This window comes from Sander lucioperca, chromosome 21, assembly GCF_008315115.2.
Source record: "Sander lucioperca isolate FBNREF2018 chromosome 21, SLUC_FBN_1.2, whole genome shotgun sequence".
In the NCBI taxonomy this organism is placed as follows: Eukaryota; Metazoa; Chordata; class Actinopteri; order Perciformes; family Percidae; genus Sander; species Sander lucioperca.
The window spans coordinates 8,392,734-8,514,629 of NC_050193.1; the positions used below are offsets into that span (position 1 = coordinate 8,392,734).

Consider the following 121,896-nt stretch of genomic DNA (forward strand, 5'->3'; position numbering starts at 1 on the left):
ACACACACACACACACACACACACACACACACACACACACACACACACACACACACACACCGGATGAAGAAGTAGCATATTGACTAAAACTATGCCAGACGTGGTGAAGTGAGTCCATCTGCTGTCTCTCTTTACAGCTTTAGTGCGTAACTTTTTGATATTAATTGATACAAAGCTAAATAAGACTATGAGCTCCACAATACTCTCTCCGTATTTCTCAGTATGGCTATGTTGAGAAACTGATGTCATCTGGTGACTTTTGCACGCAGAAACTCGAGTGAAGATAATTACCTCTTGCCAAGTGTCCATCATGTTTTTTTTTTTAATCATCCGTGTCCTCCTTGGTTACAAGTAATTGCGTGGGGGAGGGGTGGGGGTGGTGCACGATCACTCTTGCGCCTTGTGGATGCGCTGTGTTGTTGTCATTAGTTACAATTCCTCATGGGGGAGACAGAAACTATGCACTATAGCTTTAAATAAAATATATAAAACACCCATGCTAGCCTGGGATTACATGTTCTTACCAACCTACAAAAAAATTATGGAAATGTGATGATACTGTAAGCATAGAGCAAATTAAAGATGTTTCCATGAGGGTGATGGGTGGATCATGGAAAGATCCGGAGAGAATCTGGGTTTAGTAAAAAACTGCTCAAACTCTCTTTGATAGGCTTTAGTTACTACCTCACGGTGAGTTCCGTCAGCCTTCTAAACTTTAACTGAACTAAAAATCTTACAGAAACTGTGAGGACTCATATCCACTTTGCCCACCCAACAACAAAGACATGGAATAATTTGATCTGACTGGATGCTGTTTTCTATCTTTACCCAACTAAAAACGACACTCATACACTTGTGGTAAAAACATAGAGTTTAGAGGAAACTAATCATATGGCAGGAGTGGGCCACCGGGTGTTATCATCACCACAGTTGAAACACAGGGGTCCCAGCAGTGTCACTTCCTATCACTGCTGTGGGTAAGAGGAGGCGGCGGAGGGTTTTCTGCTCCCTTGCACATACCATGAAAGAGAGAGAAACCCGAGGGAGGTTTCTCTGTCTGTCAACACCAATGTTTTATTAGAAAAAGCCACGTTTCAAGTTGCTTCATTTTCAATAAAGGACATGAAAATTCAGTGAAACTTAGTAAAAGCTTCTGATTACACTGGCCGCACACACACATAAATTCCAGATGGGTGATTCAGATGTTGGCTGAAGTTACATGTTCTTATTGCTGATTAATTTGTTCTTTCCAAACATTTTTCAGTTGAGCATTTATCATTTTAATTGCTTTTATGAGTCTAACCGTTTTCTTATTGGTTGTAAATAACGCACAACCAGAAACTTAGGCTGAGTTTGGGATGTGAAGATTGTGTGGAGGCCGTAAGTGGAGCCTGCTGTTCCCACACATGGATGGTGTAAGTTTGAGAATGAATTTAAAAAAAGGGAACCAGAGAGAGAGAGAGAGAGAGAGAGAGAGATGTTAGGAGGATCGATTTGCATAAAATGTGGTCACATTTGCTCAAGGCACACAGGTTGTGACCAACATCTGAAGGGTTTCCTGACACGCCACAGGATGAGTCACACTTCTCAGAGGCCGCAATCAATTCCGTGAACTGTTACTAAGCAACTCCCCTCCCTTTTCTCCTCCCATTCTTCTATCTATAGTAGTCATTTTCTTATTCATACGAAGTGTGTCAGACCAGCTGTACTGATAGTGGCCTACCCTTCATATTGCCAAGAAAAGTTTCACTACTTTATCTCTAACTAGTGTACTTTTTTGTGACTTGTATCATGTTCTTTTTCAATTGATGTACAGCAGGTTCATTATAACTTGCTTTAATTGTAAATGTCAAATACAGTCCCACAAACACTGAGTGACCATTACAGATTATTTTAACTGTTTTTAATCACATTTACTGTAAAAAAATATTCACTTCCCCTCTCTGTGTATGGTGTCAAAAAGTTCCAAAAATGCACAGTAAACCTCACAACCACACACATTATGCAACATTGAATGTGTGTGCATCACATATAAGGAACTTCCTAATAAGCTAAGAGCTCACCACTACAGCTGTGCATTTCTCAGAGATCAGTTCACTGCTGGTCGGCAAGATACGGCATCAACGTCTTGCACCTGTGCAATCGGTCACACTCACTATTTCATACTTACTGTAATACACAGAGCTATTTCAGCACTTCCTCTGCTATGTAAATTGAGCAAGTGTATTTCTAGTTAGAGGCATTTTGCAAGAGTGTACTGTACATTTTAGCATATTTGTGCCGAGATAAACTGCAAATGATGTATGTAGCAGTATTTTTTCCTGTTTTGAGCAATTCTTTGCATTTATTACAACAGTTCCAGTTTTTCTGTAGTTGCACTTCTCACATGGATATTCATGATGACTAAGGATGGAGAACTCATTTGGGTATAAAGACAAACTAACATGATAGCATGATTTTAGATAAAATAGATATTCAGGCAAGATGTGTGTGTGTGTGTGTGTGTGTGTGTGTGTGTGTGTGTGTGTGTGTGTGTGTGTGTGTGTGTGTGTGTGTGTGCGTGCGTGCGCGTGCATGTGTGTGTGTGTGTGTGTGTGCAGATGATGGGAATAGTGATCCATTCCTTACAGTCACTGTGTGTACTTTGTGACTCAACCTGCAGGATACTGATAATCAACTTTATTCATTCTATGGTTTTATGAGATATCTTGCCGCGTTAAGACGTTTCCTCAGTCTGCGATAAATAATTACCAATTATAGTCACAGACCCATTAGAAGCCTTGATAATAGTGTCCTCAGGGAGCTATTTATTAAGTACGCCTCACACTCAATCCACGCTGGTGTTTTGTGTAAGCTGTTCCCCAAGCTGATGGATGTTATTGTGGTAAATACACAGTGAAATGTGGTTTTCTTTGTCTAAGAAACAGGAAAACTGTGCACTTTATTCTTGTGACATACTGGTAAACCAGCTGGAACAACCACCAACACCACAACACAAACCAGCGGCAAGACGAGAAACAGTATTATGCCATAATGATAATTGCAGAAAGATATCATTACACTGAGAAAGATTGTTTTAAAAAGAGAGATACAAAGAGGGAGAGACGGTGTGTTAAATCCAAGTTTCCACATCTTCTAAATCTCCATATATTAAACATATGAGTCAGCCTAGTGAAAATGAGTCTGCCTGCATTCATCCTGTCCTCTTCTGACCTGTGAGCTCATTTTTCTAAACTGTGTGTTTACTTACCATCACCGCTGTGGTAATGGCATTCAGCAAAGTTTAACTATTCAACACGTATCGCTTGCTAAATTCCATCCATGCTTTTATTTTCTCGAAGTATGTTACTAAACATTTCCTCCTGTAGGACCTCACTGTTTCGAAGAGAAGTGACTATGAGTGTTCACATCTGAACCTTTCCTTTCCTTCATTAATGCACATAGCACCACTTTAAATGTATTTCCATATTTTCAGCCCTGCACTCAGCTATTCATAATGACAAGTAATATACCTCACTGCTATATTTTTACTTTATTATGAGGCTCACTTTCCTCTCCAGAAAAGACCAAAGTCCTAGAAGCTTACACTCAACAAAGCCCTAAAAGCATTTCACAGAAATCTCAGCCCAGTTCATGCAAACCTATCAGCAGCACAGTCATGCTGCAAATATTCCACCTCGGCCTAGGAGAAAAACAAAGCCAGTGATCATTTGAAAAAGAAAGTCTCTGCCAGAGTCTTTTGAGTTGATCACATGATGAGACCTGCACCTGGCCAGCTGTAGTGTTTAAATAAGCTATCATATTCAAATGAGGTTCAGTTGTTCTGAAATGGCCTCATATAGCCAATGGCATAAACACACTCCCTGCATCATTACACCTGCACTGACATCTGGCAAGACCCGCAGTCTGTGTTATGTTGACTGACTTAGATAACTGGCCCTTTAGCATATCGTGACAAAACTGAATTTAGTTTGAAGGGTGTATTTGTTACACCCCTGAAAAAGGGGAGAAATAATCCAGAGAGTGATACGGTTATGTTTCCTAACTGAGAACTTTAGTGTAAACGTCGATACACGATCTGTGCTGCCTGCACGATCCGTCATGCACACTTGCAAGATGTTCGCACATGCGCAGATGATAATCCTGTTTTACGAGGATTTACGACACTGCACGATCTGTTTCATGCCGGGAAGCTAACGTTAGTTTAGCTAACAGCTAATTTGACTAACCGCTAGCTGACAGCTTGATTCAGTCTAAAATAACGTTAACTCAAACTAAACACTGAGAAAAGCAGGCTACAGCTAAATTAAGACTTTACAGTAATAACAATAAAGACAAGTATTGATTGATTGTATTTTAAATGAACACAAGTAGAACTGATGTAACAGCTGTTATATATTTTAACGGTTATTTTCAGGTTTGATTTTTAGTTATTTAGAATTTTACCCTTAAAGGCACCACAAAATAAAGTAATCAATATAACGTTTACACATTCCTCTTACAATTTTTACCCTTTGTACGTGTGACGGATTTGACCTTTTTAACAGAATTATATGAATTTTATCAATCCCTATGAACTAGTACTGAATGCATGATCTTTTTAACCTTAGATATTTTAAGATCCTCACATACTATGAACTTACTAATACCTTTTAGTGTATAACAGGCTATGAGTATTTCCTTTAACCTATCACACATTCATTCACCTTTCAATCATTCAGTTTTGGTAATCCTGTTTTCTTGTGTTTAGATGAACAAATTAACAAGTAAAAGCTGCCATTTTGCTTCCACATTGCTTGCTCTAGTTTTCCTTGAACCAGCCCCAAGTTATACTGCTATAGGTCTAATCTGCTGGAGAACTTCCCATGATACACTGCTTCTCTCTACTCCTCTCTCTCCTGATCTGTATGCATTCCCATCAGTCCCATTAATGCATGTTAGTCATTGTGCTTTCTCGACTTGCAGCTTTCCTTGGATCGTGGTAGCACCTGGATCGTGGTTGCCCCTGCTGCTGCGGTCCCTCTTATCACCCACTGCTACTATTATTATAATTAGTCTAAATTCTATTATTATTGCTGCTATCATTGCTACGTTATAATAGCTACTTTTATAATAGTCTTCTATTTCAACTGCTATAATTATTTTTAGTCATATCCCTATTATTATAGTTGTTAATGTAATACTGTGGTTGCTTTGCATCTCTCTCTCTCTCTCTCTCTCTCTCTCTCTCTCTCTCTCTCTCTCTCTCTCTCTCTCTCTCTCTCTCTCTCTCTCTCTCACACACTCCAACAAGTAAAGGCAGGCTGCCCACCTAGAGCCAAGTGAGGTTTTTGCCTGTTAAAAGGAAGATTTTCCTCACCATCATCGCACCAAGTGTTTGCTCATGGGAGAATGTTGGGTCTCTCTAATTATAGAGTGTGGTCCAGACTTTCTCTATATGAAAAGTGTCCTGAGATAACTTGATGATTGACACTATAAATAAAAATGAATTAAAATGAATTGCTGTATTTCCCGAGCTGCTATTACCATGCTCACAAACCTTCCTTTTCTCTCATCAAATTTTACTAAAGTGCCACAAAAAGTACCACAGATCGGTTTTTTTTTTGTTTTTGTATGGATAGCACCATTGTTGTTAAACCTTTGCTACAGTAGTGTACATGAATACAACTTTACTTAACCCAACACATCAAGCACCAATGTTCAGCGTACCTTGAATCAAGCATTCCCTAGTAAAGCTTAATTGGAAACTGAACCTCTTCACCTTGTCCGCATGCTTAACACTAAATTAAAGCCACAAACATGCAGTATGTGCACTGTACACTGTACTGCTATTTAAATGCATATAAGCATAAAATAAACCCTTTAGTGCTACTAAATCATTATGCTATAGCTCTCTACTCCAGCTGCACTTTTAATAAAGAATAAAGCCATTTGTTTGAGATTCACAAATGCAGATAAAACTTCCCTTGTCACAGCAAGTGTTTAAAGAGTAAATAATAATAATAATAATAATAATTTGTGAATTTATTGCCTTATTGGCACAATTATTTTTTTAACATTTATATATTACTGGACACACTTTTTATAGCAATGGAAAGCATCAGGATTGAAGCCCATTTACAGTAGGGTTTTTTGATCAAGAAAAGAGCAGGGCAGCGGACCCATAATGGTGGCTTTTACTGTCATGGCAGTGGCATTTGAGGTTAAGGTTTGTTGTGTTGAGAGAGTCAGCATGCGGCGAGACGTGCTTTGGAGTTTGTGTGCGGGCTGTGTGAGGCCTGCTGGGACACAGCGAACAGTGTACAGTATCAGATTGTTCCCTGCTCGCTCTGCTGCATTTCCATGGAAGTGGTTTTCCTGTGACATGAGAGATCTGAGTGTCTTTAGCCGACATCTCAATGGCAGCTGGTTATTGTTCCTGGGACATCTTTCATGTCCTGAAATAAAACGAGATCACAGGGGTCTGCCTACATTTTTTTCTTAGTCTTGTGTTGGATTTTTCAAAAAGGATTAGTAATACAACACCAGTACATTTCGTCTTGTCTCTTTGGATAGGAAGCCAGGGGGATTTCTCTGCAGATGCCTCAGTTGTGACTTATTGTGTGGATTACTTGTAATTGGGTTAAAAAGCTTGACAAATGACTAATTTTTATAATGATTCCCAGATATTCTCAGCTGAAAGCCCCACAAATCTAAGTTTGTGTATTCCCAATGCTCATTGGGTAAAACTCCTGAGTTGCATAGAATTGTCAAAAAGTACCAGTGTGGTGGCTGGTCATGTGATCCCGCCTGATCACATGACCAGCCACCGCTATGGTTGCAAGAGACTGAGGCTTCCAGACTCACCTCCATATTTCATTAAATACGGGGGGGATTGCACGTTTACTTCCCCCGAAAGGAACCAAAACACCACTTGATTACATTAGACTCGAGCAGTTGCATTTGCATTCGGTCTCAACATACTATTTACACACTCATACTGACCGACACTAGACTAATGCGCCTGGTGTGCGGTCTCCTCGTGACAGTCTAACTACATTGTAGCAACATTCACTTCTAACATTTAACTTAACATAACTACCAAGATAACATTACGTGTATTTGTATGTGATATAATACTTTCCCCTTGGTAATGTAGCCTATGAATTTCCATGAACACAATTCTAAAATGCACGAGACATAAAGGCTTCTGGGATCGGTTGATAACTCAAACTTGCCGAGAACCTAGACACCCGTTTGATTGCGTAGACTCATGCACTAGGCACGGTTACAGTCTCGTTCAGTAGCCTGGTGCGCGGTCTCCTCGTGACAACCTACCTACCATGTAGCAACATTCACTTCTCTAACATTTAACTTAACATAACTTCCAAGATAACAAGATGTGTATTTGTATGTGATGTACTTCCCCATTGATAATGTGTGAATTGCCATGAATACAATCAACTAAGATGCACCAGAAACAAGGCTTGGTTAATAACTCAAATTTGCCGAGAACCAAGACACCGCTTGATTACATTAGCTAAACTCGAGCGGCCGGTTGCACAGTTACATTCGGTCTCGTTCAGTAGCCTGGTACGTGGTCTAGGTAGCTCATTTCCTGATTGATTCTACCACCACCACTCCAGTGGAGGCACTAATGAGCTAGATTACTACACATACAGTAGTACATACAGTACGAATGAGGTAAAAGAAAAAAAACAGGAGTGAGTCAGGAGTCGGGTTAATTAACCGGCTCTTCAGTCAGTTCGTCAACACTATCTGACTGCGTCACATTCACGATCCAGCGGCTTCGGGTGCCTGAAGGGACTCAACACGAACTACACGCTGAACGCAACTCGGACTCGTTTAGCCGCCTGCCCGCCCTGGGAGCGATCCACGGAGGGAGAGAGTTTGCCTTCGCTGCAGCCGCGGAGCCGGGTGTTTTCTGGCTGGAATTAGAAGTGGAGGAAGACGTGCCACATGCACAGGTTGCCCCGCACCGCGGACCGTTACCGACAGAGGAACCGAGGGGGCGGCGGTGGGACTTTGCGTTCCATTGGAGGACTCAGCACCGGTGGACTAACGGTATTTAGCCTACTGTACCGAGTTTGAGTGGAGGACCCTGTGTGTAGGTTTTGGAACCAACCTTTGAAGGGACATCTAACCAGACTGTAAGAAGTGATGAATGCTGGCTACCCAGTCTACAGTCTATGCTTTTGTGGACATTTAATCGGGCTGAAAAAAACATGATAAATCCTGAGGACATGGTATGTACATTTCGGAGCCAGGCTTTAAGGGGACACTTAACCAGACTGAAAATACATGATAAGTACTGGCTGGTCACTTTACAGTCTATGTTTGTTAACATTTAGCTGGACTGAAACATCATGCGGGATGCTGTCTGTTCAGCTCATAGTCTGCTTATTGCTCCAACTAGATTGGTGTGTTTTACACACAGCTTATTCCAGAAATTGTTTCTCACATAGCCTACTTCAGAACTTAACAGCTGGTTGAGACCTAGTTCTAAGGTGTTTATAATATTGTTCATGTTTAACATAAGAATTCACTAGACCTGTTTCAATTAACCTGTGACTTAAGACAGGAGGTGTAGTTTTGAGCTGGAGTTTTGCGCAAACAGCATTTGATGTGGTCACGCATCTTACAGATAGGGGAGGGGGTCTGGTCTCAGAGGGTTAAGGGATTTATTTTACTTTTTATGTTTTTGTCACATCTTGCTCAGAGCTAACAGTTCACCCTTTGCTACAGATTTGTTGGCAAAATCCGGTAGGGTACTCGAGACACGTATGCGTGTACATTTTGAAGATGGCTGAGCTCTCAATCCTTTCAGTCAACATCAGGGGGCTAAACGGGCCGGCCAAAAGAGCTAAATTCCTGGACTATTTAAGAAGAAAAAACATAGACGTGGCTCTTATACAGGAGTCACATTTACGTAAAAGAGATGTAAATCGTCTACAAAATAAATACTTTAAGGTTGCTGCCTCATCTAGTGATGACACCAAAACCAAGGGCTCCATCGTGTTGCTGTCACGGAAATGCGCACTCACCGTAGACAAAAGCAGTGAAGACTTATCAGGCAGGATATCTTATATATATACCACGATAAGGAGTAGGAAAATAGCCTTTGAACGTTTTTTCCCACGCCTAACCAACAAATTACTCTCTCTCAATGAATATTCACTAATCATAGGGGGAGACATGAATGCAGTACTTCATTTAAATCAGGATAGATCAGGGGTCAATCACACGAAAGCCCAAAAACGCATATCGGACATGTTTAAAGCAGTAGTGGAATCCCACCATCTTACAGATATATGGAGGATGCACAATCCTACTAGCAAGGATTACACCTTCTTTTCCGCACGCCACCTCACCCACTCCCGCATTGATTATATGTTGTGTAGTGAGCTTAAGACAATGTTCCACACAATAGCAATAGAACTAGCAATTCTGTCTGATCACAATGCGCTGATAACCACATTCCGTTGTGATATGTTAGGAGAAAGATCTAGGAGATGGCAATTTAATAATTCCCTTCTCCAGAACACAGCTTTTGATACAGAATTTAGAACCAAACTGGCTGAATTTATATCAATTAATACCGACTCAGTTTCTGACCCTGCATATTCATGGCAAGCAACTAAAGGATTTATTAGAGATTTTACATCCTCCTTTGCGGTCACTTTGAAGAGGAAAAGAGAGGCAAGTATAGCGGAGTTGGAAGAACGCTGTAAATCGTAAGAGCAATCTCTTAAGACTTGTTTTTCTAAATCTACACATACTCTTCTAGTCACAAGTCGAACAGAGCTGAATGATCTGCTAAGAAGGAGAGTTGAGTTCATAATGCACAGAGTGAGACAAAATTACTATTTTAACGGCTGTAAACCAAGCAAATTGCTTGCTCTGAAATTAAAATAAAGCAAATCCGAAGCTACTATCAACAGCATCTGCACAGACCGAGGTATCTCAACAAATCCTAAGGATATCAGCGCCATCCTTTTACTCAAAGTTGTATGAGTCCTCCTGCAACCCAGATCCGACACAGTGCCAGAAGTTCCTAAAAGAACTAAACCTGAAGAGGCAGAAGAACTGGGTCAACCGATAACCTTAGAGGAACTTAAATCAGCATTAAAAACAGTTAAAAAAGGGAAAACACCAGGGTTGGATGGAATTCCATCAGAACTTCTTCTACAGTATTTTGACATATTAGGACCTACCATTTTACAAGCTTTAACTTCAGCCATAGAGAAGGGTACTTTCCACCAACAAACCAACACCGCGCTGATTTCCATTATGCCAAAGAAGGGTAAAGATCCTACAGATTGCTCAAATCGGGACCGATATTAAGCTTTATTCTAAAGTCCTGGCTCTCCGCTTAGAGCGCTTTATCGAGAAGCTAGTCCACCCCGACCAATCAGGTTTTTTACCCAAGCGTCATGCTGCAGACAATGTACGCAGACTATTTCATCTAATAGAAGAAGCCAAAAACCTTCCAACAACGGCAGCAGTTTTATCAGTGGATGCAGAAAAGGCTTTTGAGTGGAACTACTTGTGGCAAGTAATGGAGAGGCTTGGTTTGGGGGCCAAATTCATTGACATGGTGCGTACTTTATATGTAAATCCCACAGCCATAGTCTCAACCAATGGATTGCACTCTCAGCCGTTTCCCATTAACAGGGATGTCCACTCTCCCCCATGCTATTTGCAATCTCTCTTGAACCGTTAGCCCAAGCCATAAGGCAAAATAAAATCTGTACTATCCAGATTAAATCAAGTAGCAGCTCAAATCATTATTTGCAGACAATATTTTGTTATACATTGCTGATCTTGAGGACTCTATTCCAAAAATTCTTATGATTTTCAATGAATTTGGCTCAATCTCCAGCTATAAAATTAACTGGAATAATTCTAACCTTCTTTTATTGAACAACAGGCATGTGGCATCAACCATTAGTGTTACAATACCAATCCAAAGCAAAATTACATATTTGGGCATCACCATACATGCATCCCTACAGCGAGTTGTCCAGGACAACTATGAAAACTATATTAAGTAGTGTTCAAAGAGATCTAGCCAATTGGTCTGCGTTGCCAGCATCACTACGCTCCAGGATTGCTGTTGATAAAATGAACATAGTTCCTCATGTGAATTTCTTAAGTACAATGATCCCCTTACCCCCACCGATAAATTTCGGGAAGAAACTTGATACCTTAAGTTCGGCAAGTAAATTCGGCAATATATTTGGAATAATAAACAACCTAGGCTAAAATACTCTACCCTGCAACGTACCTCAAACACGGGAGGCTTGGCCCTCCCCAACCTTAAAGTGTATCACAAAGCCTTTAAGCTACGGGCCCTCAGAGTGTGGATGGACCCCTCATCTACAGTCCCATGGAGAGAAATAGAGCAAAACCTCACTGGAAGTTTAAGACTGCAAGACCTTGCCTTTGCAGGTGTGTGTCCAAAAACGTGTATGCTAGCCTATGGCCTTATTATCACCAACACATTGACTAACTTTAAACAGGTGGAGGAGCAACTATGCTACACCAACAAGTGGCATCTGGACACCCCAATTTGGCACAATACACACTTAATGTCTGGTAACAAACCCTTTGCTTGTAAGCAGTGGAGTGACAGAGGCATTTATACTGTAAACCAGTTTTTCAATGAGAAAGGTATGTTGAGTTTTGAAGACCTAAGAGCTAGTTTTGAGGTCCCCAGGATATCCTTCTTCTTGTATCTATGCTTAAGAGCAGCCCTAAAATGTTATGGAGTGCCATGGGGAAACAGTCTTGAGCCGCACCCGGTTATTAAATGGTTTGTTGATTTTCCTGTGAGAGGATTAGCATCCAAGATCTATGCTAAACTGATGCAAGTATCCGTAGGAGAACTCCCAATAGCAAGGAAATGGGAGCGACAGCTGAGCCCTGAGGGGAACGCAATTAATTGGGAGACAGTTTGGGACATTTTCCATTGTTCCAAGAACCTAAATCACCAGCAGATCCACTTCAACATATGTCATAGGACATACTGGACTCCTCCGAAGAGATACGTCTCTAAAGTCATTCCCACTCCCTATTGCACGTTCTGTCAACCTGAACAAACTGGAACTTTCCTGCACATGGTCTGGGAGTGTGAACAGGTGCATGAGTTCTGGAATAAAACAACATCAATAATATCTGATGTGATAGGATGTGGAATTCCTACTGACCCGATTGTTTTGTTACTTAATGACGACTCTAAATTAACCTGTTTGGGAGACAGAAGAAAGTTTGGCTAGCCGACTCAACTGCAACCAAGAAAATGATAGCTCAATGCTGATGCGCGCCCCCCCCCCAACACACACACACACACACACACACTTGCTTTGTATAAAACAGTGGTTGGCGTATTTTCCAGACATAGTTATGCTTGAGCTCTCTACAGCAAGCCAAATCATTGACTAATAGATCTATGGAAAAATGCAGCAGCACAAGTATCAATCCTAATGACCTCAGCATCACAAGAATTAGAGGAGAGTGACTAGGAAAGTTGTGATTTCTGTTTTTGTTTTTGCTTATCTGTTTGTTTTTGTTTTCCTCAAGACCACAGAGGTTGGGGGTGGGAGAGGGTTTTTGTTCTTGTTCAATTGTGTTATCTGTTCTGTATGTTCAAAAATATAAACATAATAAAAAATTGATCTAAAAAAAGTACCAGTGAGGACCTGCCTTAACAAAGATATGTCAAGGGAAGTGATAAAACCTAAAATTTAAAAAAAACTAGATAGAGAGCACATCAAATCCCGAATTCCAGTTACAGAGCACTTCTCACACTCAAACTAAAATCAGGGTACACTAATGTTAAGCCATATGTTTATTAGAGTTGAGCCGGATACTCGGCTGAAACGAGTATCCGGTACGGATAAAGCACTTTTGCAGAGTACGAGTATTATACGAGTAATACGAGTCAATATCTGTGCTCGGATTGAATAAAAATCCTCATTGGATAGTTGACTGTGTCTGCGTTCTGTGATAGGCTAGTCGTCACAGCGCCCCTCCCCTACACACACATACAGATGTATTGCGTTGTTGTGTCCCGCTCTGTTCACTCACACACACACAGAACATCTCTCTCTCTGAGGTTCGCCAGTCTTTTCCGTTAACGTTTAGGGGTTTTTCAGCTTCAGGTTTGTTTTTTACTTCGGTTTGTAGTACTTACTTATTAACCAGAATAGTTCTGGTAAACGTGGGGTTTGTTCAGACGTGGTGCTTGGTAGAATGCGACTCGCGTTGCGTCTCTGCCTGTCGGAGATTTTTTTTCTTTTTTAAACCGTCAGCTGGCTCTAAACAGATCTGAAAAACAGCGTCGGCCTCATAGACTGTATAGTCTATGGTCGGACTATTTGATCCGTAGAACACAGTCCCCCCCGCCCCCCTCTCTCTCTTTCTCTCTCTCTCTGTCTCTCTCTTACTCTCTCTCTCACACACACACACACACACACACACACACACACACACACATACCTGGTGTGGAAATAAAAAAAAAAAAAAATCACACTGATCATAAAAAAATTAAAAGTTAAAAAAAGAAAGTTATGTTGAGTATGAAAACTCTTGTTCATTACATTGTACTTCATAATTGCAACCGCATGTGTTGTATTCATTGTTCTTGTTCTGTATATAGTTTGTTTGTTATCGTGATCAAAACCATTGATCTGAAGCTCAATGCTGATGCTGTCATGTAAATAGTTTTCTAATCAGCAATAAATATAACAATTTCTGATCAACCCATATCAATTGCATGCTTAAAATAACATACCGGTTAAAGCCCCGCCCATTTCAAGACAAACCGACCCACTTCCGGGTTAAATCCCGCCCACTTCCGGGTTAGGCCCCGCCCAGTCCGAGTACAGATACAGATACAGATAATTCATATGGTTAACAGATACAGATACAGATACAGATAATGCTGTACTCGCTCATCCCTAATGTTTATGTTTTTTAACAATGTCATTTTATTGTTTTGAATGGTATACAGCACAACACTGCACAACACTGCTCAATAACTAAATACAGGCAAGAGCTGGGAATGATTTATAACAATGTTATACCACTGAAAATTCTTAACAGCTATGGGTGTTTCTTTGCAGCAAATTTATGTGAAGGTAAAACTGTACTGTTTTATTTACTGTAAATGCAGATATGACTTTCATGTGCTGCACATCACTGGTGGAAAGTAACAAAGAACATTTACTCAAGTACTGTACTAATGTAATAATGTACTTGTCTGTAATAAATTAATATGATTTCTCTGTATAGTGAGTGCTTTTACTTGGTACTTTAAGTATGTTGATGCCCATACTTCTTCCAGTAAGTAAATGGCATTTGAATGCTGGACTTTTCCTTGTAACAGAGTATTTCTACACAGTGACATTACTATTTTACTAGTAAAAGATCTGAGTTCTTCATCCACCACTGCGGTCTGTCATATTAAAATCATGTAGTATAAATATGTTATGAACTCATATGTTGCTGTATATAATGTATAAGAAAGTATAAAATTCATTGAATTTGTATGTTCATACACAAAATGGATCATCTGTAAACTTTTACAACAGTGATGGTGCTAGACTGCTCTGACTCTTATCTTATGTGTTTTGTTTTTTGCTGGAGATCCATTTATTGGCTGCATTCTTTGCTGACGCACCATACCGGCACTCCTCAAGGGCATTCAGGATCATTTCTGGACACTGGATGACCTCTATTACAGGAAAGACCTGTTCACTCTACCTGACTGAGCTCTGGTTTCAGGTTTTGTTTTCTTATCGGAAAGTTCTTGCCTAATGTCAAGACGTGCGTAGAAGTCAGACATACACACACACTGACAAGTCCTTTCTTTATCTCTCTCTCTCTATCACACGTGCACACACACACACACACACACACACACACACACACAGGTTTGTGGCACTATTTTTGTGGGGACCCGTCATTGACATAATGCATTCCCTGGCCCCTTACCCTAACCTTAACCATCACAACTAAATGCTTAACCTTAACCCTTACCCTCACCCTAACCATAACCTAATTATATCCCTAATCCTACAAACAGCCCTTTAAACTTGTGGGGTCCAGCATTTTGGCCCCATAAAGCTGTCGGGACCCCACAAGTATTTTGGACCCCACGAATATAGTTAAACAAGCCCACACACACACACACACACACACACACACACACACATACACACACACACTGTGACTTCATGTATTGAATGGCTCAACTGTGTGTCAAATGATTAGACATTTCCAGTAAAGCTGATTCCTGCTTCTGGCTTATGATCCACACATGATCCAAGAATGTTGCTTTGGATAATTTTTTATTTATTTTTCATTTCAATTGGCCAAGTGTGTTTAGTCACATCATGCATCCTCACATCAATTTCCGCACTGGAGAATCAAAAACATTGTCTGCTGAGAGTCAAGCTGATTCATGGAACAGAAGGAAAACACACAAACAAGAAGCAGAACTCTGTGAGAAAAGACATTAAGAGAAAAACAAATTGATAACACTTTTACAAGTGCTGCTATAATTTGGGAACATAAATCCTGAGCTTACATAGACTGGGTAAACCCAGCCCGATCTGCCGGCGATTTGATTTCGCCCTGCAGCTCAGGCTGGAAACCTGTTTTTTTTTTTTTTTTTCAGGCTGGAAACCTGTATGTTTATCTATCCTGCTTCCGTTACAATTTTGCGGGGACCAATCACAAACTGGCTTATCCACCTGGCGCACTATTGATCGTTGGTCTGATTGGTTGAATGACTATCCAATTGCGTACAGTCATATGAACTATGCCCGTTGATCATGACTCTTGTGCAGTAGAAAATACAGAGCAGACTCCCCAGACTAATGTTCAATTAAGATTGATCTTGGTCTGGTGATAGCCAAACCTACAAACTCAATTTAAATCTGGTATTTTTGTAAGTGTTTACAAAATCAGGTTTCTCTCAATCCCTCAATCTGGGGCAGAAGGTTTACTTTTTGCACAACATTGAAACATCACCAGTGGGATAATCAGGTTTCTCACATGCATAAAAACACAGTGAATGAGCCCGACACTGTGTTCATATTACTAGGGTGCGATTTGTGAAGAAAGCAGAGGGGGGATGTTTTTGATCACGCACAACCAAAAAAAACATGCAATAATTAAATCCTCCTTCCAATACATGGATATAGTGTCATGTACTATGCCAAAACACGTATTGATGAATTTAAATATCCAATGGAAAATAATCTCAAAATGAAATAGCACAACGTGGTGTCAACATAAAACACAGTGTGTTCAAGCCAGGGAGCAGAGTTCACTATACGCGGCAAAAACAAAATAATCAGTGCGTTTACATGCAGTTTAAAAAAACAAATATATATTCAGGTTAAGGCAATTATCAAACACCATGTAAACACCTTACCCCAATTAAAATTGGAGTTCTCATAACCCGGTTAACAGAGGTAGAGAACTCCTTTAGTAATCATTCCTTCATGTGTAGCTACACCTTAACCGGGCTACGATCGGTTTAAGCGTCTGCTCATGCTTCAACTGCCCCTCCCCACTCCGCTTGAGTGGTTTTTGAACCGAAAATAATCCGTCAGTGCACTGTGACTATGCTATGACACCATACAACAAAACAGCATTGGCAGAAAAGAGCCTGGCCTGGGGTCTATCTGTTTTACTCAACGCTAGGGCAGCAGCGAACTCCGGTAGACTGATTGTCCATCTCCAGTGCTGTCAATGCTGTGTCTTGGCAAGAAAGTGGTGGGACCGAGCAGCCCCCACTGCGGCCGTTGGCTAACGTAATGTTAATTAGCTAGCTAACGAAGTTCTTGCTAATTCCACCCGACACTGGTTACATATAACGTTATAATGAGCCGAACAAGTTGTCAGTCATCTGGCGGGAACACTGTGCTGTCCTACGCTGTGATAAGAGTGTGTAAATGAAATATTAAGTTGTTAAATTGTACTAATTTAATGATCGGTTTGTGTAATTTTGACAGGTTAACCGGAAGAAATAGTCAGTTGTGGGTTGGAGGTAGAGTTACTCCTGTCATTCTTCCTATTCTTCCCAGCTCATGTATACGGGAAGAACTGGCATAACCCGGTTATTCATCTAACAGGGGTAAGACCATACCCCGGTTACTGCTGTGCATGTAAACGCACTGACTTTTACCCAGGAAACGCTTGTTAGTTCCTTGGGAGTGTTTTAATCCAAATCCAATCTTTTTCATAAACTTAACGAGTCGTTCGGGTGCCTAAACTTAACTGTTAGTGCCGCATGACGCTCACTTTTTCTGGCATAACTCAACTACCATGGCCCCTGAAAGGACCGTACCCGGCTCACAGTCACCTATTGGAGGCTAAACAACTGCTGCCGGTAGCCGGCGTCCTGGAGCTCTGTAGTGGCTAATACAACCAGCAAATGACAATCGGATTTTATTGTTCTATGGCACTATAGACTGTTCATGTTACAGCGCTTTACTAAGTTTAAAATACTTATATTTTAGGTATATTATAAAAAATGGTCTAGGCTTTTGGTGAAGTAGGATCACTTTGAGGGGAGGACACATTTTGTCCCCACCAGGGATACAAATAATTCAGCAGAGGCAGGGAGACCAGAAAGAGGGAAATCCCACGCATCCCCCTCAGCAAATCGCACCCTGCATATTACTGTATTTAACTTTACTTGCTATAGCTTTTCATCCGATCTGATTTACAGTTGAGGCCATTGTTCTAATGATTACTCACTTGTATCATGAAGTATGAGATAAAGATGGGACACCCCACTGATATGGGACAATAATTCACATATTTACATACATTAATTTTTGTCTCTCACAGAATAGAAAAATAGACTATATAATTCTGTGAGAGACAAAAATGAATATGTGAATGATTGTCCCATATCAGTGGAGTGCATAGGAGCCGATTTATGTTTTCCTCCGTGGGTGCTCACGGGCGCACGCCCTTTAAAAAAAAAGCAGTCAAAAAATGTTTGCATTTCAGAACCTTAGGAAATGGACAGCGGCCGACACGAACACACACACACCTATTGACTCGATAATAAAGCCGTAAAGTAGACTATCTTTCACCTCAGGACAACGCCACTTCTCACAAATACAGATAGGATTGGAGATGAACACGTAACCGCGATCAGCTTCGTGGGGAATTAAGAATCAATTCCACCTAGTAATTCTAGTAGCCTCTAGGCACACTATGACAGACACTCCAATTAGCACCAACTGCAATGTTTAATTTTAAATGAATGTAGCCTACTGGCAGTCTGGCACTGGGTGCTCAGTATTTTCCGTGGGTGGGTTTGTGACCTGTCATATACAGAGATAGTGCCATGGAGTGTCAGGAGTGTGCAGATCCCCAGATATAGTGTTAGGTCAGCATGAAAGCCTGCAGGCATATGCACATGTTTTTAAAGCCTTGACTTACAAGGATTTGCTGCTCACCCCTTGTTCTTTGGGAAATGTTTGTTTCTATTTGCTTATAAGGCCAGGGCAGCTACAGCTTGCAAATAAAAATCAGAAAGGTAGAGGAAAAAAAAAAAGACAAGAGTCTTTGAAAAGCACTGTTGTAGTGTACTGTGATTTTGGCAATGTCTTTGAATGACTGTTTCGTGGAAGCAACGCGTGTCTACATGTCACGGTAACTTTAATGGCTTTACAAATGTAGCATGTCTCAACACACAGATCAGCACATCACATCTGTACGCACTCAGTGAGAACACTGTAGATACACTTATCTGCTTATATATTACATGCCATATTGCATCTATAAAGTCAAACTTGAAGAAAATGTCTGAGAAACTACTAGTCAGCCAGTTTTACTTTCTGTTTAATATGGTACGCAACACAGCAGGACCGACAGCTGAAGGAGTGTTAGATTTTCCGTTAGGGTGGTGTGGGTGGTGCTGTAGAGGCAGTCTTTTTCTTTCTAACCTTACTGATACCCAAGAAAGGTCAGAGGAAATCCCTGGAATATTGATGCAAGTACTAGAATACTTCTGAGAAGAAATGCTTCTTGCAAAACTATGTTTCACAAAAAGAAGTTCCAATAATTTTTTTTTTATTAAAGTCAAATTCCAGTTGTTGTCAATGTGGGCAGCATGTACCCTTGAACTTTTACTGCATAGATGAATACATCTTTACACATAGAGCATAGTATATACCACAATGTTTGGTTCCCATGGTAATGACAACCTGTGCTGCACAATGAATGGGGACACTATTAGCGTCATTTACGTCACACTACAACCAGGATCAAGCGTCATGACAGAGACACACCCTGTTCTAATACAACACACACACACACACACACACACACACACACACACACACACAGTGATGTCATATTATAGTCCAACACAAGACAAAAACGTCATAACATTGCGCAACAACTTCTTTTGTCAACAAACACTGTTGTCAGGTTTATTAAAATAAATATGCTCATGACTCAGAAGAAAGTTATGGTTGTATAACCCCACAGCTTTCCCAACATTTGGTACAACAGAGAAAAAAAGTCTCAAAGATAACCAGAAACCAAAGATAGTCAACATATGTTGATTGTTTGAAGTGTTTTCCATTCAGATAAGATGAGCAGGAAGTAAGTCAGGGTATCACCACAGCGCTGCACAGCAACAAGCCTAAAGACCTCAAAAAAAAAAATTATCCATCTTACACTATCTGTTTAGTGTTGTTTGATATCTGATTGTATTTTTTGTGAAATTTTGTTGCCATGTATGTAAGGGTTCCCTGAGTTTTCCCATGTTGTAACTTGGTAACTAGGTTGTGTTTGCAGAGTGTATCAGTGCAGTAACCATCTACCAGAAAGACGTCATTTCGCTCTGTTTCAGATTACTGCTATTGTACTGTACCAGGCTGCTTTTTACAGCAGTGACTCAGAAGGTGTTTCCCGGCAGCTAGGGATTTCTCTTCAGCTGATATTGTTTACATTTAGCGCCTGCTTGACAATTACAAGCACTCCAACTGTAATTTTAGTTTCAGGAAATGCAGAAAAGAAAGGAAAACTATCAGCGTTTTACCTGAACTTGCTGTACTTCAATAACTTCATGGCTTTTATTAAATGAAAGCAAAACAAACAGCCTTATCTGGTCACACACCACCCTTTTTCCAGTTTATTTTTGCCCTTTGCACTAGCTTAATGAATGGTTTGTACGCAGAGTAAATCTATAATGTGCTGAATGTGCCAACTATTGTTAGCTCATTGTGTAGGTGTGTGGAACCAAGCTGTGATGCAGCCTAATTGTGGCTCTTGTGTGACTCAAAGTGGGATTTTTACATCAAGCCCATCCTCAAAAAGGACAACTTGTGTAACATGGATTGAATTACCAAGGAAATCTAAATATTTCCAAGTGGCCTGTTGGTACTCGTGTGGCTTGTTTCCAGTAAAACTGTGGACAGGTTTTCATACTATTACACTGTGATTACTCAAAGCATTTCTACATGATTACATCCTCAACTGAGCACTAAATTACTACTTTTGGATAAGTAAAATATACAGTACTGTATACACTTTATCAGGTACACCTGTATTGCAATCCAAATTGGGGTGGCAGTAGCTCAGTCCATAGGGACTTGGATTGGGAAAGGAGGGTTGCCAGTTCTAATCCTTGTGCGGACCAAGTATGGAGTGTGTATATACTATACGCTTTTTAAAGGTGGGGGTGTACCTAATCATGTAACCAGGGAGTGTATATTACACTCATTGACATATTGTAGTGACTACCAGTTGCCAGTGTGGTGTAACTAAAATCATATTTACTAAAATAAGTTCCGAAGAACATTAAATTAACACATGGAAAAGTGAATCTAGTGCACAATCCTAATAGTGTTGTGTTCTTTGTGTATTGCTTTCTGGGATCTGTGAAAGACTGAAATAGCCATGGTCATTTTGAGAACTGCCAGAAGAGCTCATGCACAATACCGTCAGTGGTTTCTAATTTTAAAGCATTGCCTCATATTTATTCCTGCTTCATCTGTTTTTCCTCTCCTAGGCTTGAAGGACCCCCCCACCTCTTTCTGAAGCAAAGCAGATCTAATGATATAACAGTCCACACAAAGCTGCTGAAGTGGCTTCAGGCTCAGAGGATTCAGGCTCAAAGAAAACCTATGCAGATTTATAGTATAACAGCCAGGCAGTAGATTGGAGCACAGGGAAGTGGAGAGCTAACAGTAAATCTGGAGGCCTGGAGGAGGAACAGGAGGAGCATGCCCGGAGAAGAGCCTCAGAGGGCGGGACTTGCGGGCCATGGTGACTCACTGCTACTCCCTGGTTGGCTCTCATATCTGGCATCTGGAGCTCATTGACAAATGACTCCATGGCAACCAGCAGTTGTGGAATTGTAAACAGACTGAGACTGGAAAGCGGGAAGCAGGCTTTCGCTGTTTCTCCACCACATGCTCAAGAGCTCCTGTCAGCTTACTGTATACTGTCTGCTGAGGTCAAAGGGAGCAAATGCAGTGAAATGACCAGATGCTCATACAGATAAAGGCCTTCCCCCTTGCATAGTGTAATATGCAACTTTCTGCAGCATTCAGGATTCAGATAAGAACGATTAAGATTATTTTTGCCACTGTAAAAAGTGAATACAGCCCAATAATAAATGCTGACAGTATTTTAATGTATTGCACACTTGGTCAAATTCCAATAATGTTTTAGAATATTTGAGACGTGAAAAATAATAAAAAATAATATATCCTACTTCCCCTACATTGCAGAAAACTGTGCATTTTTATTTATTTAACTGGATGTCACTGTGTGACCTGTTGTAAGTAGTTTAGCTTCTGTAACATTCCTCATTTCAGTAGCTAGAAAAAGTTGCAAAAATTACTAGACACCCTAGCAGTTCCCTGGGGAACTACAATTAAAATTGTTCTCAGTAGTTCACATCCTCCCAGAACTACCAGTAACTGCATATGAAACTGCATCAGTTGACATCACCTGTGTGTGCAGGCCTTTTAAAAACTGACAAGACTATCAGGAGGAGAAGCTTCCCCTGCTTTATGAGCTTCTATGACTTTTTGAAAATTATTATTTCTTTAGGACTCAATTTTAGCTCCCATGTGTCTTTGACAAATAGGCATCCTGTCAAAACCTCATGGGAGCAGATGATGCAGCAAAAGATGCTCACTCAGCCCTGCAGAAAAAACGTCTATGTAAATTCCCCCATGCTGAATCAAAATTTAGCTGGAATTGTTTTGAATATAAACGATTTATTGGACATGCAAAATTATCTGACCATTTACTGTCCCTTCTGGGTTTGTGTGGATAATTTTTAACTGTATGCTTTCTGATAAATACATGGACAAAGTTCAGTCCAACAGACCGACCTATGAGCTCTACTTTATTGATCAATTGCGCTGAGGGAAACAGTACATAAATAGGATTACAAATATATCTAGTAAGTGGGACATTAGACATTTGTACTAGTTTTAACTATTTTTTTTTTTCTTTTTTTTTTTCATAAATGAATAACAGCAGACGTGACACTACTCAGTTTTAACAAGTAGAGTTGATTACATTTGTGTGAGTATAACTGTTGAAAATGTGTATATTCTTGTGTGTCTCATTAAACCTTTAGAAGTGAACCCTGCTTCTGTTCTGTGAGTGCTTGTCATTGCTTTCAGAGCCATTTACAGAGGTCAAGCCAGTAGATGATAGGAACCACAAAACAATCGTGATCGGATTGTTTCATAACACTATTGTTCGTCTATTACTGTCGTGTTTGCCATCTGTGGAGGTCTACACTTCAATATATGAGGTCAACCTCGAGATATGAAGTCCATGAAATCCCACATAATGCTTGTAAGGGAGTGTTCGTTATTTAATTAAGGGGCCACCGGAGGAGTTCTGTGGACCCTCCCCTCATCAGTAATAATTTTCCTATGACCCTCCAAAACGATTTGAAAAAAAGAAACAACCCTCCCCTCACGTGCAAGTTTGCACTTAGCAAAGAAGTACAGATACCATTTGATTTTTACAGCCATGATGTACATGAGTTAACCTCTGCATTCTCATCTTACACATCACACTCCTCTGTTATGGTGTGGTGGCCATTTCAGTAGATTTACTTACTAACATTGTTGTGGAAACACAATAAGCATGGAAACTAAATGCACACTTCATGCATTACTGCATTACTTCAAATACTAAGTTACTCCTCTAGTAAACTAGTATTCATATGAAATAAAACAATAAAACATTGAGACCATTCAGCAAAGGACGCTGGGATATAACCAATTCAACACTGGTTGCTATGGACTTGTCACTATCGTCATTGTATATTTTAGCACATAGGTAAAGCTGCCGAAGCTGAACATTATATTCCAAAACACATATGTTTATTTTTAAAGTTTTTAAGTTACATTGTAACAATTTAACAATTCGCCCTTATGAAATCCAATCGCGGCACGGCTGTTTTGGAACGCAATAGACAGACGCTTAAATTCAACTAAAATGTAACAGTGAACAATCAGTGTTGGACCTACAGTCTGTTGAGATGCCTCTCCAAACGCAGAAACCAAGCGCAGTCACACCATAAAACGTTAAGACACGTTGAGAAAAAAGATCCGCATTTTGCCGTAATCCAGTGACACAAAAAAAAGTAATCCACAGCGATCAGTAGATCCACAAAAAGGTAAATGATACGGTGTATCCAGCAAGGCCGATATGAGCGTCACATACGAGGCCTCTCCACTTCGCCGTTTAAACAAAGTGGAATAAACGTATAAAAGTCCAAATCTACACAAAACCCGCAATCAATTAGTAAGCTGACATCACATTTATATACATGGCATTTAGGAAACCTTTATTGCAAGGTTGGCACGGCAAGATGTCCAGACTAGTGCAACAGTAATTTTCGTTTTTTTGCGTCCTGCTGCTCCCATCGTCAGCCAGGTAATAATTTTTTTTACCAAAGCAGTATATGAAATCTAATGTATTACCTATCACCATTTAGTTGTTTGTGTTATTGAAGATATTTATTTAATATCTGGTCATGCCAGATGTAATTATTCCACTAATTTTATAAACAATGCAATTACCCGTTTGAGCCACCAGGGGAGCAGTGCTCATCCTGCCCCCCCCCCCAGCAAACTCCGTGTATGGGGTCAGACCATCTGCTAGAGGGCCGAGACTGAGAGTTACATGGATAAATATGCACCAAACAAGCCACTTTGAAATTTTGCTCTTATCATGAATAAAAAAGTTGGGTGACCCCCCCACCCAGACTAAAAAATGTTGGATGACCCTCCCCTCAGCAAAATATAAAAAGACATGACCCTCCCCTATTTTCCTCCGGTGGTCCATTCCATAAATACCGAAAGGTCCCTAATGGATTTTTATCCAAAGTTCAGAGACATGTGTTCAAGGACCTATTTTCTTGGAAAACTGTCTAATTTTTATAGAGCCCCAAGTCTCATTTTGTGCAATCAATAACATCTAAAATACAAAGGTTATTCTTAGGACTTCCTAGGAAAAACCTGATGTGGGAGCTGTAATGGTTTCACATGCAGCAACTGGCTGTTGCCACAATGACAAATGGCTTGTGTGAGCACTGCTCTGACTCTGCAGCGCTTTTTCTCTAGAATCACATGACCCAGGGACTACCAGAGAATTTCTCCTGAGCGACGCAGATAGCCTGCATGCTTTTAATAGTCCTAGACTGGTTTCATCTGTCTTTAAATGTGTTTCATGTCTTTCATGCATAAATGCCTTTAAAAGGTTATTGATACTTATCTATCTGATAACAACAATGACAGATGCTCCAAACCACTCAACACATACATTGTACAGAATCCTGCATGTGTTTTCTTGTGCTTCTCCATCTCTTGAGTGTTGTGTATACATGGAGCTCAGGGCTTACTGGGAATCAAGAGTAATGGGATTTTTTTATGCTCAGCAGTTTTGCAGCAGCCTGCACTTATTTGGTATTGTTACACACAAAGTGATGTATTCAGTCCAGCACTTATCTATTTAAAATAAATTTGACGGGAAAAGTGATTCATGATGTTTCCCAAAATCCTCACATTGTTTAGTTCTGAAGGGGGGGGGGGATTTTAATGTTTTACAATTAAAGAAATAATTTGCAGTTATCTCTGAGATAATAACTACATATTAAAAAGGGGCCACTAACTCTGTATTTCAGCAGAACCATGGTGGTTTGATATCAAGGCATTATTGAGAAAAATAAAAAAAAATTCTGGACCACTCACAGAGCACAAATCACCTCAGAGGCCCCTTATCTCTCTGAAAGCTCTTCACTGAGCTCCGTTGGCTGAGAGGAAACAATAAAGTGCTGTGGAAGCAGGTAGAGCACAAGCTGATTCCTGTAATTATGTTGGATATGGAGGTTATTGCAGATTCCCGTTCATCCATGGTTTTAGCGGTTTTCCGTAAATGTACATGTGTTCCTGGCTGTAGTCGGTGAGGGATCTGTGCTTTCAGGGGAGTTGCCATAAAGAAGCCACAAACAGACCCCAAACAGAAGTAATTCATAATTTTCTGTTGCATATTTCTAAAACATGCCATCAGTGCAAAGTTATGTTCATAAGCAATAAGTCATAGAATTAGTTAAAGTCATGAAGTACAGTATCAAGGGACCAAACACAACATTAGGGTTAGAGAAACTGCCAAATTAAATCATTTCTTGATCCAAAAATTTGACAAAGAAAGGTTTTTGGATGTGTTTTTTTGGATGACTATAAAATGAAAGCACTCATACACATACAGATAAAAACCAGACGCACAAAGGAAGAGGGCCATGGAGCACAGGATGTGTTGTTCTAAAAATAATACTAACAATAATTCTAACTGGTTGGAGGGGACTTGACATATTTCCTGATTAGCACACTGTTGTATAGCTGGTTTAAGTCAAACTGTGTGCAGGTGAACAGACAGTATGGCAGACACGTTGTTCTTTAGGAACATGTTGTTCCAGTGAGCTGGCAGCACTCAGCTTGATTACTGGAAAAGGTGCAACACGTGCAAGATTAACTTGTCTTCTAATGTGTCAACTTCTTGTTGACATATTTCTACCTGAGTGTGTATTTTTACACACAGGGCGGGGGCCATTTCTGAGTAGTATACCTGTAACAGGCATTTGTGTGGCATCATTATGCATGTGCATGTGAGAGCGTGTTATGTCACGCTAACACCTACAGGGAATCGAATGAGTCACAGCAGAATAAAGTAGTCACTTCTCTAGAAGACTGCTCGAGGCTTCTGGTGTATTTTGTCTGAAGCAGCTGCTCAATTTCTTTGTTAGAGGAAAAAGTTATAAGCTCAGAAAACAAGATAATATGTTTGCTCTGTTTGAAGCTGAAAATACTGTAATAAGTGTGTAGTGTCTTCTAGGGAACTTATCTTTAAAAGAGAAACTTTAAAGCTCTTGATATATGATGAACTGATATCATATTGAGATATGTTTGTTTAGTGTGTCTCTAAAAATGCAGCGTCACACAGAGTGGTGGTTTCCCATCAGGGGTTGAGGTCAGGTAGGTGAGAAGGTGACACTTAAAAATCCATAAGAAAATCATGAAAAACAGTGAACTTGTGACCTGACCACTTTAGCAAGTTAACAAAACCAAATCTCGTGTTACCCAAACTTAACATCAAGACCCATGTACTGTATGTAATGTGTAGTGTATTTCACTATTAATCATTCCCTGTGGAAATAATGCTGTAGTCATAAAACAAATCAAACAGTGAGATCTCATTTCATAGAAAAATAGTGCTCTTTTATTATAAATTAATGAAATGTAATCATACAAATATAAATAAGTGAGAAGTTGTATCAGTCTGCTTGCTTCGTTAAAAAACAAATGTCTTCAAGCATTCACAGCCAGTGGTTTGGCTGGCAAAAGTACATCTTTATAAAAGACATCATAAAAACATCTTCACTCATGTAAACTCATGAAAATAAGATACATGTTGACTCTTCTCCTTATTGGGAAAAGACAGATACCGTGTTTAATACATTCATTTGCAAGCAATGGCAATCCTGTCTGTGCCACAAGTACTACCACATCTTTTCCTCACCCCTGAAGCCATATTAAGCAGTGGTACTGTTCTCTCAAGTAAGATCCTCTAGGATTCAGTCATGTTCAGGCAAGTTTGGCGAAAACCCTTCCTCTAAATAAAATATGAGGACTACATCTTCTTTCTACATTTAACTGTCTTAAAAAATCTTATAAGATTCAGATTTGTTTTCCCATCGTGGCTGGTGCTTATATACACCCAGAAGGCCATCAGTGTCCACTCATTTTTACTCTAAGTTTCCATTGTCTGTGAATTTCCAGCGTGGTCAGAGATCCCAGGATGCTGGGCGGACGTCTCTAATATGTCCATGATTATCACCCGAGGTTGACAAAAAAAAGCCAGCCTGACCGTAAAAGCCGATCCAGCTTTAAAGGATGGATGATTTTCTGAGGCTGATGTGTGCGAGCTCGACAGCCTCACAGCACATTTGGTTGGCAGCAGCAGCAGCAGCAGCAGAGGGAACCTGTGTGTCATCAGACTGTAGACATCTTCAGTTTTCAGTAAGTTGTATGTCATCAGTGAGGCAGAGGAGGTTCTGTCTCTTTCATACCACCAGATAACAGCAGTGTTCGCTTTCTCTTGGCCCTGTTAGTGGATTAGTCCATGTAGGGCTTAAGAGACTGATGCCCACTTTTCTGTGAGACCTTCACACATCTTGTCAGTACGATAAACTTCTCCTTTACACAAGCACGATCTCGGGCTTGACTCTTTTGACTCTGCTTCATCGTTACTCCTTAGATACAGCAAGTTCCTTCGCACATAGCCGAGCTGAAACCATCCCGTTTCTTTCATGTCTTTGCCCCTTCAAGAGCATCAGTCCAACACCTTTAGATAGGAGCGTCATACTCCTGGAGAAACTCCTTCAGAGGATGAGGAAGTTGGTCTCTTTGAGAAGAAATGTCCAAATGTCCATTGACTGTTTTTCTGCACAAGTGCTGCAAGGTGGATAAGATACAGGGGAGAGGTTTGATGAGCTCCAGAGGGATCTTCTCCCCTCCAGAGTAAATGTAGTAGGTATTCCCACTGCGAGTGTTCCCTTTGCTCTGAGGCATGTAGAAATGGACCAGCTTGAGGATGCAGTCAAAATGGGGAACAGATTGAATATTCTTAGGGTCTGTTTGCAAGTAAAAAGAGGAAGTGTCACATTGGATACGCAGGTTCTTGGTGCCTGACGCCGTCTTCACGCTGAGGGCGAACAAGTGTCGGTTGTCGGAGCTGTCCCTGATGAGAAACGTGCCGGTGGTCTCGTTTGCCAGCATGGCGTTGGCCTCCTTCCCAGTGATGGCGCCCCAGTAGAAGCCACTCTCCTGGAGCTTGTGTAGCGTGGCAAGGACCATCTGGTACTGCGTTTTGGAGGTGAAAGTCTTGTAACGCTGAGGCAGCAGCATACTGGAGTCCAAGACGCTGCTGCTCATTGCGGAGTCAAACTTGCTGTAAGTTACCATGGCGCTGTGCCCGCTCTCTAGATAGCCTGGGGAGCACTGGGCGCCACACAGACAAGAGAAGAGGTGGGGTCAAAGAGAGGTTCAAAGGGTTGTCTTCGAGGGCATGAAGAGGTCAGTCTGTCTGAAATACCTGAGGAGAAAAGAGAAGGGGATGTGAGTTTGAGTTTGGTGTGGAAAAGATGACACTAAACATAAAATGCAGTTTAAAAGTTTAACACTGCCATTAATAAAGTAGTAGATCTGTTTTATTCATGTTTAGATTTAAAGCAACAGCTGTAGCAGCTCTACAGGAAACTCTTTTTCCAGATGTGGAAGCTTTGCATATCATGCGTTTAACATCCCTAGTGATGATGGGGAAATTGTCCCAGAACGCCATTGCTTTTTTGTCATCATAAAACAAAAAAATAGACACAAACTGCATTAGCCTACTCCGGTCTTCTGTTTGAGAAGAGTTGTGGCTTTAACATTGTGTTCAGATCAAACGCTCCCATGTAAATTCTAGCCATTTCGGGGAAACTTTGTGCAATCTGCCCTCGGGACTCGGCCAATTCCAGTAAAGGCTCATCTAGATTGCGCAATTTACACGCCATAACCCGGCTTCAGTAAAAAAAAAAAACTAGCATACCTCACTCAGACAAACACGCAACATTATATAGCCTATATGAAATACATAGATGAGAAGTAGTATGCGAAAAAAAACAGATCCTCACCTTGAATGGTTTTTCCAAACTCGCTCGTTTAAAATAAATCCAAGTGTGAGTCGCTGAATAAATGTCTGTTCACAGTCCAGCGTCTGTCAGGATGACACAAATGTTTCGAAGTTCTTTGGCAACAAACTTCAGACTTATAAAGTAGTTTTCTCGGTGTGTATCCCTGCGGAGCTGAGAGTTACTAGCGAAGCAGGAGGAGGAGAGTAGACATTATAACTTTGAGGAGACTCCGCCTCCGCCTTCCAGTAAGCCTCTTTCTCTCTTAGCAAATTGACAGGAAGCATTTTTTTTTTTTTTTTTTTTTTAAGGATTCCTGCTATGAGCAGCGGCAGCGCCCGCCCCCCACTGTTGATGAAGGAGTTCCAAGCAATACTTATTTACCTTTGGTAACCTAGTAGCCTACCGGTCTCTTTAGGGTCTTATAAACACTTTAAATAATGTAATCTTTTGTGTATTTATTTTGTTGTTGTTGAGAATTTATGAACCGGCTATAGAATAAGATATTTGATTATGCTATATGAATGAATTAATGCATTTTTTGTTAGAACTTCCTCTTTAGCGTCAAGTATGAGGGGATGATTCAGTCTGTAGTCGGTTTCTGAGAAATTCACAGTAGCCTAAGCCTAATAGTAGCTCGTATGCTGAGCACCAGTTATCCATAGAGGGCGCCAAATTTTGGGCAACTTCATACAGCACAATATGATTTTATTTCCCTATAACAGCTGGTATCCAGGGGAAGCAGGTTATTATTTACTCATTGTTGCGAAATTGTGTGCCTGTTTTTCCCTGCAGTCATTATGAGCATATTTTTGCTGTACTGACAATCCTTTGTTAACGTGTCATTCGATATCAAAATATGTACTTTAATATAGTACGTAATTAACTATGTTATTTATTGTGGTTTGCACACACAACTGCCCAATCCACATGGACCCATAATACATAACATATTGTTTCTGCACTGAAACAATTCTCAGACAAGAACATTACTTTTTACATACAGGCTACATTACAGTGCACACAAAAATCTTTATTTCCTGCCCCGAGCTCTATAAATAAAACCTGCCACAAAAAATACCTTCCTAAGACCTTTTAATAAAAACTAACCATAATGTAGTCTAGTTGAAGGCAAATGTAAGTGTATTTGACAACTATAACTCCTCACATACAGGGCACACATACAGTAAGTGGAGGCTGGTGTGTACACAGATAGTGAATGAAAAATACAGTTGTAATGATGTAAAGTATGTCTTTATAGGAGAAATTACAATTGTTGACAAATACTTTACATTTAATAAACACAACACAAAATGTCCTCATAGGTGCTGACAATTACATTATAGTGTGTTATAAACCATTTATTAAATATGGATATAGTGATAATGAATGCCAAATTATTGTTTCTTATAATAATCCAATCAGAATTCATTAGAAAATAAGGACATTTTACTAGAAGTAAAAATGGGTTTTTAAAAAGTAGTAGGGAAAATCCTATTTTGTCTAAGATCTGTTAACACTAATTTAGGGATAGTCCATTGCTGCTCTACTCTTACCATCAGACTTTTTTATCATCACTTTATGTATATCAGCATTAGGCTGTCTAAAGAAAGCTGACTTCAGATGATCATGTAAAGACAGTCTAATCTTTGGCAACATGTGTGTGACTGATAGAGTGCTCATACTATTCACATCAGCTCTCCCCCTGACTCAGCAATGACCACCACTAGCCTCAGGTGGTCATTGTACTGCAGATTAACCCCAGGCTATGGTGTCATGTCAGGCTTTGCCTTCCTTTAAACAACTCACTCGTACTTATCATGTAGAAGATAAGTGAAAATCAGACAGAAAACAGCTCTAAAACTTCTCAGCATAGAGCATCTGTTTTGGCGTAAGTTTTACCAATCCTCGGCTGGGAGTTGGTCAGAGGGAGGGGGTTGTGGGCAACGGACTGACGCCACAGAGCTTGATGGGTTGTTGGTAAAGCCAGCTGTGTCCACAGAGGTGAGTCAGGTGTTGATTCAGACCACCAGCAGGATGGGGGGGGGAGGTCACTAGGATAGCCTCGTAACAGTTCACTCGTTTCCAGAAAGTCTATTGTGTCATCATTGTGAGGCATGTATTTAGCATCCATCCATTTCTGGGACCATAATACGAGTCAATGAAAACGACTATGCGCATTATAACAGCATGCTGACTTGGCTTTTTAGCATGTATACTGTAATTTCCCCAAGTCAGTTACACTTTTGATAGAGTGGAAAAGAAGGACCTTTAAACGTGGTGAGGAGGAAGACGTTAAAAAAAAATAAAAAGACCTGTAAGTGCCCACAGACGTCAAGACTTGTAAAAGAAATACAAATAAACTGAAGACAGTTTGTACTTAACCAGAGGTCAACCATCAAATGGTTGGTCAGTTGAGGCGGCTGACGAACTAAGTGCCCTGGAGCTGCAACTGGGAGCTGAGAAAGCTCTGTTGCTCCAGCCAAACATCTGAGGCTCAGGGTGTAAGGCTTGGCAATGACAGATTTGGCCCTGTAGGCGATGCGTGTGTGTGCTTTTCTGTGTCTTTTATTTCTGGAAGGTTTACACAATCTAAATAGAAAACCAATACTACCCTTTTGTCCATATTTTCCAAGCTTTCTAATTGTGTATCCTCTTAATACTCAAGACATGACACATAAAGCAAGAGTTTCAATTCACACGTAAAGTCAATGATTTTGAACATAGTTTAGTGCATTTGACAAGACCTTGCATGATAGCGTGTTGGTCTAAACCACTGTTTAGTGAAAAAGGCAGCTGTTTAGGTTTTCCCACACTGACTCAGAAATTTACTCTAGCTCATGGTTCCCGTAAACCCGCTGTGTACGAGGGGGGAAAAGTGGAGTTCTCGACTGGAAAGAGGAGTGAAAAACAGAAAAATGTTATTCAACAAAATATTTTGGAGCTGCTCGGTCAAGCAGATTTTCACTGAACAGGGAGATTTTTTAAAAGCTCTTCTATGAAATTGTTTGTGGTGTTTGCAATAACAAAGGCACAGGCTTATTGTTTGCACAGCTGAATATAGTGAGCCCTTAATTCAGGTTGAGTCTAAAACATCAGCACGCTATTTGTTGAATATCATCTGACATTTTGGAGGGTTAAAAAAATAATAATAAAAATCTGTGTTTTATAGAAACCTTTAAACGATACCGAATGAATGAAAGAGTTGTAAGAGGAAACACTGTTGTAAGATTCAAATTAGATACTGTGGAACTGTCAATGATGATCTGAGATATGCCAGGAAGGTTCCTGGCATATCTAATTCCTGTTAGCCCTGTAATCATTATGTACAGTAACTTTACTTCCTGCCTCTACCTGCATGCCTCCCTTCATTTGTCCACTATTGAGCACTGCAATTTACAGCTGTATTACTGTAAAACTTCCTTGTTGGTTGAGCAAGACTTCTGTGTGATTACAATCATCACATAATAATTTCCTGGTAACTCTCTCTCTCTCTCTCTCTCTCTCTCTCTCTCTCTCTCTCTTTGTGTAATTTCTTTGAAACTCAAGTGGCAACACTGTTTTTCACAATTAATTCTTAACAAAATATAAACTATGTCCTTTTGGAATTGGTATAAAATGTATTTATGTATTTTGTGTTGACTAAAAACATTTTTAAATAGTCATCCCCGCTATGTGGAGTGACGCCATAAATTCTCTAAAGAACATTTTGTTCAGGAGTGTCAAAGATTCTTTCTGCTGATTGCGCAACTCTACTGTAGAGAATTACTGTCAATTTAGAGGGAAGAACACTTTGTAATTATTATTAATTTCTGATTTACCCATGAGCAGGAAATGACTGCACCATGTTAGGTGTAAAAATTGTTATTATATTATATATATATATATATATATTAATAAATAATATACATTAATAATAATATATATATATTATTATTATTTAGCTCACACAAAATCAAAAGTATATTAACCAGCAGAAAAGGTGAAATTCTACTTATGGTATTCATTATTTTTATTTATACCATGGTATGGGTGAATCTTCATGGGTGGAAATCTTTATATTGATTTGGGGGCAATGACATGGCTGGATAGCTAGCTGTTTGTCTAGTCTGTTTGTTTTATTGACTTTGAATATTGCTAGCATAATTTTAGCTTTATGGCTCATAACTGGGGTTCTATGAGCTGAGCGGACTAGAAAGATCTCTCGGTGCCAAGTCGTATCTAAAGTTCGACCTATTTACTAGAGCAGTGACCAACAATTTCCATTGCATATATGAACCTTATGGGAGGGTAACGATTGTTCTAGGTATTAGTCAAAAAGTGTTATGAAAAACTTTAGATTTTGATTGCAAAACACATGAAAATATAAATGAATGGTCTTAATTCTTCTTTGGCAAGTGACCTTGGTATAAGTGGGATACTGCCCTTGTGCACAAACTTCTTGAACCTGTCCAGAGTCATTCATTATGGGCCCCTTACCACATCCATGGCTATTCATTCCAGTATCTTTGTGGGGTCCCCTCACATGAGGGCCCTGTATACTCCCCTTTTTCCGCTAGTCCGACGGTTCTGGCCTGCCCGTCGTCCTTTACAGTAGTTCCTAATGGACACCTCTTTGGGCATTATGCCCGACATATCATGCATAGTACTTGTGCACTATGTATAAACTCTCTCTATTGTGTCTCTGTCTGCATAGTCTATATCCACGACGTTGCACTTCTGGGATTGCTCCGTTGCCGCCGGAAATTCCGCCGGATGTCACTCTTTTCGGCCGGATGTCCGTTATCTTACGCTTTCTTTGTGTTGAATTTTAAACTCTGGTCGATTTATGAGGATTATGGTTAACTGCTCCTGAGATCTCTGCAGGGTAAATCTTGACAGCTAGCTAGACTGTCTGTCCAATCTGAGTTTTCTATTGAGTGACTAAAACAACCTTTGAACGTACACGCTCCACCAAAACAAGTTTCTTCCCGAGGCTATTTTGCAGCGGCACCATGGCTCCGCTCGGTACTTAGCACCGCCCAAAACAATTGTGATTGGTTTAAAGAAATGCCAATAAACCAGAGCACCATTTTCTCCCATCGTGGAATGCTGTGTGGACTAGCCAGACCTTCCTTCACAGCACTGTAGAGGAAGGTCTGGCAAAGCAAGACTACTGTCTGCAGGGCTAAAAAATGGTGTGAAAGCTGTCAGTGAAAGTTGGCAGTGAAATCCCACGTGCAACAATTAGCTGGGCACATGCAGCACTTAGCATTTCTCCCTGCACAGTATGGCCAAGAGTACCCTCACTGTCACAGCTGCCTTCTGGGAAGAGCTAAAAGCAGAACACAGAGCCATTAACGTACCTTTCACACCCACAAAACTATTCACAATGATATTTGACAATTGCAACTATTCTAGGTAAGTATGAGGCCTGCTTTACCTTAGTTCATACTGTACAACTTGTGTTTTTGATAAGTATTCTTGTTTTATTTATTCAACTAATACATAGATTAGTATTCAAATAATTTACTAAAAGTTACAATCTTGAGGATCTCCAGTTCGTTTTTTCTGCGGCACCTATGGCGATAATTACTTTAAGTAAAAGTAGCAACAATATAATAGTACTCCTACAAATCCTGCATTCAAGTATTAAAGACAAACTGTACTTAAAGCGGCTATATGTAACTTTCAGTTTGTGTTGATTCTAGCGGCCGCTTTGGACAAAAGCGGTAGTGTTTTTACCACACCTGCTGACGTAAAGAGCTTTTCTTTACGGTGCTTTATTGCCCACTGCGGATTACTGAGTTAGCGTTACTGGGAGGTCATATAGTTGCGATGAATGTTTTGCTCAGACAGAAAATCATTAATTTACAAAAAGAGAATAAGTTACAGATGCATCGTTGCATTTCAAGTGTTGCTTACGGTAACTTAGTCTACTTTGGATGTATCGTGAGCTAAACGTTATCACTGTGACTGTGCCACGAGCCAAAGCATTAAGAGTTTGTTGTAGCAACGAACGTAATAATAACTTAGATTCATATAGAGCATTTCATGGAACCCACGGACGCTGTACACTATTACAGGGGGACAAGGGGAAAGAAAATAGTAGGCCAACACAAACACGGAGTAAAAAGAAATAAAAACCGGGCGCTAAATGGAAGGGAGACTTGATTTAATGTTGGGTATTGACGTACAACCACATCGCGACAAGTTATTTTATGAATGAAATAGACATAGTACAAACCTGAGGTCCAATTTGGGGTGGGTTTGGAATCATTTACAATCCCGTAGTTGTCTTCACTTTCCCTTTTCCTTTTAGCATTTAGTTGTTCTTCATTTAATTTCCTGTGTTACAAAGAAATCTGGGAACTATCAGAATCTGTTACTAGCGCCATCTACCTGCCGTAAATCATTCTGTGACTACGCGGGAAAAATTTAACCCAAAGCAACGGCACTAATAAAAACTACGTAAAAATAGTGTTCTTGTCACCGTTAGTCTCGTTTGCTGTTACGGGTCATTTAAGATGATTAAATGAAAAATTACAGAGTTTCAGAAACACTAAAGTATCAAAAGTACTTATTATGCAGAATGATACCAATCAGTTTTATAATATAATAGAATTGAATGATTATTATTGATGTATGAATATAAGCGACACCTTAATGTTGTAGCTGGTCAAGGTGGAGCTAATTTTAACTACTTCATATAGTCTTTATTTTAATACAGTATGTGATAATACATTATTTGTTTTGAGCTGATCATATCTTTGTGTGTAATATCTTAATCTGAAAAGTAACTATAGCTGTCATTTGGTGGAGTAAAAAGTATAATGTTTTTGTCTGAAATGTTGTGGAGTAAAAGTATAAAGTATCATAAAACAGAAATACTCAAGTTAAATAGAAGTACCTCAAATTTGCACTGAAGGACAGTACTTGAGTAAATGTACTGTCCACCAGTGGCATAGATTATTATCCCTTGAAAATGTGTCCATCTATCTCACAACAGCTGTGAACCTTCTTAACAGTAGCCTATTACATTGCCAAGAATGCTCTTTGAATAACTTATTTGATTCCTGATTTTATGACGTACTTTCTGGCATTGTTTGTCGTCAGCCCTGCCAGCAACTTTTTCAACTCTGGGCACCGTTCCAATATTTACATTTCACCACAATGTGGCCCATTGACAGGGCCAGTTCCAATTCTGCTTCCTTCAAGGTTAAAATGAAGAGGAGGAGGAGTAGTAGGAGGAGGAGGAGGTGAAAAGCTTTTCATGTGATAACAGGAAAGCTGTGATAAACTTAAGGGCACTTTTCCAGAGCCTGTTGTCTTTCCTTCGCTTGAATTTTCCTGGCATAAGCCAATGAGACAATAATAGGAACATCTAGTTCTGTTGTGATAAATTGCAACTGGAAGAGCACGTGGGTCAATTACCAACATTTCAGCCATGTGACAGTGAGCTGGGAACTTCAGCTGGGGCTATCATTGAGACAGACATCACAGGACTAACTCCTGAGAGACCTGCGCTGGAATTTCAAAACCCTTTCTTTCCAAATCACATATAGCTGACACAATTGGGGCAGTGACTATTTTAACATTTGGTGCTAACTTGTGAAAATAGATACAGGAAATGCACACTAAAGGAACGTGTGATTCAGTTCAGTTTGACTGTGCAGTCATGGTATTGAGGAAGAAGTTAAAGAAAGAAGTGAATGTCACAAACGTCATCAGGGCCTGGCATCCAGTGTGTCATTATTTTTCACCACGAGCCACATTGTGCTCAATGTGGTTGCTAAGGAAATGGCACCTTAACATTTACTGGAAAGTTGAAGTCAAATGGCCGAGATTATAGTGTGTAAATCAGCTGATCCACAGTGCACCATGTTATGGAAAAACTCAAAAGCAGCACAACTCATATTCACATATGTGAAGAAGGTTTGAGACTTTGATAAATTACACAAAAGCATTTAATGAACTCTTGATCGAGGAGAATTAGGATTAGCAATACAGTTAACCACATGAAGTGTCATTTGGTGCTATCCCAACTCTGAGTGAATGTGTATTTCCAAGAGAGCTTATATGTCTCGCTCAAGCTGTCAAGTTTGGCTGTCAAGATGCTCACCTAAATCTAATTCAGTCTATCTCTCTCTGGGAAGAAGGCTAAGATGTGTGTGAGGCCCCTTTTACTCTGTTTCGGCCGACCTTTAAATGGAGACGGTCCTAGAACACAACAATCCATTTTGCAGCTGCCTAGAATCCCTCAATCTCTAGAGAAACACATATTCATACTTGAACACAGGACAGGTTCAATAGATACAGTATATTCCAGATCTTCTCATCCCCTGACCTGTGACCTAGGAGTGACCTGATGTTACCTAAGTTTCCTCCTTGTCTCATCTTACCACAACATGGTGTTTCTGGAAATTCCACTACAGACCAAATCTCATTCTATCTTTGTCTAAAAAGATAGAAAATGATTAGTATATGAGATAGTTTAGTTTGACGTTTTGGGTAACACATTTATTTTCTTTCTTGCAACACAAGACGAGAACACAAACACCACTCTCATGTCTGTATGTTGAATATGCTGGAGCCAGCAGCCATTAAGCGTAGCTTAGCTTAGCATAGCATAGCATAAAAACTGGAAACAGTTAGCCTGGGTCCACCTACTAGCACATCTCAATGATTAACAGGTTATATCATGCTTGATTAATCTTTACATTAGTGTAAAAGACACAATTTGCCATTTTACTAGGGGTTATGCCCCAGACTATTTTTTGTTCCAGTTACCAGACTACCATTGGAGACTCCTGGAAGTTACTAGTCCCAACTAAAAAATAGTCTGGCACATAACACCTCAGCTCAGCAGAGCTTTCCACATGCTGGTGGGGGGATTGTGTTACCTTTGGACAGAGCTAGGCTAGCTATTTCCCCCTGTTTCCAGTCTTTGTGCTAAGCTAAGCGAACCAGCTGCTGGTTGTAGCTTCATACTTACCATACAGGCATGAGAGTGGGATCGATCTTTTCATCTAACTCTCAGCAAGAAAGTAAATAATGTTTCCCACAATGTCAACTACTCCTTTAATGCATTTCACAATGTATGAGTCAAGTGCAAACAAGAGGGAAACCTAATTAACACCCTGAAGGAAACCATCATGTGCAAGAGTGCAATCTGCACCTCTTTGATGTCTGCACTTTCCGACTGAAATAAACATGTGAGGTCATACCATCATAGTGGTACGAGCTGCATCTGGAAAATGCACATCTGCCCAGTTCCCCGAAACGGCCATTGTCCAGATAAACTGCTGCCTCAAACATCAGATTGCATCATGGCAGATAATATGATTGATCTGACGCTGCCCGCCTATCTCAGCTCGCCTGCCTCCATCCGTTTATCAGTATCAAATGTTTGGAGACAAAGGGAGCCAATGACATAATCGGGATGTTCAAAATGGACTTTGATTCCCACAAACCCCAGAAATAGCTGGCTGATGTCATTGGGCAGATGGTAATATATCTGTCTACACTATGATAGCAGGTTGGCTGAGAGATGCTGTTACACACACACACCTTGTTTAAATGCACTCAAGAGGGTGCATACTGCCAAAACATACAAATTCATTGAGGGTCTTGTGCATGCATACAGTTTTCATATGCAAATAGTATAATATGCTGGTTATCCATATGCGTATACACTCGTCAACACATGCAAACGCAGACACACACACTTCCTCTATAACACAGTAGTAACTTGATCCTGAGCTGTGCCAGTAAGTCTGACATTTCCGGATAGATTTAGTGTGTATGTGCAACCTTCACACACTGGTTTTGTGGTTACTGTCCAGATAAGAGTGCTGATAGCGGCCTGTGATGTGTGCCACGCAGAAAACAGTGATGTTTCAGAGGAATAAAAGGGATTTACCTAGAAGATGTCATCCTAGATGAGCCAGATCTTGATTGCAAGTTATCCATTAACTATAAGTCACCTTTTACTTCAGGACTGACTCAGTCACAGATGTTTGAGGATACGAGCCAGGATGTATCAGTCACCCAGAGGAAACCTTTGATCCTAGCTATTCCCTCAATCAGTAAATAATTCTACGTATGCATGACTGGGCATTCGATGAACTTACATGAAATGTCTTCAAGGCAGGCAGACGCAATGAAGTCATATCAAGGGACTATAAACTGACTGCAAGCCACTGGGAGTTTAAAATACAGCCTATTGTTACTGGTGCAGGTGTGTTTCTGCTCAGAGTGAGTTACAGGAGGGCTCTTTCATCATCTCTTTTTATCTTCTCTATTGCTTCTAATAAAATTGCAGCTGCTTTATCGGTCAGTATATACAGCCATGTATTTCTCATTCTTACAGTTAAGTTCTCTTTGTTTTAGCTGCAATACTCCCATTTTGCATTACAGATGTACAACTCCTACAATTTGAGGTTTGTGACCTCCGCAAACAGCAACTCAGTGTCTCTGAGAGGTCTAACAGTGGAGGCCCTTGTCTCCACAGCCTCTCCTACATATTTTAGATACGTATTCTGATTGTAAGCATCACACAGAGAAGCTCAATAGGACTTTTTATTTTGACTCTGACCATCAATTGTGCGGTAAGCTTGTCCTGAATCAGCGATCCCTCCCTCTCTTCTCAAGGCATTTCCTTTTGTCCGCTTCTAGTGGGGCACTCCCTGTAGACAGGAAATTCTTCTGGAGGTGCTCCAAACCACGGCCTCCTTTTCCCTCTTTTACTAGAAATCTTGGAAGGAGGGTACAGTCTGTTCCAACCTCCAACCTGCATGTAAACAAACAATCTGCCCATTCCAGAAATCGCTCCAGCTTATCCATCTACCAGCAGTTCTCATCTGAGATTTCGGCAATGCCTGTAATCATTAAGCTGCACAATATACTGCAATCAACATGAGATAATATATGGGATGCTCCATTAAGACATGAGATAAATCGTAAAAGTCCCACAGGAACAAAAAGTGCTTCTTTTCGCACCACATTGAAAAAGTTTCCGAGAATAAGAGCCACCCACAGTTCAATGAATGTGCAGAAAAAAAAATCCCACAATACCATGTTCCCGCTGGGACAAACAACCTTCTGTCTTGTTCACACAGTTTTTCTGCAACCCTACATCAGCAAGTTCACTACCCAAAAAAAGTTAATTCTTCTTTTCCAGTAAATCTAATTGTTGTGGCACTCAGACGCCATCTATCTCACAACTTAATTCTATTCAGTCAAATTCAATTCAGGAACAAATACTTAAACCTATACTAAATCTAAGGTGGCTGCATCATTTCTCAGTTGTAGACTCATCCAAGAATGCCAGTCACTGCTGTTACTACACTGTCTATCTGTTAAATTACTTTCAGTACTTTTAATTAGCTTCACATTACACTGCTTATGTTTATAAATGGGTCATAAATCCCAGCACACTCCAGTTAAACCAGAAGGATTGTATCAGGCGGTCTGCTAAATCTGTTTGTTTTCACACTCCTTTATTATCTTTACACTCTTATATATAGGTCACCTACGGACAGGTCCTCCTTAGGGAAAGTGATAGATGTAATGTTCAGATGTAAGTCGCATAATTTAAAATAAAAACTTAAGTGAGGCCATAGATCTTCATTTTTTTTTCTGCTCCAGCTAGTTTAAATTAGATGTTTTGCAAGATTTTGTATGCGGGCAATTTTCTGCATGTTTGTGGAAAAATACTAGTAAATTATATTCACTAATCCACATTCCAGCAGCATTTTACTCGCTGCAGTGAACACAGGCCAACGTTTTACTGCTTTTCACTATCATGTGCTATAACCTCACTCTCAGATGGCTAAGATACTGTGATATACTGTAAATGTGGTGTTTGCATGGTTATATGAGTGTGTGTGTGTGTGTGTGTGTGTGAGAAGCAGAGAGAGAGAGAGAGAGAGAGAGAGAGAGAGAGAGAGAGAGAGAGAGAGATAAGGAGAGAGATAGAGGAAGGTGAGGGAGAGACTTTGTTGTGGTTGTTTTTAAACTCCCTTTCTCAGAAATCCTGCCCGAGGATGAATTCAGCGTCCCTCGGATTCCTAAAGTAATTTGAACAGGATTTTTTCTTCCAGTAAAGTAACAATGCATCCGTCAACACAGCACCTGAAGTGTACATGCACCTAAAACATTGCGATATACAGTATCTCAAAGTATGAGCTGCACCTGGCTCCAGTCTGTCTCTGTGTAGTGTTTTTTTGTATTTGTATAAACATGACACGTAGTGTTAAGGGAGATCTGATGGGATGCTGTTTACTGAATCGCCATTGACAGCTTGTTATTGTCTAAGAACGATGATTGACAGCTTTTAATATTAAAACGTCAACTTCAAAGCATCATGCTTCTTAAATGACCTTGGTAAATGTATGCAAAACTGAAAAATGAGAAACCTGTTGAAGCAAATTTTATGCAGCTGTGAACTGGTTTAAAAACATCCACCATGGCTGTTTCATTTACGCTTGCGTGACAGCGTTTGTGTGTACACACGCCATTCTTTGCCTGCATGAGCCCAATACGAGAAAGGGCCCTTCTCATGCCAGCTGAGGTCAGGTCCTGACACTGTGGGGTGCACCATTCTCCCGCCGCGGTGGGCTGGGAGGCAGGGGGAGGCCTCAAGCGCTTCTGGGAAACAGCCTGGGCCTAATTGGAGACTGACTGGTCTCACATGTCTCCACTTACTGGAGGAGACAGAGGATCATGCTTCCTGGCCTATGAGAGCTGCTGTAGGCCCAGGCCTTTCCCCCTTCATCAGCATAACCACACAGCAGTGAATTCACCAAGCAGGCCTGACATGACAGCATGACTGAGTGCTGTGGGCTGATGTGTTTTAGTGCAGTGAGATCAGGTAGGATATACTGAGCGTTATATTATCTTTTTAAGTACATTTGACCGTGATACAACCCTTTTGGTACAGTTTGTTCAAAGGATCTCCTTTCTCGTACAGTACGTGCACCCTCCTCTTATTGTTATCTCTTAACTCATTCTGGGTCAGGACTAATGAAACCTCCCCCTCCGACTGTACAGTATATCATGTTCCCCTTCTCACGCGCACAAACCTCACCCTCACAACAAAGACGTACAAGTACATTGTCTTTCCTGAATATCCACAGTGAGAAATACGAGAAGTGAAGGCTGAACTGCTCAGATGGTGAAAAACAAAGACTTCCCTGCTGCTGCTGCCTCACCACCACCACACATTCTCTAACTTTTTTTCACTGTTTTTTTTTTCTTGCCGTGGCAACATGCCTCTCATTTCCCATCAGCCCCGGTCACATCCTTGGCCCTGCTCTGTAATTCTCAAAAAAACGCCATTATCACACCGTTATACAGCAGCAGCACAAAATATTGTTTGACTGCAGTTGTGCAAACATTAGCACGGTCAATTTCCAATCCACCAAAATTCTACTCATTTTATAACAGAATGCACAAATGCACAGCAGGAATCTCGTTTTGCAAATGCATTGCCATTATGTCTTTTCAATGCACATCTGGAACAAATTGTTTCATAATTTGTACCCCAAACACTTCAGGCTATGGCCCTGAGGAAAATAAAGAAATAAGCACCTATTCATTTAGCCTCGAGTTTGGGGCATAATTTGGTTTTGCTGGGAAAAAAGATATTTTAATCTTTCATAGATTAAAGGGCTTTTGAAAGCAATTCTCTATGCTCAGATAAACACGTCTCAACTTGAATAAACTCAGGTATTCACAAGGCAGGACTGTTGTAGGTTTTACTTTACCACTGTACTTACTACCTGCTCAACATTACCCACGGGTCTTGGCAACTCCACTACTACAATGTATGCGTCAGTACAATTTAGCATTAACTGGGAATGTTCAATGGGGAATGAAGCTGACTTGTGTTACAAAGTGCTTCTGTAGCTATGTTTTTCCAAACTGCTTTGAATCGCAGTCTTCCCTTTCTGTAAGTTACACATTTAAGATGCTGAAAAGCAGATTTGTGTTTCACTGCAACTTTGTGCAGACTGCTCAACATTTCATTGAAAATAAAGTCAAATGACGGAATGAAAACAACATTTCAGTCACACTTTTGCAACTTCTTACAACTGACCTTTTGGCAACTGCTGCAACCTGGTTGTCCATGTCCATCACTTGTTCACATTGTAATGTCAAAACAATGAGTGTTTTTTCGTGTCTCAATGGGGTATGTACTCTTTTTCATGGTACTGCAGGATGACAGTAAAAGTACACAATCCCATCTCTACAGAAGGTTAAGGTCATTTCTATTCATAGTCATTTAATATAAGTCAATCTTAAGATATGCATTTGTATTTTCAACTGCATTGACTCCGTTTCCTGCATTGAGAAAAAGTCATTTCTATTGATTGCTTTTCCAGGCATCATTTAATATGATACATATTCACTTGTAAATATCGACCTTTCCCTGCTGCCCCGACATTTGTGTCATAAATACTTTAAAAGCAAGCTTGTGAAAAGATATGAAATGTTATGAAGCTGTAAATAAAGGCTGGCTTGAAACAGTACCAAACGATTGGTTTCTTTTTTTATAGAAGCGTAATTCTATTTGTAATTGATTTGGCATTTTCAGCTGTAATTAATAAGCAGCATACAATAAAAAAAATAGACTTCCTTCTCTGCAGCTGAATGCCTCAACAGTTCCTATCATATACTGCCACCTGCTGGAGTTACATTACCACTGTAACGTGAGCTGATGTTGACATGCAGTTGCGTAAAAGACATTTCACAGCCAGCGTTGAGACAAGTTTGTCTTTATTTCAGCTTGATTAAGTGGCAATTATACAAACCTCAAATCAAAGATTATCGAACAGAATAACAAAAGAAAATGGCACAATACGAAACAAAATGAAGACAAAATACCCACTATACATTTACGTATGTACAACTTTGATAAATAAACCAATACTGTCTAGAATTATGATTGTTTTGCATTTTTCCTTATTTCTCTACGATTAGTGCACAGAGAGGAGTAGAGAAAGGAAGAGAACCAGGAAACAAAACAGAGAGGGAGTGAAGCTAATGACCAGCAGGCACAGATGAGAGAAGAGACAACAGTAGACAAGAGTAGAAAAGACAACCGCTTGATGCACAATCAGACTGCGTTTGCAAAATTGTACCTCAATGTAGTTTTTGCTATTTGACTAAATGACGTGTCACTGCCTCAGCGTGACCAATCAGACATCCTGACCTCCATCTTTTGGTTCACCACAGTACATTCCTCAAACAAGTAGTAGTTTTGTATTGTTTCACATCACACTTTGGATCCTGAGACTGGGACAACCCATTCTTTTCCAGGCATAGCTTCAATGAACCACACATGTATTGGTGCTGCTTTAAAGCCTCTACAACAATATGTCATATATTATGTCTTATACATAAACAACCTGAAGCACACAGTATTGTACAACAATCAATGAGGTTGGGTTAAGTAACCCTCTACAAAAGAAAAGAATGTTAAAGGCAGGGAACAAAGATTAAATGTTGTTCGTCTGGGAGAAGAAAACTAATTTACTGTCACTAACCAGCAGCTTTTCTCATCATATTTCACCTAGATCGCCAGGCACTGTGCAACAGTAAAGTCATTTTCCTGTGAATGAAATTAAGTAACAGAAAGTGGTGTGTTTGAGACAAAATGGGAGAAAAATTTATTGGAAGAGAAAATGAAAAAGTTCTAATTCCCAGACAACCTAAAACCTCAAAAAGAAGCCCAGGGTGATAAACACTAATCCCCAAGATGCATCTCCAGGACCTTCGGGAAATGAACAGCGAGAGCCAGATCCAACACTGAGAGCCTGTCCAGACAAGCACACACCCTCACCTGCAGTGGTCCGTCCCCACACTGCAGCTTCACATTTACAAAAACACTTTAGTCTGGGACACAGATGAGGCTTTCATTCCTCACATGGCTGTCGTGTTGTAAACAGGATCCATGTAAACGCCGACATGGAAAGTTTCAGAACATCGTAACAATCTCCTGAGTGGCAACTATTTTTTTTTTTTTTATATATATAAAATTATTAACAGTTAGCAAATCACACCCTCCCTCCTGCAGTTTCTGTTGCAAACCTTGTTTTTTTATTATTACAAAAGCAAACAAAAAAAGACTGAAGAGGAATTGACATTTAAAGCTGTAAAAATAGACACATATTACCCTAACATTTTAAAGCACATCAGAAAAAGTCTTTACTTTTCTTTCACAAAGCGAGACATATTTTGGTTAGAGTGCCACACTTGGTCAGACCTGCTGAGTTTAAAACGATGTGTGCTACGGGGGACTGCATGAGTGTATGCATGTTGTGTATGTGTGCAATGTTTATGGGAATTGTGTTTTTAAAGCATCTTCGAAGGGGATTTTGCTGAGTTATACAGCAAGATTTCCTTACAGCCTCATAGACAGAGAGCACAAACAAAGCTGAGAGAGAAAGAGACAGGAGGTTAGAGGACGCACTGGCCCCGACTCTTATCTAGAAACTTCAGCATGCTTCCTGTTTTTCTGACCTGTAGAGTCCCAAAGTCAGACCTAGAATGTATCCTAGAAAAATCCCCTGAAGAGGTCTGAAGCAGACCCCAACCGCGGCCTCTGCACCGACCCAGACAGGGCAAGTAGATACCTGGGCCCCCTGCTCTGTCAAGTGCAACATCTGGAGTGCTGAGCAGCTCTAGTGCCTCTTCATGGACGACACCTTCTTCTTCCTGGCTGCCAGCATCTCGTAAAAGGGGTCTCTGCTGATGGCAGCTCTGTGGACACAGAGGAAAATGTCAGTGAGAGAAGCATTATGGCATAAGTGGGCAAATTGCTGCACTTAAATTCTTAGAATTTATGTGGACGTGTGAGATTAGAAAAATAACATCCGCAATACCCGATTCACGATTAACCTTTTATTGTTTTTAACAAATACTTAGGAAGAATTGCTCAGCATATTCAGCACGTGTGCTTTTATCCCCCATTTTAGTCTTTACGCTCTATAACAGTAAAATCTTCTAAACTGTGCTGAAACAACTTGTGGAAGTGTGGGGATATAATATCAAAGTGGAAATCAGTTTAAACCAATCTGCTCCAAATGAAAAAAATCATGTATTTTTTGGTGAAAAACATTATGACTCCAGAACTTGACAATCATAGTAATCTATTGATAGTTGTCTTTGTATCCATGTACATTGTGTGGGCTAATAGCTAATTCAACATAGTTTTAATGACGGCAAAATGCCGAAATGTAAACAGCTACAGGGCTCAAGTTGTAGCCACAGCAAATTTACTGACTCCAATGCAACATTATACTTCTTGTTTATGTTCCCCAAAGCCCCTGAATTATCGGGGCTTTAATAAACTTAAAGCATGACTATCCCCGAAAATCGAAGCAAGACAAATATAAATAACAGGAGTAACTTTGAAAACCTCAGGCCTACAGCAATGCAAGTTACAAACACACACTGTATCATACTTAGGACTGTCACGATAACAAATTTTGCTGGACAATAAATTGTCTCAGAAATTATTGCGATAAACGATAATATTGTCGTTCTGAGACCATTTTCATCTAATATAATGATAATAGCATAATAACGCAGGTACACCTTTTCAAAGCTCAATAAACTTTTATTTCTAAAGAATATTTAACACTGGAACTGGAAGACATTTTAAATATACACAATAAATGAACAAAACAACCCAAAACAATAAATAAAATGGAAATTTTTCTGGCTGCGGTAATTTCCATTTAAAAATTATCAAGCTCATTTTTACTTAGCATGCGATTAATTGATTTATTGCATATTGTGACAGGCCTAATCATACTTAGGGCTAGCCTAGTCCTACCAGACTCTCGTACATTTCATTTGTACAGAGAGTCTGGCCTCTCTCCATTGACAAGTGTTAACTTCCTTGAAGGCGGGTACTCTGTTGAAGTTTAAAACTATTGGATCTGCCCAGAGCCACTCTGGATCTGCCATAACCAATCGCTAACGTTTGGTCGTGACGTATGTCATGTGCAACGAGAGGGGAGACGACAACTATCGGCTTATATTTAGCATTAGCATCGCTAGCGTTAGCCTTAGGCCGGTTACACACTGGATGCGTCGTGCGAGTGTGTCAGCTGCGTGGCGTGTCTGTTTATATTTTGGCTCCCATGTTACCAGGTTAGAGCTTGCACACTGCCTGCGTGACACGCACGTTTGTGGCGCGGCTCGAGCCGAACCGCAGAACCGACGCCTATTTTTCAAGCGACACGCAAGCGTGTTGGAAGCGTTTCCAGGCAAAATAGAATAGGAAAAGATGTTTATATGTCATTTTGACACTAATACATATTAGTAAATGACATGTTGATGTTTGAAAGTATCTAGGTTTTGATATAAATGCAGATATGAATGTAATAAAAAAAAAAAAAAAAAAATCGATTTTCTATTATTGCACCTGTCCATACAGAACGAAATATTCTGTAGCCTATTTTGCCGTCAATAATGCCGACGTTGTCTTTGCTGTAATCAAATCAGTCTATATTTATGTTTAACATGGTATTTCATTTTATCAATGGGAAACATACATGTGTACAAACAAGACTAGCAGCAGCAGCGCCGCGTCAGACACGTTTCTGGTGTGTAAAGACAGAAAAATCCACGCAGCTGCCACGCTGCTGACACACAACAGAAACGCCACGCTCACGCCACGCAGGCAGTGTGTAGCCAGCCTTAGCCAACTCCTTCACCACTAACGGAGCGAGCTGGAAAATCTAACTTTTCCCGAACCCCGTGGGGATGAGGGCCACAATATCATGGCCACCAACATAACTCAGCAAATATTGTTCTTGCTCGGGCTCGTTGCCACAACGGACTGAATGGCTTCGCTTGCATCTTTCTAGTGCACGTCCTCAACGTCATCGTTCTCAGCCACTCCCTCTGTTCGCTGATTGGACCACCAAATATTTGGCCGGAGAAAACCCAAGAATATTCCGCAAACCCAGACGGAGTATCGATATATTGCCCAGCTCTAATAATACTATTAAAAAAACATTTACTTGATGCTGTTCATCCATTCCTCTTTTTCCTCAGCAGTGGGGGCGGAGATACGGTAGAAGGTGTGGTTGCCCTCCACAACGCGTCCGTCAGCCTCGGTCTTGCACGCTTTTATCACCTGGTCCTTGTTGTCAGGAATGAAAAGCTCAAAGCAGTTCTACAGAAATTAAGTGGATGGAGGTTAGAAATTATAGAAGAATTATAGAATAGAACAATTATAAGAAGTATCATGACGTAAAGACAAAAATAACTATTTATCAAAAATGCTATCATCTATTAGCTCATGTACCTACAGTTCCATATGTGTACACTGTGTAGATTTAGAAATTGGGCTTTATGGCATACTGTTCACCTCTGTATACTGCTTCATACAATGTTGTGATGACGTAACTGCCAGTAAAAATGTCGTCCTCAAATGTCAAAAACGGTGCATGGTACACAACACAGCTGTGGAAATCCAGCTAAAATAATCCCAGTTGTGAATGTTCTAAAAGGGCAGCACTGAAGAGTCCTTCTTTATTGTTCATTTAAAAAATGGGTAGTCGTAAAATCTTAGTCCTGACTGTGTGTAATCACAGAATGAACCATTAGAGGGAGCTGTACTTACAGGCTTCTTATCCTCCACCTCCTTGATGCTCAGGTTCTCCAATGGGATGATTCCTCTGGGCTCTTTGTCCTGGACAAATATCAAATATGTGAGTGACAGAGTGTTGCACACAGGAAACAACAAGAATAGAGTGGGCAGATCCTTCACTGTGACTGAGAAACTGAGCTGTACTCACTGTGGTGTACTCAAAGTAGTACAGACAGTTGTCCGTGAGGATAAACCACCTCCTCTTCCAGGTTTTAACTCGTCCCCCTGTGGCGCAAACAGCAAGCGTTAGAGAGGCTCAGCAAGAGAAAAGAGAGAGAAGCGAGCACCTAAGCACCGGGTCGAGCAGCAGACAGGCAGACAGATGTATGGGCAGACAGACAGATGACAGCTCCATAGGACTCCTTTCACCCATAACATCCCGCTATTCACCCTGATCCACCATCACACCATGCGCTCACCATCACCACAAATGCATGGCCTACACCTCTGGTTATTTTTCTTGATTTTATAACTACTTATTCCTTTCCCCTTTTATGTGTTGATTATAATTTGTCGCTATGTTCACACCTACAGTACATTTTAATTACCACTTAACAGTTAAATCCCAAATAGTTGATTAATGCCATATTAAGGCTAACTGGAGTCGATGTGATGCTACACAATAAAGCTACATGTCTATGTGTCTAGAAACTGCTCACTTGGCCCTGTTTCTTTTTCCTTAGTTGCGGACTTATCGATGGGCAGGATATAGATCCATGTGTTTTACACTCACTGAACTACCTACCAAATGAAGTAACTAAAAATAAGGAAAAGCACTCCAATGACTATAGGATGGCTGAATGTGGAACGTAATGGGGCGACTAAGGATTAAGTTCCCTTTCACACCCAATAGGGGCTTTTTAGTTAACCCTGTGCCCGCTGATCTGTAGCTGACCTCTGACCCCCTTTGTCACCAATACTTCCTGTGAGGGGAAACCTGATCACAGTAGCAGATGGCACTCTCGCTCTGGGAGGATGGTGTGCCAACAAATTGAAAGGGGCAGGAAGCTCAGCGCCTGGAGCTATGCTCGGCTTCTCAACAGCCATCTCAGACATGAATTTCCGGTTTTGGTTTTGTTAAGTAACTTCTCAGTCATATAGGAGCAGCTGAACATGACCTGATAAAGACCTAAGCCTTGTCTAGACTAGGCTTTTCCACCACCAATGTTAGTAAAAAGCTGCAATGTGAAACCTATCTACCAGGATAGAGGAGGCTTTGAGGATGTTTGTATACAGACATGTAGAACACACTTGTATTATCATATAACAGCAGTAGCACTGTATATGATATCCCATCATAGGTCAATGATAGGTCAAACACTTCAGTCTATGCGTGTTATAATCTAAAGACGCCATCGACACACGCTTCACTCGACAGGCAGAGATGGAGCGCCCCTCGCCACATCTCGACTCGTCAGCGTGTTGCAACACAAAGCGGACAAACACAAAACACAGACGCGATCGGCAGAATCACACAGCTGACAGCCTGAGAGCTGATTGGGTCAGTTGGAGGTTCGGTTTGTTTTCATGGTCACATCAGTTACTGTCACTCCCAAGAAAGAGAGATGACCTCCTCCCGTGCAAGAATGTCTGGGACGAGGCGGGACGTCCCAGCAGATTGTTGCAGAGATGTGTGCATGGGGCTGGACCGGAGTGGAGCTGAGTGGAGGGGGGCACCCATGCAAGACGGGGCTGTGGGAGGCTGGGCGAGTAAAGGTTCAGAGGGAACAGGTTTTCTTGTATATCATATCTAGGTTCCTTTGGAAATAATTTGTCTCAACAAAATAAATTAGCAACTGGTTCTGTTCTTACCTAAGGGCTCCTATTTTGTAATTATTAGGAAAGATGCATACATTAGAAGAATGCACAGTCAAACTACCAACCATGTGCACTGTAAGTGTATAAGCATGCTTGAATCCCTTTCGACACAATCCTCTGCCCACGCTTCTCTCCCACAGTTTGGTCCAGTCCGGTCTAGCACCACACCGGGCCGCAGCCACACAGTTACACTTCAGATCCATTTACAGCATAAGGAGAGCAGAGCCACATTGTTGAAAAGGTGCAGTATTCCATTTTCATGCAACCAGAGAGCAAACAACAATACGCCAATGGGTAAATGGGTTCATGATCAATTTGGGGAATAGAGTACAATTCCTTTGTTGTGCTCACTGTATGGAGAAAAGGTATAATAATGCAGCTTTAAAAACAAAAATACAAACAGAGATCAAAGAGAGTGACCACCACAGCGTACAGAGAAAAGAGGGTCAAACTGCTCAGTAGAGTGGTCACAAAGCATCAGCTCCCTGAGCCGAGCCCACAGGGGGGGGGCAAATGAACCCGGCGACCGCCCGGCAACCACCCACAGAGATAAAAGAGTGTGGACAAACCACCAGCTCAATGAGAGACTGAACAGACAAACATCTGAAGTTCAAATGAGTCAATGGAGAGACAAAAAAAATAAAAAAAATAAAAAAAATCTACAGACAAATAAACCCGTGTGAACCAAAAGCACCCGAGAGCTGAGAGATGGACTAGCGTTTGGGAAGAGCAGGTGTACATACCTCCTGAGGAAAGACAACAGCCAAAATCATGGAACAAACAAACAAACGAAGAGGAAAAGAAAACAAAAAAAAATCAAATTAAATGATAAGGAATTATTGCACCACAGTCCTGTTAATCTGGTTCCAGTGAGGCTTTGATGCACTGCTTTACAGCTTTAATTTTTAATTTTCTCTATTTTGCAATGAGTTTGAACAGATTTTCCATATCTGTTGTTATAATCAGGCCACAAGGGGGAGTTCTACTCAATGTCACAGCTGCAGTAAAGCACTTCATTAAATATCGCCTCCACTTGGGTCCATTTATGTTATAGCCAGTAATTTACCTTCCACCCTGATTGTTCTACTCAGATCTGCCAACTTTGAGTCATTGGAGAAAGAGTAATTCTTTACTTTCTTGGTGTAGTCAGTTGTAAAGATTCACAGCGATTGGAAGATTCAATTTTACTTTGAACATTCATGCTTTTTTGTATTAAATTCATTGTGAATCTGTACAAGAGAGAGAGATCTCAGAGGAAACAGAGGATGAAGAGTTCAGGGGTCCAGGGTTGTGCTTTTCTGCTGGTAAAGTGATTGTGACCAGTGCCAGTAACAGCTGACATCCTGTAAAATATGTGTATTTGTCCAAATATATGTCAGTCAGAAATTAGCAAAACAGATAAGAAAAATAATTATAAACACTAAGACACACCCTTTATTATTAAAAAATTCCAAGGCCTGCTGCGAGTTTCCACAATGGGACAAAGTATGTGCTTTAAATCTCCAATAAAAATCAGGATCAAAATGTCCACAGAAAAAGGAAAAACAATCTGATCAAAATAAAAAAAAAGCCCTCTCAAGTAAAATGTTCTAAACTTTGTGTATGTACAGTATGTGTAGGTTTGTGTGTGCATACACTTGATTTACAAGCTATTAAAGTCAGTATTTGTGCTTGTGTGTGCATGTCGGTGTATGAATATGCCCCGTCTTAAATAATTCAAAAGGCCTCAACATGTAGTGGTCTGATCTCAAGGCCACATTCATAATACATGAGAGCGGGCAGAGAGGTCTTCAGATGTCTCAGGTCGAGTGTGTACAAACCTATCCACACATCTCCCTCACACCTTGACACACATACACATAGGTTATTGACCTCAGGGAAGACATTGGTTATCACTTTATGCAGCCTTAAAGCGTAACTCTCGCCAAAATGCAACCTAGGGTCTTTTTGTGAATGTACCCAAGTCAAACCTTCGTTTAAAAGCATAATTAGGATGGAAGCGCCACTTTTAAGATTTACCGTATTCTCATTTTCGGTCAAATGGCCTTTTAAATGGGAGTGCTAGGGGCACTACTATGAGCATCAAAATTGCTATTTTTAAAACACACATTGTTTGTGTACACAGATTTTACTAAAAAGAAAGGTTTTGAACAACTCACTTTAGCTGTTGGTTTTTACGCTCTCCGCCATCTCGGCTTTTTAGTAAACTCTGTGTACACAAACAATGTTGTCAATGCTGGAGTTCATGTGTAGAGCCCCTGGTGATACTTCGAGCAAAGTTTCATGTTGTGTCGAGCCTTCTTAGTGTTTTAAAAATAACGATTTTAATGCCATAGTAGTGCCCCTAGCACTCCCATTCAAAAGGCCATTTGACCGAAAAACGGTCAATCTTAAAAGTGGCGTTTCCGTCCTAATTATGCTTTTAAACGAAGGTTTGACTCGGGTATATTCACAAAAAGACCCTAGGTTGCATTTTGGCGGGAGTTACGCTTTAAGATAATCTACCAATATGTGTTGCTGCTATGAAAACCCATCTATCGGCGCAGTCACATTGATTAGCACCATTAATTGTACCATTCATTATGTGCTCAAATAACTGTGTGCATGTATTTCCAGTGTCACTCACCCAGTTTTAGCAGCCAGCCCTCTCTGTCTGGGTTGAAGAAAGTGTGTGTGAGGTCATTGCCGTCATCCTCTGGGATTTTGAAAGGCTCATTCTTGATGCTGTCATACAGATTCTACAATAATGATAGTTGACTATGAACACAGAGCAGGTTTGAGATTGCAGGTGGAAAAATCACTCATGAGAATGGAGATAACTGAGTTTTACAGCCATACTGACCCTGAGCAGGTCCTCAGGTAAGTCTCCTCCCTCGTTGATTCCTCTGTTCATGGAGATGAATCGTTCCACAGAAGGCTTGTCCTTCACATTCGGGTTGTGGAGGCTGGTGTTTAGCATGATGATGGCAAATGACAGGATGTAACAGGTGTCTGTAACACACACACAAACAAGATCACACCAAAAGAGAAAGATAAGCAATAGGTTGCCGTTTACCATAAAACTGCTGCTGGTGTTTAATTTAGTCATTGAATATGAATGTAAATTAGCTGAGCTGAAAGGACTGCACTTAGGGGACCACAACACCACAGAGAGGAACAAATAGACAAAGCTTTGTTAGCAAGGAGAGTGGGTGGGAGTGAAAGGCTGCAAGTGGGCAGCTAAGTATGCATGCATGTTTCTGGATGTGCAATCTAATGTGTGTGTTTGCTAAAAGACAACGTGGCCAGCACACAGCTGACGCAGCAGCACTTTATCTGGCCCGTTAGGCTGTTGATAAGTCCCATGCATTATTCACATCCATCTGTATCCATGTTAGAGGCAGGCGGCTGTCTGCTGTGGGCATTATTTCCCAAAAGCCAGACACTCTTTCAGAGCACACTTCACCTCAGCAGACTTTGTGTCTGCTAAACAAAGCAGTTTAGATATGAGTTGCATTGACATGTTTATCTGGTATAGTCTCTTAAAAATTTAAATGTTGAGAGTTAGAATTAGTTATTATCTGATAAGGAATTTGAGTTAAAGTAACTGTATTTATCAATATTGCTGACAATAATGACAATCTGGCTATATTTTAGACAAAATGAACCAAAAACTGAAGTAATTTGTCCTTTGTCCTTTTAATGTGCACACATTCACAGCCCTTTGGCTTTTATGACAACACTAAAAGCCAGGCTGTATGGCATGACGGCGCTACCTGTGGACTGAAAAACACCAGGGTTGCATTGGCAGTAGCGCTGAGCGAAGGCCTCCATCATGCGGTCGATCTTCTGAGCTTCTCCTGGTAGCCGAAAACTCCACAGGAACTGTCTGTCCGGGGACACAGCTCAGTAGTCAGCAACAGACTCACTTCCACGGTGAAAAGGCTGAATAAGCTCTCTTAAGGCACAAGACTGAAACTGACATCTGCATATTTCCTTAATATTTTTTAACCTTTCTTTATCCAGGTAAGTCGATTGAGAACAAATTCTCATTTGCAATGACGACCTGTCACATTCACACAGTTACACATTCATACATGGAAGCTGCCCAGTACAACCACAGTCTGATCTGCTGGCCACTGAGCAGCTCCACTGGAGCGGTTGGGGTTAAGGGCCTTGCTCAAGGGCACCTCAGTGGTGGTAATGAAGGAGGGACAAGCGCTGCTCTTTCACTTTTCCCACCCAGATTTTTTCCTGTCGGTCTGGGGATTGAACAGACAACTTCCCAGTCACAAGCTCGCTTCTTTAACCTTTAGGCCACCACTGCCAAATAATGGCCTACATCTCACATGATTTACATAAAAAGGGGGCAAAGCTATGAGGATCTAGTCAAGAACTGTAGCAGACCTCAGGATTCACGTTCCTGGGGAGATGCGGTCTTACCTGAGGGCCTGAACCAGGTTAAGATCTGTGAACTCATGAAGCTCCACAAAGGCATGGAGGACTTGGATATTGAAGTCATCTCTACAGGAGACAAAACATAGTAAGCAAATGTATTACTGGTAAAAATTTAGAAGTTCTTTTCTACATAACCAAGACAAAATGAATATACAAAAGATTAGAGCTACAACTAATAATTATAATAAACAACTTGATCTTGTTGTTTGGTCTATAAAATGTCAAAAAAAATAGTAAATAATGCCCATCACAAGCCCAAAATGACCAAAAGTAATTTATAACTTTGTCTGACCCCAGTCTGAAACCCAAAGATATTAAATTTCCCATCACATAAGACAAAGAAAAGTAGCAAATCCTCACAATGAGAATCTGGAACCAGGGAATGTTTGGCATTTTTACTTGAAAAACAATTTTAAAAGAGTAATACACCAATTCAGTACTGCACTCTAATAACATTGTCTGTCCAGACTTAGGATGTGTGAAGTGAAAAACAATCCACAAACTAAATGCAGTAATACTCCCCAAGAACTGTAAACAGACTAATATGCATAATTTGGGGGCATTTTCCTTTAAAATGATTAATCAAACTAAATAGTTAATAATAAATACATTTTCTGTTTATGGACTAATCGACTAATCTGTGAAGCTCTAAAAAATCTTTAAAAAAGTCATTACCTACAAGCAAATCCATAAAGTAAATTTTAAGGAGTGATTTGGTGGATGCTGAGGAAAGCCAAGACTTAACCGTGCTTGTATTGCAGCTCTCGTAAAAGTTTGATAGCTGCCTCGTTTGAAAAGTATTCCCCATGAGGAGCGCGTCTGAGGACTCAGCTCAGGGTGTGATCTGGCTCACACGGGCTTAAGAGGTCAGTGATACGCTGCATACTCCCATTAAACCCAATAGAAGAGGAAAAACACCCACCACCTCCCTTTCATTTATCATCTAATCTCGACCATGACATCACTGCGACCTTCATGCCCTTCAGAGTAAATAATCTGCCCTGTGGGATCATGGGAAGGCTCTAAGTAGCTCTCGCTGACAGAGTCATATCACTCCCAGTGGTCAAGTGACCAATCGTGTCTCAAGGCTCTCACGCTGTTCCTGTCCCTCCTTCACAGAATCAAAAATACTTGGAGAGCTTGATAATAATCAAACTAAGAGCAATCCATCAAAAGCCTGAGCTTCTTTTCCTGGTTTGACCTCACAGAACACACCTTGACTGTAACCCTGCCTGCCCTATAGTCCCTGAACAGCGCATACTGTACACCAGGCCCATTACTATTTCCTGTATTATGTGTTCACTCTAATGAGGATGGTCTCAGCTCTTGAGTGGAATCTGGAATTGCCTGCAAACACGTGCATTACAGAGTCGCGAGTCTCTTGATCATGTTACTTATTAACGAGTAAGATAATCATAGACAGATGGAGGCTTTTAGGTAACGGACATCGTTGAGAGGATGGTCTAAATGTGGGGCCAATAAACTAGAATGGATGGGTGTGTGCCTGACTAAGAAGAAACAGCAATACATTAAGAATGCACTCGCTAGACGATGCCATTATCCACGACATGGATGGGTGCTGGTGAGTCATGATAGAGTAGGAGAGGGAGACGGTTAGATAGAGGGAAAAACCAACAAGTCAATTTTCATCCTGACCTCTCTCCGAGGTAATCTCCGATGGCTGTTTTGTTGAGGCCCTCGCCCTTGTAGAGGAATTGAGCAATGTCATCGCTAGTATTCTTCAGCAAGTCGTTCTCAATTAGGAACTGGATCCCCTAAGAAAGAGACGGGGCCCCAGGTTACTTTCTGCTTATGAGAACATATGGGACAAATCACATTTCTGAAGAATCACAACAGTTTCTTCCACCTACCTTTTTGGGGTCCATGTTAAATTTCTTACGGCCCATGGCCACCTGTTTATTCCTCTGCATATTTTTCCTGAAACATATGATGGTGGGTTGTGGTGAGTTGTGCTTGATGTAAACATAATCTTGTACATGAACAAATTGGTATATAAAAAAAGATGGAACTAACATTTTCATTATCAATTAATCTGAGTTTATTTATTTTTTATTAAGCATTTGGTCTAAAAAATGTCAGAAAATGGTAAAAACTATTTCCCCAAACTCAAGGTAATGTCTTAAAATTGCTTGTTTAGTCCAACCAACAGTCTAAAACCCAAATATTTAAAAAATGTTGACATTCTTGCTTGATAAACAACTCAATCATCACTCATGAATCCATTTAGATTTTTGACCTTTTAAGTATGCAAATCCAACAAGGCTCGGTCAATTACAATAAATGTATTCGCTTAATTTCCTGAAAGTGTCTTTCCCATTAACATTTTTCATTTGTTTGGCAGAGGCCGGCCTTTCCTCCCCCCTCCACTGTGATGACTAAGCATTGATAAAGTGTTTAACATCATGCATATGGGAACAACTCATTTCTCAGGCCTTGAGTTATTCAGAGGGGTCAAAGTGCACTTTCACAGTCACCATGGTTACATCTCCATCTCCAACCGGTGAGAGGTCACCACTTCTTCCCACTGATTCACTCTTACCAGCATTCCTTCGGCCCTTGTCTGCCAAAATCTAACACTCAACTAAACAGACACTCCACGAGAGCTCAGACTATCATGTACTTTCTTCAATAATTACAATTAATTCGAAGTCGCTCTGGTAAAAACGTCAGCAAAATGACATTTAATGTAATGTAATGTAATAAATGGATCGAAGGAAACTTTGATCACAAGAAGGTGCTGTAACCCTTAATGGGTTTTAGATCCATGAAAGAGTGCTTTAGGATTATTCGGTAGCTGATGGGATCCCTATCCACTTGAGTAGACCAAACATCAGCATTCCCTCCCCTGGGACCATCCATTGTCTGCCTCTGCCCGTACACCCACTGCATTATTCAATGAGGCCTCCCATCACGAAGGTGTGCCTGATGAAACATTTAAACTGCCTTAAAAGCGTAGCCAATTTGAGGAGCGTATTTGGATCGCCCGACCTACCCATCAAACATTAATAATTGACAGATTCATTTGGTAACTTAATCGAAGGCAAACAACGAGCTAATTTAGGTGTGGGGGGGAGTTGGGATCCCTTTTTCTTACCTCTCCTCAGTGGAACCCAGGTTCTCGATCTCACTTGTCACTTCTGCTATCTCATCCTTCAGCCGCTGCAGAAAAGACATAAATGTTATGTCTTAAAATGTCATGACTATGAGGAAAAATTCATCATCTGCCGACCAATTTCCCTGACACCAGGAGGCGTGGACGGGTGTGACCAATACAAACAACATGCAAAGTAGTTGTATGGCTATATTAAACAATGCCAAGGGAGAGGCCTTCCTCTCTGAATCACTTCTGTTTGTCTATAAGCCTTTTATCATATCCAGTAAATCCTCACATCACTCACTTAAACTTCACACACACTGCTGCACATTCAGATCTTCTCAGTTGCCTTAAACTAAAAACAAATAGCAACATGTTTGCGCGTGTGCTCTCCTAAACAATCCTTTCAATCTGAATTCAATTAGGCGGATAACTTCAATACAAATGGAGTAAGAAAGCGTAAAAGTGGATTATATTTTGTGTAGCGTTTTAGTGATTAATGGCCTTAGAAGCAGATTTAGTCGATCAAGCCAGGACCGCTGGTGCCAGACTGGCGCAGTAAGGGCATTACAGAGGGTAGAGGATGGACAGGGTGAGCTTGATGAAAGTGTGGAATAATAGACTGTAGCATAAGAGAGGTCATGTATACAGACAAAGCTATTGATCATGAGAGGCTGCAACTCTTTAAGTAAAATGTTATAATCATCGAGCCTCTCCATTCATATCCAACTGCAGTGTTAGTTTATAATTCCTCGTGCATTATACCAACTCACTATAGACCGAACCACAAAGGGAACATCTGTGTTTTCAAGATCTGCGCAATCACAACACATTCCTGAGATGCTTGCCTCCACAAACAAAGGCCGTGCTCATACAGGAAAGTGGGTGGTTGTGGTGGGGTGGGCCTTGACATGCAGGACCAGCAGAGGAGGGTGTGGGAGTCGAGGAGGAGGAGAGAAGTCAGTGTGCAGAAAACAGAGGAGGTGAGGAGGAGAGGATGGGGGGAAGCAGTGTTGACCGGAGAGGGGGGAGGAGAAGCGATGGTGGGTCAGGCTCATAAAAAAAAAAAGAAAAAAAAGGGGGTGTTGGATCATGCCTCCAATGTTTGTCTGTCAGGGCCAGTGGAAGCTGAGTCGCCCACTGGGACATCTGGAGGCCAAATCTCTGCCAGGGCATGACAGTTCTGTCACCCCTGTGTGTCATTTGCTTAAGGGAGCTGGTTATTGAATGACAGAACGGACATGAGCAGCTCTGTTCTTGGGTCAAGGCAACAGCCAAAAAATGATGTGCCATGGACAGGAATCAAACAAACAAACAAACCACTTTAGGAAAATTCGGCCAAGCTGATTTGAATCCTGGCTCTTTTTGAAAATCAGAGAGTATATGAGGGATATCCAACTGACAGCATGACCACGTTCCTCATAAGAGCATAATCCTATTTTATCTGTATGCTTATTTTATTTTTATACTTGCGATGTATTCAAAACCTTTATTCACTTTTCGATAAAAACGCCACCTCTCTCCAGGTTTGCTGTACATCTTCAAAACCTAAATGGCTAAAGAGTAAACATAAATGGTTTGCTAAGGAAGTGAGCACTTGGCAGGAAATACCTCACATTCCACTCGAGTTGAAATGGTTTAAAGACTCATTGAAAAAGAGACATTTGTACAACTGGATAAGAGGTAAATATTTAACCAAAAAGCAGAGAAGTTGCAGTTGTAGCTGAAGGCAGCTGAAGTGAGCCAAATAGCTGGACCTTGTAGTGAGATTGAGAACTCCTGAAACAAGTACAATTAAATTAGAAAAATGTGTAATTGTCTCATTTTTCTACACAAGATCAGTACACCTGAAAATGAGAGTAAATAAGCTTAAAATGGACATTTTCTGCAGTCAAACATATAGAGTACATGCTTGTTTTTTTTGTACCCATCTACTGTGTTAAGATTCCATTATTACCTGAATGTCCTCCTGCAGCTCCTGCTTGCGCCGGCGGATATTCTCCAGCTCCTGCTGCTCCTCTGGAGTGAGGTCGTCCGGCACTGGGAAAAGATGAGAGGATAAAGGGTTAGGAGGACAGCAGCGCCCAAAATATAATGCACCTTAATCCTTCTCTATGCATATCTATCCCCTGAGGCATGTCCCTGAGGGTACTTCAGTGCACAGAAATAACTTGTTATAATGTTCCTTGATATCAGAAGGTGATTGAAAGCCCATGGCAAGGGGTTTGAAGTCTGCATCATGAAATGTAACTGTGGCAATGGCAATCATGAAAGATGTTTCTCAGCAGCAACTGATATGTGGTCAGAGGAGAGGACAGGAGAAGGGGACAGATCAGACAGCCAAGTGTGCAGCAGCCAGATGCACTTTGAAGATGATTTAACTTGTGTGTGTAATCTGTTTGACTAAATAAAACAGCTCAGGTCAGCCATGCAGCACTGAGCATCGGCTCAGAGTAGAACAAATGTGAGAGGTCTCGAAGCGTTGCCAGTCCTCCTGTCACTCACACTATAGGATGCTATAACTAGCTTTGTCTGTGGCAAGGACTGAGGGGCGAGCAATGTGTCCTGACTGATGGACAATGCATTTGTGTGCACAACTCCTACCTGCACTACAAGCAAAAAGGGACACCACTAGTATCAGCACTCTAATCATAACAGGAATCCAAGGACAATCTCTGTTGCCTTTACAACACTGTGCTGGAAGCATTTTCCCTTTACTCTTCCTCCGTTTTATGTCAGAATTTGTCTCAATTTGAAAACAAAGTTATTCTTGTATCCAAATGACTTGGTAACCCTTAAAAGAAGGCAATGATTACTTGCCTGAATCAAAATCGTTTTATTGGCAGGCAATTTTGAAAGTATACAGTTAAAATGTAACTTTGTATGCATTTCTGAAAAAAACATTTGTGATGCCTAGAGGGAACGGATTTCATCCTCTTCATGTTTACAAAACGTGTTTTCACTTGCTGAAGAAATGCATGATGCAGGATCCAATGTACAACAACAATCTCCTTTAGTATATGCTACATTTTTGTTGAACTTCCTGTGAAATAAAACGAAAGCCTGTGTGAGAAATCAACCCTTTGGACGGCGGACGATCTGCAACAAAAAAGCTGCTGCAAAGTGTTGTTCGGTAGACACTGTAGCAGTATTATAAGACTAGAGATATTTAGCATGAGTGGCAATTAACCCTGCTGAACCCTGACAGTGGCATAAGCTGCTCAAGTCACAGCAGTTATGTTGGGAGATCATCTCTCACTCTCTCTTATTCCCCAAGTGGACAAGCCCCTCCTCCTCCCCTCATTACCTCAGCAGCAAGGTTCAAAGGTTGAAGAGGTCGAGACAAGGATTGATTCTGTTACGGTTAACAAGGTAATGGTTATAGAGTAATGGAAGCTTAGGACAGAGGAATCTTCAACACAAGGTTTTATAATACTCATTTCACAACTCTCTATGACACCAACAATGACCTGGAAAAAAAAAATCTCCCTTTTTCTTTACTCTGCTATTTCAAAAAACATTAATTCAATATTGGTCCTACATAATTGTAATAAAACCGCAAAGGTTCACAACTAAATGCCAGCGGCTAAAATGTGGATGCAGCGTACCTGCAGTAAGAGGTCAGTGAAAAGCTAAATATCTGGCACAGCAATCAATGAAGCAAGGACGAGGCCAGCCATCCAGAAATTATGAGCTTCATTGCGCACACACACACACACACACACACACACACACACACACGCAATTAGCAAAATACAAGATCCGCACATTTAATTTTACAGTAAAAAAGATTTTATCAAAGCGTAAAATGCTAAATAAATGATATCCTAAAGAGAAAATATATGCTGCATAATAGAGAACACTATTGCTTAGGTATTGCTTTAGGTATGCTGACCTAAACATCTTGAGGCAAATACCCATGACACTTAATGGAATGTCTGCTAATATTTAACATGGAGATAATAGACAATGGAAGTGCATGCAAGAGCCTCACAGCGGGCTGTTAAGGGGCTCCAAAACAAAGCCATGTTGTCTTCCCGTCTTGTTTTCAGACAACTGGGGCAGCAGGGCAGTCTGCACGAGATTGACCTTTCACACATACCTCACAGCCTACAGTATCCCTGGCAAACTGTATTCATCCCAAATGTTCAGGGTATCCATGGAAACCATGGTTAGCTCTACACAACTGTTCTCACATACAAGGGGAGCTGACACCAAAATAAATAGTTGCACAACCTTTGTTTTTGGTTAGACAGCTCCCTCGAGAGTAGGGCTGGATGATTAATTGAAAAGTAACCAAAACCGAAATTCAGAACCTCTAATCAATGTAATTTTCACATATCAGTTATTTCGGTTTTTTAAATCCTGTTAATACTCTGCCCACTGTGCATGTTCAGCATGTACTTTACCCTTAAAAACATACTACCGCGTGTGTAGTCACGTGACTCCGCCCCATCCACTCAATCCCTGAAAACAATGAGTCAACTGAGCAACATGAGCAGCTTATACCAACAACAAAAGGACGCTGTGTACGTCATTTGAACACATTTTGGCTTCAGTAAAGACAACACCATGGTAAGTTTAGCCGACAAAGGTGACTGTGAGCCGGTTACCGATCACCGTGAGGTCCCGGTCGTTTCAGCGGCCACTCAGTTAAGTTTAGCAGACAAAACGAGAATGGTGCAGCGACGGAAGTCTTGTTAACTTGTCCTGGACATGAACTCCACAGCCTTGTGTTTTACTTTTGATATGGCAATATGTAAAATGTATTTTGTTTGCAAGAGATGCTGGTTATTTTCTACTTTTGACAAGGCAATATTTAAAATAATTTATTTTGTTTGCAAATATTGCAAATTATTTTACTTTTTACTTTTATTTTTAGGAAACTTGCTTTTTACATTAAAATTAACTGAAAACTTGTAACTTGTAATGAAACAAAGTGCTGAGAGGTTTGAGAATATGTGTTCTTCTTGCATTCAATGACCCAATCTCCCTATCGACTAGACAAGTTAATGTCACGCTGAGTAAACCCAGAGTAGGCCGTGCGTTCAACAGAAACAAGAGCAACAGAGAGGACCAGCCTAAAACAGAAAGTCCATTCCCTTTCTGGAAATATGATGTCAGGTTGGGCAGCTGGCAGTTGCTGAAGGGAGCCACGCCACACAAAACAAGACAGCTGGCCCAACACAACACAACCACAGCATTTCTGTCTTAAAGGAGGACCACAAAGTAAAGGACTGACAGAAGAGAAGAGCTGCAGAGGACTATAATTTAAAAAGAAACTGAGCAAAGGAACGTTATTATTTGAGGATGGTAATCATCTGTTCACTTGCCTCTTTCAAGAGAAGCAGAGGAGCTTGTAGGAAATCAGTATCTTAGCTAATCTGCAGAGCATGTGCATGATGACACCCTGGTATTAGGATTAAAGGGCAGGATTTCTACACTGCCACCCCACATGTCATGAGGTTGTCACCGACACGATCAGACTTACTCAAGGAGCCAATCAGGACTTACATCATTGCCTTCCCAACTCCACCTAAAAGAAAATTAGCCACATTGAGGAAGGGAAAGGCCCCACTCATGCATTTGCCAGAGGTGGGCAATAAGTGGGTGTTGTTTCCCTGAACACAGCAGATGAGGGGGGAACCCATCCACTTAAGTAAATGCTGAGTGCTGCTTGGCTGTCATTCAGAAAACGTATGCACTGGTAAGGCCAATGGAAAAAGACGGTCATCAGAAACAGACAGGAAATGACAAAGACAGACAGTAAATAGGGTCAAGAAAGAGTGATGGGGAGAATCGGTTTCTAAAAGCTAATTATCTCAATAAGATAGATTTAAAAAGTTTAAAGAGTAAATTATATGAGAGGAAATGTGGTGTTTTCCCCTCAAATAAAACAACATGCACTACTCCTCATCCGCCTTGTTTATATATCTGACTCCTGGAGTCTCTCAGAAGCAGAGGGCCCCTAAAGCACTCTATGTAGTGATTTCCACAGGCTGAAGGAGAAACACGGGCCGCCCACATCTTTACTTCTTTGGGGACTCACGCTGCGTGGAAAGCAGGTCAATCAGAGGAATCACATTCACTTGGAGGCGTGCGTGGAAGGAGTGCAGTCATGCACATAGACCAGGGTACACTACAGTCACTTGCACTCACATACGCACACATGCATAACACCCACACACACACCGACGCCCTGGGCCGACTGTATGTCTCATGCTGTGCCTGGCGCTGTGTCAGCACTCAGTAACTTGCTTTTTGTTTTAACTTCCAACACTAACACCATCTGACTGGAACTGTGCAGAGTGATATTCAGACTAAATCCATTACTTCCCTGCAAAAATGTTTCAAATAGTTAAGATTATTAACCAAAGTCAGTATCAGGAAACAATGCAGGACATTTATAGGAGCAATAAAATGGTACTGAAATTACCTCTTCACATTAGCTTTTTTGAAAGAATAGTAATACCTACATCAAGTATTGATGTAGCCTATACTGGGTTAAAAAAATAAATTCCCTTTTGCCTAATCTGGGACAGTATAATCTGAGATTTGGCCTGCCGTGTCCTGGCCCCCATTACTACGTAGTGCTCTTTAATCTAAATTTATAAAAACACTCAATACGTTCCCTTTGAGTATAATCATGGTGCCCACTGAATTGCTGCATCCCTATCCCCTACTACAACTGCATTTTGTTTTACATAAACCCTTCTTGCAAAACCTGTGTGCCTTTAATATTTTTAACTCACCACAATGCTTCATTTGAGCCCTAAATCCAATTTCACAGTCTGACAGTATATGTCCTTATCCTTTGCTTCTAGAGCATCTGCAGAGTTCCTAGATGGGCAAAGTAGTTTTTAGTGAGGGCTGGGTCAGCAGAGAGCACTGGGGAGGTGACATCAGGGGAGAGACCAATTATAGCTCTCTCTCCCACAGAGGCAGAGCCCACTAATACACATCCTGATTGCCATCCTGGCAGAAGAGGCAGACGTCTTATTTCCAACCAGATCACTGAAGAACTCTCCTTGGAAAATAAGGAAATTAGAATTCTTGAGTGCTTGTAGGATCTCTCAGCCCCCCTTCCCTGCAGATGTGACCCAATTTAGGGAGCTCCTCTTAGCTCACAAAGACTCAAATTTGTTTTAAATAAGCTCCTCCCCTAGGCTGCCCCTAGTGACACAGCTACTGAACAGGGTCACAAGATACACATATAGGTGAACTTAAAAAGACATGTTGAAATAACACAGGTTAGTATGACACTGGATCTATTCCCTCTATATCTACTGGACTAGATGGAGACATTAATGAATATATTTGCGCTACAACACTGCCTATGATCTGCTGACTGAAGGAATATGCAAAGAGATACACACCATTTCTGCAGTCTGTGTGCCTGTACATAATTACATTTTGATGAAGTGCATGCACTGATCGAGGCAGATGGATGACGCCGATAGCAGAAATTGCTCCCTGCAAAGGTGCTTCATCATCTTTCCTCAATATTTTTGTGAAAGAAACAGCATCCATCTGGTCCTCACACACACACACACTATACATTATGCTTAATTACTCTTATTCTTTTTTCTCTATCATTGCTCCTCTCATCTACTCCTTTGTACACTCCTCTTTCTGTTCCTAGCCAATCTTATCCATTTCTCCAGCCCTTCTCCACCTCCTCCCCTCCCCCTGTTCCTTAAGGCTGCTGTTGCTGCTGTACTGCCTTTGTCCTTATAGTTTGTTAACCAAAGTCCCTGTAGGCTCCAATCAATCGACTCCTAAACCTAGAGTGTCAGCTGAAGTCTACTTTATGATGGACTTTAACGCATTCAGCAAAAAAGACATGCACACAAACATTTGATTATGTGAGCTAGAATGGGCAAAAACACACAAGAGTACACCAAGATCTGTTAAAATGGTTCCAAGCATTCTGATCTTTCCTAATATTGCTGCTTGACCAATAAAGGAGGATTTAAAACGTGAACATTGGGAGCCGTCTCATCCACTGATCTTTGATCTGAATCTCATTACTACAGTAAACCCCAAGGGGATTCTCCCTCATATGTAAAACCACACACATACCCCTTCATCTTCTGAACCAGACAGCTTGTACCAAGGCGGAGCTGGGGCTGTAAAGGAATGCCAGTCTTTAATATGGGCACCTGGCCGAAATAAGTTGTTAATCTCTATCTTCCAGATACATTGCTGCCAAACACAAAAACAGAACCAGAAATAGGACGAGATGGACCACCAGTTATGGATCAAAAAGCCACAAAGCGTTGAACCTGACCTGGCCTGAGGGTGGGAGGGGGTGCATGGGAGACTGAGAGATAAGAGATAACAGGAGAAGGAGCCCTGTGTTTGGCTGGGGAGGCGTGGGACGGCGTAAGGCAGGGGAACACAGAGACAGTGGAAAAGAGCAGTGGGACGATCACAGCTTTCCCTTTGTGTCTGCAAGTGGCCTCTTAGGACATTCCTCAACAAGGCCCAGGCAGGGGGACTGATGGCCTCAGCATCCTTGGCTTTACTTCTGTCCAGGCTCTACATTTATTTGTTGGTCATCCTAGCTTCCTTTTGTGCCACTGAGTTCCATAATAAAGTAAAATCGCAGTCCGACTTCTGCAGCCGTTCGCATAAAGCATTGCCTCTGGTTGTACTTTTACTGCTCAGATATATGATCCTAAAGAGAAATATACACCTTTACATCCCTGCCAATTCATACAGACACGCCTCTGCTCACCCCCACTGACAGCACCACACTGCCCATTCATCTGCTGCACCAGTACTCAATCTTCTCAAATGTCACAGTCAGAAGAAGGAACAACTTTATTATTCGTCACATACAATCATACAGTACAATGTAGTGAAATGCAATCTCTGCATTTAACCCATCCTAAGCATTAGGAGCAGTGGACAGCCACATACAGCGTCCGGGGAGCAACTTGGGGCTCAGTGTCTTGCTCAAGGACACTTTGACATGTTCCCAGACTGGGATCAAACCACCAATCTTGTGGTTGAGGGCCGACCCACTCTACCTCTGATCTACCTTGAGCAAAACACAACAAAACAGGCTGGAGAATGACAGGAGAGCCCAGCAAATGAAAAGTCAAACCACTTGCACTTTAAATAATTCTCATCCTAGCTGGTTATATCTGGGCAACATGCATTATGCCCAGCTTTGCTGATTTAATTTTCAATTCTACTCAAAGTGTGGATGGGGGTGGACACAGTGTCAATGAAAACTGATCCACATGACAGCAAAGTACCAGAAATGTCAAGCTACACAAACAGACCAGTGGAAAACAACACAAGATCAATTTAATAAATAAAAACATGTACGTCAGCAAATTTATGTGCTAACCTGTGAGAGAAATCCTCCAAAGTGTCGATTTTGTATCTGTTCAGAGAGCGCCTCTTCTTTCTCTACTCCACCTTATTTATCTTCCTTGATACAAAAAAAAGACCCAGCAGTCCCCTTTTCTGTCAGCTCCTGTGGCTTAACGCAGGAGAGCCGGACTTCCACATGACAAGTGGCAGAGAGAAGGAGCCTGCTCCTCCTCCAGTCAGGGAGAGAGATACTGCCAGGTTTCCTCAACTGCACAGCACAGCTATCAGCTCCCAGCATGCTCACAGCACACTGACATAGTCCATTTGGGGAAGAAGCCTTACTCACCACCTCGCTCCCTCCTCTCCCCTCTCTCTCTCTCTCTCTATTTTGCTGTCACTACTATTAACATGAAGGCTCCACCCACTGGTCATTCCTTTCTCTGCCGCCTCCACACACACGCACATGTAATAAAAATAAAAGGTCTATATCACAATATCCACACAACTTTAATTCAATACAGATATCTATGATTATATATTGAGTTGTGGTTACAGGAATTGTATTCATGAAACGAGATTAACAAGCCCACATTGCTTAAAAAAACTACACAAACAGTGTTTGAGGTTAAGATGGTATATCATACGACTCAGAACCAGCGGCCTAAAAGAGAAAACAAAGTCTGCCTTGTTTAAAAAACTTTTTTTTTTTAAAAAGTCATATTTTCCATAAAAGGTTCATTCAAAAGTCAAATGTAGCTAATGTTATATCGTTGCAGTGACTCCAGATATAACATGTCAAGAAAAAAAGGCATACAAAGACAAATGGTACTGAACTTGATGGTGAACAGTATATGTATGTATTCGTTCTTCTTTGGACACATCCGGTCACCACAGTGAGGAAGCCATGAGCTGTAGGTATGAGTCACCACTTTAAGCCAGGTCCTTTCCCCACTGATCAGTCATGCGACCAGGCATGCTATCATTATCACCTCCAAACTCCAGTTTAACAATGGAGTCTCTCCTGAAGACAATCATGCATGTTTTTGTTGAGACTAGTGCATGAGCATTATCCCAATGCTTAAGATGCATGCCAAAAGATTGCGCAAGATTCCCAGCATTCCTCCTTGTCGTGTCTCAAGTTTTTACAGCATGAGTGTATACTTGCCCTGGGTATGTCTGCATCCCAGAGCAGATGTGAGCTCTTGCCTCATGTCTGTATGTCTCTATGAGTCAACCTGGAGCCCTCTGCTGTCCTGTCTGCTCTCTGCAGTCCCACAGTGACAGAGTTTCCTCTGACAAGTGTCAGTATGGGATCCATGTGTTGTGTAGTAGGCAGGGCTGTCATGATAACAAATTTTGCTGGACAATAAATAGTCCCAGTTATTTTGAGATAAACGATAATATTGTCGTTCTGAGACCATTTTCATCTAATATAATGATAATAGCATAATAATGCAGGTACAACTTTTCAAAGATCAATAAACTTTTATTTCTAAAGAATATTTAACACTGGAACTGGAAGACATTTTAAATATCCACAATAAATGAACAAAACAACCCAAAACAATAAATAAAATGGACTCTCAGTCTCTGTTAACAAAAAATGCACTGAAATAAAAACCAAACACAATCAAAAACAATAAATAAAATGAAAATTTTTCCGGCCGCGATAATTTCCATTTAAAAATTATCAAGCTCATTTTTATTTATCATGCGATTAATTGATTTATTGCATATTGTGACAGGGCTAGTAGTAGGGTTATACCCAGTTCTGACAAGTGATGATTTATATCCTACATTAGACTTACAAAAAGTCCATAATGCAATGTGACAGGAAAAACTTCACTTGGTCATGCTATCACTATCAGTATTGTTAAATACTCTTTTAAAACATATATTTCATAAAACGCAGATCATGATCAGACACGTGGTCTCTGGGTTGTAGGTAATCACAAAGTAAAGTATAAGTAGATATGCCAGATAGAGAATGTAAATAAACATGTATTGAGCCCATATTTACTACACTAGTGGTTCCCAATCTTTTTGGCTGGTGACCTTTTAAAATTAAGCAATGTGTTCTCATTACTCCTCATTACAGCCTTAGTACGAACATGAGCTGTGAGCAGTACAAACAAAGAGGGATTTCTTCTTCTCGGGTTGTTCAATTTGAAGAATCAAATAAAAGAAAAATCGAAAAGTTAACTGAACAGATATATATGTCTATCTTTCTTATCCCTTTAATCATCTTGTGACCCTGTAGATTAATCTCGGGACCCCTTGTGGGCTTTCGACCCCCAGGTTTGGAACCACTACACTGCACGGTCAAAACCATCCCACATTTTGGAGCCTTGTCTGTCCCACAAAAACAACCTGGCATTGTTGTATTTATATGAGCCAGGTCAGGTGTATGCCACACTATCGAGTTCACAGTCCGTCTGCTAGCTGTGTTGAGGCTGCTGTGAAGGAATGCTGGGACCGGAGGATGTGACTGGGTGGAAGCTGGAGAGCATCCCCTACACACAGCTTCAGTGTAAAGCAAACATACAGATGATTCCACAGCATAAACATCCTGCAGCTGCACGCAGACACAGACATACAATCCGTCACTATGAACACAAAAGATAAGCTTTGTTAAATAATCTCCATACTGTTTTATTGGCATTTATCAAGGTTAATTGTTTTGATAGGACAATGTGAACCCTTTTCAATGTTTTTCCTCAAAGGCGGAAGTGCTATTTCTACCCACAATGCATGCCTTTGTCCTCCGATGCTGCTGGCCTTGATTCTTATCGGGGCCGTCCTACTATCAACATCCTCTCTCGCCAGTAAAACACACACACACATGCACAGAAAACACATGATGGGAAACTGGAAGAGCCACTAATCTTTCTTTCATTCTATTTCTGTATTGCTTTTTTTGTAGCAAAGAAGTGTAGAATTTTTAACCCACACGCAAACCGTGGGATGTCATTTCTTGTCAAGCATATTGTCAAACTCTCGGTTTCCTGTTTGTGAGCCGTTTTCATACTTCAGGGGAGGAGTGAAAGCTGTGACTAAACCCACCCATCCTGAGGGAAATTTAATGCAAAAGCCATTCTTCCTTCATAACTTTCATCCTTCAGCTCTATAACAACATGATGGCTTGCATGTTCAACTGTTATCTGAAGAGTGCACAAAAGCCAAAATGACTCCAACTACTCAGCATGCATCGTTTATCTCTTTGACAAAGTTTCTATGGTGCCAGATCCTTTTCAATGCATCCTTTGCATTTTCAAAAAGAGACAACACACACCATACAAATAGTAAATCATTTGTCAAATCAACCAGTCACGTCAGGAGCAAAGCATAGAATGTAATGTACTGATGCTTTCAGCTTTGCATTACTTTCCTGCAGCCCCCCAAAAAATATACACAAATAATGCTGAGCAGACTATGCAAGCACAACCAGACCATAAACAAAGCCTGACCTGCACCAAAGCTTTGTTCAGTAGGCAAGGAAGCACACTCCTTCAAAATGCTTTCGCTATGGAGCTCCTGCCAGGTGCCATTTTGAATTTCTGGGCCCTATCAACAGGACTGATCACGTAGTTTTGGCCTATATGAAGAAAATGACTCCAGGCGTGTCTATACCTGCTGCAAAGAAACCTGAAAGTCACTCAAATCAGTGCTGGGAGAGGAGAGAGAAGAATGAACTGCAGGATAAAATGTGAGAGACCGAAGAAGCAGAAGTAGAAATGAAAAATTGAGTGCAATTTTGATTTCTGAAGAAACAAAAGCTGTGTGTGTGTGTGTGTGTGTGAGCATGTTTTTGACAGAGAAAAAGGAATAGATCATTACCAAATGAATCATAGGCGCAAAGTGGCTGGCAAACCCCCACCACAGTCTTATAGAATAGAATATAATGCCTTTTATTGTCACTACTGTATACACATGTACAACGAGATTAAAAGCAACTCCTTTTCCAGTGCCAACGTGTACGTAAAAGAAATGTAACATGGAATAAAATAAGTAATGTAAAGAAAAGGGGGGGTAAAGTGCACAGTTCTGAGATGCTATATACATATATGCTTGATGACAAGCTCATTGGAACAAAAACAGCTCCCATGCAAATCAGCCATAACTGTCAACTGTGTCAACAGCAAAATGTAGTGACTTTATGAGCCTATCAGGTAAATCCTCCTGTTATTCTGACAGGCAGCATTGTGTAAAAATAGTGAAACACACACAAACACAAGCTCCCAGAGTCCAAGGTGACGCAGTGAAACTGATTATGTCTGACTAAACTGATTATGTCTGACTAACACTTTAAATTCAAAGATATTAAACTGACAATCGTATAAAAGAGAGAACAGTAAATTCTCATATTTGAGAGACTTGAACCAGCAAATATTTGGAATGTGTTCCTGACAAATGACTTGAACAATTACTAAATTATCAAAAATGTTGGGATTTTCTTTCATTCGATTAATCAATTTATTGTTTTGGCTAAAATTTAGACTTGGACAGAGCTGCATGATTTTGGCTAATAAATCATATTTTGTTTGATCTAAAAAGCTTTGCTTTCCTCGTTTTTTTATATTGCTATAAAATAAAATAAATAATTGGCTGCTAATGAAACTAAAGCTTTCTTAAAAATATCTTTTGGCTCTGGCAACCTGTGCTGGACCATTCTTATTTTTGACTTCTTGTTGTAATCTAAGTGATTATTTAATTAATTGAAAAAATTAAACAATAAACAATAAAAATACCTATTGATCGCAGCTCTACATCTAGCCAAACATTACTGTGACAGGTTGCAGTGGTTAAAATACTGTATACCATTGTTTTTCTGCCTCTTTCCGCCATAAAACATGTCAGCAATGCAGCCTAGTGTGTGGTGCTGAGCTACCAAACATAAGACCAAAAACCTTACTGCACTGTATAGTAAATACACACTTGTCCAGTTGCATTATAGTAGTAACTGTGCAGAATAAACACTGGCCTGAGAGGAAAGAAGGGCTGCAGCCGATACAGAGAGAAGGCTAAAATATGATTATGTGGAGAAAAAGACGGTTATCAAACCACTGGGGCATTAGTGCCAGGCAGGGCACGTTGTTCTTGGAGGGCCCATTAGAGCTCTCGGCGCCGCTCATTAAGGAACCATTAGTGACAACTACTTTAACTTCCCAGACCACCCACCTCTAAACGGCAGAGACAAATGGACTCAAAGAGAATTGACTGTTTCCATCTCAGCTCTCATCCCTGTAAACACAATGCAGCGGTGTGCCAGCCAGACTCAGCCATGGGGCCACTGAGTGTGTAAGTTCTTCTCCCTCTCCATCAGCAGAACAAAAAAAGCAGCAGCATATAACAGGATCAGTCAGTCAGCTGTTCACTGTTCTCTAACACGATTAACAGTGACGCAAGTCAAGGGTGCTAATTAATGCTGCCAGGCTAACCAAGCCAAAGAGATGAAAGTGTCATGCTCAGCAACAAAGGATTTCTTTCTTCAAAGGCTGCACACTCATTTATTTCTATATAGTTATTCACTCTGTGGTAATAAAATAATAATAATAACCGCATGTAAAGGAATTGCAACTACATACTACAGCTGTTGGAATGGGCTTCTATGAGGATAATTATATACTGATTTTAACTAAGAAACTCTACTCAAAGGCAGGAAAAATAAAGAAAACATGAATGTTACATTCAATGACAATGTTTTGCGGCCATGCTGCTGACATTGGAGGAGTAACTATCTGCTCTCGCACCTGTTGCTGCTTATAGCTCAGCAGTCACTGAAAAATGACACTGAAGATGTTCTCCCTAAGGGAAAAGCTGGTGAATTGCGTTCTGTACCAAGGGCCAACAAATGTGTAAATGTTTCAAAGTGTGGTTAAGAAAAAACACACACAGTGCTAAAATTGCTATCTGCAAAGACTGACAAACTGTGGCAACTTCATAATACCATTTAACAAAAAAATAATAATAAAAAAAAAAAAATTATTTTACTTAAAATTATGTTTTTTTTTATGAATTTGTATTTTGTAGGCTAAAATTTCCAATTGCAGACTGACACCATAAATTACAATAGGCCTATATATTATTTTTTACGCTGTTTAATTAAATTTAGTTTTTTAGGTAAGGCACGTAATAAAGTTCAGCCCACAGGGGGTTAATAAGATAAGACGCACAAAAGTTGGCTCAGAAAAAAACAATATAGTACATGGCAGAGTAAACACTGTAAACAAGGCCAGACGAATCAGCACTCACTTCACACATTTTGTTCCTGAGATTTACCTGAAAACTTTCACCCATAAACACAGTTTAAACGTCTGAATAACATGTTTTCAACTAAACACATTGCTGTGAAGACATTTAAACGATATTTAGACGAAGAAAAATGTTCCTTGACTGTTTCACTCACCTACTCCGTCTTCCGATTTTAACACCATGGTTCCTCCGGCTGGCAGGTCCGAGTTCAAAAAGTTTCAAATGGTTTCCGAGCGTTAAAACTTTGACCAGACAGTAGTATAGATAAATATATTGAGCTTTTTATACGTTTTCTACCGAGTTAACAAACACACTTCGGAATGGCTCTCGGTAAGTGAAGGGTAGCTCTGTCGACAGCTCAAGGGAGTGGTTGTTGGACGAGACGAAAGACTTTAGCCAACCACCAATCTTCCCTGCGCGCGATGCTCTGTCAGGACACGCTAAGTAAAATCAATGAGACTCCGGTCATGACTTTCATAATAAAACCATCATGAACGAATCAAAAGAGTTAATGCTTTTACCAGGAAGATACACATGTTTTATCCTGGCTGTAGTGCCAGTGAGGACTGGAAAAGATTGGTGAGCTTAACAAATTTGAATAACTATTGAAAATTGACATCATTTTCTCTTTTTTTGCACGTTTGACTGGGCCTACAAGTTAGATAGCCAGGTTATTAATTTGCATCAAGGAAGCAGAAATACTTATTATTTTATTATTAATTAAAGGTGATATAAATAAATAATAATATTATATAAATAATTTAAATAATATACATTTAAATAAGGATTAAAATAAAATACTCAAATGGCCCAGATTTCCTCTTTCATTGCATTACATTTTGACTTTTACATTGCATTACATTTTGACTTATATTAAAGCAATATACGGCACCTCAGCAAATTGGAAATAAAGATTAAAATATAAACCTACTAGTTTACAAGTATACTTAATTTAATATTAGCATGATTATAATTTTAGACTCTTATTTTTTAGGAAGGTCTGATCCCTATCCGGTAACAGTCTCTGCTGACTTGACGTTGCTAAAGGTGCAGCAAATGGGCCAGATGACGCGTCTGCGTTTGCACCCTGTTGCCTTGGGCAATGCCCTTTCACACACACGCGCGCGCACGCACGCACACACACACACACACACACACACACACACACACACACACACACACACACACTGAACTGTTTTTGCGATAGGGAATGAGTGGGGGCAGGGAGAGAAACGTGATTGACACACACAGACAGCAGTTCACTGCTGCTGATCTTGCGCTTGCGTTTGATTCACCACATCCGCTGAGAGCAGAGTAGACGTGTGTTCTACCTCGGAAACAAATGTAAACCATTCTTTAGAAAATAGCATAAAGACACCTGTCACCTGTCTGTGGCTGTAATAAAACTTTGCCTACAAACCTGTTGAATATTCAAATGAAATCACAGTAGGCCTATCCCATACATCTGAAATCAACACAAAAAACTAATGTTTTAACTTGCCTTACAACACTTATGGTATTTTGTATTATTCCCTATTTATTTCCACTTTCAATTAGCCTACATAGAAATGTTGACAGCCCTAAAAGCTATATGGAAATACTGCAGCTCTATTGATTGTTGTTTCCCTGGTTCATGTGAAGAGTTGCTTGTCATTATTACACAACTGTGTTGAATCACTCCAACAAGACTACAACAATGTACGCAAATGTGTCATTATTGGTGAAACTTGTTCTGCAAAAATCCAGGTGAGACAGAGCAACATTTTTTGTCTGATTCAACTTGCCAGATACCAGCATCTGCTCAGAAATAAAAGTATCATCTTTTTTTATTTTTAACTTCAATGCTTCATCCTGGCCCATCATCACACAGTATATTCACATGGTATGCTGACTGTGATCAAAGGTGCATCTGATGGCTGCTCCAGAAAGGAGACATTTCTTGGCAGCATATTTTAGGGAAAACTGTAAGGGCAGACAGCATAGCTACCCAGCTTTCTGTCCTCTTGTTAAAAGTGAATAAATCAGCCTGCTGTTTGTATAACACCTGCTCGACTGTGCTGCTGTCAGATGGGCTGAGCCTGTCCCTGCCTGTTGATGAATACAGGAGAGCCAAGAGGAATGCTGCACTCACAGCCAATGAAAGAAGCCAGGAGATTACACCTCCTCTCTGTGTTGAGTAACCATCATCAAATCAGGAGCAAATACTGTGATTCACCCCCTTTTTCTGAAGACCATATTGGCTCAAATAGTTTAATCATCAAGACACCTAAAGCATAAATGCATAAACCCACCTTAAAGGGCCCTAGTCTGCATGGCCACTTTATTTGTGGGGCTCAGCTTCAAGCTGTGGCTCATGAATGCCTCAGTTGTGCTGCCCAAACTCAACAACTGACAATGTAGTCTGTGTGAAGTGAACTCTGTTCACACAAAGTTTCATTGTTAAGAGTTCATCCATTCCCCAGAGCACTGCTGTAAATCTGTGCTAAAGAACCCAGAACAAGTAAAACCAGAGAGCCGTTTGACCTTTAAATGAAAAGATCATCAGTTGATATCAACACGTTGTCTGCAACTTCCTGATCAAAACAAAGCCGTGTAGAACTGATCCTAGAGTGTTTATGCAAACCTCAAAGCAGCATCATACTAGATTATGAAGAGTAAAGAGGGTTTTGTTCTTGCATGTTAAAAGATGCAGCTGATAATTAGTTTCAATGAGATGGATACATTCCTCAAAATGACAAAGTTTCCTTCTGTATTCCTCTCTGTTGTTTATAGGGTTTTAGTTCACACTTTTCAGGATCCTTCAGTTTGAAAACAACAGGAACACCTGACAACTTAAGGTAATACGATACAGGTTACAAAAATATGCATCAGCACCTTTCGACATAGATTGGAAATACATTATAAGACTAGATTGGATAAAGTGATACTATTATTTTGCCCTTATCTGTGATATTGTTCCTTAAGGACTTGAATATGCTCTGTTTGCAATGAAGAAACGTTAGATTTGGTTAGACAATCAAGACAGAGCTTCTATTGACAACTTTACAGCAGCTAAATCTGTATAAGCCAAAAGTAGCTCACAAACAGATTTTAACCTTCCACAAGCCTTGGTCATATTATGAAATATCGGTTGTTAAGACTTAGCATACTTGGATTACAGTGTTGCTGAAAAGGGATGGAGCCAATTCTCAGGAGCAATCCTGGCTCTCATGTTTGAAAGGTGTTCCATCTTTCTCTGTCTACTGGCTGACCATCTAATCAGACCAATTTTCGTTAAACAGCAAATCAGCATGAGAGAATGTGTACTGTTGTAATGTTTTCTCCATGCAGGTCATTATAGACACCCCTGGCTTTAAATTCTGAAATATACTAGATTCAGCACTTTATGGGATTGTCCTGCCAAGTTGGGGGACTTAAGGTGAAATTAACGGTCAAAACTGATGCAGCAAAGGCCAAGTAATCCTGACTTTTAGTCTCTAGTATGAGCCAAGCTCCAAAAACACTGGATCCCACACTTCCCAAAATGCAACTTGATAGTATCTCTGTTAGTTTTTCCATGTTTGGTAAATACCCATGTCTTTCAAACTCCAGGCTCCCAGTTTATAACACAAACTTTCTATTAGGGGTCATTTTCTTTAAACTTTAGAAAACACCATCTAAAGACAGCAATACATTATAATACAAATGAACTGATGTTGATGTTTAAAATCAGTGGAACGACCCTGTAATGGGTATATTGCCTGACGGGTTAGGGTGAGGACTTGTGACGGGTTCCAGCTGCATGTGCCTGGAGCAATGAAGTGGCCAACTCTCCACAATCGCAACTGCACAACGGTGGTTATTCCTGAAACCCCAAGGCTCTATTATTATCCATACGGATAATAATGCTGTCAGCACCTGGAGTTACAATAGTAAATCTGTGTTTAAATAGACTGAATTAGATGGGAAAGTGAGAAAATAATCTTTTAACAATCCTATGAGAAGAGATGCCAAGAGTGACCCCTGCTGATCATCTGCAGTAATTACAGTCAAACTGCAGAAAAAAACAAAGGTCATGTAGAGAAACTTTGTTTAACTGCGTTCCATAAACAATATATTGACACCCATCTCTAAAACTAACTCTGAATGATAAAATGACTTGCAAAGGCAGAGGCATATTGAGAAATAGGAGGTTTGGGGGTGGCAGTGCTCAGTCCGTAGGGAGTTGGGTTGGGAACCTGGAACTGGTAGCTGGAGAGATTCCAGTTCACCTGGGCACTGCCCCCCCCCACCCCCCTTGGCATAAGTTGTGGCTGGAGTTTTGTTGCTCTATGCTTCATATCTCATAGCACAAGCTGATTCTGTAACCACTGCTTTCTTTTTACGGGTGCAGTCGAAGGTAATGAGACCTTTGGATCAATCCATCCTGTAATTTCACGAATGAGAGGGTGTGTGCAGACCTACCTGAGCGATTAATTACTGACATGAGTCATAACATAAATACAAGAATATCTAGCTCTTGTGTCACTTTTCTCTTATGGCTGTGAGAGAAAAACACTCTGTGGGCGGCCAATCACTTTAAAAGTGCAAAGATAAAGCTGTATTTTAATATTGCTCTCCACATATTCTCAACAGCAAGATTTTCTAATCTTTTTCTTTGTAGCAGCACCCAGCAGACCTCACCTACACTTATATGTATATGCATACAGAAACACTGCTGTCAGGAGATGTGACTTTGCAAGTCCGTTTTAGTAAGAGGGTGTGAAATGCAGAGAGCTGAAGTATGACAGCCTGTCTAGATGTCACTCTTCCTCAGGCTAGATTCGTTGCACTGCATGCATTTCTACAGTTGACATCACCCCAACAAGCCTTGGTAGACTACAGGCTGACAGAGCATTTGTTCATCTGTAATTTATTATGCATAAGTCTGACTAACAAGCAGTCTTAGGGAAAGACTAAATAAAACCCCTTCTGTTCATAGATGGATTGTGTCTGCAAGCATTGAAGCTTGATGAGTTGAAGGCCAGCATGTCCACACATTTATAGTACAACAATACGAGTTACATTATGTCACAAGAGATAGCACGTTATTTTCCAGTTCACCAGTGAACGTGCTACCACAATTGTTCATTGCATGCCATTTCCTCAAGAGAAAAACCAAGAACTTAGAAAAAACAAATCCTCCACTGCAACCAAAATGAATTTATTTGGCTTACAGAGCTGTGTGGATTTCATCTGCCTCTGTTTTGATTCCCACCACTGACTCTTTGAAGCAGCTCGCTAGCAGAGCATGTCTTGTTCAGCGTCCAAAACACGTAAAACTGTATTACCAAGTGAAGATATCAACATTATTATCTTTTAACCCAATAGTTTACAACTTTGAGGTTGAAAAAACCCCAAAAAGTCACAAGAAAATTATCCCAAGATGGGTAGAAGAAGAAAAACATTTTCTGATACACAAATTAGGTTGATTTGACAGCTTGTTATGTGAATCCAATGTCCTTGGTCTAACTCTTGTCTATGAAATCTTGTGGTTTTCTGATTTGTAATCACTATTGTTGTCCAATGTCACAATTTCTTCCAGTGAAAAACCTCAAAGGCAATTCGCTGACAGCCTTCATTGGAAATGTGCTTAGCTCACTGCATAGCTGTGTACCTACACAGATAGTGATGGCAGAAGATATCAATTATAACTACATGGACATATTCTTTGTTGGCAAAAACATGCAAACCATGTTTTACAGCTGGACTGTCTGAGACCCCAAACCAAGGTATTTTTTGTTCAAGTTTTCAGTTCAATATGTTTTATTTATAAAACAGAAAATTAGGGTTAAACGGTCACAAGCCAGACAGGTTGGGAACCACTACCATAATCACATTAGCATGGTCAACCACTGTCACTGCACCATACCCTCCTTTACAACCAGCTGATTTGGCAAATATTCTAAACACTGGCTGCTGCTGATGGGCTTGTTTGTGCTCCCAAAGACATCACATTGTCTTAAGCTGCACCATGGGGCCCATATGGAGTCATTTCCATGACAGAAAAGCAAGGCAAAGCCACAGGCACACCTGCCTCACAGCACAGACGACCCTCGTAATCGCATTGATATCAATCAGCTAAATTACTATCAAGTCTGCTTTGGGCGATACACTGCCCGCTATCAGTCCCAGCCTGTGCCCTGTGAAGATGAATTGGGCATGTTGAGTCACACTTACAGTGACTGTGAAAGTTAGACTCACAGTAACATGTACAGTCTGAAAGGGCACTGCCATTCCACTGTGGTGCTTAATTCATTTAGTTGCAAAGGGAGAGTGGCTAAGAAGACTGAAGCAATCAATTTGTGTCCCCTGAGAAAGACTTGGGAAATAACACGTCACTACATGAGGGCAGCCAATGAGGCAGCCGAGTGACTTTTTTTTTTAAACTTATCTCTCATGTTTGCAGTTGTTTTTTCATGTCAAACAGCATTTGGCTATATTTCAGGAGTGATTTAATAGTGCTGCTGATACAATGTAAACTCGCTGGATGACCATTCGATGAGTCACACATGAATCACTTGCATGATTCATGATTAAAAACAGAAACACCAACACTCTCAGAACACTGCCCAATCTCTTCCCACCACAAGGGGTCCAAAATGTAATGGCTGTCATCACAACATCAATGTTTTTAATACAGTTTAAGCAAAAAACTGACACTTGCAGGCAGGTGACCGCTGGAATTAAAATGGCCATATTATGCTCATTTTCAGCTTCATAATTGTAATTTGAGATTGTATCATAATAGGTTTACATGGTTTAATTTTCAAAAAACACCATATTTTTGTTGTACTGCACATTGCTGCAGCTCCTCTTTTCACCCTGTGTTCAGGTCTCTGTTTTAGCTACAGAGTGACCCCTCTCAACTTCTTAACATCTTTATTGTCAGTCGCACATGTGCAGTAGCTAGGTAAGGATAACATGAGCTAGCTAGCTGTTTCTCCAACTTTGGCCTGTACAAGGCAGGATTAGCTGGGAGACTTCTTCTAAACGAGGGCGCACTTCCAACTTTGCGTGGAATACCTGCAGAACAGGGACATGTAAGTAGTTCTATACAATTTATGCTGTAGATTAGGGTGAATTGTGTGTGTTGTAGCAGTGTTTTGCCATCAGCTAGCATGCTAAGGGTTAGCCCCCTAGGCCCCTCGTCTCGGCTAGTTACGTAGAAAGCCGTGCAGATTTTGAACAGCTCACCTGGATACTGAAGGCAGGAGACATTCAGAAACCCGTATCTCACTCAAAACAGCATGGATGTTTATTTTTTTTCAAAGTTTGTATGCGTGTGGAAGCACCAGAGACACAAAATAACACCCCAAATCCCAGAAAAAGTGATTTTTTCATAATATGGGCACTTTAAGCCTTTGGGAATGCTTTTACTGGAGGCTGAATATTCAAATGGAAAATCAGTGTCATATCTAACTAGAACTTTTTCCTCAATTTTACCCAATATGTTAAAGTAATTTTTGTTAGCTTGAAGAAAATCTGTAAAACATTGCTGTCACCATGTTCTTGATACCAGGACAATCCAGATTACTTCTGCCTTGAATATCCCAAACTAAAATAAAGTCCCCTCTTTTCGCGCTGGTCCGTGGTGCTGATTCAGGTGTTTTGAAATCACTGAGGCAGCACCATTTCCTCTTGCTACGTACTCAGTCAGCTGATTCACCACAACCCAGCGAAGCCGCTTTAGTCACGTCAACACTGTCTGCCAACACAATTTCAAACACTCCCAATGGGAACCTGTGCACCACCCAGCAGTGTAGTGTAATGCAGCTGCAATACTTTACAACCAAAACTAAACAAACCTTAGCTCCATCACAATTCAGATCCTATTTTTACTACAGGATAAATTTGAGCACAGATGGTAAGAATAAAGGCCAACGTCTTAGCCAGCTCCACTTCTGGTCCATCTGTAATTAAACTGGGAAGCACTGAAAGTTGTTTATCTGGGTTCAGGAGGTGATCTCAAGTAAACCTAACCCCCGTTATCGAAGGACTACTAGTAACAGCAAGGGACAAGAAGAGACATTTTCATGCACAGCCAAGCAGGGTATTGTAGGAGCATGGTCACTCTGTGTGGCTGTGTTTTTACCCGGGGATTCAATGTTGCTAATACAATGTGAATGTGGATCTGCTACATTTATTTATTTATTTCAGGTTTATTTAACAGGGACAATGCACACTAATAATACATATGAAAATGTAAAATGTGCCAGAATTAGCCAGGCTATTTTATATCTGCTGTCCCATGTGTGAATATTAGTATGTGAAGTCATCATGAGCAGTTCAATTCAGTTTGGCGGTGGATAGTGTGTGAGACCTGCTGGTGATTAGATCTTCTCAGTAAGTAATAATATTAGCTCGCTCCATCTCTCAGTGTGTTTGCGCCCACAGAGGTTTAAGTAGTGCTTAATGAGAGAGCCTCCTTAGCGACAAGAAGCTCCCTCTATTTCCATCCAAATGTTATCATCTCTGGTGGAGCCATGTGTTAGTGCCAGTGGTCACTGGTCAGACAAGCACGCACAAGTACACATACACCGTCAATCAACAGGTTTTTATCGACAGTGAGAAGTCTTTAAAATACTAATGGTGATGATGGTTTAAAATGATCTATTTTAAGCTATCTTACACCAATGCTACAACACATTCCAACAAGCAACCAAAACAGACTACAACACAGTATGCATAAGGCCTACAGTTGTGACTTTACCTGGAGCTTGGTGGAGCGGCTTCACAGCTGGACACAAGAATGTCTGAAGGCTGGACACACAAAGTTCACTCACTGACCCCATAGCTTCAGTGTGTAATGTATGTGTGCGTGTGAAGGTACGTCTCCGTTAGCGGCTGTGGGAATGCTCCCTCCTGACGATTCAGATTGAGATGGAGGAAAAAGGGAAGTTGGGGAGGCCCAGGCTACCTGCTGTGGCTGCTGAGAGTCCCTCCGAGCTCCCAGACGTTCAGTCCATGTAGAGACTCTGTTAGGTCCTGCGCTTTCTGTCACTCTGCTTCACCTAATCCCCCGACTGGATGAGTCCTCCTCTCCCCCAGCCAATCTCTTACACTCACACACTTTCTCTTCCGTCTTGAATAGAATGTGCAACTTGCCAGGACGCTGAAATTACTTCTGCTTTCTCCCAGTTCCCCTTTTGTGCTGGTGTCTCAGCTCCTCTATCCTCCTCTGCTCTCTCTCTCTCTCTTTTCTCTCTCTCTCTCTCTTTCTCACCCACTTGCACTCTCTGGCTACTTTCCATACTAATTCAAGTAGATATTCTTAGACACAACAGTCATCACATTGCACACACACATGGAAAAGTCAGGTTGTATTTTAATGCATATATGAATGTACCTTAAGGACAGATTTCTGCTTTCTATTACTTTTTGTTTTTGCTACAACCAAGTTTGCCTGATAAAATGTAGGGAAGTGTCAAGTGCTCATATTATGCTTTTTGGTGTTTTCCCTTTTCTTTATTGTGTTATATCTTTTTTGTGCATGTAATAGGCTTCCAAAATGAAAAAGCCCAAAGTCCACCCCAAAGGCACTTACCATCTCCAACAGAAAACACTGTTCACAAACTGTTCCAAACAGCGCTATTGTAGTCCAGCCTTTACTTCCGTGATGAACGTGCGTCACTTTGTAACACACGTTATAATGCTCGCCTAGCTGCTAGCGTGGCTCGCCCTCATACTCGTGCTTCTGACTGCGTAGGAGTCCTTACCTAGCTACTATGCATGTGCGACTCCCAACAAAGATGGAACTGAAGTGAGATGCCTCACTCTGTAGTTAAAACAAAGAGCTCAACACACAGGGTGAAAAGAGGAGCTGCAGCAATGTGCAGTATAACAAAAATATGGTGTTTTTTGAAAATTAAACCATGTAAACACATTCTGATATAACCTCTAAATACAATTATGAACCTGGAAATAAGCATAATTAAAGCACTTTAAAGAAACAATTAAAAAGAAAGTTTTACTGTGCATTAGAATCATGGCGACCTATCAGCAGCACATTGCTCTGTTTTGTGCGGTGCAGTGTTTGAGTTCCATCTCTACCCTCTGTTGCTTTTTAGCTTCTAGTCACTCCATCATTTTTGGCTTCAAAAGCCTTGTACATAAAATCAAGATTTCATTGTTGCTTGGCAACAGGGTGGAGAAATCATTTGCTCCTGGGCAAAACACTGTGCGGTTTTTGTCTTGATTAGATTATATCTTCACACGCCTATTGAGGTTTTTCACCACGACACAGTCACATTTTAGGGGTCTTGAAGCCACATAACACACACATGGGGCTTTTACACATACACACACACACACAAAATAAACTGGTCTGGTTCTGCCACAGATGTGCGCATAATCAACGCCAATTTATTTTGTTTGGATTTTCACATCCTCTTGTGGAGCAAAGCAGGAATGTTTACCTCCACTCTTGAACTACTGCCACTCTAAATTAGCCTACCTGCCAATCGCTAGGGTTGGGTACCTTTCGCATCTGAACTAATACTAAACTGTATACTAAATACTAAATGTTCGTCTCGGTATTCAACGGTACTTTTTTAAACTTCTCAGTTTAAACATTTTATTTAAACACAATACAAATACCCTCCCCACCCTATATGAAAATGTTATCCCCATTCTAAAAATATAAAAATATGAACATATGAACAATGGACAGTAAACAAAAAACACACACCCAGTCAAGCTCAAACATAGATCAAACTACTGCTACTACTACTAAGTAGTTCTCGTGTAATTCTTTTTAAGAAAGACTAGCATGTCAACTCTTTCAGATAAGAGCCGCGCCCGCTCAACACTCACTGTGTTCCCAGCTGTTGAGAACACCCGCTCTGAGAGTGTGGAACACAAAGATATTTGTTTGCAAGCTACCAGTAAATATCAGACGGGATGTTGTCGTGTCTCGTCCTACCTCCAGCCTTTAGCTGAGAGAGGTTATTTCTGAATAAACCTGAATGCCTCACAGCCTAATTCACATCCAGAATCAGCGGCAGCTAACAATAATAATAACGGGGATGATATTAATGTCTGGCCGGCCTGTGAGCTCTCAGAGCAGCATGTGAGGAGGAAAACACGGCGGGATGCTGCGGGATGTCAAAGTTGGCAAACAAACAAACAAGCAAAGTACCGAAATTTGGCACCGTTTGATTTTACGTGAACCAATACTCGGTAATACCGACGTGATTCGGTCGTTACCAGTAAAAGTACAGCCCTACCAATCGCACAAAGTGTCTCTCACTCTTTAATAACAGCCCATCTCATTCAGTGTGAGTCATTTATTATTTTTTCAACTCTGCCCTCCCTGTCATCAGGGGCATGCATGTCAGCAACTCAGGCTAGGTGGCAATTACAGAATGTGACAAGGTAGATCTGACACATGCTGCATTTCTACAGTCTGCATGGCGATGACATCACCTCTGATTTAACAATCATTGCCCAGTTCATCCCCAGAGGGCAGATTGCCTCAGAGGGACCCCTGCATGAACTGCAAAGTCAGTCCTGACCACTTAAAAATGCTGCAGCTGCACATCACCCAGAGGAGCAGCTCTGTCACAAAAGGATCAGCGGCAAGGCGAAGTCAGCACAAATGTTTTCCTCTCATTTTTAGTATGCATATTCCGCTCCTTCCGCTGAATAAGAGTGTGTTGTCAGCAGTCAGCACCTCGCTCTGCACCTGCAGAGTATTAATAAGTAAACAGATCGATAGATAGATAGATAGATAGATAGATAGATACCAATTGCAGCCTGGGCATCCCTTAAATGTTCCCTGTGGAGTTTTTGACATCTAGTGCCATGAAGCAGGAGTGGGTCTCCCTTTTGTTTATTGTGTGTAACATTAATATTTAAAGTTATAGACTAATGATTTTTGGTGCACAAATATTCACATGCATGCTCAGTTCAATTAACTGTGAATACTTAACAGTATGCAGTCAAACTGCAGGGGAAACATGTTGCCCACTATAATAGCATAATATATAAAACTCCACCAATCCACAATAACATATTTCTAATTGAGCATTAATCCTGTATAATCAAGATTTTACAGTTTTACAGCTGTTCTGTAGCTGATCCTTCAATCTCTACCTCCAGGTAGAGGCTATTCATTAAAGGGGTGATAGAATGATTATATAGGGTATTTCACACTGTTCCTTAAGGTCTCCTAATAGGGTATGTAACATTGGTTGGGCTGAAAATTGCCCAAATGCTATTTTATGGGCCCTTAACTACCCTGTGAATATGGCCATATTTGTAACAAGAGCTTTTCTTCCAAATATGGTATGCTCATGAATATTTAGATGAGCTGCGCACTGATTGGTTTGAGCGAACCACATACAAAACATTGGAGACAAGACAGCAGGTCTCGTATTTCAGACACTGCAAAATTATACATTGTTTGTCTACTATTTTGTTACTAAATTCACTTCTGAGACTTTTTTATGCGAGAAATCAACTATATAAAGCTCAAATATGGGCCGTTTTATGAAAATTGATGGCTAATTGCAAATATGGTAAGACGTGTCGGACTTTAGGAGATCCACACAGTCTGACGAGAAAGCGGCAACCTCCATACCCAGTAAAAGTCACCGTTTCCTCGGTTACTGGACTACCGGGGCTCCGCGGAGCTGGCCAGCTGCCAGCTGCCGGCATAACTAGAGTATATTTATAGTTTGAATTTCGTCACGCCGCTTATATTACAGCTACCCCAAGGTCTTATAAAGCTAACAATGGTGTCCGATTTCAATTTAATGCATTTTTGTGAAAATTAGGGGTTACGTTAGCTGCTTGTGTCCCTTCAATCCTATGTGTACAGATTGCGGCTAGTTAGCTTCACTTTCGGGATAACTAGAGTATATTTACAGTTTGAATTTCGTCACGCCACTTATATTTCAGCTACTCCAAGGTCTTATAAAGCTAACAATGGTGTCCGATTTCAATTTAATGCATTAATTAAATTAATTAATGAATGCAGGTCTAAGAGGAGGCTAGCTAGCTCTCATTGATAGAGCCTCATCCAGCCGCAGGCTCTATCAATGAGACTCGCGGACAAGAGGCGTTTATTTCCCCGATCGTTTGTTTAAATAACTCAACACACATATCCATTATAAGATTAACTGGAACCTGTGGTAAGAGATTGCGGGCGTAACAAGCTCGCTGACCGCGCTCTCACTCACACACACCGGCCATTTAGCAGGAAAAGGGGAGCTGCAGGCCCTGGAGCTCTGTCAGGACAGCGGCGTTTGGTAGTCCATTAACCCAGAAACGGTGACTTTGCGCGGGTATGGAGGGCCGTGGGCTGCCAGCCGTGACGGAGCTCCATCTACCTCACAGCAGGCCGGGGTCTGTGAAGGAGGGCAGGCCAGGCAGCGAGGCAGCAACACAGGCAGCACTGGCCGCTGAACTCCGACACACAGAGAAAGACTACCTGATCTCAGATCAGTGGTGTAGCCTATGTAAATGTTGGGGCGTGACAAAGGTAGAGACTAGAGCCAAATAAGGAGTTGACGTCAACTCGGTGGTTAGTTGAGATTCGCCCGTTTTCAGAGGCAGTTTCAAATTGTGAGATTTGCAGAGGAAAGGGGTGTCAATGGGATTTTGAGGTTCTATGAATGTCCTATTTACCCACTAATAGTGGTTATTCAACTATGACAAGGTAAAATCGTTTTTGCATTCTATCACCCCTTTAAAAATAGAGCTTCTTAATAGCAACCAATACATTTTCGCATTACAACAATATCTGGTGCAGCCACATGTAAGTAGATAATGAGGCAAACATCTTCATTTAGCACGTACAGTGGCTGCTGAGATGTTGTTTCCTCTGCACAGTGCTGCATACTGTATTTAGTCTTGGCCTTGATCTGGAACCACATCAACACTTTAGTTGAGCTGTTATGCATACATGCCACCGGGTGGACATAGCATGTAACAACACCGTTATTCTTAGTTCACTAAACAGGCCAGAAGGATTCACTCACACACCAAGTGCAGTTTACCTTATAGCAGATTGAATTGGAACTGTACGTAGGTTGAACAACTCATGTACAAACACTGTAAGCAGAAAACAGCTGCAAGCAGTCTATAGGAGATTCTAAAGAAAATCACTCATATGTTTGTCTTCAAACAGTCATATAGGCAGGCAAGTTTTCTATGTGATGAAAGTGTTTCCCCATTTGGGTAAAAAACCTACAGAGAGCTTGCTGGTCTGTGTTGGTGGAACTCCTACATAGCAGTACACTGTTAGCATCACCTCCAGTGACTAAGAACTGGCTAACAGTAGAATAAGCACCTATGCTGGAACAACTGAATACTCACCAGAATAAAGCTGGCTAACAGGCTAAATATGGATTGAATGTGTTGAATGTGTTAAATAACATCATCCAGCACCCTATCCCACTTTTTGTTTTAGCCGTCTCAAAGCTTTCCTATCCTCCCTTTGTGTCCTTCTCTTTATCTACAACTCTTTGTATTGGTGTAGATTTAATGATGGAAAACAAAGGGACGATGTTGAATTATTTCTAGACTGGTATCTTACATGGTTACGTAAGAACAACTCCAACACAAGTGCAGATTTGAATTGACTTTGAAGTGACAGATTTAAACTTCTTATCATTTTTATCTTTTGATTTTCATGACACTTTTTTTTTTTTTTTTAACCATAATAGCCTACTATATGTCTGCATAAGTCCACTGAGATTTTGCTGCTGCTTTGAGAGCTTTTTCTAAGAGTGTACTTTGAGCGATAGAGGAGCTTAAACCTGGAGTAAACCTGTCTGATTACATGGTTGAGAGTGACAGTATATAGTAGAAAACAACACATTACAGGCCAGCAGCAGCAGCAACTATTTTTCAAACTGAGAGGAGAGATGACACCCATAACCACAGCAACCACATGTACCTGTCACTATAGTGCACCACGCCTATAAACCAGCACACTGTTTCCTTTGTGTGCACAAATTTCATTATGCAAAGGGAAACAGAGCTGCACTGACAGGTGCAGGTGAGAGCAGAAAGAGCATGAAAAGAAAAAAAGATAAAACAGTCGCCTTTGAAGTGAGTCTTGAAACAGAATGCACCCAATGAATCCCAAGATAGCTGGTTTAGGGCACCAGCACCTAGCAACATCACAGGAACAGAGTGAAAAAACACAGGATGGTAACCCTGTCTTAATTTTTAGAAGGTGATGCTAGATATGACACACACTGCAAATGCATACGTCTACTTAAATAATAAAATAGAGCAGGGATCTTCAACAGGGGGTCCAGGACCCCCAGGGGGTCCTCAGAGTCACTCCAGGGGGGCCTCCAAATTATTGTTAATTTTTGAAAGTTTTTTCAAAAATTAAAAAGTCTTAACATGATTGCAACATAGTATTAGCAAATATAAATCCCCACTGATGGTAGGCTTACTGGCCAATAGGTAATGTAGTCACTAAGGTAGCCATCCACAGATACAGTTCATCCCAAAGGACTGACTGTTTCACATTTAAAGGTTAACATTAAAACATGATTTATAAAATCATGCCAACAATTATTAGGCTATTTAAAGCTTATGCAAAAAAACTGATTTAGGCTGCCCTAAAAGTTATTGTAGGACCAGATTAATATGCAACTTCATTTCATACAATATATGTAGTAGGGGGTCCCTGATCTGTCTCTCTTTCAGTTAAGGGGTCCTTGGCTTAAAAAACATTGAAGACCCCTGAAATAGAGGAAACACAGCTGTGCCAAAATAAAATTAAGTCTGTTGGAGTCAAGTCTTGACAGTGGATGGATTATTTTTTTATCCTCTCTCCTTCTCAGACTTCAATTATGCTGAACAGACACAGTGCGTAGGGACAGAAGAGATGACTTATACTTACTCATTCAGATCCACAAGCCACTGACTCGACTAAGGAGGTGTCAGGGACGGAGAGAGTTTTATTAGAATGCGCTGAGAGCTTTGGCATGTCCTTCCTCTTGTGCCTCACACTTGTGCAGATAATTACATAACTGTCGAATCTTCTTGCAAATAGGAAAAAACTGACAAGGGAAGACGACTGCAAATAAATATGACTATCCTTCTTGGGAGTCAAGAGCAAAAACGCTGTATGCAAGAAGTCACTTCTGGACCTTGTGTGCCTTGTGTCTTATAACAAATCCAAATCAAAAGGCAAATACTTTAGATTGGTAGGTGAAGCATTAGTATAACTGTCTCAGTTTACATCTTTTACTTCTTCAGATACGTTTTCGTTCATTTTTTAATCGCTAATATCAATCAGTCAATTGTATTTGTCACATGAAATAGTACCAGGTACAATTCTAGTGAAACGTTATTTTATTCTAGACTGTTATCTTACACGGGTACATTTATGGGACTCACAGAAAGCAATGTGGGGTACCAGCCCTCCCTTCTTTCTACAGAGCATTAGTTTTGCAATGAGGCCAGTGCTGGTGGTTCTATTTTGAGATGCATTAAGCTCCCAGAAAAACTAAACTGCTAAATAATTGAGATGAAGCCTCTATCACAGCCTAAGCTGATGATGGGCCATGATGAGCCATCAGCTAGCTCATCATGGCCTGACATCATCATGGGGGACATGATGTCAGGACATTGAACTTCCTGTAAAGATGGTTTTATAAGTGTTATAAGAAGGCATTTTGTGAAACTGTGTCATCTGAAGAGCCTTTGTGCCTGCATGGTATAAATAAATCAGTTTGCAACTTAATTCCCATAAGAGCTGGAACTTTTCTATCTTTCACTGCATTAACTCTACTGTGTAAATATGTGGATTTCTACACTGTCTACCATGCAGTCACAGCTGCAGTGTGATACGTAATAATTCATCATACAGATCATTTTATCCTTTTGGCATTGGCAGTGAATACTACAGGGGACACCTGTTTTTAAGATGGCTTATAAAACCACAACATGGTGGGCTACTTCATATCTGGTGAACACATTTCAATTAAATCAACATGAGTAATGGGTCCCTTTACGACTTTAGGAAATTATACATGTGCACAGTAGTCTGTCATATGCTGTCATTCTAACTCTAACAGTCCCACCAGACTGGCAGCAGTATGAACATCTATGCTTAGTAGACTGCATGTCATTTCTGTACACTTGGCACAGCAGAGCAGGAACACTGTGGTAAGCAATGCTGAAAAAAAACATGTACACTGCACACTGTCAGGGGCTCGGCTCAAAGCGTCCACAACATGCTAAACAGTCTATGTAAGAGTGGGATAAAGACTAACCGTGATTCTCCCCCTCCATCCTGGTGGTCCTGATGCTGCTGAACGAGTCACAAACCGGGGACGTCTCTCGCCAAGCGTCCGCAGCAATCCGGATACCTTCTTCCTTTCCTTTCCGGTCTCTTCTTAGCTCTCCCTTCGCTCACCTCCCAGGTTTCAACTTAATGGCAGGCTCTCTAAATATGCTATCTCACTCTAAAGTGGTACTTTTTTAGCTTGTTGCCGTTTAGTTTGTCCCTAGTTGCCGTTTAGTGAGTGTGTCTGCCGATGTTGGCGGACTGTTGTTATGCATTGAGAAGCCGGTGCACGTTAGCCCCGCCCATCCCAAATGTGATGTCACGCTAACTTATCTTTCACCAACGACACTGGAATGATGTAAGAAATTAACTGTCTAGAGTAGAGACATTGCTCATGCAAGTACTATTACAATTATAAAACATAATAATAATAATATTAATAAATATATATATATAATATTGTATTTATGTTCAAGGTGGGAAAAACTTTTCACACATTTTATAAGTCTAAAAGATATAGCCTTTTTTTTTAAAAAACCCTCAGAGTCCACAATAAATTAAAAAAGGGCAGGAAACTGCTGGTGCGTTGCTTCAAACTGCAATAATGTTTTTACCCACTTGGGGGCAGCATAAATGTAAGTTTTGAACACTTCTCATTTTTTAAGTTGATGAGGCAAACTTCTTAGCAAACAGTACTGTTTTCGGCCACTGGTGATTTAAAGTCAAATATTCACTCTCTTTTAGCTCTACCATTTGGTCTGGGAGAGAGCTGGGCGATTTGGACAAAATCTTCCATCCCGTTATATTTTATTTCATATCTAGATTTAGAGCTTTTTCATGGAAAAGAGCTGTCTGCTGAGGTCGAAAACGACCCTATGATGTAAGAGTGACCCTATGATGTAAGAGTGAACCAAAACAGTAAAGTTTTTGGACAGACAGGTAAACAATGAGCTGAAACGCACAATAATGCAGAGCCGAGAGGAGCTGCAGGTCCAGCTGATAATTCTCTGTGGGTTCATCACTTTTTTACATTGTGAGACATTATTATAAAATATTAAATATCGTTGCTTTAAAGTTTCAGAATTTCTTCACCTCTGGCTAATCAGTGATGTCAGTAGGTGCTTGGCCTCAGCTTTCAAAGAGAAAATACCAGTTAAACATCACTGAATGTGGCATGGTCAGAAGTGTAAGACGCCCTCAGAATTACATATCAAATTACAAGAAAAAAGAAGCATTCATTCAAAGCAGTAGAAGCAGAAAAATACACCATCAGCTCACAAAAGTCACAACTTTATTGCACCTTCATAACTATAGTGTGGTAAGAGCCATTTTCATTATGAAAGGTCTCTTCCCCTGGTCAGAAAAGGTGGTGCAAAATATAGAGCCATCAATGCAAACATTGGACCGTCCATTCACATTGGCAAATGTTCCTCGGTGTCAGTTTGAGAGTCACACCCTACGTTGATTTCACAGCCGACAAATGCGTCCTATGAAAATTAGACCGTCGTAGTCTATCTTGTACTGTACACACTACAGTGACATAGGGAAGGTCTTGCATGAAGACAGACAACTCTTAGACACAAATGAGCACATTTGCAGATTAATTCTCAAGTTAACATCCACCAACTGATCTGAGTAGTACATTAAAGATCAATGTCTTTTCTTCTTTAAATTATATATTTATAACATTAAATCCTATACTTTTTTATAGCCAACTCAAGGCAACATCTCTAGAATGAAAAGAAATGCATGGGCAAATCTTTACAGCGTTGGTGGGAAACGGATAGCACAAGATGGACTGTACAGGCTTCTACGCTGGCAAAGCATTTTGTTAGAACGTTAGTTTCTCTACGCATCTGTGCCAGATTGGTGCAAGATGATCCCATGGTTTCCACACCTGAAATACTTTGTATAAAACCATTTCTACAGGATGCAAAATGGAGAGGAACAGGAAGGAAGATGGGATACAGGATGTCTGGGTTCCTGAGTCTTAGCCCAGTTTCTAGGTGACTAGCATGAGCATCAGAAAATTGCATAGAGATATAAGATACAAGGGGGAAATAAATTATTAGCATGTGGCAGTCCCATTCTAACACAGTGCCTTAAGTATAAAATGTAACCCCTTTATTTCAGTACATCGGTGGAGAACAGTTTGTGAAAGGTCAAATCTCCACATTGAAAGCCTCTGAACGCTGGACTGATGAGGTGAGCTACATATTTAAATAGCTGCACAGTAGAAAACAATTATTCCTCCCAACAAGCCCAACTTCTACTCTGCAAATGCACTATGAGTCAGAAAACAACAATGTCCAGGTAAACATATTGATATGATGAAACTTATAAAGCCCAATGCACTGTTCATCAATGTAAACCCTTCCCTTCCACAAACAGTTAAACTGTTGATATGATTCAGCAGAGCATTCTTTTGAGATCTAAAATGTATCCCCATTTAATCTGAAACTAAATTAATTTTGTTAAGGACCAAAAATTACACAACCAAAAGATAGCACAACTAAAAACAAAATTCACCTTAGTAAAATTTTACCAATTTCAACATGCATATTAAGAAAATAGTGGCAATTTAAAGCTTAATTTTACCAACAATATGCAGGCAAAATTTGGTCCTTAAAAACAAGCCACGTGGCACAGACACTGCAGTAAAATAAAATGTCGGCGGATAAAGGTATAAAATAGGAAAATCATACAGAAATCTAAAATAATATACACTAATGTATGAAGAATTTTGAATCTTTGTAATTTTGTATAGAACCATTTCAAGATGTTAAAACAACTCCAACTGAGCTCTTATATATGCCAAAGTAGGCTCTGAGATAGTGTAGTTTCTAAAACAAGTGTTGCAGATATACTCTTATTCTTAGCCTACCCATCTCAAATATGGTAAACTGTATTTAATTTTATAGTAGCTCAAGATTATTGTGGCAATAACCAAAGCTCAAAGGAGGGCAACATATAGTTATTAATTTGACATGGAGGTGTGGGGGCTTCTGTTAAATACTGCAACATTAAAAAGAGTTTTTAATACTGAAGCCAACATTTCATGTTCATTTACAATTGAGATAGTTAGGGCTGTGAGTCAGACTGTCCATGTAGTCTGTGCTGCTTTGAAATTGACACATAATTAAGGACTTTGTGTCTCAACATGACATAAGACAGAGGTTTAAAAATAAAAGTGAGAAAAAAAAAAAGAAAAAAAAAAAAAAGGTACAGAAGTTTGGTATACAGTATTGTTGTCTCGATTTCCAGTCAGCTATGACCTCAACAGCAATATGGACTCTCAGCGACGGACTCCAAAAACTCTTTTCCCTCCAGGTGTTACAGACCACTTGCTCCGCCTGTCCTGGATCTTCTGGAAGATGCTGCTGCCACTTCTCCACTTCTCTCTTTTATAGTTTTTCATTTTCTTCACCTGTTCATTTGTACAAAAAACGGGGAAAAGTTGAAGTCGAGGGACAGCGACAATGGGACAAGATTAGCTGAACTAAATAAAATAAAAATGTCCTTCTTCTTCTTTACCTTTCCCCTGTCAAAGTCTTCATCCCACTCATCGATCACAGTGTCAAACCTGGCGTGACGGACATCTTCAGCAGCATCTCTACTAATAGCAGAGACCTCTCCATCCCAACTGAGGACTAGATAAGACCAAAAAAAAAAAAAAAAAAAGCATATAAAATCATTTTTTGCTACAAATTATTGCCATACAAAGATTTAGATGTATACTCTGCGTCTCACCGTTTGCTCCGTAGGCCTTATCTGTGGCGTTCCTGAGCAGCTCCTCTACCACCCCACTTGTCTTCTTCCCATCCCAGGCTACAGGAGCAGCACGGCTCGGGTTGTCTCCTAACTCACTTCCATCAGCCGCTGGTGCCTGGCTACGCTTGTAGCCGTCCTTCACTTGGCTGTCCCAAAATACCACTGTGGCTGGATTTGAACAATCAGCAAAAAAAGTGATTAAATCTGGCATTCTCAAAATGTAGTGAGTCATGCTCTCTTCAGTCCCTCCAGAAAAACGCGATTATGTGATCGCATAATTCAATGCATAATCAGCTCGCAGTTCGCATATTTATAAGGGGGCCGCATTTTTTCAAATACGCCACATAAATTGCCGATTTCCGTGCAAAATATGCGGGGCTTGCATGATTTCATAATCCCCGCATTTCCGTTGCAAAAAAGTCACATATATCTTAGCAGAAAGTTGAAAAATGTTGCGTTTACTTCACATAAGAGCAGCCATTTTCCCCTGTTGCCATGGGAACGTTATGAAGTGACGTAATTACGCGACGTGAACATCATCGTAAGGTTCCAAACCCCGCGATGAAGCCATGATGAAACCGCAGTTTTTGCAAGTTCCCGCAATTTCATCGCATAAAAATCCCGCATATTCCATCACATTTTTTAAGGAAACGTGCCGCATAATCAAGGATTTTTGCCCGCAACAATCACAAAAAAACTCCGCATTTTTCTGGAAGGACTGTCTCTTAAGCGTGAATTATACTGGCCGTTCCCAACCTGGCGCGTGCAAATGTGACGTCATGGAATCGCCGAAACTATTTATACCCGCGCTGGTGGTCGCGACACTAGTTGCTGTCTTCTCCTGAACAGAGGTGGCGCTATTGAGGAAAGGCTACCGACTTTGCTATTCCTACGGACTAGAAGAAAAAGAAAAAGGTAAACAGCGGCAGAACTGGCAGCAGCATTGACGTCATGCTTCGATTTGATTCGATGACCTACTTCGTCGGATCAACCCTTTCATTCACCATAAAAGAACTCATCTTAACCCAGTAAGTTTACAAGAGACTTGCAGTCACTCTGAGAGTCCTGGCATCCGGTTGTCGGCGAACTCTTTCAGGCTTCCTGTTTCCGCTTTGTTGCACGCCGCTGAAAAAAAAAAAAAAAAAAAGTGGTGCGCTACCTCTGCTCGCGTGCTATAAATCCGGGCGCGCTGGCAAGATCTACGTCATTTTGACGTCACGATGGCGCGCGCCAGCTTGGCTGCGGCTACTGTAAAACAGCTATTAGTAGGATTGTGAAATGACTGGTCAAATAAATGAGGCTGTAGTGGTTTTTCGGCAAATGGCTCTAATCAATACAGAGCAGTATTATACATTCTGTGTATTCTCTTTGCCTGTACAGTCTGTGCACGCTCACATACCTGTGCTTTGTTTACTAATTTTGCCGTTCTCTGTGGTGTTCTTTTTGGAAGGGGGTTCCACCTCTTCAGGCTCATGGTTCTGCCCGTCTGAGCATCGCCTGCTCTCCTCCCACAGTCTCACCTCTTCTTTTAGCCTCTTCTTCTTCTTTTTCTTCTTCACCTTTAATTTACTTTTTAACATGATCAAATCCTCCGTATCATTCTGAACGACTGCAGCCTCCATCTCAGAAGTGCTGTTGGGGGGAAAAAGTAAGTTCATTAAAGTTTATTGTATGCAGGCGGCATTGTGGGAGTTTCTAGAAGGCAACTGGTTGTTATAGAAACAAAAATATGTGCCTCTTCTTCCTAAATATGAGCACTAAATGTACTCAAAGCAGCAGTGTTTAAACAGAAATGAATATTGGGGGAAAAAAACGCGTATAAATAAAAGAATCATGAACGTCAACCCACGTCTCTGATGCAGAGCATGCTGAAGTGTCCTGCAGAGCTTCCACCAGCTGACTCTTCTTTTTCTTTTTCTTCTTCTTCAGCTTTACAGAGTCCCTTCCCTGTTCTTTCTGATTTGACTCACACTGCGTTGGGGTTGTGGCAGCTAACGGGGGCTTTTGCTTAGACTGTTCTGCATCTGGATGGGATGTTAGACTCCACATGCCACCCTGACACCAATCCTCCTCCTGGGGTGATGTATCCAGGTGTGACGGGACACATTCCCTCTCCGATACTTTCTCTCCATCTTCATGCTCCTTCTTTCGCTTTTTCTTTTTCTTCTTCCGCTTCTTGTCGCTGGCTGATTCCACAGGGTTGGCCGGTGTCACTGTAGCTGCGGACGTCATCGGCTCTGCGTCGCCCTCTACCTCAGAATGCCGCCGCTTCTTTTTCTTCTTCCTCTTTTGGTTGACCTCATGACCTGGAGTGCTGTTGAGGTCTGGTTCTTGGACCACTGAGCTGAGGTTGCTGGAAGACTTGGGGCTCTTTGGGCCGGCACTGTGGAGCCCGTTGGTTTTAGGAGAAAGGCTGGCGTTTGGTTTTTGCAGTGTGGAGAGAAGGGACTGTTTCTGAGGGCTCTGCTGTTTGAAGGATTCACTTGAGTGGGCAAAAGGCGATGACTGGACTTTGGGTGAATGGAATGGAACAGTTCTGGGAAGAGAACAAGAGAAAACATCTGGAGTTACTCTGCCATTTTCATTTGAGATAATTTTTTGTGCATTTCCTATGTGATGTGGGCTTCAGAGTTCATACCTGAGTGAGTGAGTAGGTGTGGCAAAGGTGAGGGGGTTAAGTTGATTGTTATGCGTGGGGTCACTGGACAACTGGCGTGGCAAAGAGGGCAGAGCATCAATGCTGCTCGGTCTCCGGCTGCGAGCCTGCAGTTATCGACATAAATAAAAACTTGGTGGTCTAAAAAAATAGCCATGAATGTGACAAAAATAAGGAAGAGAATCAAATAAGGAAGAGGAAGATTAAATGGATGGCAGGAAAATATGGAGGGAGGAAAACAAAGAGGAAAGGGTGTGGCAGAGAAGAATTAGAAATGGTTAGAAAAAAAGAACAAACTAAGGAAAGAAAGACAAACTCTAAACATGTGCTACCTTGTGGTTAATTAGACAGGCACACTGGAGAAATAACACTACATAGAGCAGAAAATAAACTAGAAAATGAGAGCGTTTACTTGCCTTAATAAAACTACTAATTGAAATCAATGGTCAAATTTGGGATAGCAGTGTAGATTGAGGCAACAGGAAACCAAGGTATCATGAGCTTTCACTAAGACAGGAGGAGGTGCTGCTGCTGTGGATGGGAATGAAGTTCACCTTCTTGGCTGACAGGGCCAGTTTCTTGGCAGGTGGAGGTGACATGGTGCTGGTGCTGGTGGCTTCAGAAGTGATGTTGTTGAGGGCCGGGGGTTTAATTTTCGCTGTCTTCTGCTCCTCTGTGCTCTGAGAGCGCTCCACGCTCTTGGCTGGAGACGCCAGGCCATTAGAGCCTTTCCGTGGGGTGGAGGGAGTCTCTCCTACTGGAGCACTTTTGGTACCCACAGAGTCCTGGCCGAAACAAAGGCAATCATATGCTGTGGTTATGCTTCTGTACAGCTACGCTTGGCCTGAAATGGCTGTTATGCATCTCCTTAAACCCCATCATACAATTCTGTGTACAAACTAGCGCAAATACAGTTTGTAGTATGCATCGCATACTCAGAAAATAAAAATGTTACGTTCAAGGTGGCTACATGATGTTGTACGCACACTCGTACATAATATAAACATAATATATCAAATTTGCATTTCATTGATTAATCCATTGCTAAATCGGACAAAAAAATATTTGGCAACTATTTTGATAATTAATCGTTTCAGTCATTTTCTCTAGAAAAACAAATCCAAACATTCCCAATTTGCAGATTCCAGATGTGAGAATATGCCTCTTTTCTTTGTTTTATGTTATCGTAAACTGAATATCTTTGGGTTTTGGAACATTTTCAAATTACTTGGACAAACAAGCAATTTTAAGATTGCACCTTTGACTTGATTTGATTAATCGATCATCAAAAGTAATCGCAGCTCTAATTTGTGTGCGAATTTGGCACAGAAGTTTTCTTAGTGTGCGATATAAACAATAAGGACAGTTTGTGTCAGCATTACTGTTTTTCTATTCCCTATATTGTATTCATTTTGCGGACAGAATATCTTTTTAGATCACAATGACAGTCTTAACACTTTCACATCTAGGTTAGATGATAATACTCTTTGCACATTTTGGTGCACCAAGGCTTATCTAATTGAAAAAAAACGCCATGATCCTGCCTTTGAAAGAGATTTGTGTTTTTGTCGGTGCTTTTTCAGGGCAAATATTACCTTCGAGTCAGTGGTGTCGGCAGAGGAAGAGTCGGACAAAGACTTAAATGAGGTAGACGCTGACATGCCTCTGCCCTCGCCACCTTGCTTTTTATCTCCCTCAGTCCTGCTAAACCCGTTGTTGGAAGGGGTCGGAGTGCAGCTGCGGTACTGCACTTGGCTCTGGGGAGACGGCTTCTTCAGCTTCTTGAAAGGCTCCTCGATAACTGTGGGTCCACCTGGCAGCTTTGGCGGACCATTGGAGTATGACGTCCAGTTGGAAAGTCTGGGCTGTGGCTGAGAGCTCACACCGTTTCTGGAAATGGGCAGGCCCAAACCACCATCCATGGACTGGATCTTACGCAGTTGTGCAGGCTCAAGTTTCTGAAAAGGGAGTATTGTATTTAGAACTTGAATTAAAAAACTGCACATATACCTTCAGCCCACATACAGTCCACATGTCTAACAGTAAGCTGGATGTCATCTTGTCTCATACCTTTGTGACCTGCGGGGAGGAGAGAGGCCCGTTCAGGTTGGCCCTCTTTATCTGTTCAGAAGACACACTGTTCTTCCCAGGATGCAACATCCCCTGCTTGGTGGCCTGTCCATCCGCATTCCTCTTGGTTTCAGGGATCCTTCAATATACAAATAAAAACTCTGGTTTATTTATTGATATATCCAGAAAACACCTCGTTTGATCTCTTGCAGCACTCCACAGTGTCTTACCTCAGGTAGAAAAGCACGTAAGCCTGCTGGTTCAAGACTACTTTGATGTTACTAGAGTGCACCATTGAATCATTCATTTGGTACCATTGTCCATTGCTTGCCTAAGAGAAAACAAAAAAAGAAGTCAAACTTTAAAATGAAGCCAGCTGTGAAATGTATTAATTGAACTTTTTTTTTTTTTTTTTTACAATTAAAACTATAAAAAAAAAAAAAAAGTTCAAAACAGACAAACAGAACACTAAAAAAATGCAGGCTCAGTTAAAGCAGTTGCAGGCAGATAAATAGCCCGTTTCATTTGAGATCAGATTAGAGTATATAATACCATCACAGGTATAAATCTTTAGACACCATGACAGTTGTTGATAGGACGATATATACTATGAGACAATAGGAATTTGTTAACAGACTTTGCTATACAGTTTATACCTTTTAATTTCTCTGGCTGCATAAGGCCATTGTGGGCAGAGTTGCAGTTGCATATTAATAAGAAGGACTGCTTTGTGGCAATACTGGATTTATAGGATTGCAACTACGTGATATCTCCATGTATTTAATTCACTGGATTAGTCAAAAACAGACTACTTATTTGAACGGTTTATCAATTGAATTCCCAAGAAATATATTATATTGGGTTATATCTTGATAATGTGGTATAAAATAAATGACATAAAATGACATATACCATGATAGAAGATTCTTTAGAGCTAGAATAAAAAAGAAAAGTTTAGGTACAAAGTTATGCAACTGAAGTTATACAATATTAGAAAGAAATACTAATGTTACAACTAAATGTTACTTCTCTGATAAGCGCTGCAGTTCTTGAACAGCAGCTTCAAACAAAACAAGTTGCTAAACCATTAAAGTTTTGGCCTTATGGCAATTACATCTTTACAGCCATTTCACTATTTCTATCCATTATTCTACATGTTTTAGTATCATTCCTGTAATATCAATCCACCAGGTATGATGGAAGAAAAGTATAAGACATTTACTTTGAGCCTTTTTTCCTTCCTTTGTTTTTATTTTATTATGTAAATGTCTTTTTTTATTTTACTTTATAGTCTGTTAATGTCATGTTTCTGACACTGAAAAAAAACAAGGTGGCTCATCTCAAGGTGTTTATGCTCAGAATTTGACATAATTAAAAAAGGATGTGCATCCACTCATCTTACCTTGACATAGCAGTAGTAGTGGCCAGCATGACAACTGTAGCCAGAGTGCACCAGAACAGCATAGAGGCCATACATAACAGGATCACCTGAGCTCTGAGACATGTAGGGGCGGATGTTCAGAAATTCTGGGTAACCAACATCCTGAAAAAAAGAAAATGACAGACAGAAATATGAGATCACTGAGAAATTAGACAGTTCTTTCAAAACAGCCAATAGTGTGAGAATTCTTTGTTAACCTTGGTTATTTTTCCTCCGCTAAAGTTGGCGAACCTCTTCAGTGAAAGGGTCAGTACATTAGATGTTCGATGGACTGTGAAGCGCTTGGTTGCTGGCACTTTCTTTTTGCACCTGGAGAGAAAAAAGAAAGTCATGTTACAGAAAAGATGTCCAATGTGAATAAACACGCACATTTCTTTTGATGCCCTGCAGATGTAAAAAAGTGCACTTACTTGGCACACATGTAGGCATTCTCTCCACTTAGTACATCTGGTTTAACAAACAGTTCCAGGGCTCGCACAATGTTTCCTGCTTGCTGACAGACAAAAACAGAGACACGTGGTGTTGCTGAGGAAAGTTTTTGAAAATATTATTGATATAATGTTTTCATGGAAATAAAGGTTATATTGAGATCTTGTGCAACATACCCGAATCTCCACAGCGATGTCAAGGTAAGGGTCATATGTGTCTGACACACTTTTACAAATAGAGCATTTCACTGAAAGAAAGAAAAAAGCGGGAATCACTTGGGGCTATTTTTGTTTTTAAGAAATACAATCTGTTAATGTAACACGGTGATCAGTGATGACAGGAATGATTCACACAAGCCTCTGTTCCACTTCCTGTAAACAGAAGACTAGCAAGAACATCAACCCAACTGACTCTCAGATCAAACATTAAGGGGAAATGACTTTACATGTAGCACACTTTACATTCAGATCAGAATTATTAGATACTAGACCAAACTGACACCTGCAGAAAATGTTTTTAATGCTGCATCTTAAAAACAGCATGTGTGAATGCAGCGTAAAGAGTATTGAACTACATCAAGCTGTTTTGGCAATATATATTTTGTTGACACAGACATTAGTCTAAGTCTGCTGGGTAATGGCTCAATAACGCAATACTAAAAGCCACAAATGTGGAAATTCATAAAAGTGCACAGCTCTAGAGCCAATATTTTTCTACATTTCTGTATGTGAAAAAAGTCAATACCTCTTGACCTGAGGTAACCTCCAAAGATCTGGTGAACCAGTGTTGTGGCCTGGGTCTGCCTGTCAAGCCTACAGACAAGAAAAAAAAAAATCATCAAAACAACAGTCATATAAAACCAGGCATCCATCCATTTTTTGCCACTTCTCCTGGAACAAGCCACGGTTGCAGCAGGCTAAGCAGGGTCTCCCGGGCAATGTTTTCCAGTTCCTCCTTGGGGATCGATCCCCAGGTGTTCCCAGGCCAGATGAGATATTTCTCCAGCGTGTTCTGAGTCCAACCTCCAAATTGAGGTGCCCAAGAGACATCCTGATCAGATGCCAGAAACACCTCAACTAGCTTTGATGCAAAAAAAGCAGCGGCTCTACTCCGAGCTACCTCCAGATGTCTGAGCGCCTTACTCTATGTCTAAGGTGAGTCCAGCCACCCTGTGGAGGAAACTCATTTTGTCCACTTGTATCTGCAATCTCATTCAATGTTACACAACATAGTAATGTAGCACTGCTAGCCATTTCTGCAATATGAGCCATCACTGGACAATATTCTGCACTATGCATATTTATTTATTTATCACTCTTTGTCATATCTATTCACCAGCACCTTACTCATCTGTATATCTGTGTATATATACTGTCTGTTTATATAAGGGTGTTTATTGTGTAAATAGGTCTCTTTTATTACTATTATTATTATTATTATAACTGATTCAATTTTCTTGTTCATATACTTTATGTATATATATTTTTTTTCTCCTATGTCTACTTAATGTGTATTTGTGTTATTCTGATGTGTGTACATTATTTTTCTTTTGAGCTGCTGTAACACAGGAATTTCCCCAGTGTGGGATTAATAAAGTCTATCTTATCTCATTCCTTCAGTCACTACTCAAAGCTCATGACCATAGGGTTGGTTCGACTGGTAAATCAAAAGCTTTGCCTTCGGGCTCAGCTCCCTTTTCCCCACGACGGTCCAGTACAATGCCCGCATCGCGGTACAACGCCCTGGCCAACGCTCGACAGCGAGCTTCCCTCCCAGGTCTGGCTCCACATGGGACCCCGTAAAACCAGGCAGTTTTTAATTTTATATTCATACGTTTAACACTTTTAAGAAACAATAATAAAGCCTTACTTAGGGTAGCCATTGAGACAAGCTTTCTGCATGGCATCGATGGTGTACCGCAAAAACTCATGGGCGTCCTCTTGGCTTCCAAAGCGAAAATGCCTGGCAATTTCTGTGGGAGACAAAAGAGCATGTAAGCTTTGGGCTACCTGAATGTTTCCCACCTTGAGTGCATTAACACAATTAAGTGCTTTATGACAATTATTCACGATTTAGCCGCACCGCTTACTGAAACAATTCAGAATAGATGTTGCAATTATATTTAACATGCAATTATATTTAACATTTAATTTAAAAAAAAAGGTTGAGCCTGTGTGTTAGTCACTGCACAGAATGTTCATTGCATAAATGTTAACCATTGAAAGCCCACATTTTTTATATCTGAATTATGTCAGAGACAATCCACAGACACACTGACAACAAAGAGGACGGAGAGCAGCTAGAGAAAAATTATTAACAATCCTTTGTTCTGCCAACATTTCTATTCCTTAAAAATAGGTTTATGAGAAACAAAGAAAAGACAAGTGCTCTAATTCATAACCTGACAATTTCCTGTCAGAATTAAAGGATGCAAAAGGCTTTATTTCTAAAACCATTCATAGTATTATAGCGTAGGAGATTATAATGTGGTTTTAAAGCAACACCAAAGCACTTGTCCTCTTCGGTCCACTTATAGGTTGGAAGCGGAATTGTCCATTACCGTAACCCTTATGTCTCATTCGAACTACAGATCCGCTACCCGATCTGGCAAACTTGCATAGTGCGGTTATAGCCGATAGAAGTGCCGTTCACCCTGTTACAAGTTGATGAACCACTGAAACGATTTTGGAAACATTATTTTAAGGTACAAAAGAATCTTTGGTGTTGCTTTAACTATTCAATATGTTTACACATGGCAATTAGGCACATGCACATATAAAGTAATAATCAGTGAAGATAATGTATGTTTCAAAGTTTAAAGAGTACACTTTACTGGGTACTTAGAGCTAGTTCCTCATATATCTCAGACATGCAGCTCAATGACCATGACCTCATAAGCAGCTTACCGACTTCAACAGACTGATGTTTCATCTAAAAGTGTCACATTATAATGCAGTTCTCAACCCTATGCCTCTACTGTTATTTCCTAATGGAAAAAAGGGAACGTGTAAGCTGGTAGAATTATGTGGTCATCACCACATTCCCAGCATAGCATCCCTGCACATTTACGACAATGAGTCACCCCTTAGTGGGAAAGAGGAATAAGACACCATGCTCTAATGATCTGTTCAGGGCACTTTTTAGAAACAACATCCTGAAGATATGAACTCTCTGGGCGTGTTTGTGGTTTTGTTTGGAGTAAGCTCTTTCAATTTTAGTGTGATGACATTGCGCTGTATTAGGGCTGCACAATTAATCGAATTTTAAAATCACGATCACGATTTTGGCTTCCCACGATAAAATTCACATGATCGAGCGATATTTAAAATGCTTCATTCCGTTCATAGAACGCTATGTATCAATTTTTTGTTTTTACAAAGCTCCGTAAACCACTCTCTGAACACGTGCCTCCATGAGCCAATCAGAGTTGTTCCCTGCACCGCGCAGCTTAGTTTATATGTAGACAGTCGCAGAGGACAGAGTAACGTGAGGAAAATTCCACAACAGATAGCAGTCGGTCATAAGTCGTCACAAGGTTTACCAGTAAACGCAACATTTTGTCCCGTCTGTGTTGTTTTTCAGACAACAGCAGTGACCAGTGGTAGTTTGAGTCTTTTAGCTCATAGCTTTAGCGGCAGACTGTTGTACGTCCCGCTGTTGGAATCCTCTACAGTGAAATACAGTCACACTACACCGTTTAGCTGTCACTATTTTAGCCGTGTTTACTACTGTAGCTAATGGTAGGCTAACGTTAGCTGCTGTGTAATGTGTTATTAGTGTTTACTAGCGTGACATGCAGCCATGTTTCTGTTGCCTGTAACGTCTGTTTTGGAGCATCAGAGCGCAACGCAGACATTTAAGTGGCACCGTAATCCGCGTTGCTATTTCATCCGGTAGATACCGGGCACCGGTGCCCTATTGGAACCGGATTTTAACATGCGCCGTTAACATGAACAGAAAATTGCGTTGCCTGTATCTTTTCACGGCAAACACGCATGTTTGGAAAGCAGTCGCACAACAGCTGAAATGGCATACTCCTTAGTATCCTTCAATAAAGGAGGAATGTAGCACAATATGGATGTATTGGCAGGAATGTAGCACAATATGGATGTGAAAGCAGTTATAATTAGCCTACATGACAATAAAATTTGTTTTGGTTAAAATCAACAAATAATCGTGATAATTAATCGTGATCAATATATTGATCAAAATAATCGTGATTATCATTTTAGCCATAATCGTGCAGCCCTACGCTATATTTAAAAAAAAAAAAAGTGTGTGAGGCACAGATGTAGAGCTGCAAAGATTTATTTAATTATCTACTAATTGATTAATTGCCAACTATTTTGATAATTGAAAAAAATCTGATTCCAGCTTCTTCAATGTGAATATTTCCTAGTTTCTTTAATACTCTATGACAGTAAACTGATTATTTTTTATTTGAGGACATAACACAGAGGGTGTCATCTTGGACCTTAGGAAACACTGATTGAAAATCCCCCCCCCCATTTTCTGACATTTTATAGACTAAACAACTAATCAACTAACTGAGAAAATAATCAACAGATTAATCGACAATGAAAATAATCCTTAATTGCAACCCTACACAGATGTTTCATTTTCATTGTATGCGTTTATATTGTTCTAGCTGTGTGGAGGGACATTTCTAACTGCAGTGGTGGCCACCAGCTAGATGAATTTAAAGGCAAACCATAGAAACACATACAGTACATCTCCAAGTCCTGGTTGAAAAGGAGGGGAAAAGGTGAAATGTACATTTTTGTGCTTAAGCTGCTTTTCTCAGCCCGCAGTCACAAGGAGACAGAGAGGGCATTGGGGAAGGAGGGGGGAGAAGGGGGGAGGGAGAGATAGAAAAAAAAAAAGGTGCAGGAAGGGGAGACATGATTGCAGCAGCACATAAGTAGCAGGCAGGTTGGGGGGTGCTTCTGTGAGACTACAGCACAGTACCTCATCTCTACTCTCTACACGGTGTTCATTCACAGTCCGCAGTCTCACCGCTCCACTTTTGCACTGCAGTTATTGGCTGCTGTCACATGGGACACTTTGGCCAGTGTGGCGTCATCACACCTCTGGCAGTATTCAACCAAAGACCAGGTGCCTGTGACTCCTGACTAGGGCTGCACAATTAATTGCAATATGGACTAGTGCAATATCCAAATTGCAGGGGGGCGCAATATTTGTTAATGGCAAAATATGTACCAAACCATTCTGAATTAAGTATTGTGGTGCTGCAGAGATGTCCCGGCCTACAAATCGTATCCTACAGACTAAAGAAAACAATCTTTATTTGGTACAGATCCTCACAAAAATCACACTATAATCATTTTAATTTCTTTCAATGTTAATAATTTTCAATGAAAATGAGAATAATGATACAAAAATGATCATTCCCTCCAATATTGTGAATCATATCGCAATATCAGTCAAAATAATCGCAATTAGATATTTTCCTCATATCGTGCAGCCCTACTCCTGACACAACCTACATTGAAACTAGCGAGCACAAACTGCTCAGACACGTTCACACCGTGTTGAAGGAAGCTGGTGGTCTTACTTTTCAGATCTCTGATGAAGGAGACAGGCTTGATGGCATTGCCTGTGTTGGCAAAGGCTTGGATGATATGGTTCTGCATTATACAGATCATACAAAAGCCTGACTGGTGACCTGAAACACAGACAACAACAACAACAATAATAATCAGAGCCACTCACAAAGGTAGAGCACAGAAATGTGTTATTGTGACAGTATTCAGGTTCAGATTATTGTTCATAACGAATGCAATGTAAAACATTATCTAATGTAAAACTCTTACTGTTCATCACAACACAATGGTTATCACAGTGGTCTTTGATGTGGCTCCTTCATACAGTAAGTAAAAAAACTCACATTGAACAGAGTAAAAACATATTGGATTAAAAATCACTGTCAGAATTAGGGTGATGGTATTCACAGAAATACTTCTTAAAAGCATAGTAAAACAAACAACATGCTGATAATTTTCTGATTTTATTTTTTCCAAAAAATATTCAGAATTGTATTTGTGTTTAAATAAAAAAAAAAATAACGATTTGGGATATTTTTCAATCAATTTGAAGGACTTACTTTGCCCCTACTGCATTTACTTAAAAGTTGGGTGACAATCAGTTCTTTTTAAAAAAAATCCATTTTTCAGTGAGCTTGGCTAATGAATGAAAATGATGAGCCTTACATACAGCTTGTTTATGACAATGGAATGGTTGTGGAGCCTTTATCAAGCAGATTGTCCCTCATTACAAATATGGGCAAATTTAAATTGTGCCGTTTTAGAGGCTTAATCATGGCATCTCAGTGCCTTCATCACCTGTAATACCACAATTTAAGTCTTGGTTCCACTGGTCTGGACCAAAGTACTATTTAGGGTGCTTACTATTTTACAATTTAACTTACAGCACTGAAACTTTGAGGTCAGCGATTCATTGCTTTCTTTTTTGTCAGTAAATCATAGATTGCTAAATGTTTCACAGCCTGAATAAAACTGGCCAACTGAAGCAGCGTTTTTTATTTTTCCTTCTTCAGCTGCTTTGGCTTGCATTCCACAGTGACATTCAGCCAAATGTGTCTGCACAAGTAGCGGGGTTAAAGTAATTTCCAAAACGGAAAACTCAAGGATGTAAATATAAGTGAATGAGAGTGTAAATGCTGGGAGTCTGGCAGTATTAAAGAGCATGACTCAAATACTCACAGGCACGGCTGTGCTCCTTTGAGAGTAAGTAGTTGGCAAGTGGCGGGGTGTAGGTGAGACACTGCACTGTGGAGTTGAGGAAGCAGGTGTTCCCTAGGTTGTGGAGACCGGCTCCCACCCTGTACACACGCTCCCATTTAAGGGTAAGCTTGTTCCCTGGAAAGAGCATCTTCTGTGGGGAAGGGATCCCATCGCTCTGGCCCCCAACTACATTCTCTGAGACTGAAAGAGGAGTGCAGTCAAATATATGACATTATTACAACTGTAATACAGAAACTGAGCTTTAATGGCTAGCACCAATGGAAAAAGGTGAATATGGAAAATGTCAAACTACCAAAATTTTCAGTTCAATTTGAGAGCTTACCTTGCCTCTTTATTTGGGCAGGCTCTGTGGCCTTCTGGCCCGTAGCGCCCTCATTCCGTGGATTGAGTATCACATACTTGTTCTTCAGGCTGTCCAGTTGATAGGAGAAACCCTTGCTGGCAGGCTCAAACTCTATCTTCTGCAAGAGGACCTTCTTGGCAGAAGAGGCCAACAGTTTGTTGAGGTCACCCTCATCACCCGTCTCCTTCCGACCAGGTTTTAATGCCTCCTTGAGTTTATCCACTATCGGCATTGTTGGAACATCACTGCAGGGAAAGTTGGATTGTCAGTGTCATAAATTGTTCACTTCACTAGGCCCACATGAAGCTGCACAAAACAAATGACACCCATTTCCCAAAAGGACATATCACCTCATTAGGTCCCCAACCCTATTCAAAAGCACCTCACAGTATCTTGACTATTTTTTCTATTACATGGTTAATGTGTAGGGATTTTAAACGTACTATGGCAGTGTTAATGGTTATCGGAGCTAAACAGAACAAAAATCAAACCTTCAGTTGATCAAATAAATGTTAAATTTATCTCTCAGATAACCACTTAAGTGCCCAATAACACCCTCCCCAGGCCACATATCCTGACGTGGCTCCACAAGAGATATAAAGACTGAATGCATCTGAGGAGCCAGCTGGGTCTTGGCAGCTGTCCCCATAGTTATGCAAGACAGCAGACGTTGGTAACATCGGGTGGCGAAGAGTGTATGAGGTAAGGAGAAGACGATCATTTAGAGCACATGAGGTCTTAACAGTTGCTGTTAACTGTTAAATTCTTATCATTTATTTTGCCTGCATCAATGTTTGTATTGTTATCTTCCACCAACTGGCATGCTTCTTCAGTAAAGCTGTATATCATCAAATTAAAACATTGGCTGTCTGCCGTCCCTTTAAATACAGTGTAGCTGAGTGCACTAAAAAGGACCATTACAGTGTAGATAACAACAATCGTCTGCCAGAGTCAGCCCAGTGAATGACTTCTGACGTGTTATTTTCTACAAAAGGCAGCAGGCTGGCAAAATGTGTTCAATGCTGACCGAAGAGTGAGTAAACAAATCATTCAGTCTCCTATCGCCTCACTTTACTCAGGATGTAGCTGAGGTGCCCCAAACACAACAAACCCTCCTAAAAACTAAAAACATGACATCACGTAGATGTAATAGTAAGACACTAAAACGCCAAAGGCATGGAGCACCATGAGAGTGGTGTTCATCAGAGTGGGCAGTGACGTCGGGCAGAGGGAAGGAGGTCTGAACATGCACTGAATGCACAAGGGCACGCTGACCTTCACTGACACGACTATAAAACGAAACAGCACACAGGGACGCAGCTAACTGCAGGAGCAACATTGATACGCTGACCACAACACAGGTGTTTAATCGGAATTCTGTTTCGACAACTAGTCATTTTATCTGATGTAGCGCAAAGAAACTTTCTAATGTTAAGGTTTGCATTTGGAATGTCTTAGCAGTGACAACGAGGAGCAACAATGAGCAAGTGTCTGAAATAGTGTCATTAAAAGGGGTAGTTCTGATTTTTCGGATGCTGTAAGGTGAAATGAGCCATTCACAAATAGTGATATATGCATGGATATTAGCTGAGGCTACAAGTGCCAATATCCATGCATAGATAGAGTATATGGTCACCTGTCAACTCCAGCTTACATACAGTATGAAATTACATCGGGTAACATGAGACGGCTAGTCGCCGCCTGGCGTGAGATCTTGAGAGCAGAATCACGCATGGGAAATCACGAAAGATGTCACCTTCAGATGTGGATGGTTAAAACATTATTATTTACATTACACCTAGCTCGGCACCTTCTGTTGGATAATTTTTGTCTGGCAAGCCTGTGGCTGGACTTACTGCCTCTTCTGTCCATGTTTGAATACCACCACCAATGAGGACGTCAAATCACTATGTCCCGAAAATACAGACATTTTAAGAGTTTTGCATTCAGGTATATATCCGTACTCTCCTGTTAAACTATTTCAAGCAATGGCTGTGTGTATTGACCTCTCAATATGAAAATGAAAACAAGTCTCACTTTTATGTCCTCTAGTGACATATAATGACTAATGACTTTTGTTTAAACAATGTCACAGCTCACTGTCCATCACATGTATTTGTCTTTTTAATATCATTTATTGTTACTATATTCAGCTTGTCTCATATTTTGCAGGTATGCCTCATACTAGCATGCTTAGATACATCAGTGGAGGTGTCGTGTCAATGTTTTCTTCAACTTGTAGAAATACATTCAATGATTTAATCACAGGCCAAATATCAGCAAGAAAAACCAAACCAAAGCATTTTCCTAGGTTTCTGGCAAAGACTTTTTTTTTTAATTTAACCTTTATTTAACCAGGTAGGCCGTTGAGAACAGGTTCTCATTTGCAACGGCGACCTGGCCAAGAAAAGTGTAAGCGTACAGGACAACATACAGTTTCACATTCAATAAAGTACAAGAAAACAGAATACAATAGGCTACATATGTACAGATTAAGTAGGCATTTCAAAAGCTGGCGCAAAGGGAGGCAAGTAAGTCGATGGTTATACGAAAGTGGTATGGTGACAACACAATATACATGAATAGACAACCTATAACACTGCAGAGATGTAGTAAATACAGATAGTGCAAATTAAATTGTGGTCTAGTTAGTGATGTGGATTAGTTAACGCAGAATATATAAATAGATAGTCTATATGAATGCTGAGAAGTAGTGAAGTCAATATACAGTTAGTGCAAGTTGTAATCTAGTTAGTGATGTGGATCAGTAATAACACAGTAAACACGAACTGAATATAGTAAAGAGTCCATATACAGTTAGTGCAAATATGTGTCTAGGTAGTGGAGTAGATCAGTAATAACACAGCATACATGAAAAGACAGTCTATATGAATGATAAATGCTGAGATGAAGCAAAGAGTCAATGTACAGTTTGTGCAAAGTGTGGACTAGATAGTGATGTTGATCAATCATAGCACAATATACATGAATAGACAGAACTATCCAAGATAATATTCACAAGTATAAAGATGCATTAGTATTTCATATTAGGACCAATACAGTACGCCTATGTTTTACGAGAGATACAATATATTTAAGTGGCCCATCCAAAAAAAAAGTCGGCGAATATCCAAGATTTTTTCATTCATTCATTTCAAGTCCATGTATTTGTCTGCAAACCTATAGACTAGAAAAAATACTGCCTAATTATAAGTTACCTTGTAAATGCTGTGTTGCAGCAACAACAAGGGCCGAGAAACACAATGTGTCAACATATGGAAGACAACAGCTACCAGTAAAATAGCTGGACTGTTTTGCGAACCGATTAATCTTTAATAGCCTACTTTCTTAGACTATCATCCTAGATCATAGAGAAAATTATTTTATTTTGACAAATTATTTATTTAACGCAATTGTGTTGATACAAATAAAGCGGCTGGGCCAGTTAATGTTTAAATGACAACGACAGCAACCAAATGGCAAAGACTATTTAAATACCAATAAGCACCTAAAATCACAAGTATTCACTCGTAGACTAAAAAGGCGAACGATGGACTTTATAGGGAGCACCTGAAGGCAGCACAGCTATTGCTGTCACTTCATCCCTTCATTGTTATTGCCTGCTTAGACAACTACTTAGCTGCCTGATTTTACGGTTTTTCAGTTCGTTATTATCGTTATCGACTCCACTAGCCGGGCAGCCTCTGTACACCAGCTAGAGTCTACTCTTAGGGCCACTCATCATAGCTTCAATGCTATGTTGCTAACATCGACCACAGCTAACGTTAATGTCGACCTGAACTGTCTCAAGTTTGAGGACAAAACGTCGTCATTACCTCGATATATACCTATGTCCTTCTATGTTTAATTATTGGTCATGTCCGCTGTATCGTTTCTGTCTTTTTAAGCTTGACAGTAGCAGCAGCAAATTAGCCAGCGAGCTAACTTAACGTGGCGAGAGCCTCTAGCCTCCCTCAGTGTTGCAATGTGGGTTAGCATCTCGGGGTCCAGGTGGCTAACAATCCCTAGCCGCCACATCCTGTCTATTTTTTTTAACTAACGTTACATCATCCTGATAACATATGTTAACAAATAGTATGTCCAAAATGCGTTTGTTCGCTCACCTTTCCTTCAATTGCCCAAAAACGTTTACAGTAGAGGGATCCGCTTCCTCAGCTGTAGCTCTTGGGTCTGGTATTTTCGCCCATGCTGCATTATCAAAGGGCGGCGACAACAATGATTGACAGTGATGAAAGGCCAATCGGAGATCAGGTCACGCCGTAGCTGAAAGGTTCAGCCAATCAGCGTTTAAACTAACACTGTCGGGAGAGAACCGCACGTGACTTCCAGCCAGCGCTGTTTACCATTAATGCTATCGGCGCGATACATTGTTAATAATTTTTAATGTAACAACAGAGAGGGCCGATAAATCCTCGATTGTATGCTACAGTTATGTTAGGCTTGCATCACTGTGCTGAAGCGAAGCTGCTATCGCTCACATTAAACTCCCTTGAGGAATTAAATTGCAGTTCTCTCGTCAATTTCCCTATTGATTTTACCAAATATTTGATTATCGTAAAATGCCCGCAGATTAATGTAGACTCGAGTGAACTAAAACTAGTATTAGCGCAGAAGTCACTCCTCTTACAGTAGAATCAAAGAAAAGATTGACCAGATCACAATAACTTTCTAGCAATATATATAATTATGTATAGGCCTAGTGAAATCCTGAGAGTATAATTTTCAAATTTCACATTTTAGCACATGGATAGGCTCGTACAAGGTCTGTGAATGTTGCATGCTGTTGTCTCCACTAAGCGGCAGCAGATTGCTGTTGAAGTGTAGCAAAGTAGTTAGGCTACTGTAACTAATATCCATGCCTCTATTAAGTCTATTAAATATTGATTCAATAACTTGAAAATTATACCTAAGTTTTGTTTTTGCTGTTGCCTGCTATATGACTTGTGCCTCCCTTGAACAAAAGTAGGCCTAGTACTGTTCTCTCTGCAGCATGTGTGTGTTTGGACTAATACTATGAGTTCGGTGTCTGTAACTTAAAACCAAAATTGGTGTATTGCAAGTACACAGCTAGCAAACAAAGCCACTCTGATTCTTTGATGAATTGAAATCCTTTGGAATTAGTTATAACAACTGAATGCTGGAGTCTTGTTAATCTGCACACATTGACGTGAAAATAACCAGTACAAAACATCAAAACAGGGTTTGGCATTTAATATAATAGTCAAATGTACAGTATTGTTTCAGCTGGACATGCATGCAAAATCATCTCAAAAGTCTCATGTGAAACCAGCACAAGACATCATACTTGACTACAGTTTCAAATAAGGAATCTTTTTACACTTTTATATTAATCATTAAAGTCATATATAATATCAAAGGCTCTGCATGTAGCGTAAATGAATGATTGGTTACAATATGTTCTTTAACCCACTGTCCTAAAGGACGAGCCAGTCAGACAGTTAACATTTAGGCTTACAATTTGACCTGAACATAAAATGTGTGTATTTTTATAAAACTGTTAAAATAGTTGGTCTTCTCTTTATACAATACCAATGTTGTCACTAGTCACAAAACGTATCAAAATGTGGTCTATTTTCAATAGAATATGTTGGATCATATAACCTTAAATAAAATATGTTCTTACACTAAAGCATTACAAAGAGAAGAGCAGTAATATAAAAAAAAAAAATACAAAATGGAGGATTCAATCCTCTTTTCAGACATTTTTCATAAGAGACAAAATATGACTACTGTGGCAATTGTGTTCAAAGTGCTTTCTTGTCTATTCAGGATTATTTAAAGAAAACAAATAGCAAAAGCACTGATTGTGCTTAAGTGAACACCTTTAAAAAAAACAGAGGGGAAGAGTTTTGCATTCTTAGTACAAGAAAGAATCTTATGTAGGACAGGCAACAGGTGGCACCAGTTCCCGGATAGCTCTGCTGTCACAGATGAAGGCCCCGATTGCCAGCTAATGTTATTCATGAACACACAGATTCACAGAATTGTTACACTTTGAGTTATAGCTGTGTATGTGTTGCATTATAGAATTATAGTTCACTCTAAACAATACCTTTGCTTCAAAAGGTAAATTAATAGCTGAAAAAAAGCTGAAGGAGAAGTGGTTTATGAGGAAGTTCTTTGGATTTAGGGGTAGAAGTGTCTAAAAGTGCTTGATTAAAAACATACTAAATCCTGCAAATAAAAACAATCTCACCACAGAGCACACACATTATGGCTAAAACAAAATAAGAATTTGACTTGTGTATTTATTTGTGTTTTTGGTATTTGTATCTTACTATCTAAGACATCCTCAGACTACTGGACAGTGGTGGAGTTAAGGGTCTTCGATATCCAGGAAATCCCTTTTAGGTTGTGCTTCCCCTCTGTACCAGGCACAAGAGTCATCACTCCTCTTGATACAAGCAAAGTGTTTGGCCTGCCCTCCATTGACTGTCTTCTCAATCACCCAGTCCGTCCACAGGCACTCCGCCGGGCTGCTGATCATGCAGGGTATGGAGGTGCAGCGGGTGATCTTAGGGTCGGAGAAGAGAACCAGTTGGGGATTAAATTTACAACAAACAATGCAATTTTCAAGATTATTTTAGTTTGTGGTACTTCAGCAGTGGGGGAATTCTACTTTAACTATTGTATATGCATCAACTTTTCTACCTTGCAATCACAGCCCATTTCATAGCGCTGAGTCAGGCTCTTCTTCTGGGTGGCACTCATGGCCTCCCAGGGCTCAATGAAGTCACACAGTGTGATATGCATCGTCCCGTCAGTCTCCAGTTTACCTGTAGAGGAAGGAAAGTACATTAAATGACATGAAAACTAATTTTTGAAGATTTTTTTGGGGGGGCTTTTCCGCCTTTTAATTTGTTTTGACAGGACAGCTCGGTGAGAAAGGGGAGAGAGAGGGGGAAGACATGCAGGAAATCGTCACAGGTCGGATTCGAACCCTGGAACTCTGCGTCGAGGCATAAACCTCTCGGCATATGTGTGCCTGCTCTACCCACTGAGTCAACCTGGCCACAAGAAAACTAATTTAATTTGTTATGTTTTTTATAATGTGTGATTTGTAATGTGGTAAAAGTTGTACCTGTGATAAGATACTCCTTGCCATTATTCTCCAGAGTCACTCCACACACTGCAGAGATGGGAGCAGTGTAGATAGCATCGATAACATGGGTGGGACCTTTGAACATCTGACAATTCAAACAGAGAAAAGAACATTTAGATTCATTTTGGGAATTAAGTGTATACCCAAACATGAAAACGATAGCTTTATCGCACATACCTTGATTTGTTTGATGTCATACTGGATACGCTTGATGGGGTTTCCATAGATGTCATTGCCAACATCAACCAACTGCTTTCCAACTACCTTTGCCCTGATAACTGGAAAGATACAAAAACAATCCACATTTACATGCATTCTGTTTAAAAGGCAAAGTTTTCAATTCAAACACGTTTGTCATGTTAAAACTGAACAGGATCTGGGCCTGTCTGTATCTGATCTAAGCCTAGCCCAGGTTTGGCATGCTGGAGTCGGCCACAACACATTGCTGTGGCTTGGACCTGAGCAGTTTGCATGTGCCAGGTGCTGGGAAGACAGAGGCAACATGAGTGTTTCATCAGCTGCAATCGGAGGGAGGAATGTGTGCTGCCTGCTCCCAGGCTCCTGGGCCGACACAGGAGGAAGCCAGTCAGCAATCTCTGAAAAGCTGAACTAGAATGCTCCTCTTTGCTGCCCCCCCCCTCCAGGTCTCTCTGCCGGCCTGCCTCTCTGTCTGGATGGAGGTGCTGAAATGCAAATCAACCTCTGTCTTTCATGTGCAGTCTCTCTCTCTCTCTCTCTCTCTCTCTTTCGCTCTCTCTAAGGTTCCAGATTCAGGGAGGTTTGGACGGGGAAAAAAATCTAACAGTTCAAGTGGAAAATTTCATCAGAGCCACACGGATAAGCCCAAGCTCAAATTGTGAGTATTCAACAAAAAATTATGACTCATGTGTTTCACAATCACTGCCTCTATCATGTGAATCCAAGTACTGAAGTACAGTTTATTATTATTTATATGCCAGTCATAGCTAAATACCTGTGGATAACTGGAATCATGCAGTGATTACTGCACATTCAAATGACTACTACACTTACTAGCGACAGAGTTAGTGTTAACCAGATGTTCTCTCTGAAGTCTGAGTTCAAGTCCTTGCTTTCTCTTGGTGGCAGCTTCTGAGTGCCTCAGACCATCACCAGCCCGCTTCCTTACCAAATAAGTTTAAGCCTTTTCATTTGCTTTTTATATGAGGAAGGTATTAAGCTGCGGGCCATGTGACCTAATTCGATGACAATAGAGGCTTAGAGAATATCTCCTTTTAAGGGTCTAAAGAGTCAACCCTTAAAGAGCAGGGGAACAGAGGAGAGAACGGGACAGGAATAGCAGTCACATTGCAGAGGTAGCCTGTGTCTTGTGTATGTGTACAGGGAGAAGCCAGCCCTTCAAAGCAATACTATCACAAAGTTGACAGGGAGAAGAGGAGGTAGAGAGCACAACCAAGAGGGGGAGGATTTAGTTTGTAGCCAGGAAAATGTGCAAAATACTGAGTGTGCAAGCTGTGTGTTTTTTCTGTGTGCTGCAGGGCTGCTGTAAAGTAGCAGATATACTGACAAACAAGCTGTACACTGCAGGGGTGAGGGTAAGCTCTTTAAACTCCATGCAGCATGCTTAAAATAGACAAATTCTAAAAAGATATGTTCTTCCATTCATTATTTGCAGAAGATCCACATTCCAGCTATATAAGTCATTAAAAAAAAAAAAAAAGAAGAAAAAAAAAAAAAAGAAATAATCCAAAACAAGCTCTGATGCCTATTCCTAATTTCCTGTACTGATTTACAGTGTATACCTAATTCTCACAGGACATGAAGATGTTTCCTGGAACAGGCTGACCAAGCCCTATGAAAATCATAAGTTTCAGAAAGCTGGCGATTAAGGGAACCATCTAATTTTCTAGTAACTCAAACAATAAACACATCATTTTGTATAAAGTATGGTGGTCATGGGAGTGCTTTAGAAAACAAAGATAAAAAGAGAAGAAAGCAAATGCATGTCATGTAATTGCAGGGCCTGTACATCCATTTCCCTCTCTGAGAAGCCACAAAGTGGTCAGAAAAACTGGACTACAAATTCAAACTGACTCCTCCTGGACACTCTCCAAGCATACATGGGTTTACCCACCATTGTCTATTTATTTACTATACTTAAAAATTAAATTTGTTTAAAACCTCATTCCATCAGTGCTGAAATATGGTAATAGTTTGTCTTTCTGGCATCACATTTTTACTGTTTCCTTGACATTTGAATGTTTACTCTTTCTCTGCCCACATCCCAACAGGTGAGTTTCTCTGCATGAAATTATGAAATCATAGAGCACATTAAATGAACCTGCCAGACAGATTGATGTAATGCATTATCTACCCTGGAGTTTAAAGCGGGTGTTGTGAGAGCCTGCACACATTCAGTCTGGTTTTAATGGCAACTCTGTTTGCAGCGCAGGTCTGCAATTGTACCAGAAGTCGTGTTAGAAAGCTGGCTTTCTTTCATAATCTCAAATGATTTGCTTTCCTTGTTCACAAAAGTGGTACACTCTAGAATCACAGAGAATTGTGAAGTAAACTGCAAATACATAATGAGCGCAGCATATGACCGCCCGGGTATTCCTTTGCCTAAGCCAAGAACCCAAGGGATGGATTTCCATTAATGAGGAAAGACTTTTTTGTTCTTGCTCTGTCTTGACAAGACATATGGAACTACTGTACATGTTTGCAACTATAGCTGGTATTTTGTTTTTGTTTACTCTAGTATATGAAGAGAAAAATAGGCCAGGCTTTATTAAAATACAGTAAGCTGAGGTCAACTAGGGGTAGAGGTGGAAACTAACCAGTTAAAAACTACAGTTTGCTTTGATCAGACTTTTAAATGAATGGTTTTACACTGCAATATACTTATACTTTACATTAGGATTTGTACTTTTACCTCTATTCTTAACTGTATCATGACTTTGTCTCCCACTACAACTATACTTTATGAAATAGATCATCTTTAAAGCTGACATTGCAGTTACAATTTCTGCAAACTTTGACTGACTCTTCTTCCTTATTTTTCGGAGTTTCACTTGTAACACTAAGTTTGCAAGCTACTCATGTTTTTGAGTAATTTTCCGTAGACTCCTAGACACTCTGACGCCACGTCCGTGCAACTTAAGTACTTTCACTTCAGTAAACTTTCTGACAGTTAGTAGGGGTTCCTCAAGGCAATGTCTTATTGTGCATTAACAGCATGCAAATACCATACAAATTATTGTCTACACTAATAGACCAGAAGCTAGAAGGGGAAGCCTGCAGAGTAAAGGCAGAGCTATGGTAGATAATGACTTTCATTTTGAATGTGCCAGCTCAACGTAGCAACTCATAATTTCGCAAAGTTGGCCACCCATATATTTTCTATGGAGCCGCCAGTGACTTTGCATGCCAATAACATCACAAATGAACAAGTTTTGGTATCAAGAACCTTTTGGCCAGTGGTGGTAATGGTGGTTTATGTTAAGTAGGAGGGTCTATCCATGGTGCTGAAGCAGGAGCAGGGGGGTTAAAGTCATGTTAGGAACTGACCTTATTTTCATGCCAAAGGTTAGACATTGTTGAAGTGTGTCGAAATAATAGAGTTGATTTAGTGTATTTGCTATTATGTTCAAAAAAACTGAAAATATATCATATGTCATCAGTCTGTTTCAATACAAAAGTAAGACTATTGGAAGAAATTGACTTTTGGTATTATTATTTGTATTACTTCTACTATTATTGTCATTATTTTTTTTTTTTTTACTATCAGTAGTAGTAGTAGTGGTGGCCTATACTATATCCTATACCCTTTGATACTGTTGTATTTGTAACAAGAAGTAGTTCAACCTAAGTTAAATGTCATCTTAGCTAACTTCCTTCACTCTCTCCATGTGTCTTACATGAGCTACCTGCATTTGAGAAGTGGCAACTTTTTAAATGATCTCAACAAAAAGGGCTATGGAACTGCCGAGAAATCAAGACTTTCCTTTACAGTAAACTCTTCAGCAGGATAATGTGGTTTCTTCACCCTCCAGAGCCATGGAATCCAATGGTAAAGAGAAACCTTTGAATAAGTCAGCTTCTGTATACATACCACACACTCAGCCAGCTCACAACCAAGAAAAAAGACCCTCAGCAAACCACCAATTTAAATAGCTACACAAGCTGCTCACTGTTGAGACTCCCGTTAGCTTAAGGCCTGTGTTGAAGGCAGCAACAAGCAGTGTTTTGTAATAGGTAAAAAATAAGAGGGAAAGGATCCACATAACCATTGAGAAAGAGCAAATTAAATAGCCATTTAGTAATCATTAAGAAATTGCACCAAAAAGATGGGAGGAGTCATTTTTATTTTGCATCATCCTGATGAGCATTAGGCTACTTGATCCATAGTTTACTCACCAGGATGAGATATTATCATGTCTGTGCTGTCTTCTTCTCTGAAACATACACTCCACACAGTTACTCTGATCAGCCTCAATAACAGGCAATTATATGGCACAAGTGCTTATGTAAGAAATCTTGTATTACTAAGAATTTTGTTTTACTAATACATATGATGCTTTTGGATTAATATTACTTCTGCATTAATGTGTGTGTTGCATTTAATTGCTGTAGATGTTTAAGGTTGTGCTAATTCTAACTACTTTATATACTGTTGGGTAGCTTTATCTAAAGCAATGCATCATATTCTACAAGATCATCATATGTTTGCCCTGTGAGAACCACATATATCTAAAAAAAAAAAAAAAATGTTGTGATGATGCATTTTCCAGCTGATCCAGGAAGATTTATAAATAGTTTATTTAGCTTAAGAAGAAAAATACTTTTCTCAACACATAAAGGAACACTTCATTCTTCTTTTGCTTATCACAAACATTCAAATTAACACTGGAGATGCATGGTTTTAAATCGACAGGAAGGGTGTGATAAATTGTAATCTAAAAAGTAACTAAAGAGTTCAGATCAATCTAGTAGAGTAAAAAGTACAATATTTGTCTCCAAGATGTACTGTTGTGAAGTAGAATACAAAGTAACATGAAATAGATATACTCAAGTAAAGTATCTTGAATTAGGACTTAAATACAGTAGTTGAGTAAATGTATTTGGTTACATTCCACCACTACAAATGAGATAAAGTACATTTCTGTCAGTATCAAGACTAAGAGAATTTCAACAGATGATTAGAGAGAGAAAGAGGAAAAAGACAGGAGGGCAGTGGAAAGAAAGATTGAGAGACAGAAAATTCCATCCTCCTCTCCCTGTAATTGTAAACACAAGAGTAGGGGAAGTTTCCCTCTCAGCATTTACAGATTCTTTGTCAGAAATAACTCAAACGAACCTATATTCAAACATATATTGACTAAATACTGCCTTACATGCATTCATTTTACTCACTAAATCAACTTACCGACATCTGAGTTGCAAAACGCCTGCTGAGGATGCACTGGTGAACAGCTGCAGGCTTCTGCTATTTCTTCCACTCGCCACAGAAACAGGATGGCCAGAGTGACAAAACAACTGTTTGCCGTCCAAGTCATCTTTAGAAAACTGTTTAATTTAAAGAGGTGAGGGTAAAAAAAAAACGTGAAGGAAAAGTTGAGCAGTCCTGCAAGCCTAAAGGAGATGAATCAGAAATGTCCCCTGCAACTTGAAGGGAATTACAGATGGTCCACTTGTCAGAATATGAGATGCACAAGGCATGAGAGGGAGTTCTTTCCTGTTGAAGACTGCAGTCAGGCACAGAGACTTCCTCTTCCAAATCTGTTTTCCACTACCGTCAGGAGCAGCCGCGTTTTATTAGTGCAGACTGGCGGCAGACTCCTCCCCCGCTGGGGGCTTCAGCCAGTGAGCTGCAGCAGCACTGCGGAGCCAAGGGGCTCCAAATGTTTTCACATCCCGTCACCTTCTGTCACAATATCGTCGCATGAAGAGGTGGATGACTATGTGTGATATATGCAACATCCTTTACTGTAATACAGCCTCAGCCACACACACACACACACACACACACACACACACACACACACACACACACTTCTCTTTGTGTTACCCGTTTCCTTAAACCATAAACCTTGAACTTTCCCCAAATCTAGAAGCCCCCATTATAACAAGATTTATCTTTATCTAACATCAAC

General features: G+C 40.5%; 4 protein-coding genes across 7 annotated transcripts; all 4 read right to left on the reverse strand.

Annotated features, from left to right (window-relative positions):
• Positions 1-26,768: 26,768 nt before the first annotated feature.
• socs3a (suppressor of cytokine signaling 3a) lies at positions 26,769-29,504 on the reverse strand. The gene is made up of 2 exons (XM_031312758.2): positions 29,252-29,504; positions 26,769-28,671 (listed from the first exon to the last, which is right to left on the reverse strand). The coding sequence occupies exon 2, from the start codon at positions 28,539-28,541 to the stop codon at positions 27,924-27,926; it is 618 nt and encodes a 205-aa protein (XP_031168618.1). The 5' UTR covers positions 28,542-28,671; positions 29,252-29,504; the 3' UTR covers positions 26,769-27,923.
• Positions 29,505-43,991: 14,487 nt separating this feature from the next.
• Positions 43,992-91,375, reverse strand: cyth1a (cytohesin 1a). 4 transcript variants are annotated; one of them, XM_031312316.2, is made up of 13 exons: positions 91,113-91,375; positions 60,227-60,309; positions 58,270-58,334; positions 57,026-57,092; positions 56,811-56,929; positions 55,140-55,220; positions 54,473-54,585; positions 53,560-53,708; positions 53,343-53,455; positions 49,048-49,126; positions 48,873-48,941; positions 48,268-48,422; positions 43,992-45,994 (listed from the first exon to the last, which is right to left on the reverse strand). In XM_031312316.2, the coding sequence occupies exons 1-13, from the start codon at positions 91,129-91,131 to the stop codon at positions 45,916-45,918; spliced, it is 1,191 nt and encodes a 396-aa protein (XP_031168176.1). In that variant the 5' UTR covers positions 91,132-91,375; the 3' UTR covers positions 43,992-45,915. The 4 variants fall into 4 exon arrangements, with proteins under 4 accessions (XP_031168176.1, XP_031168174.1, XP_031168175.1 ...); XM_031312314.2 differs by lacking the exon at positions 91,113-91,375 and adding an exon at positions 82,580-82,891 and having other exon boundaries at positions 49,048-49,124; positions 53,344-53,455; XM_031312315.2 differs by lacking the exon at positions 91,113-91,375 and adding an exon at positions 74,003-74,269.
• A 1,025-nt stretch (positions 91,376-92,400) lies between these two features.
• usp36 (ubiquitin specific peptidase 36) lies at positions 92,401-112,963 on the reverse strand. Its single transcript, XM_031312472.2, has 20 exons — positions 112,746-112,963; positions 108,601-108,866; positions 108,237-108,458; positions 107,069-107,179; positions 103,363-103,465; positions 102,238-102,305; positions 101,670-101,740; positions 101,475-101,557; positions 101,262-101,373; positions 101,026-101,166; positions 99,854-99,954; positions 99,624-99,762; positions 99,149-99,511; positions 98,108-98,338; positions 97,536-97,660; positions 96,747-97,433; positions 96,297-96,529; positions 94,877-95,065; positions 94,661-94,776; positions 92,401-94,553 (listed from the first exon to the last, which is right to left on the reverse strand). Exons 2-20 carry the CDS (start codon positions 108,851-108,853, stop codon positions 94,422-94,424), a joined length of 3,480 nt encoding a protein of 1,159 aa, XP_031168332.2. The 5' UTR covers positions 108,854-108,866; positions 112,746-112,963; the 3' UTR covers positions 92,401-94,421.
• Positions 112,964-113,838: 875 nt separating this feature from the next.
• Positions 113,839-121,545, reverse strand: timp2b (TIMP metallopeptidase inhibitor 2b). Its single transcript, XM_031312746.2, has 5 exons — positions 121,170-121,545; positions 115,943-116,043; positions 115,745-115,850; positions 115,315-115,439; positions 113,839-115,177 (listed from the first exon to the last, which is right to left on the reverse strand). The coding sequence occupies exons 1-5, from the start codon at positions 121,297-121,299 to the stop codon at positions 114,980-114,982; spliced, it is 660 nt and encodes a 219-aa protein (XP_031168606.1). The 5' UTR covers positions 121,300-121,545; the 3' UTR covers positions 113,839-114,979.
• Positions 121,546-121,896: the final 351 nt, after the last annotated feature.

Excerpts from the sequence above, each read along its gene's own strand:
- cyth1a (XM_031312314.2), bottom strand. The coding sequence starts at position 82,661 with ATGGGGTCAGTGAGTGAACTTTGTGTGTCCAGCCTTCAGACATTCTTG. Across the intron at positions 57,093-58,269 it reads CTGGGTTCCACTGAGGAGAG|GAAAAATATGCAGAGGAATA; the intron begins GTAAGAAAAAGG and ends CATATGTTTCAG. Across the intron at positions 53,456-53,559 it reads TACCTGAGGACCTGCTCAGG|AATCTGTATGACAGCATCAA; the intron begins GTCAGTATGGCT and ends TCATTATTGTAG.
- timp2b (XM_031312746.2), bottom strand. The coding sequence starts at position 121,299 with ATGACTTGGACGGCAAACAGTTGTTTTGTCACTCTGGCCATCCTGTTT. Across the intron at positions 115,851-115,942 it reads ATGACATCAAACAAATCAAG|ATGTTCAAAGGTCCCACCCA; the intron begins GTATGTGCGATA and ends TTGAATTGTCAG. Across the intron at positions 115,178-115,314 it reads AAATGGGCTGTGATTGCAAG|ATCACCCGCTGCACCTCCAT; the intron begins GTAGAAAAGTTG and ends TCCGACCCTAAG.
- usp36 (XM_031312472.2), bottom strand. The coding sequence starts at position 108,853 with ATGCCGATAGTGGATAAACTCAAGGAGGCATTAAAACCTGGTCGGAAG. Across the intron at positions 108,459-108,600 it reads TGCCCAAATAAAGAGGCAAG|TCTCAGAGAATGTAGTTGGG; the intron begins GTAAGCTCTCAA and ends CTCCTCTTTCAG. Across the intron at positions 101,558-101,669 it reads ACATCGCTGTGGAGATTCGG|CAAGCAGGAAACATTGTGCG; the intron begins GTATGTTGCACA and ends TTTGTCTGTCAG.
- socs3a (XM_031312758.2), bottom strand. The coding sequence starts at position 28,541 with ATGGTAACTTACAGCAAGTTTGACTCCGCAATGAGCAGCAGCGTCTTG.